Below are 126,402 nucleotides of genomic sequence, written 5' to 3'. Positions count from 1 at the left end.
GGGCCAATATTCAACATTCTTAAAGAAAAGAATTTTCAACCCAGAATTTCATATCCAGCCAAACTAAGTTTCATAAGTGAAGGAGAAATAAAATCCTTTACAGATAAGCAAATGCTTAGAGATTTTGTCACCACTAGGCCTGCCTTACAAGAGACCCTGAAGGAAGCACTCAACATGGAAAGGAACAACCAGTACCAGCCATTGCAAAAACATGCCAAAATGTAAAGACCGTTGAGGCTAGGAAGAAACTGCATCAACTAACGAGCAAAATAACCAGTTAATATCATAATGGCAGGATCAAGTTCACACATAACAATCTTAACCTTAAATGTAAATGGACTAAATGCTCCAAATAAAAGACATAGACTGGCAAACTGGATAAAGTGTCAAGACCCATCAGTCTGCTGTATTCAGGAGACCCATCTCAGATGCAGAGACATACATAGGCTCAAAATAAAGGGATGGAGGAAGATTTACCAAGCAAATGGAGAACAAAAGAAAGCAGGGGTTGCAATACTAGTCTCTGATAAAATAGACTTTAAACCATCAAAGATCAAAAGAGACAAAGAAGGCCATTACATAATGGTAAAGGGATCAATTCAACAGGAAGAACTAACTATCCTAAATATATATGCACCCAATACAGGAGCACCCAGATTCATAAAGCAAGTCCTTAGAGACTTACAAAGAGACTTAGACTCCCATACAATAATAATGGGAGACTTCAGCACTCCACTGTCAACATTAGACAGATCAACGAGACAGAAAGTTAACAAGGATATCCAGGAATTGAACTCATCTCTGCAGCAAGCAGACCTAATAGACATCTATAGAACTCTCCACCCCAAATCAACAGAATATACATTCTTCTGAGCACCACATCGCACTTATTCCAAAATTGACCACGTAATTGGAAGTAAAGCACTCCTCAGCAAATGTACAAGAACAGAAATTATAACAAACTGTCTCTCAGACCACAGTGCAATCAAACTAGAACTCAGGACTAAGAAACTCAATCAAAACCACTCAACTACATGGAAACTGAACAACCTGCTCCTGAATGACTACTGGGTACATAACGAAATGAAGGCAGAAATAAAGATGTTCTTTGAAACCAATGAGAACAAAGATACAACATACCAGAATCTCTGGGACACATTTAAAGCAGTGTGTAGGGGGAAACTTATAGCACTAAATGCCCACAAGAGAAAGCAGGAAAGATCTAAAATTGACACTCTAACATCACAATTAAAAGAACTAGAGAAGCAAGAGCAAACACATTCCAAAGCTAGCAGAAGGCAAGAAATAACTAAGATCAGAGCAGAACTGAAGGAGATAGAGACACAAAAAACCCTCCAAAAAATCAATGAATACAGGAGTTGGTTTTTTGAAAAGATCAACAAAATTGACAGACCGCTAGCAAGACTAATAAAGAAGAAAAGAGAGAAGAATCAAATAGACGCAATAAAAAATGATAAAGGGGATATCACCACCGACCCCACAGAAATACAAACTATCATCAGAGAATACTATAAACACGTCTACGCAAATAAACTGGAAAATCTAGAAGAAATGGATAATTTCCTGGACACTTACACTCTTCCAAGACTAAACCAGAAAGAAGCTGAATCCCTGAATAGACCAATAGCAGGCTCTGAAATTGAGGCAATAATTAATAGCCTACCAACGAAAAAAAGTCCAGGACCAGATGGATTCACAGCTGAATTCTACCAGAGGTATAAGGAGGAGCTGGTACCATTCCTTCTGAAACTATTCCAATCAATAGAAAAAGAGGGAATCCTCCCTAACTCATTTTATGAGGCCAACATCATCCTGATACCAAAGCCTGGCAGAGACACAACAAAAAAAGAGAATTTTAGACCAATATCCCTGATGAACATCGATGCAAAAATCCTCAATAAAATACTGGCAAACCGGATTCAGCAACACATCCAAAAGCTTATCCACCACGATCAAGTGGGCTTCATCCCTGGGATGCAAGGCTGGTTCAACATTCGCAAATCAATAAACATAATCCAGCATATAAACAGAACCAAAGACAAGAACCACATGATTATCTCAATAGATGCAGAAAAGGCTTTTGACAAAATTCAACAGCCCTTCATGCTAAAAACGCTCAATAAATTCGGTATTGATGGAACGTACCTCAAAATAATGAGAGCTATTTATGACAAACCCACAGCCAATATCATATTGAATGGGCAAAAACTGGAAAAATTCCCTTTGAAAACTGGCACAAGACAGGGATGCCCTCTCTCACCACTCCTATTCAACATAGTGTTGGAAGTTCTGGCTAGGGCAATCAGGCAAGAGAAAGAAATCAAGGGTATTCAGTTAGGGAAAGAAGAAGTCAAATTGTCCCTCTTTGCAGATGACATGATTGTATATTTAGAAAACCCCATCGTCTCAGCCCAAAATCTCCTTAAGCTGATAAGCAACTTCAGCAAAGTCTCAGGATACAAAATTAATGTGCAAAAATCACAAGCATTCTTATACACCAGTAACAGACAAACAGAGAGCCAAATCAGGAATGAACTTCCATTCACAATTGCTTCAAAGAGAAGAAAATACCTAGGAATCCAACTTACAAGGGATGTAAAGGACCTCTTCAAGGAGAACTACAAACCACTGCTCAGTGAAATTAAAGAGGACACAAACAAGTGGAAGAACATACCATGCTCATGGATAGGAAGAATCAATATCGTGAAAATGGCCATACTGCCCAAGGTAATTTATAGATTCAATGCCATCCCCATCAAGCTACCAATGAGTTTCTTCACAGAATTGGAAAGAACTGCTTTAAAGTTCATATGGGACCAAAAAAAAAAAAAAGACCCCGCATTGCCAAGACAATCCTAAGTCAAAAGAACAAAGCTGGAGGCATCACACTACCTGACTTCAAACTATACTACAAGGCTACAGTAACCAAAACAGCATGGTACTGGTACCAAAACAGAGATATAGACCAATGGAACAGAACAGAGTCCTCAGAAATCATACCACACATCTACAGCCATCTGATCTTTGACAAACCTGAGAGAAACAAGAAATGGGGAAAGGATTCCCTATTTAATAAATGGTGCTGGGAAAATTGGCTAGCCATAAGTAGAAAGCTGAAACTGGATCCTTTCCTTACTCCTTATATGAAAATTAATTCAAGATGGATTAGAGACTTAAATGTTAGACCTAATACCATAAAAACCCTAGAGGAAAACCTAGGTAGTACCATTCAGGACATAGGCATGGGCAAAGACTTCATGTCTAAAACACCAAAAGCAATGGCAGCAAAAGCCAAAATTGACAAATGGGATCTCATTAAACTAAAAAGCTTCTGCACAGCAAAAGAAACTACCATCAGAGTGAACAGGCAACCTACAGAATGGGAGGAAATTTTTGCAATCTACTCATCTGACAAAGGGCTAATATCCAGAACTTACAAAGAACTCAAACAAATTTACAAGAAAAAAACAAACAACCCCATCAAAAAGTGGGCAAAGGATATGAACAGACATTTCTCAAAAGAAGACATTCATACAGCCAACAGACACATGAAAAAATGCTCATCATCACTGGCCATCAGAGAAATGCAAATCAAAACCACAATGAGATACCATCTCACACCAGTTAGAATGGCAATCATTAAAAAGTCAGGAAACAACAGGTGCTGGAGAGGATGTGGAGAAATAGGAACACTTTTACACTGTTGGTGGGATTGTAAACTAGTTCAACCATTATGGAAAACAGTATGGTGATTCCTCAAGGATCTAGAACTAGATGTACCATATGACCCAGCCATCCCATTACTGGGTATATACCCAAAGGATTATAAATCATGCTGCTATAAAGACACATGCACACGTATGTTCATTGCGGCACTATTCACAATAGCAAAGACTTGGAATCAACCCAAATGTCCATCAGTGACAGACTGGATTAAGAAAATGTGGCACATATACACCATGGAATACTATGCAGCCATCAAAAAGGATGAGTTTGTGTCCTTTGTAGGGACATGGATGCAGCTGGAAACCATCATTCTTAGCAAACTATCACAAGAACAGAAAACCAAACACCACATGTTCTCACTCATAGGTGGCAACTGAACAATGAGATCACTTGGACTCGGGAAGGGGGACATCACACACTGGGGCCTATTATGGGGAGGCGGGAGGGGGGAGGGATTGCATTGGGAGTTATACCTGATGTAAATGACGAGTAGTTGGGTGCTGACGAGTTGATGGGTGCAGCACAGCAACATGGCACAAGTATACATATGTAACAAACCTGCACGTTATGCACATGTACCCTGGAACTTAAAGTATAATAATAATAATAAAAAAAAAAAAAAAGAAAGGTGGAGACAGAGTTGATTAGGTTTATGCAATATTTAGTACACACCTTTTCATCACTGATTAAATTAGCATCACACTATCATTGTAAAAACCACTGCTTGAATGAGGCATACCTATCATCAATCTTATCAGGGTAAACATATGCCAGAAATTAACTAAGATTAATTTATACTGTTTCTTGAGTTTCTTCCATGGCACAGGCTTTCCTCTAAGAGCACTTAATTCATGTTTATTCTAGAGAAAGGTTCTCCTTGTGGTGTGCAGTGGTACAATCTTAGCTCACTGCAGCCTTGAATTCCAGGGCTCAAGTAATCCTCTCACTTTAGCGTTCAAAGTAATAAGGACTAGAGTTTTATGCCATTGCACATAGCTAATTTTTTATTTATTCATTTTCTTAGAGATAGGATATGGCTATGTTGCCCAGTCTCGTCTCTAATTCCCGCCTTCAAGTTATCCTCTGACTTCAGCCTCCCCAAACGATGATAATACAAGATGAGCCACATCACCCAGTCATAAAGCCTCCTTTATCTACATGGTATTCTCAGAGTAGGCCAAAAGGAAGTAAAATTTCCATTTTTGTTTTTTAGCACTCTAAGAGTATTCACTAATTAATCAAATAACCCCAAATAATAATTTAGCCTCTTGTCAAATTTTCAAAAGTTTTGCCAATCTAGTGGGTAAAACACGAGTTATTCTTTTAACTACTTTCCTCCACATAGTGCATAATATCCTAGAATGGCTAGAAAAGTACCATGAGTATTGATTTTGGGATTATAAATATCTATTAGGATGTGGGCAAATTCACGATTACAGAATCCAGATGATGGGGAAAGACTATGTAGGCTTTTTTCTATTCCAAAGTTTGTTTTGTGAGATGAAACTCCAAAAGAAGGAAAAGATTCCAGAAGGGGACACCCAAATATCTTCTTACAGAGGAATTATTTGCCAGTGACTCACAAGATTTATGGTCAAGACTGACAGAACTGTGAAAACATATCTATCAGCCTTATATCAGTCAAGGTTCAAAGACAAAAGCAGAACTCTTAAGATATATGTACACTTAGGGAGATTCATATATGGACTTAGTACATGGAATTGGGTTACTCAATTGGGGGGCTGATGCGGGAAGTATAAGGTCTCTGGTACAGTCAATCAGGAAAAAACAATCTGCTGTTTGGATCCCAATGGTGATGGAATAAAGCTGGCATTTGGGAGCAACCGAAACAACAGAGATCCTTCACACTTTAGTCTTGTCCAAGGAATGTCTAAGTCTTCCTTCAGAGGACTTTCACTGGTAAAGTCAGACTTACTGGGGTAAACTTCCTAGTCCCAGAATTAGAACTTTTATTTACATCTGAAAACTGCTTTCCCAGCCGGGCCTAGGTTAGCATTTCATTGAATAAGAAGGAGGTGTGCATATGCTACAAAATGGTTGCTGCTGTCATTTCCCTCCTTGTAGTTAAAGCTAGCCAACTTGACACATGGAGCAAATCATTAAGAGGTTATATGCCATAAATTTAAGAAAGAGAAAATAAGATTCCATGTTCCTAAGTTTACTGTGAAGACCACCAACAGACTGAAAACCCTGAGTTATACATTCTGTGACTCAATACATTGAGGTAATCCAAGTGTCCACACAGAGATGAGATCAGCCCCGGGTGCATGGAGGGTACTGGAGGCTCAGCCCTGCACTCAAGAGTGGGAAGCCTTTGAGACCTCAGTTCATGGACTGGACCCTGCAGACATTCTCTGCTGAGATTCAGTGGCTTCCTGGTGGGGCTCTGGTATTCCATCACAAGGTCTGATGACTATGTGTATCAGGAAAGAGTTGGGGCAAGGAGAGAAAGGAAAAAGGGTAACTTCTAATTTAATTTCAACAACTTTTTGCAACACATAATTTACTCATCACAACAGTCAACTTTAGGCAGATGAAGTCTAGAGCCCTGGAAATCAGGAGCTCTCAATTCTAGACCTATTTCTGTCTACTGTGGCCTTATTAATGAAACAACTTATTTTCCTACATGAATTTCAAACCATGAAACAAATATGAGAATGTAAGACCCTTTAGAGTTGACATTTTGTAGGTTCTAAAAGTCCTAACCAAGCCAGAAGCGGGATTAGAGATGGGTGTGGGCATTAGAGATGTGTGTATGGGCAAGAACAATATATGATGTGGACAAAGAGCACTCGAACCAATTTTGTACACTTCCTCATTTTCCACTGCATCCCCTTTCAATACAAAAGCCTCTTTTTCGGACCTGAGAGTCTGTTTCCATTCTAGCATCTGAAACCTTCCTCTACAACAAAGATTTCTATTGATTTACCATTCTAATTTTGAGAACCAGTAAGAGACTCTCTTCCTCATCTGGGTTTCATAACTCATGACAAAATTTTCATACAGGAGTTGGGGATCTATTTCTGCTTTCTCAATATGCATAGAAACCTGAATTTATTTTACTTTGGAAATGTTAATTTTTTAATGAAAATTCAATAAATTCTATTATAGCATATTATTCAAAATTCAACAGTTATAATTCCATTGAAATTGTAATTGCTACTTTGTTTTATTTGCTCACATGGAGAAACCTGTGCACAATTTTATCCATGCTAATGAAAATTCATTAATTTAATAATAAATCATATTTTGCTTTGTGAACTCTGAATGTCCAAGACTTTTAAAAAATCTTTTAAATTTCTTTCTTTGAAATCCCCGTTTATTAGATATTCTTCTGGAAACCCCAGTCATATTCTCTTCAAACCCCTTATTTATTTCTGTTAAGATAAATATGTTAGAATAAGGAAGGGAACAATGTACTCCATGGGCTTTGATGTACCACATACTTTGCTATTTCCCTAAACACACCTTCCATAATCCCAACAGGAAATGTAGAATATGTATCCCATTGTCCCAACTTCATATACGAACACATGAAGGGTAAGCAATCTCTTTTCTGTCCTGTTTCTCGTAGGGGAGGGAGTCAGGAATCAGTCTCATGTCACCAACTCCATAAATCCTCAAATATTTCAATGTATTGCCTTATCTAGAACCACAGAAACATGTAGGATTCCTTTTGTGTTTGTCCATCTGATTTTCAGCCTACATTTCGAGGTTTATTTATCTTATGAATAAAGCATTCAGTTGTTGAACACTTTAACATGATAGAAGCCTGTAAAAATCAGAATCAAATAACACAACAATTCAACATGTCTTCCTTTATGCTACCATAGCTTTTATGCTACAAGTGTTATGCCTTTAAATGTAAGAATGTATTAAATTTATTATTATAAAATAAATCAGAATCAAATAGATTATATTCCTTAAGGAAATAATGAAGGCAGCAATTGCAAACAGTACCATAGATGTTCGATTTGAAAGACTTTTTTTTCTTTTCTTATTTATTTTCTTAGAGACATGGTCTGGCTGTGTCACCCAGGCTATAGTGCAGTGGGTGGTTCCTAGCTCACAACAGCCTCAACTTCCTGGGGTCAAGCCATCCTCCATCTCTGCCTCCTGAGTAGAAAGAACAACTGGCAGGAACTACCACTCTGTTTTTTTGTTTTTGTTTTTGTTTTTGTTTATTTTTATTTATTTCTATTTTTTGTAGAGACATGGCCTTCCTATGCCACCCAGGCTGGTCTCCAACTCCTAGATTCAAAACATCTTCCCGACTTTACCTCCCAAAGCAGTGGGATTACAGCTGTAATCCAACATTTCCGGCCCAAAATATTTTCATAGCAGATTTAACAGAACATTTTCTTCTATGCTAATGTCTAAATTCAGTAGGCAGAAGATTAATGTCTTTTTTTCTTCCCATATCTGACTTAGTACCCCTTTCTTACACAGCCTACTGCTAAATTTGAATGCTTGTTTTCAATTTAACTGTTATGTTTCATAGCACAGAATAGTGTAATGAGTAATGTGAAGTAGAGTTCCCATCTTATTTCCTAGCCTCTGCCAATCTAACCGTAGATATTCTAAAACGGCTCATAATCTTACCCGTTTCCCTCCATTGGATTCCAGGTTATGAACTAATGAGTGTTGAACTAATGAACTAATGAGTTTAAAAAGTTTCAGGAATAGAGCAGAAAGTAAGACTAGCGCCTCTTATGGTTCTACCTACTCTAGAACCACTATTTTCACAGGAACTCTTATCGCAATGCTAGGCTCACACTGATTTCTCATCTCAACATGCTTGGAAATAAATATGTTAGCTCTTTCCCCTGATTTTAATTAAAACAAAATAAATCCCCACTCTACAGAAGCAGCCATCAAATATTTGCTTACACAAGCAATTACATCTATAGTTCTCATAATAGGTGTTCTCTTCAATAATCTGTTCTCTGGGCAATGAACAATAATAAACATTATTAATCAGTTTTCTTCCTTAATAATGATAATGGCCCTAGTGATAAAACTAGGAGTAACTCCTTTCACTTTTGAATCCTAGAGGTAACTCAGGGAACCTCCCTAATGTCTGGTATACTTCTCCTCACATGACAAAAACTAGCCCCTCTCTCAATTATGTTTCAAATTTCTCCATCAATAAACCCAAACATCCTCCTATCTATCACATTCCTATCCATTATAGTGGGCCATTGGGGAGGACTTAAACACAACTCCAAAAAATTCTAGCCTACTCCTCAATTACTCACATAGGTTGAATAATAGCGGTGTTAATTTGTAATCCAAATATTACTATACTAAACCTGATTACTTAATTTAATAATTACAGCATTTCTAGCACTCAAACTGAATATCAGCACCACTTCCCTGTCACTGTCTCATGCCTGAAAGAAATGAACATGATTAACACCCATAATCCCACTAATTCTACTATCCCTAGGAAGTTTACCTCCATTAACAGGTTTCCAGCCTAATGACTAATTATTCAAGAATCTAAAAAAAACAATAGTCTTATTGCCCCAACCATTATTGCTATTATAACTCTACTCAACCTATACTTTTATATATGCTTAATTTATTCCATCTCAGTGACAATATTCCCCACATTGAATAACATGAAAATAAAATGACAGTTGAAAAAAGCAAAACCCACGCTACTCCTCCCTCCACTTACCATTTTTTCCATCCTCCTCTTTCCCATGTCTCCATTAATACTAAATATCATCTAGAAATTTAGTTTAAATAAGACCAAGAGCCTTCAAAGCCCTTACTAAATAAATTACGCCCAATTTCTGTAACAGATCTAACGACTGCAAGACTCTATTCTGCATCAATTGAACGCAAATCAACCACTTGAATTAAACTAAGCCCTTACTAGATTGGTAGAATTCAAACCCACGAAAATTTATTTATCAGCTAAACTCCTTAAGCAACTGGCTTCAATCCACTTTTCCCACTGGGGGAAAAAGGCGGGAGAAGCCCAGGCAGGATTGAAGCTGCTCCTTTGAATTTGCAATTCAACATGAGAAATCACCTTAGGGCTGGTAAAAAGAAGTCTTGACTTGTGTCTTTCGATTTATAGTCTAATGCTTACTAAGCCATTTTACAACCCCCGCCCCCCTCCAACGCGCGCGCACACACACACACACACACACACACACACACACACACACACACGTTCATCAATCGTTGATTGTTTTCAACTAACCACAAGGATATGGGAACATGATATCTACTATTTGGTGCATGAGCAGCGATAGTGGGCACCGCGGTAAGCCTTCTAATTCGAGCAGAATTAGGCCAACCAGGAACTCTGCTAGGAGATGATCAGATCTATAATGTTGTTGTTACCTCCCACGCATTATAACCATTTATAGTTATAATTCATTTATCGTTAAACCAATTATAATTGGAGGCTTCCGCAACTCACCAGTCCCTCTGATATTTAGTGCACCCGATATGGCATTTCCCTGCATAAATAATATAAGCTTCCGACTTCTCCCACCCTCCTTCCTACTGCTACTTGCATCCTCAGCAGTAGAAGCCAGCGCTGCAACCGGCTGAGCAGTTATCTCCCTTTGGCAGGAAGCCTGACACATGCAGGGGCCTCTGTGGATCTTACCATCTTCTCACTCCACTTGGCAGGTAGGTGTTTCTTCTATTCGAGGGGCCATTAACTTTATTACCACAATTCTTAACATAAAACCCCCAGCCATATCCCAGTATCAAACACCCCTCTTCGTCTGATGAGTTCTCATTAAGGCAGTCCTTCTCCTCCTTTCTCTCCCAGTCCTAGCCGCCAGCATTACCATACTATTAACTGACTGTAACTTTAACATTACTTTTTTTAACCCCGCTGGCATGGGTGGCCCTATCTTATATCAACATTTATTCTGATTCTTTGGTCACCCTGAAGTTTATATCCTTATCCTACCAAGCTTCGGGATAATCTCCCATATCATAATGCATTACTCTGGAAAAAAAGAAGCCCTTTGAGTATGTGGGCATAATATGAGCCATGATATCAATTAGCTTCCTAGAGTTTATTATATGGGCCCATCACATATTTACAGTAGGAACAGACGTAGATGCACGAGCATGTTTCACCTCCGCCACTGTAATTATTGCTATCTCTACTGGCGTCAGAAGTCTTTAGCCGATTAGCTACACTGCACTGCGGTAACATCACATGATCTCCCGCAATACTCTGAGCCTTAGGATTCATTTTCTTTTTCACAATAGGGGGTCTAACCAGCATTGTACTACCTAATTCATCAATAGATATTGTCTGACATGATACATATTACTTTGTAGCCCATTTCTACTATATCTTATCAATAGGAGCAGTATTCGCCATCATAGGAGGCTTTGTCCGCTGATTCTCCTTATTTTCACGTTACAGACTTAATCAAGCCTATGCTAAAATCCACTTCACCATTATATTTATAGGTATAATTTTTTTAATTTATTTTTTATTATTATTATACTTTAAGTGCTAGGGTACATGTGCATAACGTGCAGGTTTGTTACATATATATACTTGTGCCATGTATAAATTTAACCAATTTCCCGAAGCGCTTCTTTGGCCTATCTGATATACCTCGACTTTACTCTGATTGGCCTATCCGATATACCTCGACGTTACTCTGATTACCCAGATTCGTTCACCACATGAAATATTCTCTCATCCGTAGGCTCATTTATTTCAATAACAGCAGTTATATAAACAGTCTTTATAATCCGAGAAGCTTTTGCTTCTAAACGAAAAGTTCTAACAATTGAATAATCGTCTCCTAATTTAGAATGACTTTACAGCTGTCCACCACATGGACCACACATTCAAAGAACCAATCTACGTTAAACTCTAGACAAAAAGGGAAGGAATCAAACTTCCAAAAACTGGTTTCCAGCCAGTCCCATAACCTCTATGACTTTCTCCATAAGATAGTAGTTAAATCATTACATAACTTTGTCAAAGTTAAATTATAGGTTAGATTTTGTATGATTTAATGGCTCATCCAGTTCTATTAGGCCTTCAAGATGCTACTTCCCCTATTATAGAAGAATTACTTTCCATGACCACGCTCTTATAATTATTGTCCTAATTAGTTTCCTTGTTCCATATATTATTTCCCTAATACTCACAACAATATTAACTCACACTAACAACATAGATGCCCAAGAAATTGAAACTGTCTGCCATTATCTTGATCTTAATTGCCCTCCCATCCCTATGTATTCTGTGTCAAACAGATGAGAGATTCTGTATCAAACAAATGAGATTAACACTTCTTTTACTGTCAAAGCAAATGGCCACCAATGATATTGATGCTATGAATATACAGACTGTGAATAATTAGCCTTCGATTCTTATTATAGTCCCAACAACAGACCTAAAGCCAGGAGAACTTCGACTCCTAGAAGTTGATAACTGAACAATCCTACCAATAGAAATTCCCGACTGTATATCAATCTCCTCCGGATACATCCCGCATTCATGAACCATCCCCTCATTTGGCTTCAAAATGCAATTCCCGGACACCTACATCAAACTACCTTGACCGCTACTCTAACAGGCCTTTACTATGGATCGTGCTAAGAAATTTGTGGACAAATCACAATTTTATACCAACTGTCCTAGAACTAACCTCCTTAAAATACTTTGAAACCTGATCCACATCCACACTATAACATCACTGTCAAGCTACTTAGCATTAACCTTTTAAGTTAAAGACTGAGAGGACCTACACCTTTCTGTAGTGAATGCCTCAGCTAGACACTGCCACATGATCTACTGTTATTCTCTCAATAATCATAACTTTAATCTTCTTTATTCAGCTAAAGCTATCAAATTACATTTACTATACACCTCCTGTACCACATATAATCAAGGCACAAAAACATAAAACCCCCTGATAATAAAAATGAATGAAAATCTATTTACCTCTTTTACTACCCCCACAATTCTAGGTCTACCAGCAGTAATATTAATCATTTTATTTCCCACTATATTATTTTCACCCTCCAATTATCTAATTAGTAATCAATCAATTTCCATTCCACAATGATTAGTTCATCTTGTACTAAAACAGAGGATAATTACACATAACATTGGAGAACAAACCTGATCTCTTATATTGATGTCCCTAAATCTCTTTATTGTCTCAACCAATCTACTGAGGCTTCTATGCCATTCATTTACACCAACCCTACCCAATTATCAATGAAGCTAGATATAGATATAGTTATAGTGAACCCATTATGAGCAGGCACAGTAATTACAGGCTTCCGCTTTAAAAAAAAAAAAAAAAAAAAAAAAAAAAAAAAAAAAAAAACTCCTTAGCTCACTTTTTACCACAAGGCACACCTATGCTATTTATCCTCATACTAGTAATCATTAAAACCATTATCCTATCCATTCAACCAATGGTATTAGCTGTGCAATTAACAGCCAACATTATAGCTGTCCACCTACTAATACATTCAACTGGAGATGCCACACTAGTACTATCAACTATTAATTTTTGCACAGCTCCAGCCACTCTCATTCTTCTGATCCTATTGACCATTCTCGGACTCACCAAAGCCCTTATTCAGGCCTATGCCTTTACACTTCTAGTAAGCCTTTATCTACATGACAACACATAATGACCCATCATATAGTTAAACCCCGCCCGTGACTACTAACAGGAGCTGTTTCATCTCTCCTAATAACATCTGCTCTAACCAGATGGTTTAACTTTAACTTTCTTATTCTTTTAACCCTAGGCGTATTAACCAACACACTATCAATCATGACACGGTATTATGTGTGAAAGTACATTTCAAGGCCACCATACAACAATAGTCCAAAAAGGACTCTGATATATGGAATAATTCTATTTATTATCTCAGAAATATTCTTCTTTGCTGATTTCTTCTGGGCATTCTACCACTCTAGTCTAGCCCCAATTTCAGGCCGGGCGCGGTGGCTCAAGCCTGTAATCCCAGCACTTTGGGAGGCCGAGGCGGGCGGATCACAAGGTCAGGAGATCGAGACCACAGTGAAACCCCGTCTCTACTAAAAATACAAAAAATTAGCCGGGCGCGGTGGCGGGCGCCTGTAGTCCCAGCTACTCAGGAGGCTGAGGCAGGAGAATGGCGGGAACCCGGGAGGCGGAGCTTGCAGTGAGCCGAGATCGCGCCACTGCACTCCAGCCTGGGCAACAGCGTGAGACTCCGTCTCAAAAAAAAAAAAAAAAGCCACTTTCATAGTATATTTTCTTTCATCTGGAGTTCATTTTTTTTCTAATAACTTAGAGTTTAGCTTTATTTAGGGACCTTAAACACTCCTTACGCCGAGTTCTATTAGGTTAACTTGGGTTGAGTATGGCCGAGGTGGCTAGCACGAAATTGACCAACCCTCGACATCAGTAGACCATAGTTAATCTTTTGTTTATTACTAAAGATTTATCACTGCAGGGGCCTTTGAAAACAGTATGCTGAGAATAGATAGGGCTCAAGGACAGTAGCTCCAACTGAACTTTTAATGAACTCCCGTAGGCGCCAAGAAGGCGGGTAGATAAGAAAGAATATAGAAACAAGGTACTGAGTAGAAGGTTACATGTGGGAAAAGAAAGTTTGTTTTGCATTGCATTCTTTCTGCTGACGTGAGGTTTATGGAGTATAAATAAAGTGAGGCGGAGGCTCACATGTTCTCTGTGTGTCTTTGTCTTTGTGTGTGTTCTTTCATTCCCCACCACCCCCGGTGCGGCCCCCAACAAGTGGCACAGCGAGCAGGGTCAGCACGGGTGAGTAGGGGAGAACAAGAAGGGGAACCCCCTAGGAGCGGGTAAGGCTCAGATATTGTTAAGGGGAACCTTCTTAAGCTTTCATTATGGGAATTCCATCTCTCTGGCCTCAGAATATTTATGGCTGTTTCAAGGACTGTTGCTGTCTATGGGAGTAGAAGTGAAAGAAAAAGACTTTGAAGCAGTTGTTTGCCCATGTTGAATAACATTGTTACTGGTTTCAGTATCAGACTAAAGTGTAGCTGAATCGGAAAAAATGGTTACAGGTAGTAAAAGCTTTGCTTAGAGCTCTCCAGTTAGGGGATATCATGCCTCTAAAATTGTGGACCTTGTGTAACTCTATCACTCAGACATTAGAGTTACTTGAGACTGATTAGGAGTGTGGTAATGTAGCCACAGGAGGAAAGGTATCTGAGGATTTGGAAAAATAAAATAAAATAAAATAAATCTGAAATGGAACCCATTTGTGCCAGGGTAGCAAAAGGGGGAGAAGAGAAAAAGCCAGCTCTTCCTTCTTCTAAGGGAAATTCTGACATGCAGTGTATTATGGAAATGCTTCAACAAATATTACAGATACATTCTTCTAATTCACCTTTGTGAGCTTTCCCTCTTTCTTTTCCTTCTGCCCTGTTAAAAGAGAATTTTCCAGTGCCTCCAACCCCCGGGCTTCCTTATCTTTACCTTTGTTTGGCAAAGTTTTCTCAGTGCCTTGCCCACCATTGGGGGAGGGAGAAAAGGAAAAGATTAAAAAAAAAAAAATTTAAGGAGCTGGATCTGTTTCCAATTATTTGTGCTTCTTTTGCTCCTAATGCTCAGTTTTCAAATGGTGGCAATAATGTCCAATTTAATGCCTTACAAATTAAATTTTTAAAAGAAATGAAAGCTGCCATTTCTAACTATGAACCCCTATCCTTGGTCTTCTTGATATTTTTTCATCAGAAAATTTGATAATTTCTATAGACTGGAAGACTTTGGGGAAGGCTTTTCTTGATCGTTCTCAGTGGTTACAATTGCACAGCTGGTAAATGAACAAGGCGCATGTACAGGCTAGAAAAAATGTTATGTGTGATCCCCCAGGAGCCACTGAGGAACAACTCACAGGCACGGGCCAATATGCTACTCTTAGTGCTCAGGCTGGTCTAGAAGATGTTGCCTTTACTCAAATCAAGACTTTGTTTTTAAGGGCCTAAAATAAGGTAGAGATAACAGGAAAATCTTCCCTTTCCTCTGTGAAGATTTTACAGGGCACAAATGAACAATATTCAGATTTCATAGCCCGTCTTCAGGATGCTGTCTTGAAAATTGTGGGTGCTGACCTTGCTTCAAAAATTTTGTTATAATCCCAGTGCTTTGGAAGGCCAAGGCAGAAAAATCACTTGAGGCCAGAAGTTTGAGATCAGCCTGGCAACATAGTAAGACCTTATCTCTACCAAAAAAGAAAAAGAAAATTAGCCTTGCATGGTGGTGTGTACCTGTTGTTCCAGTTACTCAGGAGGCTGAGTTGGGAGGATTGCTTGAGTCCAGGAGTATAAGACTGCAGTGAGTTCTGATTGTGCTATTGCACTCCAGCCTGGGTGACAGAGTGAGAATTTGTCTCAAAAACAGCAACTAATTATTTTATGTAGCCATTTTACCTGAAAGGTATAATTCTTTCTTCCACAATTAATAAATCTGCATATGTCTAGGCCAGCTATATCAGGTAGAGACAGGGCTTCTCTGGGGACGCAGAAGCGAGAAGTAGGGAGCTTGGCGCGCGCGACTGGCTCTCCCTGAAGGTGCCCTGGACCCCCGCCCACGCCTCCCGCAGCCTGCATGGTGCTGCTGGCTGGGACCTGGCCACAGGGTGGCAAGGCGCTCTGCATGCAGTCCCCACCCCTAGGGGCACAGGTCGAGGAGGATCGCGCTTACTACAAAGAGTTCCAGGACTTCTCCAGACTGCGCGACACCCACCCGCAGCATCGCCTCTGACTTTTTTTTTTTTTTTTTTTTTTTTTTTTTTTTTTTTTTTTTTTGAGGGAGTCTTGCTCTGTCACCCAGGCTGGAGTGCAGTGGCCTGATCTCTGCTCACTGCAAGCTCCGCCTCCCGGGTTCATGCCATTCTCCTGCCTTAGCCACCCGAATAGCTGGAACTACACGCGCCTGCCACCACGCTTGGCTAATTTTTTGTATTTTTAGTAGAAACGGGGTTTCACTGTGTTAGCCAGGATGATCGCCTGACCTCGTGATCCACCCGCTTTGGCCTCCCAAAGTTCTGGGATTACAGGCGTGAGCCACTGCCCTCAGCAGGATAATTCTTTCTACCCTTTCCAGGATGAGGAGGGGCACGGCATCGAGGGCGTGGAGAGCGTCCCGGAGGGAGTTCCGGAGTCCTGGGGCTGCTGTGGAGTCTGGTGCGGTGTGGGGTGAGCGTTGAGAAGGCGCAGGAGACTGACCACAATGGCTGGACCGGCCTTAATGTCGTCTGCTACCACGGCTTTGTGGATATACCCTGGTGGCCTTAGATGAGTGCTCCCACACTGAGGTCAACCTGCAGGACAGGGAGGGGAATGCAGCCCTAATCATAGCTGCACAGGCAGGTGCTGCCCGTGGTCCCATGGACACAGTTGCCTTAGACACTGCCTCTCAGCCTTGCGCTTCCTGCGTCAGCATCACCTGGGCTGGTTCATTTGCGCTTTAACACAGATCTGGTGGAAACACAGGCTGCCAGGCCCTGCCCCTGGAGTCTTTCTTTGAAAAGGCCTGGGGTGGGGCCCAAGATTGAGTAGAAGAACAGGTTTCCTGGTGAGGTTGATGCCGCTGGCCCAGGGATCCCACCTTGAGGGCAGAGGGCTTTGAGGTTTTCATGCCTGATGAGGGCCAGGAACCCTTCTCAGTAGGCATTGAAGACGGGCAGAGTCACAGATTCCAGGAGAGATGTCGTCAGAGGGACACAGAGGCATCACGGAATTAAAATGAAAATGAAGAAAGGAGCTGAGCATCTGTTTCATCACGTTCCTATGCTGTTTTACTAAAGAGGCTGTTCTGGCCCAGTCAGGGCACGCTATCATCACCAACTACTTGTTGAACTATGTCCCGGGTCTTGACCTTGAAGGAGGGGCGCCTTCGGGTTGAAAGCCGCCATGCCTGGTCGACAGCATCCCAGCCCTGAGCTAGCAGGGGCGGGTGTCCACACGGGGCCCCCTTGGTGGGATGTCGTCAGAGGTGTGGCCACTTACACGTCCGCCTCATGCAGAGGCTCCAGGAGCGCCCCTGCCTGTAGCGGTTCAGGGAAAAGTACCAGCTTGAGCTGACTGGGCTCCTCTAGAGGTCGCGGAAGCGGGAGGTCTCCAAGAACTGCCTGCAGAAGCTCAAGGACTGGGAGCTGTCCGCGCTGACGCCCCGCTCCGTGCGCGGCCCGGAGGACCTGGGCGCCCTGGACCACATGGTCAGGATGACCACCAGCCTCTAACAGCCCCGCCGTGGCCATCGCGTGCCAGACAGTGTGCCCCGAGAGCACTCTGTGCGTGCGGAAGAGGACGGCTGGTGGTGCAGGAAATCCTGGTCGTGCAGGAAATCCTGGCCTTGCAGGAAATTCTGGGGGCGCGGCGGGGGGTGGGGGAGGGGGCGGGCGCAGGAGGCAGGGAAGAGGAGGGCGCAGAACAGCCTAAGCGGCCCGGCCCAGCGGCTTTGGGCTCCCTGGAGGGCTCTGCAAGAGTCGGCCTCCCACTTGCCCCGCTGCCGGGGTCCTGGGGCTCCGCCACCACTGCCCCGCGGAAGGCCAGCCTCTGCCCCTGCAGGGCTTTCAGCGGAGCAGCTTGTGGCCGGCGTGGTGGTGCCCCAGATCAGCCTCACCAAGGCGCTGGCGCCCACCTTCCAACCCCGAGAGGTCGGCGCGGAAGGGCAGCACAAAGGACAGCGGCCACCTGCGAATAGTAAAGTGGCCTTACAAGGTGGCCAAGGAGGAGAAACGCGAGGCAGAAGAGGCCTAGAAGAAGCGCCAGGCCAAGGTGCAGGAGAAGCGCCCGCCGCCCTGTAAAAAGAGGACGTGAGAGTCCGCGGGTGCTTGACATGGGGTTCCAGGGCAGGCGGAGACTTCGGGACTGGGCACCATGACCGCTCCCGGGACCACCAGGCCGCGTGCGTTTCCACCCTGTCTCTAGGATGTTCCCAGGAGGGGGCAGGGGGAGCCACATCGATTCGCCTGACACCAGCCACCCTAGGAATCAGTACACCCAGTGGGCATGTTGCCTAAAAGGCTCCCTTTAGAGAACCTCAATTAACATTAAAAAAAAAAATCAATTTATTAGGCCGGGCGCGGTGGCTCACGCCTGTAATCCCAGCCCTCTGGGAGGCCAAGGCTGGTGGATGACCTGACGTTGGGAGTTTGAGACTAGCCTGACCAAAATGGAGAAACCCCATCTCTACTAAAAATACAAAATTAGCCGAGAATGGTGGCACATGCCTGTAATCCCAGCTACTCCGGAGGCTGAGTCAGGAGAGTCGCTTGAACTCGGAGGCAGAGGTGGCAGTGAGCCAAGATCGCACCATTGCACTCCGGCCTGGGCAACAAGAGCCAAACTCCGTTTCAATTAAAAAAAAAAATACAAAAAATCAATTTATTGAAGGGTATTTTCTGTGTAATTTTGTATTTTTAATCCTCATCCGATTTGCCAAGTTTTACAAGTGATAGGGCCCCATGTGTCCAAGGCCATTTTAATACACTTGCCTGAAAACCTTTTATTTAAAATACTGTTTCTAGCAATAAATATTTATGATATCTGTAGGAGTTTACACAGAAATCATGGGATTCTCTCCTTTTTGGCTGTTTGGTCTTTTCTTCTCATCGTGGGTGCACATACACACTGGATGTTTTTATTAATTAGATTAAGTGATGTTGGATGTTTCTATTTGATGGAGAGATTGACGCATTCAGCCACTTGATCAAGTGAGACAGATCGGATTTTATTGTATCTTTTAAAAAAGTATTCATACAATCATATATTGGGGGAAAACATTTATCATCAAATTATAAAACAATGCAGAAATAACCATGTATAGATTGCTAGAATTAAACTCATTTTAAGCAAGGAGTTTTAGATAAACTGGATACAAAATCTTTAACATATTAAAAGTAGACATGAGATAAGCGTGTCATTTGATAAAATGGGGGAAATGTAATAAATGATTACCAGAAATACAAAATTAAGCCTTATATGCTCTTAAGTAAGTCAAATCCAGGCATCCTTAAAATGTAAACAAGGATGCAGCAAGAGTAAGGAGCCCCGAATGATGCAAATTACAGGAATGGGGAGGAGGTGATGTTTAGAACCAGCCAAGAGAATGCAATGGGAAGCAAACTTGTTTTAGGCAACTTCTCCTGGAGTGGGCCAAGCAGCCCTCTCTTCCAGACTCAGTTCCACAGAGTCCCTCATGTGGGTGTTTGTTTTATTTTTCCCTTGAGGACCGCCTTTGTTATTTAGTTCAACCTCATGTGGACCTCATGGAATTTCCAAGACGTGGGGCCTTGGCATTGTGGCACCTTCCTGCCACACATACATAATTCACAGCATTACCAAGTCCCCATGAGCCCTACCCTCACCTCTGTCAGCAGAGGACCCAGCCGGGCAGTGCCACATTGTCTCCCAGGCACGCTTCTCCAAGCCGCTTTCCCTGCTGCAAAAGTTCTCAAGGCACTGGTCTGGGCAGCTGAGCCCTGGGCTTGTCCTAAAGCTCTGTAGGTGACTACACTGTAGCCCACATGGAGAGCTGCAGCTCTAACACAGGGATTTTGAGAGGCCTCAGTGGCCTTTAAGTGGTACTTCCAGGACACCCATCCTGAGCTCCCACAAAGGGCTCCACCTTCCCAAGAATGTCTCACTGTCATTGGAACAGCCAGGGTTAGGCAGCTTCTGCTAGGGTTGCCATGGCGTCTGACCCTTGGTGGGTTGCCAGACATTCCTTCCTGTTTCTGCCATGGGAAGTTGGCACTGGGAATGCTACGGAGCCCCTACTTCTACCCTAAGCCTTGGGTGTCTGCTGCTTCCAGGTCAAAACTGGACATTTCTAGTCCTGCCCAGCCACTACAGCACCACAACCCATGCTCATAGTCTCCAGGGATGTGTAGAACAGCAATGACAGGACAGCAAACAACTGACGACTTCCCCAGGTCCCACGCTGTTCCAGAGTGGGCATTTCGGGGCCCTGACCCCAATGTGTTCCAGCCTTACCCAGGTGCACAGGGTACCATGGGACCAGCACAGGGCGTGTGCATTAATGCTCCTGGTGTCCACAAAACAGTTCCAGAGATACCTGCATTTTGAAAAGCCTGCCCAGCCAGCAAGTGTGGGGCAGGACCCGGATTTCTTTGGTAAATCTGAAGGCGAGCTGGCCACTTGCCTGATGAGTAGAAACTGCCTTTACCTGGCCAGTGTATGCAACTTGAGAGGAAATGACAGCTTCATGGGGGTATCTGGGGGGACTGGGGAGTCTGATGTCCTGGGGAGCTTTGGTATGGCCTCAGTGGAAAGACCGGATTTTGAAAATCTGCCAGACCCAACTGAAAGAAGGGTCATCCCTGATTGGATCCCAGACTCTCTCTGGTCCCTCTGGACTCACTCTAGACGTGGCCTGCCTGTGGGCAGCCCTTCCCTTTGGCCCCTGAGGCAGGTCTATGTAGCTTCTGCAGCTGTGCACCTGGCTGCTGGCCCAGCACTTCTCATTTTTGCCACCTGGAAGCAGATTTGCTAGTAGAGGAATTTTCCAAGGGAAAGAAGTGTTGCCAAGCCACTTTCCTCGACCTGTGGGGTGCTTATAAGAATAAGGTTTCTTATTCTCTTTGGAGTGGGCAGCAGAGGGGACAGGGGCCCTCCAGGCGGGCTCAGTGAGTATGGGAGGCCGGGGAGAAAAGTCGAGATGATAGGGAACTGGAGCCACCTTGAGGGAGGTGTCCTGGGGTCAGTATCGGGTTGATCAGATGAGCCAGCTTATATTTAAGCAATACTATTATGTTCAATTCTTTTTGGTATGGGGTTCCTCAGGGGAGTTGTGGTCATCTGGTCCCAGAGGTGGAGTGAAATGCCCCCTCATCTTCCTGAGCCATTTGGAAGCCCTTTCCTCTAGCCCTAGGTAGTGGTGACACAGGTTCCTTGGTCTCCGGTTGTGCACAGGGCTGGGGGGTGCAGGCTTCCTGTTACTTACCCACTCAGCACTATTGGGCATCAGGCATTCAGAGGTCTCACAGTTTCCTCTCCAAAATCCTGGTGTCCTTGGAGAATGTTTATTATTTTTGTCTATTTTTGTTTCTTTGAACTGCTGCATTCACTCCCTGAGGGCTCGCCCTCCCTGCACCCCTCATGTTGTTCAGAAAGGAGGGGACTGATGGGCATGGACCACCCTCTCCTCTCCTGTTAGTTACCACCACACTGTCACCCCGGCTTTATCACTACGTTGTCCCACCCCTGTGGCCTTGTCTCTTCTTCCTCATTCACTCTTCCTTCCTTTGCCTGTTTTCTTCTCCCAGGTGGTTAAGTTATTTATCATCCCTGACACCACCTATCTGGAGGTCTAAAAGGACAGAAAAGCCGGCACCTCTGTGAGGCAATGTGGTGTTATCAGGGTGGGACATCCTGGCTCCCAAAGTGACTGAACAGTAGGCCTTCAAGCATCTGTGCTGATGTGTAAGAATTCCTACACCACCGTGCCCTTCCCACCCCCTCCTCTTTGCTCTGATGGGAGGCCAGGTTTGCTCTCCTGCAATGACAGCCCAGCCCCTACTGTGCACAGGGAAGGGGCTCATGGTCCCTCCCTGCACCCTGATGTTTATTAACTGTACATAGGGAATTTCAAGTTGACAGCTACCTGCTCAGGGATTGATATATAAATAGAGGAAAAGCTAAAGTCTATTTTACACTTTTTAGTGTTTGTGTAAATTAAGCTTAAACTGGACAGAATAAATATTTCTCAGACAATGTCGATGCTACTGATTACAAGTGAGATGCCTGGAGCTGGCCCCTTGGTGAAGAATTTCCTGGTGATTGGAGATTGGAGACTCTGGCAGCAGAAATGGCTTTGCGGTGGGTGTGAAGTCACTTCAGTCCCTCTGAGTGGCCTCTTGTGGACGTGAACACATGTATCGACACCAGTGAAATCCATCTCCATGTGCGTGGAGGCGGCTGATGAGAATACAAATGATCCAGTCCTGGCTTTTCCCTCTAGAACCAGTTACTCACAGTCTGATGTTGGAGCATGTGAACTAAGAGTGACTTTTTTTCTAACTGCTTCTGTGAATAAAGTGTTCTACAGTCAGCCAGCACTAAACTCTCCAGAAAGGAGGAGGGAACAGCGTGGAGACATTCATCTAGAATTACCTCAGTGTGCAAGGGCTGTCCCTTGACTGCACTTGGACAAAGCAGCTGAAACATCCTGTGCCTCTTTCTTCTCAAGCTCCTCCCGACAGTCTCCTGGCAACACTAGAGATCTCAAGACTATGGAGATCAGAATTGCAATAGCTTTGTCAGTTCAGCATTGACCACTCCGGAGACCTGAGGCTCCTCTTTGAGCAGGAGACAGGCAGTTCTCGATGTTGTTTGAAAAATAGGATTTATGAATGCGGGAGGCCCGTGCTGGACCTCTCTGCCTGCTTCTCTCCCTGCTGTCAGCAGCAACCAGGTTCCTGGTGTGCAAGCGAGTATCCCCTGGGGTAGGGCCAGACGACAGGCCTGAAAAAGATGCCACGCTTGCAGACTGTCAGGAAAAATCGTGGGTAACAAGTGAATATGATGAAATACATCACAGAGAGGAAATGAAGGTAACCTCACTAAGAAGTGGTTCTGACTGACAGGTCTCTGGCAGCCCACCGGCAACAGCACTACATCCCCTGCAGCCCTGCCATTCGCACTACATGATGTGGGAAGGCTGTCTGTTCATCCTTACTCTGGGGACCCAAGCCTGCTCTGAGGAGTGAGTCACAGCCCTGGTGTGTGCCTTGCATTACTCTTTCCACAGGTGTCCCCGGAGACTCAAGCTTGCTCATTTCTGTCCTGACACAGCTCACTGTCCCTGCAGTGGACAGAGTCCTCCTGTTCTGTGTCAGCTCCTAGACATCATTAGTCTTTCACGTGATAAAATGTGAGTACTTTTCCCTTTTACAGTATTTGGGGAAGTTCTAACACACTCCCCAGGGATTTGCACAGGTCCCTCCAGCTCCCACAGTGGATAATTCTATGGATTCTGCACCTGGCAGTCAGCTCTCCCCCTTGGAAGCCCCTGGGGTTCCTGTTTCTGCAGGCCTGGTCCTTGGTTTCTACCCAAGTCCCATTTGGTCAGCACCTGCCAGGAACTGCCTGGAGGGCCGTGATATGGAGAAGGACAGGTGGAACCCTGACCCAACAGATCCTTGTAAAACAACAAAGTCACATTCATGATGACAACCTCAGTGGGGTGAATGCCATCGCAGCGAGCATGCTGGGAGCTGCCAGGGCATTACTGCAAAAAGCAGTTCTTCTCAAGGCACCCTTTGCGTCTTCCCCTCCTCGCCTTTCAGAGCATTTGGAACTTGCTTATGCATTGGAATGACTCTTAAATCAACTGCTCTTTTCTGTGCCTCTGCACTCACAGGTTCCTTCATTAACATTTTAAATTAGTGGCTAAAAAAACTCCTCTGCAGGTTGTTTTCAAAAGCAGGAGAAAGAAAAACACACACTACCTGAATTGATTTGACTAATTTTTGAGTGACTCAGTTCAAAGTCAGTATTGCATGCACAATGTCCTCATGCTGAGCCAGCCTGAAATAAGACTTGGTAAAAGGCACAGCCCTCAGTAGCTGGCGGTGCCACTGTGACAGTGTACACTATGGTGTGAGGGTCTGCACAGGTGAGCATAAGTGTGTGTTCATACACACAGATAAAGTGAAAGGACACCGGGCTTTGTGCTGGCAAAGGTTGTGATGCTGCTGTAGCTTGCTGTGGGCCCTGGGCAGTGTCAGATGGGAAGTGCTTCGATGGCATGTTGTTCAGTGTATTTAATAGGGTCTCCCATGGCCCGAGGACCCACTGTGAGCACTCTGCCCACTGTGGCGCAGAACACAGCTGGAGTCATCATAGCCCACGTCTTTATTGAAAGGCAGTGTTGACCCAGTGTGTACTTTAATATTTTACTCATCAAATATTAAAGTATTTTACTCATCAAATATTAAAGTATTGGAGTACTTTAATATTTTACTCATCAAAAGATGAGAAAGAGGATACCATCAAGTTATGATTTTAATAAATGTCTTCAAAAGTCTGGAATATATTTTCTCCTTTTTCTTTTTGTTTTTTTTCTTATGTTTTTGGAAATGTCTTGCCTGAAGTTGGCTTTAATTCTAATAGTCACTAAACTAGACTGGAAATGCACATTGCTGTTGCTTTTAGAACTTGATTCTAGATTTTAATGTATTACTGTCAATTTATATATGTATATACAAATTATATATATAAAATATATAATATATATAAAGGATATATCATTATACATTATATATATAAAAAAATATATATTCTGGTTCTGTAGCCCAGGCTGGAATGCGGTGATGCAATCACAGCTCAAATCAGCCTTAAACTGCTATGTTCAAGTGATCCTTTTGCCTCATTTTCTCAAAAAGCTGAAATTACAGATGTGAGCCACTGCACCCAGCCTATTAATTTATGTTTTTAATAAAAGCATAAGAATTATCTTTATGATAAATTAAGGAATAGAATATCTTTAAGGAAATACTATACTATATCTTTAAGGAAACCCAAAATCTCCAGTAGTTATAGACTCCTATGAAAACCACCGTTACCAGTAGCAATTTTGTGTATGTATGTATAACACATACATACATCTATATATAATATATGCATGAATTTTTTTCATATTTGGCAGTCATTGAAGAATAAAAATTAGAATTTATATTGGTGAAAAGTGAAATAAGTAGTATTTGCTGTTTAGTGAAAACTTTGTTTAGCAACTTAAATGAAGCTGCAGAAAGTGTGAATTGGATAATAAAGATATGTCATGAGGGCTTCACAGATGGACAAATAGAGGTAAACTAGGAGAGTGATAGTGACACATGGAGGATGAGAGTATCACATACGTGCTTTACAAACAGCATAATGTGTGATTAGCTGTAGCACAAATTAGAGCTAAGTAGAGAAGATGAGGAGAGTACATATTCGAGGGTATAACGTTTGATAATTTTTTCAAAGTAAACAAATGAATTGTATTCAGGAAGTCAAACAATCCTCATTTTGGATGTGTAAGACATAAATTTACTTTGTTTTGAATGTGCAAAACAATATATTTTTGCCTGATCTTTAGTATTTCTCTTCTTTGGCGGCTGATTCATTATGATGTGTTTAAGCTGGAAACCACCACCAAACATGAAGAATCTCTTAAAATCAGCCAAAGTAAACTGTTTCATTGTGAGGGAACACTTCACAGAATGACAACAGACTGCTCCACAATTGTAAATGTAAGAATAAGACAGTGAACTAATATTTGCAAAGTGTCAAAAAATGTGACTGCCAATACAGAGATGAATGTGGATTGGAAATACCTTTTATATAAGAGGATATAAGGATGATCTTGTCACATAAGTATAATAAAAAAATAAAGGGGCTTTATACCTTACTAAGGGCTTCTAGAACAGTACCCATGAGATCTACTTGAAAGATAATTCCAACACCTCTGCCACATTTGAATCCGCTTTTATTAATTGCTTTGTCTCTTAACAGTGTTTCCTTTATGTATCTTTTCTGTTTCTATATATGTCTGGTAAGTTTTACTCAAAAAGTGAACTATGTAGAGTAGACTAATATAGAAAGCAAAACCCACATGTGTTCCCTTTTACTAGGCTGTGTATGTGTGTTTTGAGGGAGAAGGTGGAATCAATCTAATCAGGAGTGGATTTGGTTTTGGGACTTATTCCTCTTAGAGTTAACTCCGGTGCACCATAGGTTTCCTGCTCATCTAGCAATACTTTGTGTTCCGGATTGGACTAGTTTAGCAGCTTTTCTCAGTATCTGCTGTATCCTCATCCTTAAGTTTCCCTCAAAATTCCCCTCAGTCCCCCAGAAGACACTGCTTTGACCTGTTACTCAACAAGTTTTGCCTAGTTGGGGGTGGTGAAGAGAATAGAGAAGGATTCTCTGTCATTCTGATGAAGCTCAGTGACAGGTCGACACTGTTTCTGGGTCTTCATGGTTGGAACCCTCTTAATGATCCTGTCCAACTTTCAGGTGTAGATCTAAATCATCCACATATGCTTTTCCTCTTTTTTCCTTTTCCCCTTTCCAAAGTTCAGTTAGTTTTACCAATGTCCCAAGGGCAATGGCATTCCTTATCTTTCCCTTTGTAGTTTCAGGTTTTGTCACACGGGAGAGATGGTGAGGTAAATACAGGTCTTAAAATGTGATCTTCTCTGAATCTCTTCACAGACTGTAAAACAAATGTATGTGGCACATATACACTGTGGAATACTATGCAGCCATAAAAAAGGATGAGTTCATGTCCTTTGCAGGGACAAGGATGAAGCTGGAAACTATTATTCTCAGGAAGCTAACACAAGAATAGAAAACCGAACACTGCATGTTCTCACTCATGAGTGGGAGTTGAACACTGAGAACACATGTACACAGTGAGGGGAACATCACACACCAGGGCCTGTTGGGGGATAAGGGGCCAGGGGAGGGATATCACCAGGATAAATACCTAATGTAGATGATGAGTTGATGGGTGCAGCAAACCACCATGGCACAGGTATACCTATGTAACAAACCTGAATGTTCTGCACATGTCCCCAGAATTAAAGTATAATAATAAAAAAAGGTTTATGTCTTAATGTTGACGTTAACTTATCATAAATTATATTATGTGTGTGTGTGTATATATATATATATATATGCATTTGAAAAATTAGGCATAACATGAAATTCATTTATTTCAAGCTTCTTATTTTACACATTAAAATATTTAAAATATATATTATATATAATTTTCTTCTGCATGAAAAATACTTACAGTTTCTCTCTTTGATTGAAATGATTACTGAATCTTATCCTGGTTAATTTTTAAGATTCCTAACGATTACCTTCCAAAATATTATTCAATATTCTAACTTCTAGTATCAATTAATGGAGTTCACAATTTATCCAAATATATTTATCTATAATATAACATTTGTGTGTTTCAATTCTTCTTCTTAAACTTTTTGTTGAGATTCATTAATTTGTTGCATTTTCATCTTATCTTTGTTTTACAGAATTATTTTTTATGAAGAGATCACAATTTATTTAGCAATTCTACTGTTGATTAGTATTTATTTTGTCTCCAATTTGGAGCTACTATAAATATTGATGCAATGATCAACACTGTGTTTATCTTGAAATACACATAGGCAACCTGTGGAATCTATTTTAGAGTGAAAATATCTAGCCCATAAGGAATGCTCATAGTCAGTTTGCCAAAATGTATTTCAGTTTACATCCCTCCAGCCATGAATAACTTTCACTGATTCTTTGTCTTTCACAACACACAATATTATGTGTCTTTAAATTTTGCTAATTTTTATGGATGCCTGTAGTTCAACTTATGGATTAATTTTTATTATTCTGAGGACTACCACAAGTAATCTCTTTTTCATATTTGTGCAATTATATATGCCTCCAATTTTATGAAGTGCCTGTTCAAATATTTTCTCAATTTTATATTGGGTTCATTTTCTTTTATTGATTACATTCATTAATCACATGTATTGTATTTTATTGCATATATGTTGGGTTAAATATTTTTCTCCACAATTCGTTTATATTTTCATTCTTGGATGGTATAGTTTGAAATATAGAAGTCATCACTTTTGATATAAACTAAATTTTCCTTCTTAATTGTTACATTTTTGTCTTGGTTAGGAAATCTTTCTCTGTGAGAATATTTTATTGTGTTCCCTTCACCTTCAGAACGTGAATCCATGTGTAAATGAATTGTGTATGGTTTGAGGTAGGGGTCAGTATTCAGTTATGTCCATTTGAATATTTAATTGATCCAGCATTGTCCTGATCACCTTATAAATTTCACTGCAGGAAAACACTCTAATAATGCATGAGCATTTGTATTTAAGATGAGATTTAGAAAGATAAGCACAGCATAGGAGGTCAAATAAGATGACCTCAAAGTATAGATTCATAAATAAAACACATGGATAAGTATAATACTGTTAGATGAAGAGACAGAAAATATTGCCAGGTTACCATTGAGTCTTTTGCCTCCAAGTTTTTTCATGAAGCCCAAGATCCCTACTTTGTTCCCTTGATTTTAACTTCGTTTTGACAACTCTGTCATCTATTATTTCACTTTGTGACATTCAGAAATAATGAAAAACCAGAGAATATATTCTATTCCATATATCATGGGTAATGATTTTTCAAAAACGATTAAACAAAGAACCAATACACATAGTTTTAATGTTTTCACCATATTTAATAGAAGCACTATCAATGAAATTTGATGACATTAGAACGCAACTAAAGACATTAAATATAACTTGTTTGTCCTGTTTGATGAGGTGTGAAAAAAGAGGGCTTTCTGTGATAAATGGATTCCCACAGCATGTAGACACACTTCTGACTTATCTCTCATCAGAAGTGACTACAGCAAAAGACAGGCCTGAGAGGAGGTGAGAAGGAGCAATTAGGGATGGTGTATATCAGGGCATTTTGATCAACATCAACAAAGCTCATGGTTCTACCTTCACAATCCAGGAATAATCCTACCCGACTGGTAGGTCTTGGAACATATTGCACCACAAGTGGGGAGGTGGTAAAGAGACTGCTGTGAGCATCCTCCTTAACACATCCAAGAAGAAAGAGTCCCTCCCCTCCATCTATCTTATCATTCTGTGTCTTTTCTTTCCAATAATTGTTACAGACACCAAAAGCCCAATTCCAAGAGTCCCCCACATGAACCTCCCAATAATATTTGCCAGATGTGAAAGTCTTAGCACCCCATACAAGAAAACATTCAGATTTTGCAGTGATATGGGGATCATCTTGAGGGTCACATCCAACATTCATGCTTCTCAAATCTCCATACAGGAAGATATGACTATTGGCTCTTTCAGGCTGCAGAGTAAAATCAACTGCAAAAATAACAAAAAAAGTATAGCTACATGTAAATAATAGAAATTAGAATTCTTGAGGGAAAATTTGTTCTACCAAGAAATTTGAAGTTACAAGGACAGGAGAATTTTGATTACAACATTTAATCAAGTATAAGGATGATTAATATTCTCTATAGGAAAAACAACATCCTAAAAACAGACATTGAGAATGTATTGAAAACTCAAAAATTGAGAGTTGAATATAAAACCAGCCTGTTTTAATCCAGTTTCCAATGTAAAAGAGAAATGTTATATGCCCTGAATGCCCTTTAGCTATCAAGGTCATTATTAAAATATTTCTTGTTCTTAAATACTAGTGATATACTTTTGACAAGAATGGGAAGATTTTAGCTTATTCAAGCACTGCTCTAGATAACTGGATAAAAGTCCATATGTTCACATTATAAGTGGTAACTTAAGGCAGATTTTTGCAAAATATTTCACCAGTCACTCTGTGGACTTCCCTGCTAGCTCTAGATTGAAACTGAATTTTAGATTTTACATGTAGATCTTCATGGTGTAACTGAACTGAAATTATCATTTCTATTTTTACTTCCTATTTACAGAATAATTTCTTCTTTCTTTTTACATATTAAGTCGAATTTTTATGTTATATCAATAATACACATCTACTGCAAGAAAATACAAATACTCCAACAAACTGCTGTGAACTCTATTCCCCAAAAAACTGTTTTTTAACAATGCAAGTGAAATACAGTAAAGAAATGTAAAATTTTTATGTAACTTTGGATTATTAAGCTTCCTTCTGAGCATTGTTCCATTTATTCAATTTTTTATTTCTTATGTCATTCCATTTACCCAAAATATAGCTCTATCCATGTGAGCCCAGAACATATTTGTTTTTCACTATGTTTTACTCTTCATATTATAAACTGAACTATAAATAGAAACACAGATATAATATGGTTGCATAGTCATACCGCTCACTTCCTTCTGAAATGAAATAACGATTTGATGAAGGGTAAAATATTACCCCCGTGATTCTAACAAGAAGTGATACACTGTGGGAATTCTGCCAATGGGCTGACACTCACCTCTGAAACCATTGAGCCTGTCCAGCAGTCCAGTGATGGGCCCTGCACTGAGCTCTGGATTCGCAGGCTCGGGCACTTGCAGCAGCAGGGACTCATACCTGCAAGGAGAAAGATGCAGTTACCACATCTACAGCCAAAAAGTACATAAAAATCACTACTTTTACTTAAAAGACATTTCATGAGAATCCCTTTAATCCACAATTTGCTAATACCAAAATTATCATTTTCTGTTTAAGATTCATTCTTATTCACAGTTCCTGATTTTCAAGCATGTTAGAAAAGTCTGTCTGAGTGAGAATTCATTTGGATCTTTCTTCTTATTGCTCCAAATTAGTAAGGATCATTAATCTTAAGACCAAGAGAATATTCAAAAATAAAATTCTGGGTTCCAGACTTCACCAGAATTTCCTGATATCACCATTTGGAAAGGTGGGGTTATTTTTAAGACTGTTGCATCTGTTGCTTCCTTCTCAAGGCCAGGGTGTTGAAATATGCTCCAGGCAGGAGATCTGCCTTTTATAACTGAGGTTCTCTGGAGGCCTACACAGTTCAAACATTCCAAATAGTTCGTCTCATCTATTTTTCAGAATTATATATTTAAATATAAACTGGAAATCATCAACACTTTTCACTGCAAAAATACTTTCCCTTCTTCTCTCTGGCTTCCCCTGGTTGACTTTGTAGCCATGTAGTAAATGTAACATTTTCTCATTCAAATATGCAGGTTTTTGAGCAATAAAAAGGAAATTAGGAATAAAGATGCTCACTTTTTTATTCCTCTTTCATATTTTTCTTTCTTTTTTATTTTATTTGTTTGTTTGTTTGTTTTTTTGGTTTTGCAGAACTTTCATTGGACTGCCTAATAAAATCACTGAGTATAGCATAAAAGAGAAGACAACATACGGTGGGGGATGGAGAAAGTGCAACCAGCACAAGGTAACATCAATATCTGAATCAATTATGCCTTCAGTGTCAAAGTTCCTGCTTGATATTTGTGGAAACTGAAAGAGCATCTGCTAAATTCTTGGTATGCACTCACCTGTGTAATATGTCTCCAAAAGCCTATAAGAAAAAAAAAGAAAAAGAAAGGCTTAGTGCTTTCCACATGATGCAATTTCCACTAAGTTCACTATGAGATTTGGAGGCAGTTTCTGAGATATTATTTTCCTCCAATTTTCCCTCCTGGAAAGCACTTTTTGTTTCTTTTCTCATGAAAATCCCAGTCTATCATATGTCATGAATTAATGTTCTGATAAAGTCTCAGTCTTGAAGACATTCTCTTTCCAAGTGAAGGAAGAGGAGGCCCACAGAGTGTGCTGTGCTGTAACCAGAAAGAAGCTACTCAGTCATCTTCCCTAAGCCCTGTTACCAAAATGAGTGCATCCCAAATAATATTAATGTGATCCTAGATTCCCCAACTTCTCCATCATGCCGTGTCTCCAAATTAACCTAAGTGCAAATGAATCACTTCTCATTTTATCCACTTTCAAAAATCCTAAATATATCATTGACTTTTGATGGGAAATATTTCTTGGGGCTGTTACCTTGGTCATTCCACAAAGTTTCGTTGCTGGTGGATAAAGTAGGAGGGACCTTCGGTTGGTAGAATCCATAGGAAAGGCTATAACCTCCCAACTGAGTAGCATTAGTTATAGAAACGTGTTTTTAGAAACAAATCATGGAAGTAAAGTGGGGTTGGATTTCAGGAGAGAGGAAGAACACCCATGTATGTGAAGGTTCTACATCCTGATACCCCGTGGTCAGTCCATACCTGGAGTAGCTCCACATCTGCTTTATGGCACATTTCCTTCAGATCCTCATACATTCCTCTTAAAAGCTCCCTCGAATGTTCCATTCTGGCTTTGCTTTCATTGAGTTGCTGAAAAATGTCCTCGCCCTCCTTTTGCAGCCTCTCCAAGTGATGTTGCTCTTCGTCATGGAGAAATGCAGGCATCTTCTGATATTCAGCTCTGATTGCTTCTCTCCTTAAACTCACATAATCCTGCAGTGACAAGAGTCAAAACAGAAATGTTGTATCCATCTTCTCTTGAATTTCACTGATTCCTCTTAGCATTCTGAACATCCAATATTTTAACCCTCAGTCTTGTCAATTCTCAGATTCCACAACATTTTATTCTTCTCCTTTTTTCTGCATTAATATCAACATAGGTGTTTCTGCCCAGTTACATTTACTTGATTAATGGTAAAATGTTTTCTAAGAGTTATATAAAAATGGGTTTCTCTCTTCCAACACACATTTATAGAAAGAAAACACAGTTCTTGCTTAAGAATTAAACTATCGAGCAATATTGGCTAGATAGGAAACCATTCTTTCTATTTTGGAGAATTGGGGCAATTTACGTAAACCCATTATATGAGAAATTATGAAATGACCACAGACTAGCATTGTCAACTCAATGCATTTCACCCAGCATCACATAGTCTAAGAAAGTTTCATTTATTCTCTTCCAAACTCACCCTAGTCAGCAACATGGACTCCTTTGTGGTTCCTCAACCCCCCAAATAAATGGAAATGAAATATTACTGCACATGCTGTTTCCTATATCTAGAATTATTTTCATATATATACATATTTGTCATATATGTACTCATATATATATTTCTTATATATAGCTATATATGGATATATGAGGAATATCTATGTGTATCTGTGTGTGTAGATATATATTCCTCACATATATCCACATATATATATATACACACCCACAGCCAGATACACCTATATATTCCTATATTTATGAGGAAGGGGAAGGCAAACAGGAGGATATATATTTCCTGTTGCTCGATATTTTGCTTCGGTGTGAATTTTTCCATGAGCCTTTTTTCTGACCACACTAATTAAAACCCAAACCCTCATCCCCAGTCCCTAACCTCTGTGCTCCTTTTCTACTTTCCTGCTTGATTATTCTCCAAAGACACTACTACACTCTAACACATCATGTACTTCACATATCTGCATGGTGACCATTTGCTTCTCTCATTTCAATTGCAAGATTTTTGTGTTTTCTTTCTTTTTTACTACTTAATTTTCTAAGTTGATATTTGACATATTACTAGGTATTCATAAAATATTTTTCAATGAATTTATATTAGAATGAATTAATGAATTAATATTAGATATCATACCCTCAAGATAAACAGCCACAAAGAGAAAATCATTTCTAGAATTCTTCTCAAGTCCTTAAAGTTCTCCTTATATTAAATACTAGTTCCCATATTTCTCACATATTTGTGTCCCCAAGACATGAGTGTACATTTCTCACCACTTTTTCCATTATGTGTTATGACTTATTCAATATTAATTAGTTCTGATACTTAATTTCATGCTTCCTCTAAATTTGCACTCTTGCTCCTTCTGCCTGATATTTAACTCACATTTCAAATATGTTTGCCCACCTGGATTCAAATTCATGCTGACTCAGCCTTAGAAGGTTCACTTGAAATTTCCATGATGGCCAAATAACGCTTGTGCCCAGAAGTTATCCAGGCAGCCCCTTGAGAATGCTGTGAAATGGTCCAGTTTCTTGTATTTGCTGGTGTATTTCTATAGGTTTGTATGGAGACAGATGAGCATGCTTGGGTAACATCTGTCGTCTGGTTAGAAATCCTACCAAAGAGTCACACTATCTTATATAAAAAATTAGGGTATTTTTTCTCAAGTGTTTTTTCCTTTTTTATTGAATTCCAGAAATATTATGGATTGAGATCAAGTTCCTATTTTAAGAGTCACCCATTTGTTCACCATAAGTTACTGAAGAAGGTAGAGTAACATGGTACTAACCTTCCAGCATCTGGTTCTGGTGGTTTCCATGTTCAGGTTTCTGTGATTTTCACAAGCTTTTTCCCATAAAGACAGCATTTTCTTCAGGAGCTTCTCCTGCAAAAGAGCCATGAATTGAAGCACAAGTGAAGACACTAAAGAACCATTCACTCTCTAATATACGAAGGACCCCAAATGAGAGACAAATTGGTCCATAGAAAATAGTTTGCTTTGTTTCTCCAAATGTTTGTCAAATGTGACAGGCGTGAAGCCAAGGAAGCTCATAACAGACATGCTTAAAGGGACACAGAGATGGCATCATCCAATCTCCAAGGAAATAGACTTACAAGAATTTCCTGTGTCCTTTATAGAAATCGATGTTCAGAGGCATCACTTACCCGGTGTTCCTCAGCAGCCCACTCAATGGGACAGTGTTTGTGGTCTCGGTGCTCCTGAGAGTTGGAGCATAGCAAACACAGCAGGCTCTTGTCCGCTTCACAGAACATCTTCTTTACCTCTCTGTGAGTCCCACATATCTGCTCCTCAGAGGTAAGGAATTGCCTGAGACTGGCTTTTCTGGCAATGGAAGCCATATTCTTCAAGCGAATGTTAGTTCTGAGGTTTCTCTGCCATGTTGTCTTTTTGCATTTAGAACACTGAGGAAGAACCGTGATGTCTTGCCAGATGAGGTAGAAACAGGGCCTGCAAAAGCTGTGCCCACAATCTATGGTGACTGGGTCTATGAAGTAGTTCATGCAGATGGGGCAGGTGAGTTCCTGCTGGAAGACTTGCAAGATTCTAGAATTCATGTTTCTGAGGAAGAAAGAGCAGCATGTCATTTTGGGGTCTGGGTTGGTGAAAATCTATCAACATGAGGTGATATGTGATAGGTATATTTTCTTCTCAACAGTGCTCATTAAAGTGAAACAAACTATTTCCTCTGCAACAAAAATGAAAAATTAATACACAAGGAGAGTCTTCAGGCTTTAGAGCAGACACCACTGACTAGATGACTCACAACCTCTTCTACTCCTAGTTCCTGCCCATAACATGATGCAAATCTATTCAATAACATATTCCCTGGGATTGATACGAAACTTGGGTTTTAGTCTTAAGCGGTCTATAATAAATCATGTTTGTCCCTATTCCTCTTTCAAGTAACTACTGAATGACTATCGGAGAGGAGTAGAAAACCTACACTGGGTAAGAAAACACGAGAAGATGGTCAGAGGGCTCTATGGCATATTTTCAGAAAGAGGGACCCAGAAGCCCGGCTCTTTGAAACAAAAGCAACCCCAAAACCAACCAACCTACCAGATGAATAAAAAGACAACAACTAAACCAGTCTATGTTCACTAGGAGAGAAAATAAATAATGAAAGATATTGAGTTATTTTTCTTGTGGCTTAAATTAACTTCCTCCTTGGGCTACTCAAACTATGAACTCAAATATTGTCAGTTTTTTTTTAAACTGAAATATGTACAATTATATTACTACGGCATTATTGTTAATTTTAGGTGTTGACTTGACTGGATTAAGTAATATATGGAGAATTGGTGAAGCATTATTTCTGGGGGAGTCTGTGAAGGTGTTTCCAGGGAGACATGTGAGTTGGTGATCTGAGTGGGGAACAGCAGCCCTCAATGTGGGTGTACACCATCCAATCAGCTGGGAGCTCAGACCGAAAAAAAGGGCAGAGAAAAGGCCATTTGCTTTCTCCCTCTCCTAAAGCTGATTCTAACTCAGTCAGGATATTGGTATCTCCAGGACACCAGCTTAATGACAGCCTATGTTCAACTTCTCAGACTCCATAATCAAGGGAACAAATTCTTGTAATAGACTTCCTCCTCTGTGCAGTTATGTGTTGAGTGAGGACAGATATATGGTCTGAGGAATGCATTAGGCAGTTTTTTTAATTGTTTGAACATCGTAGATTATACGTGCACAAACCTAGATGGTATAGCCTACATATAGTATAGCCTGTTGTTCCTAGGCTACAAACATAGGCAGCATGTCCTGTATGGTATACGAGAGGGAATTGTAATACAATGGTAAGTATTTTTTTTTGTGTGTGTATATATATATATATCTTTTAATTATTTTATATACATATGTATATATACACACATAATTTATATATATTTATAGTTATAGTTACGTATACATCCTATGATTCTGTCTCTGGAGATCCCTGATCCATGCAAACTGCAATCTTTGCTTTGGCAGTTTGAAGGTATTTACCTTACTGTCTTTTACTAAGCAGTGTTAAATTTAAGTGCCAAAAGTGAAAATTTTAGAATTGCAAATATTTAGGCCCAGTTCGGTGGCTCACGCCTGTAATGCCAGCACTTTGGGAGGCTGAGACCGGTGAACCATCTGAGGTCAGGAGTTCGAGACCAGCCTGACTAACATACTGAAACCCCGTCTCTACTAAAAATACAAAATTTAGCCAGGTATAGTGGTGGGCGCCTGTAATCCCCACTACTAGGGAGGCTGAGACAGTAGAATCACTTGAATCCAGGAAGTGGAGGTTGCAGTGAGCCAAGGGCCAAGATCATGCCATTGCACTCCAGCCTGGGCGGCAGAGCAAGATTCCATCTCCAAAAAAAAAAAAAAAAAAAACCAAAACAAAAAATGCAAATATTTTTCAGAGGTCATCTGAGCCAATAACAACAATTAATAACTCATGTCATAAAATGAGTAGTAATATTATGAGTTACAAATAATAACATTAAGTAGGTTTAAGACAGGTAGATATTTTTATCATTGTAATTTACTATTTTGTAATAAGTTGCACTCACCCCAGGGCTCTAAGAATGCTTCCTGCAGTGATTTTTCCAAAAAAAAGTTATTTTAAGTACTCCCAAGATCAGGAGCTCATTCCCTGCAGAGCTGACTTTCTGAGGCCACCTGAATGCAGGTAACTCTAAGTGCTGTCCTCCTCTGGAGCAAAATGAGCTTCTCTCTTCTACATCCTTTTATATGAATCTTTGGAAACCACACCCACCTCTTTAGTGGTATTTAGCATATTAAGAAAGGTGGAGACATAGTTGATTAGGTTTATGCAATATTTAGTACACACCTTTTCATCACTGATTAAATTAGCATCACACTATCATTGTAAAAACCACTGCTTGAATGATGCATACCTATCATCAACCTTATCAGGGTAAACATACGCTAGAAATTAACTAAGATTGATTAATACTGTTTCTTGAGTTTCTTCCATGGCACCGACTTTCCTCTAAGTGCACATTAATTCGTTTATTTATTCTAGAGAAAGGTTCTCCTTGTGGTGTGCAGTGGTACAATCTTAGCTCACTTCAGCCTTGAATTCCAGGGCTCAAGTAATCCTCTCACTTTAGCTTTCAAAGTAATAAGGACTAGAGTTTTATGCCATTGCACATAGCTAATTATTTATTTATTTATTTTCTTAACGACAGGATATGGCTATATTGTCCAGTCTAGTCTCTAATTCCTGCCTTCAAGTTATCCTCTGACTTCAGCCTCCCAAAATGATGAGAAAACAGAGTGAGCCACATCAACCAGTCATAAAGCCTCCTTTATCTAAATGGTGTTCTCAGAGTAGGCCAAAGGGAACTAAAATTTCCATTTTTGTTTTTTAGCACTCTAAGAGTATTCACTAATTAATCAAATAACCCCAAATAATAATTTAGCATCTTGTCAAATTTTCAAAAGTTTTGCCAATCTCGTGGGTAAAGTGCAAGTTAGTCTTTTAACTGCTTTCCTCCACATAGTGCATAATATCCTACAATGGCTAGAAAAGTACCATGAGTATTGATTTTTGGTTTATAAATATCTATTAGGATGTAGGCAAATTCATGAATGCAGAATCCAGATGATGGGGAAAGACTATGTATGCTTTTTTTTATTCCAAAGTTTGTTTTGTGATATGAAACTCCAAAAGAAGGAAAAGATTCCAGAAGAGGACACCCAAATATCTTCTCACAGAGGAATTATTTGCCAGTGCCTAACAAGATTTATGGTCAAGACTGACAGAACTGTGGAAACATATCTATCAGCCTTATATCAGTCAAGGTTCAAAGACAAAAGCAGAACTCTTAAGATATATGTACACTTAGGGAGATTCATATATGGACTTAGTACATGGAATTGGGTTACTCAATTGTGGGCTGATGAAGGAAGTATAAGGTCTCTGGTAAATCAATCAGGAAAAAACAATCTGCTGTTTGGATCCCAATGGTCATGGAATACAGCTGACATTCGGGAGCAACTGGAACAATAGAGATCCTTCACACTTTAGTCTTGTCCAAGGAATGTCTAAGTCTTCCTCCAGAGGACTTTCACTGGTAAAGTCAGACTTACTGGGGTAAACTTCCTAGTCCCAGAATTAGAACTTTTACTTACATCTGAAAACTGCTTTCCCAGCAGGGCCTAGGTTAGCATTTCATTGAATAAGAAGGAGGTGTGTATATGCTACAAAATGGTTGCTGCTGTCATTTCCCTCCTTGTAGTTAAAGCTAGCCAACTTGACACATGGAGCAAATCATTAAGAGGTTATATGCCATAAATTTAAGAAAGAGAAAATAAGATTCCTTGTTCCTAAGTTTACTGTGAAGACCACCAACAGACTGAAACCCCTGAGTTATACATTCTGTGACTCAATACATTGAGGTAATCCAAGTGTCCACACAGAGGTGAGATCAGCCCCGGGTGCATGGAGGGTACTGGAGGCTCAGCCCTGCACTCAAGAGTGGGAAGCCTTTGAGACCTTCGTTCATGGACTGGACCCTGCAGACATTCTCTGCTGAGATTCAGTGGCTTCCTGGTGGGGCTCTGGTATTCCATCACAAGGTCTGATGACTATGTGTATCAGGAAAGAGTTGGGGCAAGGAGAGAAAGGAAAAAGGGTAGCTTCTACTTTAATTTCACAAACTTTTTGCACCACATAATTTACTCATCGCAACAGTCAACTTTAGGCAGATGAAGTCTAGAGCCCTGGAAATCAGGCGCTCTCAATTCTAGACTGACTTCTGTCTACTGTGGCCTTATTAATGAAACAACCTATTTTCCTACATGAATCTCAAACCATGAAACAAATATGAGAATGTAAGATCCTTTAGAGTTGACATTTTGTAGGTTCTAAAAGTCCTAACCAAGCCAGAAGCGGGATTAGAGATGGGTGTGGGCATTAGAGATGTGTGTATGGGCAAGAACAATATATGATGTGGACAAAGAGCACTCTAACCAATTTTGAACACTTCCTCATTTCCCACTGCATCCCCTTTCAATACAAAAGGCTCTTTTTTGGACCTGAGAGTCTGTTTCCATTCTAGCATCTGAAACCTTCCTCTACAACGAAGATTTCTATTGAATTAGCATTCTGTTTTTGAGAACCGGTAAGAGATTCTCTCCCTCATCTGGGTTTCATAACTCATTACAAAATGTTCATACAGGAGTTGGGGATCCATTTCTGCTTTCTCAATATGCATAGAAAACTGAATTTATTTTACTTTGGAAATGTTAATTTTTTTAATGGAAATTCAATAAATTCAATTATAGCATATTATTCAAAATTCAACAGTTATAATTCCATTGAAATTGTAATTGCTACTTTGTTTTATTTGCTCACATGGAGAAACCTGTGCACAATTTTATCCATGCTAATGAAAATTCATTAATTTAATAATAAATTATATTTTGCTTTGTGAACTCTGAATGTCCAAGACTTTTTAAAAATCTTTTAAATTTCTTTCTTTGAAATCCCCATTTATTAGATACTCTTCTGGAAACTCCTGTCATTTTCTCTTCAAACCCCTTATTTATTTCTGTTACGATAAATATGTTAGAATAAGGAAGGGAACAATGTACTCCATGGGCTTTGATGTACCACATACTTTGCTATTTCCCTACCCACACTTTCCATAATCCCAACAGAAAATGTCGAATATGTATCCCATTGTCCCAACTTCATATACGAACATATGAAGGGTAAGCAATCTCTTTTCTGTCCTGTTTGTTGTATGGGAGGGCGTCAGGAATCAGTCCCATGTCAACAACTCCATAAATCCTCAAATATTTCAATGTATTGCCTTATCTAGAACCACAGAAACATGTAGGATTCCTTTTGCGTTTGTCCATCTGATTTTCAGCCTACATTTCAAGGTTTATTTATCTCATGAATAAAGCATTCAGTTGTTGAACACTTTAACATGATAGAAGCCTGTAAAAATCAGAATCAAATAACACAACAATTCAACACGTCTTCCTTTATGCTACCATAGCTTTTATGTTACAAGTGTTATGCCTTTAAATGTAAGAATGTATTACATTTATTATTATAAAATAAATCAGGATCAAATAGATTATATTCCTTAAGGAAATAATGAAGGCAGCAATTGCAAACAGTACCATAGATGTTAGATTTGAAAGATTCTTTTTTTCTTTTCTTTTCTTATTTATTTTCTTAGAGACATGGTCTGGCTATGTCACCCAGGCTATAGTGCAGTGGGTGGTTCCTAGCTCACAACAGCCTCAACCTCCTTGGGTCAAGCCATCCTCCATCTCTGCCTCCTGACTAGAAAGAACTACTGGCAGGAACTACCATTCTGTTTTTTTGTTTTTGTTTTTTTTATTTATTTTTTTTATTTTTTGTAGAGACATGGCCTTCCTATGCCACCCAGGCTGGTCTCCAGCTCCTAGATTCAAAACATCTTCCTGCCTTTACCTCCCAAAGCAGTGGGATTACAGCTGTAATCCAACATTTTCTGCCTCAAAACATTTTCATAGCAGATTTAACAGAACATTTTCTTCTATGCTAATGTCTAAATTCAGTAGGCAGAAGATTAATGTCCTTTACTCTTCCCATATCTGACTTAGTACCCCTTTCTTACACAGCCTACTGCTAAATTTGAATGCTTGATTTCAATTTAACAGTTATGTTTCATAGCACAGAATAGTGAAATGAGTAATGTGAAGTAGAGTTCCCATCTTATTTCTTAGCCCCTGCCAATCTAACCGTAGATATTCTAAAACGGCTCATGATCTTACCTGTTTCCCTCCATTGGATTCCAGGTAATGAACTAATGAGTGTTGGGTTTAAAAAGTTTCAGGAATAGAGCAGAAAGTAAGACTAGCGCCTCTTATGGTTCTACCTACTCTAGAACCACTATTTTCACAGGAACTCTTATCGCAATGCTAGGCTCACACTGATTTCTCATCTGAACATGCTTGGAAATAAATATGTTAGCTCTTTCCCCTGATTTTAATTAAAACAAAATAAATCCCCACTCTACAGAAGCAGCCACCAAATATTTGCTTACACAAGCAATCACATCGATAGTTTTCATAATAGGTGTTCTCTTCAATAACCTGTTCTCTGGGCAATGAACAATAATAAACATTATTAATCAGTTTTCTTCCTTAATAATGATAATCGCCCTAGTGATAAAACTACAAGTGACTCCTTTCACTTTTGATTCCTAGAGGTAACTCAAGGAACCTCCCTAATGTCTGGTATACTTCTCCTCACATGACAAAAACTAGCCCCTCTCTCAATTATGCTTCAAATTTCTCCATCAATAAACCCGAACATCCTCCTATCTATCACATTCCTATCCATTATAGTGGGCCATTGAAGAGGACTTAAACACAACTACAAAAAATTCTAGCCGACTCCTCAATTACTCACATAGTTTGAATAATAGCGGTGTTAATTTGTAATCCAAATATTACTATACTAAACCTGATTACTTAATTTAACAGTTACATCATTTCTAGCTCTTAACCTGAATATCAGCACCACTTCCCTGTCACTGTCTCATGCCTGAAAGAAATGAACATGATTAACACCCATAATCCCACTAATTCTACTATCCCTAGGAAGTTTACCTCCATTAACAGGTTTTCAGCCTAATGACTAATTATTCAAGAATCTACAAAAAGCAATAGTCTTATTGCCCCAACCATTATTGCTATTATAACTCTACCAACCTATACTTTTATATATGCTTAATTTATTCTGTCTCAGTGACAACATTCCCCACATTGAATAACATGAAAATAAAATGACAGTGGAAACAAGCAAAACCCACGCTACTCCTCCCTCCACTTACCATTTTTTCCATCCTCCTCTTACCCATGTCTCCATTAATACTAAATATCATCTAGAAATTTAGTTTAAATAAGACCAAGAGCCTTCAAAGCCCTTACTAAATAAATTACGCTCAATTTCTGTAACAGATCTAACCACTGCAAGACTCTATTCTGCATCAATTGAACGTAAATCAGCCACTTGAATTAAACTAAGCCCTTACTAGATTGGTAGAATTCAAACCCACGAAAATTTATTTATCAGCTAAACTCCTTAAGCAACTGGCTTCAATCCACTTTTCCCACTGGGGGAAAAAGGCGGGAGAAGCCCAGGCAGGATTGAAGCTGCTCCTTTGAATTTGCAATTCAACATGAGAAATCACTTTAGGGCTGGTAAAAAGAGGTCTTGACTTGTGTCTTTCGATTTATAGTCCAAAGCTTACTAAGCCATTTTACAACCCCCGCCCCCCTCCAACGCGCGCGCGCGCACACACACACACGCACATGTTCATCAATCGTTGATTGTTTTCAACTAACCACAAGGATATGGGAACATGATATCTACTATTTGGTGCATGAGCAGCGATAGTGGGCACCGCGGTAAGCCTTCTAATTCGAGCAGAATTAGGCCAACCAGGAACTCTACTAGGAGATGATCAGATCTATAATGTTGTTGTTACCTCCCACGCATTCATTATAAACATTTATAGTTATAATTCATTTATAGTTATACCAATTATAATTGGAGGCTTCGGCAACTGACCAGTCCCTCTGATAATTAGTGCACCTGATACGGCATTTCCCTGCATAAATAATATAAGCTTCCGACTTCTCCCACCCTCCTTCCTACTGCTACTTGCATCCTCAACAGTAGAAGCCAGCGCTGCAACCGGCTGAGCAGTTTATCCGCCTTTAGCAGGAAGCCTGACACATGCAGGGGCCTCTGTGGATCTTACCATCTTCTCGCTCCACTTGGCAGGTAGGTGTTTCTTCTATTCGAGGGGCCATTAACTTTATTACCACAATTCTTAACATAAAACCCCCAGCCATATCCCAGTACCAAACACCCCTCTTCGTCTGATGAGTTTTCATTAAGGCAGTCCTTCTCCTCCTTTCTCTCCCAGTCCTAACCGCCAGCATTACCATACTATTAACTGACTGTAACTTTAACATTACTTTTTTTAACCCCGCTGGCATGGGTGGCCCTATCTTATATCAACATTTATTCTGATTCTTTGGTCACCCTGAAGTTTATATCCTTATCCTACCAAGCTTCGGGATAATCTCCCATATCATAATGCATTACTCTGGAAAAAAAGAAGCCCTTTGGGTATGTGGGCATAATATGAGCCATGATATCAATTAGCTTCCTAGAGTTTATTGTATGGACCCATCACATATTTACAGTAGGAACAGATGTAGACGCACGAGCATGTTTCACCTCCGCCACTGTAATTATTGCTATTTCTACTGGCTTCAGAAGTCTTCAGCCGATTAGCTACACTGCACCGCGGTAACATCACATGATCTCCCGCAATACTCTGAGCCTTAGGATTCATTTTCTTTTTCACAATAGGGGGTCTAACCAGCATTGTACTACCTAATTCATCACTAGATATTGTCTGACATGATACATACTACTTTGTAGCCCATTTTCACTATGTCTTATCAATAGGAGCAGTATTTGCCATCATAGGAGGCTTTGTCCACTGATTCTCCTTATTTTCAGGTTACAGACTTAATCAAGCCTATGCTAAAATCCACTTCACTATTATATTTATAGGTATAAATTTAACCTTTCTCCCAAAGCACTTTTTTAGCCTATCTGGTATACCTCAACGTTACTCTGATTACCCTGATGGATTCACCTCATGAAATATTCTCTCATCCGTAGGCTCATTTATTTCAATAACAGCAGTTATATAAACAGTCTTTATAATCCGAGAAGCTTTTGTTTCTAAACGAAAAGTTCTAACAATTGAATAATCATCTCCTAATTTAGAATGACTTTACAACTGTACACCACATGGACCACACATTCAAAGAACCAATATACGTTAAACTCTAGACAAAAAGGGAAGGAATCAAACTTCCAAAAACTGGTTTCCAGCCAGTCCCATAACCTCTATGACTTTCTCCATAAGATAGTAGTTAAATCATTACATAACTTTGTCAAAGTTAAATTATAGGTTAGATTTTGTATGACTTAATGGCTCATCCAGTTCTATTAGGCCTTCAAGATGCTATTTCCCCTATTATAGAAGAATTACTTTCCATGACCACGCTCTTATAATTATTGTCCTAATTAGTTTCCTTGTTCCATATATTATTTCCCTAATACTCACAACAAAATTAACTCACACTAACAACATAGATGCCCAAGAAATTGAAACTGTCTGCCATTATCTTGATCTCAATTGCCCTCCCATCCCTATGAATTCTGTGTCAAACAGATGAGAGATTCTGTATCAAACAGATGAGATTAACACTTCTTTCACTGTCAAAACAAATGGCCACCAATGATATTGAAGCTATGAATATACAGACTATGAAGAATAAGTCTTCGATTCTTAATATAGTCCCAACAACAGACCTAAAGCCAGGAGAACTTCGACTCCTAGAAGTTGATAACTGAACAATCCTACCAATAGAAATTCCCGACTGTATATCAGTCTCCTCCAGATACCTCCTGCATTCATGAACCATCCCCTCATTTGGCTTCAAAATAGATGCAATTCCCGGACACCTACACCAAACTACCTTGACCGCTACTCTAACAGGCCTTTACTATGGACTGTGCTAAGAAATTTGTGGAGCAAATCACAGTTTTATACCAACTGTCCTAGAACTAACCTCCTTAAAATACTTTGAAACCTGATCCACATCCACACTATAACATCACTGTCAAGCTACTTAGCATTAACCTTTTAAGTTAAAGATTGAGAAGACCTACACCTCTCTGTAGTGAATGCCTCAGCTAGACACTGCCACATGATCTACTGTTATTCTCTCAATAATCATAACTTTAATCTTCTTTATTCAGCTAAAGCTATCAAATTACATTTACTATACACCTCCTGTACCACATATAATCAAGGCACAAAAACATAAAAACCTCTGATAATAAAAATGAATGAAAATCTATTTACATCTTTTACTACCCCCACAATTCTAGGTCTACCAGCAGTAATATTAATCATTTTATTTCCCACTATACTATTTTCACTTTTCTAATTAATAATTATCTAATTAGTAACTGATCAATTTCCATTCCACAATGATTAGTTCATCTTGTAGTAAAACAGAGGATAATTACACATAACATTGAAGAACAAACCTGATCTCTTATACTGATGTCCCTAAATCTCTTTATTGCCTCAACCAATCTACTGGGACTTCTATGCCATTCATTTACACCAACCCTACCCAACTATCAATAAAGCTGTATATAGATATAGTTATGGCGAACCCATTATGAGCAGGCACAGTAATTACAGGCTTCCGCTTTAAAACAAAAAACTCCTTAGCTCACTTTTTACCACAAGGCATACCTATGCTACTTATCCTCATACTAGTGATCATTAAAACCATTATCCTATCCATTCAACCAACTGTATTAGCTGTACAATTAACAGCCAACATTATAGCTGGGCACCTACTAATACATTCAACTGGAGACGCCATACTAGTACTATCAACTATTAATTTTTCCACAGCTCCAGTCACTCTCATTCTTTGATCCTGTTGACCATTCTCGGACTCACCGTATATCAATCTCCTCCGAATACATCCTGCATTCATGAACCATCCCCTCATTTGGCTTCAAAATGATGCAATTCCCGGACACCTATACCAAACTACCTTGACCACTACTCTAACAGGCCTTTACTATGGACTGTGCTAAGAAATTTGTGGAGCAAATCACAGTTTTATACCAACTGTCCTAGAACTAACCTCCTTAAAATACTTTGAAACCTGATCCACATCCACACTATAACATCACTGTCAAGCTACTTACCCTTATTCAGGCTTATGTCTTTACACTTCTAGTAAGCCTTTATTTACATGACAACACTTAATGACCTATCATATAGTTAAACCCCGCCCCTGACTACTAAGAGGAGCTGTTTCAGCTCTCCTAATAACATCTGGTCTAACCAGATGGTTTAACTTTAACTTTCTTATTCTTTTAACCCTAGGCGTATTAACCAACACACTATCAATCATGACGTGGTATTATGCGTGAAAGTACATTTCAAGGCCACCATACAACAATAGTCCAAAAAGGACTCCGATATGGAATAATTCTGTTTATATCTCAGAAATATTCTTCTTTGCTGATTTCTTCTGGGCATTCTACCACTCTAGTCTAGCCCCAATTTCAGAATTAGGAGGACATTGACCCCCAACAGGCATTTTCCCCCTCAACCCCTTAAAAGTTCCCCTCCTAAACACATCTGTATTACTTGCCTCAGGAGTCTCAGTTTCTTCAGCTCACCACAGTCTAATAGAAGGTAATTGAAACACAATGATAACTATTTGTGTATCTAAAGATATATAAATACAGAAAAGGGACAGTAAACATATAGGTATTATAATCTTATGGGACCACAATATGTGGTTTGTAGTTGACTCAAATGGCCCATGAATATATCTGCACACGTATATATATACATCCTATGGTTCTGTCTGGAGAACCCTGACTAGTATAAAAACTATAATCTTTGTTTTGGCAATTTTAAGTCCTTTATGCTGCTTTGTTTGATATCACTTCTGAATTTAAGTGAAAGAAATGAAAAATCTTAGAATTGTAAATATTTTCCAGAGCTCATCTAAGACATTTTAAGAAATTTTTCACGGTTTGATAAGATTAAGACTTAGGTGAGATGACAATCACAATCACATATCAATTAGGTCTTACAAATTTATTTGGTCGAAAAATTGTGTTTTGATTTCTAAAGTAGGATATTTTGGGGAGCTTTCTCATTGTTTTGGTTTCACTATTTTGCATTGCTCATCATTACCTTACTAATTAAAAGTTATGTGTAAAACCTGAATGTTATGAAAGCACATAACTTACATCATTCATTAATGTATTCTCAATTGAATTCAACAATATTAATACGCTCGTTAAAGACATACACAAACACCTATGTGTACATATATGTATCAACTCCATGTCTTCATTATGCATACATATCTGTTGCAGTGAACACTAAAGTTTTTCAAAACTATATTAAGCAATCATAGAAAACACAAAATAACAATATCCTCATAATTCATAAAATCTATAGTAACAACATGCGTGACAAATGGTATCATTGTGTAGATTTAAGATAATGAGATATTTTAACACTCTATTATTGTGTAAAGGAAAGATGATATAATTTTATCAATATGTTTCACTCACCCTGGAGTTCTTTTAATGGTTCCCACAACGATTCTTCCAAAAATAATTTTGGTAAGTACTCCTCCAGGTCAGAAGCTCATTCACTGCAGTACTGAATTTCAGACGTCACCAAAATGCAGTTCTAAGTGCTGTCCTTCTCCTTCGGAGAAAACTGAACTTGTCTCTTCTGCCTCCTTTTATAAGAATCTGTGAAGACCACATCCACCTCTTTAAGGGTATTTAGAGCATTCCGAAAGGTGGAGACAAAGATGATTAGGTTTATGCAGCATTTAGAACACACCTTTGCAGCTCTGATTAAATTATTATCACACTTTCATTCTGAAAACCAGTGCCTGAATGAATCATATGTAACATAAATCCTGTCAGAGTAGACATAGGCTAGAAATTAAATAAGATGCATTTTAGACTGTTTATTGGGTTTCTTCCACGATACAGGCATTCCTCTAAGTACACATTTATTTATTCTAGAGAAAGTGTCTCCTTCTGGAGTGCAGTGGCATAATCAGAGCTCCCTGCAGCCTTGAATTCCAAGTAATCCTCCTGCTTCAGCCTCTCAAGTAGCTAAGACTTTAGGCTCACACTGTATCACCTGGCTAATTTTTTTTTTTTTTTTTGAAATTTTTGGTAAAGTCATTGTATGACTCTGTAGCACAGGCTGTTCTCCAATTGCTGGCTTCAAGTGGTCCTCCGGTCTCAGCCTTCCAAATTGCTAGGAGTACAGGTATAAACCAGCTTAAATACTGCTTTAGTACATTTATAGGATATTTCCGGAGAAGTCCAACAGAAGATAAAACTTTCCTTTTTGTTTTCTATTTTCTACCACTCTAAGAGAAACCACCGATTAACCAAATAAACCCACTAACTTGGGGTCTCTCATTGAATTTACAAAACTTCGCCAGTCTCACGGGTGAAAGATGAGTTATTATTTTAACGCTTTTCTCCACATAGTGCATGATGTCCTGCAATGACTATGAGTGCACCACAGGAATTATTTTGGGGATCATAAATAACTTTTAGGATATAGGCAAATTCACAAATGCAGAATCCAAAAGATAGGCATGGACTATATTTTTCTTTCTGTACTAAATCCTTTTGTAGTTATATGAATTTTTTTTTTTTTAAAGAAAGAGATTTCAGAAGGTACTACTCAAATATCTTCTAACAGAGGAATTCTTTGCCAATGGTCCAGAAGACATATGGTCAAGGCTGTCAAAACAGTGAAGACAAATCTACCAGACCCATGACTGCCAAGATTCAAAGACGAAAGCAGAAGCCATAAGATATGTGTATAGTTAGGGAGATTCACATGTGAAGTAAGTGCAAGGAATTGGCTTACACAATTAAGGGGGCTGCTTAAGCAAATGTGAGATCTTTGGTACAGTCCATCAGGAAAAGAAATCCCCCACTGCCTGGATCCCAGTGGTCATGAATCAAAGCTTTGGTTTAAAGTCAATAGGGGGCAATTGGAAGATTAGAGTCCCATTTGTTGTTTAAAATGTTTTTCAAGAGATGCCCATGTCTTTCTTTAAACGACATTCACTGACAAAGTCAGGCTTACTTGCATATACTTCCTAGTCACAGGATTAGGACCTTTGCTTGCATCTGCAAAACGCCTTCCGAGCAGCTTCCTAAGTAAGTGTTTCATTGAAGAATAAGAAGGTATGTCTATGCCACAAAATGGCTACTGCTCTCATTTCCCTCTTTGTACGTATATGTACTCAGGTTGACCCATCATAAAATCATCCCGAGTTTGTATTTCATAAAATACAAGAAATTGAACACTAGATTTTCTTGTTCTGTTGTCAGTTTACTGTCCAAGACCATTGACTGACTGACCACCCTGTATATACATTCTGTACCTCAATAAATCTAAGTAATTAATCAAAGTGTCCACACAGAAGTAAGATCTGCGCTGGTTGTGTGTGGGGGCCCTGTTAGCCTAGTCCTGGACTCCAAGTGGGAAACTTGTGAAACCCTCAGGTCATGGACTGGATCCTGTGGACATACTCTGCTGAGATTCTGGAGCTCCGTGGCGGGGCCCTGGTTCTCCATTACAAGGTCTGATGATGCTGTTTATCAGGAAGGAATTGGGGCAAGGAGAGAAAGGAAGGGAGGGAAGCTTTTGATTTTATTTCAACCGCTTTTTGCACCACATCATTCACGTATTCAAACACTCAGCTTTAGGCAGGTGAAGCCTAGAGCACTGGAAATTAGGAGCTTTCCATTACAGAACTACCTCTGTCTACTGTGGCATTATTAAGGAAACAACCTGTTTTCCTACTTAAGTCTAGGACCATGAAACAAATATAAGAAAGTAATTCTCTTTACCGTTGGCATTTTGTAGGTTCCAAAAGTCCTAACCAATCCAGAAGAGAGAGTAGAGATGGGTATAGGCAGGAACAATCCATGATGTGAATAATGGACACTCCAGCCAATTTGGAATACCTCTTGATTTCCCAGTGCTTCTCTTTTTAATAAAAAAGACACTTTTTTGTACATTCTAGCATCTGCAACCTACCTCTACCACAAAGTTTTCTGTTGAATTACAAATCTGTTTTTCAGAATTTGGTAATAGCCGATTTCCTGCCACTTCACTCCAGCCTGGGTGAAAGAGCCAGGCTCCATCTCAAAAGAAAAAAAAAAAAAAAGTAACATTGTATAATGACATCAGACAACTGATTTACTTATCTATCATTGGAATGTATTTGTTGAAGTTATTTTTTTATTTGAATTGATAATGCAATTATACAATTAAATACAGCCAATCAAAAGGACTAGGTTTTGCCTTTGAAACTGAAGAAACCTAATCTTCTATTAAGAGTTTATCCATGCATAGTTTCAATTTTTCAAAAAATACATACATAAAAAGAACATAGGGAAGTGTTTTAAGAAAAGTTTCTAACTCTGGAAATTCTACACAGTGTATATGCAACAAGGTTCTGTCTTTCACATTATTTAAAAAAATAGAAACCCTTAGCGTTGTCCATCAGGATGCCAAGATATATCCAGTGAATGCTCAATTATAAAGCATCTAGCCTGGCTCATTTTGAAAACTTTTCTTGTAAAATTGTCTTCCTGGGGCCTTTAATACTTGAGTCTAATTTAGAGTTTTAGAAACGATTGAGTTTAAAGAAAGTAAATTCCAATCTACCCTTCTTTTTAACACCGAAGTAGGCTTAGGACTTTCTTCCTAAAATGTATAAACATTATTATTCAAGCCTGTCATCCCAGCACATTGAGAGGTGGACACAGGAAAGGAGTTTGAGATAACTCCTTTATAATAGTTTATAGTTTATAGTTTTTAATAGTTTGAGATAACTCCTATTATCCTGAGATAATAGGTAACATTGCGAAACCTCGTCTCTCCAAAAAAATAAAAATTAGTGGAACATGGTGGTATGAACCTGTAGTCCCAGGTACTGGGGAGGCTGAGGTGGGAAGATTGCTATAGCCCGGGAGGTTGACACTGCAGCTAGACAGGATCTAGTCACTACACTCCAGCCTGGGCGACAAAGCCAAACTCTGTCTCAAAAAAAAGAATATAAAATATCTCACTAATATTTGTCATGTTTATTATGTTGAAAACATTTTGGATATATTGGGTTACAATGTTTTATTAAAATTAATTTCAAATGTTACTAGTTGTTTTAAATATCATTAGGAAAATGCATTCCCTCCCCTCTCTTTTATAGTTTTCCTGCAAATACATGCACTAAAGAAAAACAATGAAAATATGTTTAATTAAATAATATTCAAAATACAAAACAAAAACTTTTGAAATGTATTTAAGACAATGCGAACAAAAAATGTATATCATTAAATGCATCTGTTATTAACAAAGAAAAGTCTGTCATAAACAGCCAGATAAAAGCAAATTCATGTTAAAAAACTAAAAAAAAATTTTAAAATTGCAGAAAATTGATTAAAAAACATGCAAAAGATAAATCAACAAATTCAAAAGTAGGTTCTTTAAATAGATAAATTAAATTAATAAATTCCCAATGAGATTCATTTAAAAAACGGAGAGGGGGAGTTCAAATGAAGAATAAACAGGCAAACTCATAGGTCATCCAGATATCCATAAGTCAGTACAAATATTTTCAGAACAATTTATGCCTATACATTTGAAAATTTTGCTGACTTGAGAAATTTCAATAGCCCCCTGCTCCAAGAAAGAACCACTAACATGCCTAAAATATTATATGAGTTCTCTGACTCATATATTTTCACATTTATTCTTGTTATCTTGCAGATCTAACCATTTTTTGTCTGATTGCCCGTTAAAACAATATTAGAAAAATAAACTACCACTATACAAGGATGTCAAGGAATCAGTACTTTAAATTTTTTTATTTTTTATAGATACATACTTTTACATATTTGTAGAGTAGATAGTGATGGTTTGATACATATGATGCATAGTAATCAGATCAGACTATTTAGAACATTATCCCAAACATTTATCTTTTTTTTTTTTTAGGGAACCTGCAACACCCTCATTCTAGCTATTTGAAAGTATATATATTATTGTTAACTATAATCATCTTGCAATGTTATAGAACATTATAAGTTATACCTTCCATCTATGTATAATTTTGTATTTTTAAATTGTATTTATCTTCTCTTTTATTAATCATTATATTTAATTATATTTAATATTGTACCTCTCCCTCTGCCTTCTACACTTCCTAGCCACTAGGATCTTCTGTTTTACTTTTTAATTCCATGAGATCACATTTTTTAGCTAAGCAAGTGGCTGGTTATGAGTATGTGCAGATGTTCTTCATATTTATAGAGAGTACAATAGATTACACAGTGTTTTGTTAAACTATATTCTCTCCCTTGTTAATTGAAAATACTGCCACAACATACATAATAAACATATATCCTTGTGCATTTTTATGGAAATTTCCATACTAATGATATTATAGGTTTAAAATATATGTAGAATTAAAAATTGATAGGTACCTCCAAATGTTCCTCTCAAATAGTTTCTTTCTAAGGATAACTAATAGTCACTAACTGGCCAACAAATATCTTTGAAATTCTGAGATGACGGCATTAATTAGAATGAATATCTGAATTAGGATTAGGTTGGACCTTAACGATAAAAATGTGGGAGCGTCTGTTATTAATTAGCACACAGATTTGTTGGGGGATGATGTTATTCACACATTCAGAAGTCACATCCTTGACATATTGAAAGCAAGACCCACCGATTTCTTCAAACTCCAAAGTAAATGTCGCTTTACTATAATTTTCGCCTACCTTTTCTCCTCTACATATCAAATACCTAAGCCACACTTTCTTGAAATCTGTAGGGTTTTTGTTTATTTCTTTGTGCTTTTTTAAAAAAATTATACTTTAAGTTCTGGGATACATATGCAGAATGTGCAGGTTTGTTGCATAGGTATACATGTGCCATGGTGGTTTGCTGCACCCATCAACCTGTCATCTACATTAGGTATTTCTCCTAATGCTATCCCTCCCCTATCCCCCAACCCCCGGACAGGCCCTGGTGTATGATGTTCCCCTCCCTGTGCCTGTATGTTCTCATTGTTCAACTCCCACTTATGAATGAGAACATGCAATGTTTGGTTTTCTGTGCTTGTTTTAGTTTGCTGAAAATGATGGTTTCCAGCTTCATCTATGTCCCTGCAAAGGACATGAAGTCATCCATTTTTATTTATTTATTTACTTGTTTATTTATTTATTTTTTTATGAAGGAGTCTGGCTCTATCACCCAGGCTGGAGTGCAGTGGCGTGATCTTGGCTCACTGCAAGCTCCACCCCCGTGTTCACACCATTCTCCTGCCTTAGCCTCCCCAGTAGCTGGGACTACAGGTGCCCACCACCATGCCCAGCTAATTTTTTTTTTTTTGTATTTTTAGTAGACACAGGGTTTCACCGTGTTAGCCAGGATGGTCTCGATTTCCTGACCTTGTGATCCAACTGCCTCGGCCTCCCAAAGTGCTGGGATTACAGGCATGACCCCGGCACCTGGCCAAACTCATCCTTTTTTATGACTGCATAGTATTCCATGGTGTATATGTGCCACATTTTCTTTATCCAGTCTATCCTTGATTGGTATTTGGGTTGGTGCCAAGTCTTTGCTATGCTGAACAGTGCTGGAATAAACATACGTGTGCATGTCTTTATAGTAAAATGACTTACAATCCTTTGAGTATATACCCAGTAATGGGTTTGCTGGGTCAAATGGTATTTCTGGTTCTCGATCCTTGAGGAATCACCACACAGTCTTCCTCGATGGTTGAACTGATTTACACTCCCAACAACAGAGTAAAAGCGTTCTTATTTCTCCACATCCTCTTCAGCACCTGTTGTTTCCTGACTTTATAATGATTGCCATTTTAACTGGCTTGAGATGATATCTCGTTGTGGCTTTGATTTGCATTTCTCTAATGATCAGGTATTATAAAATGTTTTTCACATGTTTGATGGCTGCATAAACGTTTTCCTTTGATAAGTGTCTGAAATGTGTAATTTTTGCTTTTGTTTTCATTATTTTTTAGTCTGTCTGGCATGCCAGTTCACATTCTCTTCTGCCTTCATCCCTCCTTTCTTCCCTCACTAGGGCCTCTATTTCTTTCCTAATACCACCCACAGGTCATTCTTCAAAGTTTCACTTTTCAGGGAGAGTCCTGTAAAATAATCTATTTACAAACGTTTAACCAGGGATGTATGACCTTGATTCAATATCGTCTTTGAGAAATTCACAACAAATTCCCCTACTCTCCAAGTACAAGTTTCTTTATCCACAGCTAATCTCAATCCCGACCATGCCATCCCAGCTTGCTCTGCCCAAATCTGGTAAAGTTCTTAATTTTCTGACCCCCTTTTCTATCCAAATGAAAACGGATTCCAAAACTTTTGTAATAGGGGACTTGGATCTGGAGACAGCAAGACTGAAGGACCATAGATGTGCTGGAGTCACCGCTGGCACGGGTTTCAAGAGAAGCACAAGGCGCAAACTTCTCCAGAAGTTTTGATGTTTTCTGCGTGGCTTTCTTCTGGGCATCCTGCCTCCGATGCTGCTGTGACCCTTCAATTTGGCTGTAGCCTTTGCCACCACCTCTGTCTTTGGTTCCTGTTTTTTCTAAAATTACGTTGAAGCAAGAAGTTTTAGAAGATGGGTTTCACAGAGACTTTTTAAGAAAAGGGAAATTCGTTGAAAGCATTGAAGATTTACCTACCTGCAGACTCTTAACAATACTTAGGAGTACACTATTTCTAGAGCCATATCAGTTAGCTTCCCAATAAGAGGGAAATGTCACAGAGGCAAAGATGGTTTCAGACAATTTAAACATAGCATCTCTACTTATTTGCTTACAGAATCTGAAGGTTTCATTAACTCCAGATCTGACTCACAAGCTGTTTATCCTTTGCAAAGAGTGGCACATAGTAAGGATGGAGCAAATTTATCATGAATGACAATCCACAATTACTGATCTTTTAGGACCAAGACTCCCAATTTGACATTAACATTGAAGAAAACATAGATGATAATATAATGATTTTGATAAACCAGTAGTTTTTCTGAATCCAGCGTTTCTGAGAACTTTAAAGATAAGAATCAGCCGGGTTTGGTGGCTCACATATGTAATGCCAGCACTTTGGGAGGCTGAGGCATGCATATCACTTGAGGTCAGGAGTCTGAGACCAGCCTGGCCAACATGGTGAAATCCTGTTGTCTCGACTGAAAATACAAAAATTAGCCAGGCATGGTGACATGGGCGTGTAATCCCAGCAACTCAGGAGACTGAGAATCACTTGTACCCGAGAGGCAGAGGTTGCAGTGAGCCCATGTCAGACATCTGTATTTCCAGCCTGGGGTATTGAGGGAATCACTGTCTCAAAAAACTAAAATAATAAATAAGTAATCTATGCTACAAGCCAAAAAAAAAAAAAAAGAAAGAAAAAAATTTTTTCGGCTAAAAATTATTTACATCAAAACAAACTTCTTCAAAGTTTTTCCAGTCTAAGTTTACATTTTATAATGCTACTTTGGAATGCACACAAGGACCATTGAAAACAAGAGCTATCATTGAGTGTGTATATCAGTAAGACAATTCAGTTAACTCTTATAATTAATATATTTTACACGTTTACAAAAATCAGTAATTTTTAGTAACTGATGATCCAGACTATATTTTGTATTATTTGCTTTGCATAAAGTGTCTACAATACACAAATCCACAGAGATCTAAAGTACAAAAGGCGTTGTGAGTCGAATGGGTGGGGAAGGTGCAATGAATAGAGAGTAACGGTAAAGGGTTTTGGGTTTCATTTTGGGGTATAAAAAAATGTCCAGGAATCAGACAGTTATGGTTTTTCACAACCCTTCATTAAAGTAAAATTTAGGAAACAAATGTATAATGTCAATGTGGTTATCCCATTTCATACCAGATAATAATTTTGTTTCCTCAAGTTACAATGAGCTCAAAGATGCTCACACATTGTCCTACTGTTTCACATGAGAAGGTCTCGAGATTGGAATATTTTTCAGACAAAAGAGCTCCCTAAGAAATCATAATGAAACCTGACTTTCATGGGGAACCAATACAAAAGAAAGGTGTCAAAAGGGAAGACAAAGATGAAGGGAAAAAGCTGTATATGAGGGAACCTTTTGAAACATCATAAAAGCTCACAACTGTGTTGTCGTAATCCAGAAACACCCCAACCTGACCCAGAGGTCTTTGCACATAGTGAGTTAAGGGAGCAAAGATGTTGGAGAGGCTATAAAGGTTGTTTCTCTTTGAAGAAAATAGAAAAAATGCTTCCTCAAAAGCATTTGTGTTTGCTGTCCTGGAATCTTTACAGACTCCCAGAATCCAGTTGGAGGAGTGGGTTACGTCCACTTCCCAGTAATGCTTGCCGGAGGAGAAGGCCTGAGCTCCCCATGCAGCAAAGTTCTCTGCTCTCTGGGACTCCCTGGGCGCACCATCATGGTCATCTCCAAATATCACATTTCTCACATCCTCAGAAAGGTTCATGTAGTGACTCGCCCTTTCCTTACTCAGAGGATCATCCACTGCAAAAAGAACCAAAATCAGATCAAGAAGTTAGGTGGGGTTAGATGTTATCTGCCCATGTACTGGCTTTATTAGTACCTCCTGTAAGAGACAGAATACAGGGAGAAAAAAGACTTTGGAGGCTCTTGTCTATGAAGATCAAGGGTTGTTATGATTTCCACAGCACAAAAGAATCCTTAAAATCACTGAGAAAAACAAATAGACAAATGTCATTAATTGTGTGAATCAATGATTTAATGTCTGGCTTTGCTTGATTTGTTTTGTGTGAATCAATGATTTAATGTCTGGCTTTGCTTGATTTGTTTTAAGAGACATGTAACTATTTATTTAGTAGAAAATGCCACTTGGATTGCTTGTATTCAGTATAATTAACAAATAGACTTCACTCTCATATTATGTTCCTAATCAATGGGATATAAACGGTGCCTGTTCCTTTTTTTTTTTTTTTTTTTTTTTGAGACAGAGTCTCACTCTGCTGCCCATGCTGGAGTACAGTGGTGCAATCTTGGCTCACTGTAGCCTCCTGGGCTCAAGCGATTCTGCTGCCTCAGCCTCCCGAGTAGCTGTGATTAGAGGCATGTGCCACGATGCCCAGCAAATTTTTGTATTTTTGGTATAGATGGCCACGTTTGTCAGGCTGTTCTCCAACCGCTGACCTCAGGTGATCTGCCCACCTCAGCCTTGGTAGGATTACAGGCGTGAGCCACCGTGCCCAGTCTCACCTGCTCCATTTTTAAACATCAAAATTTGATGGACATCCATACATGTGCAGTTGAGAAGTTTCTGAAAATAATGATCATGTTCTGCTTTTACGTCACCTGATCAGCCACTGCTTCATTTAGTCTAGCTCTGGTTTTAGCCCTCTGTTGTCTAACGGCTGCCTTACATGTTTGGGCCATTTTCACAGAACCTTCAGCTTCCAGTTGTTGTGAAATGTATCTTACATCAGTAGAGTAGTTTCGTTTATGGAAGCTTTAGTTTGTTGGTTGGTCAAAGATTTCTAATGTTTATGATAAATATTAATTCTATAATATATTGTAAGTTCACTTTTATGTCAGAAGAAATAAAACTAAAATGGGAAATGGCTCAACCAAGCAACCCACTAAACAGAAGTTGAGGCTGTACTGCCAAGCATTTGGCTCTAACCTCTGAATTTGTTGAGCATATCTAGCACTCCAGTGATGGGCCGGGAAGTCAGTTCTGGCTTGACTGGCTGGGGCTTTTCCATTTGCACCAACTCTGTCCTGCAAAGAACAACCTCAGTTACACTTTCAGGCCCAGGGATAATCACACAGTCATACCAATGTTTCAGATTTTCATCCAAGATATTTCTTGAGAAATCTCCCTTTTATGTTAAATTCAGTATACATTTTATTCAACCATATTGGGGATATAGCAATGTTACTTTTATCTAAATTTAACATGTTAAAGTACAGTTTCTCCATTCTCTCACACATGATCCAAATTTAAAATTACTGAGTGTCATTTCTTCCCTCTGCCCCTCTAGCCTCTTCAAAGTATACAGATATCCTGGGATTCTTGCTGAGAGAAGAAAACTCAGCCAAAGCCTTTGGGACCTCAACCTGTAGATGTCACCAATGATGCAGTCAGGGTCTTACAGGGAATGCCCACTGACACTAAAGGTTTTGAACTTTTGTTCAAACCAAAGGAGTCAATTTCCAGCCTGTCAGCCCTGGTGCTGAGGTTCCTGAGGCTGCCATTCCCCTCTTAGATTCTGCCTATAACAGGGGAGTGCAGTGATGGAGTAGGGCCTGGCTATTGATGTCCCTGGGAACAAAACCTCCCTCCCTTTCCTGTCCTTAGGGCATTTCCCTCCCTCCTCTCTTTTTCACCTCTCCCCTCTCCAGAATAGGAGACTCCTTTGTGATAACTCAGAGTAATCTTCTTCTTAAGATTTGCTGGGGCAGGGCTGGAGAAGATGGGGTGAGTGGGTAGAAGAAAATCCAGAATGGCACACTGTTGTTAGATACATTTTCATTCAGCCACATAAGAAGGACACTTCTGAGACAAAGAAGCTTAAGGTCTCAGGTTCTCCTTTGAAACCAAAGTGGAATATAGCCACAGATCAATGCTAAATACCTCAAAACATATAGTTGACCCTTAAGCAACAAGGGTTTGAAATTTGGGGGCCCACTTCTAAGTGGATTTTTTTCAATGAAAGTTTCACCTAGCTTGCCTGCCTCTCCTGCCTCCTGCTCAACTTCCTCCATTTCTTTTCTTTCTGCCTCTGCCACCTCTGAGACACCTTCTTCTCTTCCTCCTCCTCTTCAGCCTACTCAGTGTGAAGACAATGAAGATGAAGACCCTTATGGTGACTAACCTCTTAATGGGTAATAAATATATTTTCTCTTCCTTCCAATTTTTGCAATTATATTCTTTTCTCCAGCTGACATTATTGTTAGGATACAGCATATAATACATATAACATGCAATATACGTTAATTGACTATTTATGGTATCGACAGGCTTCCAGTCAATAAGAGGTGATTCATAGTTTGGTTTTGGAAAAGGCAGAAGTTATACTTGGATTTTCAGCTATGGGGAATTGCAGGAAACTGGTTAGTGAACCTAACACCCACATTTTTCATGGTACATTGACTTTATCAATAAAGGAATGACTTTCGCAGAAATCAAAGTTCATTAGTGTAACTCACCATTCCAGTATGTTTTCCAAGTCCTGCAAAGAAAAACATAAGTACGTAATCAGGAGAATTCTCTCCTACTTTCCCTAGTATTCTTTGTTGTCTTTCTGGGTTAACAAGGTAGGTTTATTGATACACCTCTAAGGAACCATCCAAGGCTGTGTTAATAACAGAACCTCAACTGAACAATGGTGGGCTTCCTCAGTGGGCAATAGGAATGAGGAGCTGAGAATAAGACTGTGGAATGATGTACATGGCAATGTAGGTTGTCAGTGTCACTCATCCTCCAGGCTTAATCTCAAGAAGTGTGGATGTACTAGGAACATAAATTGAGTTTTATTAACAAAGCTAATATTCTCCTGGCCTAGCATTTGATTGATTTTGGATAACATTTCTTTGTGGCTAGTACTCCTGATTATACTGAAGAAGATTTTGTCCTAAGTGATCTACCAAAATGGCAAAAACCTCCCAAAGATTACCGCAATATGCAAAAATAAGTGACTGGACAAACATAATGACGGAGTCAAGGAGCATGTGTCACTTAGCTAAGAGTAGTTGCATTTGCAGGTAACATATGAATGTCCTGGCAGCATTGCCCAACAAAGGTTTCCTGACTCTGGATGACGGACCCTCCCTCCTCACCTGGAGCAGCTTCACATCAGGCATGTGGCACATCTCCCACAGCAATCTGTACATGTCTTTTGTCTTTTTTATATGTTGGGTTATTCTTACTTCACTGTCTTGGAGTTGCCGAACAATCTCTTCTGCTTCTCTGTCCAGTGTCCCCAGATGGAGTTGCTCCTCCTCCAGGAGAAACTGGCGCATCTTCTGATATTGATACTTGATCATCCCTTTCCTGAAGGCCGCATAGTCCTGCAGAGATACTCAGTTAAAAGAATTGCATCTCCTCACTCTCCACAAAACACTTAACACTTCAAATTTTATTCTCCTAGGATATACCAGCAGTAAACTCATAAACTCTATGTCTCATACTTGGAAAGATTCTTCAAAAATTTGCTATCTCCTCTGCCCATCCGTTTTTCATGCTCCTCTTAGTCTCCCTTCCTGTATAAATCGATACCTCAAAAGGACTCAAGATCCCTTCTTGTGATGCTTCTTCGGGATTCTTATTTCATTAATTATTGTCTTTTTTACTTGGTTTTTCTTAATTTTCTCTTGTTCCTTTGCCTGATTCTTCTAAACATTTTAAATATTTCAGTGTACACTCTACTACCGAGTTTTTAAAGAAATTACTTCAGGTTTTTTTTTCCCCACTTATATCTCTATTTCTCTCCTCCCCTTCACAGCAAAACTTTAAACTACTCAATGTGAATACAATGCTTTGAAGAACTCAATGCTATCCTACTCTCAGTGCCTTGGAAGTTTTATGCAAACCCTCAAGGTTACATCAGGAATACCTATCATGCCCTGTTTATTTCATATGCATATACATACTAGTATTTTTTGCACCAGCTCCTGTTGGCCTGTATAATGATAATTGCTGATAGATCATTTGAAACCACTCTTTGTTTTTTTCTGGGAAGAAGACACTGCTATTTTGTAACTGGTAAGCAGAATTCAGCTAAGAAGTCTAAGCTAGCATTGTGCCAATCTACATGAAAAAATATAAAACCTTTATATCCCTACCATTAATGAATGGATTTTGCTAATTTCCTGATTTAGATTGTTTTGCATTTCTTGAGTGCTCCTCCATAAAGGATCCATTTTCTTTAGAAGTTTCTCCTGCAAAGTAGACATGACCTTCAGTAGCAGATAAGACATTACTGGATATGTTATTCCCTTTTTATGAGAAAAGCCTGTTGTTGAGAGAACAGTAAATTTGAGTTCCCGTGAAGTGGTCAGGTTTTTTACAAGATAACCTAATTTGATTCTAATATTTGGAATATCAGAGGCAACCGAAGCATATTGTAGAGGGTTTGAGGAGACCCAACAGCTGATCAATTTTCTAAGAAATTGGCTTTCATATACCCTGGATCTAGAGAAGTCAAGCTTGCAGCAAAAGCAAACCATGTTCCCAGGACACATTTATATCTAGAGATTTATATCGAAAATTCAGATCTTCCCCATCTCCATTCTCTCCACCTTTATTATCATAAGCTCTCATTTTCTCTCTCATTTAGGATCATGTGGATTCCCAATTGCATTGGAGGTGTCACTTACCCTGCACTCCTCAGCAGCCTGTCCTATTGGGCTGTGGCCATGAGCCTCATGCTCTGGTGACTCAGAGCAGGGCCCACAGAGGAGTCTCTGCTCAACTTCACAGAAGAGCCCCTTTTCCTCTTCATGTAGCACACAGATCTGCTTCTCTGAGCTGTTGATGTTGTGAGGTCTGCTCTGCCTTGCAAGAGAAGCCAACCTCTTGAGAGCAATATTGGTGTGGAAGTCAGTCCTCTGGGGGATTTTCCCGCACACAGGACAGCCCGTTGGAGCCTGGCCTTCCTCCCAGAGGAGACAAAGGCAAGGCCTGCAAAAGCTATGCCCACAGTCAACGGTGACCGGGTCTATTAAGTAGTTCCTGCAGATAGAGCAACAGAGCTCCCTCTGGAAGGCTTGCAGTGTGCCCAAATCCATGTTTCTGGAAATTTAAAACAGGAAAATTTAAGTGAGAAAATTATTTTTTGACCACATGGAGGGGGAAGGGCCTGTGGCTAGTTCTTCTTGTCTGCTTCAGCTCTGTTCAATCTACCCATTAGCTTAAGCCCAGTACAGACCTAGATATGGTAAATATAGGCAAGTTGGGTTTATACTATAACACAAGTGGAAAAATGAGACAAGCGTCATTGTAATTTAAAACAAGCAATATTCTCAATTATGAATTTTTTGGACAAGCTTAATATTGGGGTAGAGAGGAATAATTAGGATAACTTCACAGTTACTTCTATTAGCTGATTGTTCCAGAAATCCATACAAACCCATCCCTTTCTCTCTCTCTCCTTCTTTTCCTCCAAGATCCTTTGAGTATAACTCATAAGGGATACTTAGTCTCACTCTCTGGCACCCAAGTAACAGATGTACTTTTCTAAAGACAGTTAAAAATTGGTTAAGTTTAATCTAAGTGTGTTTAGTTTAATCATTATGGGCTTCAACACTTAACTCCTATAACTATAAACTGCTGAACTTATTCTTCTAAGGTTAATCACAAAATTCAACCTTTACATAAATACAATGAAAAATGATTATTTCTTATTCAAGACAATGTTTTTGCTCAGAATGAGTTCAGACCATCAGAGTATCTTCATATTTTGAAATGGTGACTAATCAAGCTATGAAAGGACTCAGCAACAATTAATCAACTTTTACCTAAAACAAACCAAAAAAGAAAGTAAACACTGGAATTTTTTCTTTAAAGAATTCAGAGATGGAGTTAATGGAAGCATGACCACCAATTTATCTTTATTCCCGGTGTTTCCCACAGTGATCAAAGTCCCTACTTCCTGGGAGTCTTTACCCGTTCATGGGATATATTTGAACACTTTTCAAATCCAGTCAGCTCACTGAAGATTTGAAAAGGACTACACACATAAACTTTACAACAAGGGTTTTACAATTAATCCTACACATTTCAAACTCACACTGACATGTAGTATATTACAAAGCTACAGTAAGCAAAGCAGCAAGGTGCTGGTGTAAAAATAGACAGGTAAACCAGTGGAACAGATCAGAGAATGCAGAAACTCTTACACCTCTCTACAGCCAACCGAATTTTGTCAAAGGTAGCAACAGTATTTACTGGGGAAAGGACAGTCTTTCAATCAACACTGCTGGCAAATCTGGATATTGACATGCAGGGGATAAAATTATACCCTCACCTCTCATCCTATGCCAAAATCAACTCAAAATAGATTGAAAACCTTAATGTAAAACCTGAAAGACCAAATCTACTGGAGGAAAACATAGGAGAAATGCTCCAGGACACTAATGTGAGAAAAAAAAATGTACGAATAATATCACAAAAGCCTAGTCAACAAAAGCAAAAATCAACAACTGGAGTTATCTGAAACTGCAATGCTTCTGCACAGCAAAGGAAACAATCAATGGAGTGAGAAGACAATGGACAGAGTGAGAAAAAATATTTTTTTCTTTTAAAAATAATGCTGGTGTGATGGCACATGCTTGTAGTCTCAGCTACTCAGGAGTCTGTGAGGGCAGGATTGCTTGAGTCCAGGAGGTCCAGAGTACAGTAAGTCATGATAGTGCCACTTCAGTTTAGCCTAGGTGACAGAGTGAGACCCTATCTCAAAAAGAAAACCCAGTCAAATAACTTGATATAACACAAACCAATATATTGTAAATGCTCTAATAACAGGTATTTTGAACAATTATGTTATTTCAAATAACTGGGTAAGCTACTTGTTTGCTTAGACAAGATATAAGTGTCCCGGCAGGTGAGTTTAAAGTATTTTTATAAGAAAATTAAGCATGAAGGTCTTTACTACAAATGTCATACACACCAGAATCTGCAATATATGGTCCCAAGTCTAGAAGATTCGTGGTTATCCAGGTCAGCAGCAACACTGAGCTCACCGAAGCCCAGCATCCACAAATTCAATCTGACTTCTCTGAAGAGGTCTTCTCTGGACAACTGTGTTTTTTAAGTGATTAGACTCACCTAAGAACACTCCCATTTCCTGGGATTGGCTACTGTCTGGAGAAAGAGGTGGAAATAGAAGATTAGGTTACACAGAAGGGTGTAACATTGGATGATTGGATTTATTATATACAATCATGCCTAAGGCATTATAGCCCAACAGAAGGTAGAGGATTTTGGAGTGAGATGCAAGAATCTTGACCTGACATAGGTTGTTCATGGACATTAAAACTGAAACACTTATTTCATTAAGTAATGTTTTATTTCACGAACAATGCCTTCGCAATGAAAAACAATTCTTTTATTATTTTAAACTGAAATGTGTCATCTATATTTCCATTAAAGATTTTTTGTTTATTCTTCAACAAGCATATACTAATGACAATGAAATAGTTATTAGACATAAATTATATTAAACTGTAATAGACAATTTCAGTCCTGCTAGAACATCCAGACTAGCGAATGAGATGTGTCATAATTAAAGAATCACACAAGTAAATACACAATTGGAACTATGAGCTCAGTAAATGAGCAGTACATGTTTTGACGGTCTGTAGTAGGAGGTATGTGCTGAATGCAAGCTTACACAAGGCTTTCATGAAGATATGACAGCATTGAGATTTGAGGAATAGGAACACATTAACTTGGCAAAGAGCGATAGAGAGAAACTTTCTTTGCAGTGACAGCAGCAGATGCAAAAGCTTCCTGGATGGAAGAGACCTGGTACAGTTGAGCTCCAGGCCATTGGAGCTGGAGTGACAAGAATGAACGTGGTCTGTTGGGAGATGAGGCTGCAGAGGCAGGTACAGATTTCAGAACATGGAAAAGATGAGTTCCTTACGTAGAAATTATGGGAAGCCAGTGAAGTCTCAGTCTACTTTTAAAATACATCATTGCTAAATAAGTCTCCAGTCATTATTTATCTGAATATGTACAACTCTAAAATATTAAATGAAATAACTAACCCATCTGTGGAACTCTCTTATAAAATAGTGCACCTAGGTACTCAGCTGTATTTTAAATAGTATACCTTTATATACAACAGTTGCTGAATTCACCTATTTTTTTGTTCTCTTCCCGGTTTTTTTTTTTTTTTTTTTTTTTTTTTTGAGACGGAGTCTCCCTCTGTAGCCCAGGCTAGAGTGCAGCGGCCGGATCTCAGCTCACTGCAAACTCCGCCTCCCGGGTTCACGTCATTCTCGTGCCTCAGCCTCCCGAGTAGCTAGGACTACAGGCGCCCACCACCTCACCCGGCTAATTTTTTTGTATTTTTAGCAGAGACAGGGTTTCACCGTGTTAGCCAGGATGGTCTCGATCCCTGACTTCGCGATGCGCCCGTCTCAGCCTCCCAAAGTGCTGTCTCTTCCCTATTTATGACTCTTTTCAATGGTTAATTTATGCAAAAATCAATGTGTTTTTTGTATTTTACACCGTGGTGAATAATTTTAAATTAGATACTTTACATAAGTATATATGTATGGACATGTAGATGTATAGCATGTATATTTATATTAAAATATGATACAATGTCATAAATAATTATTTAAACAATAATTATGTGTGCAATTACCTTTAACAAAGTACATACAGAAAACTAACTTTGAATAGAGTATGGTGACTCCTGTCTGTAATTCCAGCTACTTGGACAGCTGGGCAAAAGGGTCACTTGACTCTAGGAATTCCAGGTTTCCCCAGGCAACATAGGTTGACTCCTGTCTCTAAAAAAAAAACAAATGATTTCACCCAGGCCTGGAAGCAAGCACATGTAGTTCCAGCTCATCAGGAGGACCAGGCAGGAGGATCACTTGAGCCTAGGTGTTTGAGGCTGCAATGAGCTATGATCATTCACTGCACTTTGGTCTGAGTGACGGAGGGAGAACTTGTCTAAATGAAGGAAAGAAAAAAATGACAGAAAAACAAAGTCATAAGTTAGGAAGTGTTTCTTTTTTCCCTGTTCTCTAGAAGAATTTCTCTAAAAATGTCTTATTTCTTTCAAAAATGCTTTGAAAATTTCACTGAAAGAGATCACTGGAGTTTCCTTTGTGAGGTTTGTTTATTAAATAACATAGGAAATTTTAAGAATCTAAATCGTATCTTTCATTTTTCCATGTTTTCTTCTGTCTGTTTTAGTCAGCTGTGTTTTTTGAGAAATTTTCTCAAGTCAGCAAAATTTTCAAATGTATAGGCGTAAATTGTTCTTAAAATATTTGTACTGACTTACTGATATCTGGATGACCTATGAGTTTGCCTGTTTATTCTTCATTTGAACTCCTCCTCTCCGTTTTTTAAATGAATCTCATTGGGAATTTATTAATTTAATTTATCTATTTAAAGAGCCTACTTTTGAATTTATTGATTTATCTTGTGCATGTTTTTTAATCAATTTTCTGCAATTAAAAAAACTTTTTTTAGTTTTTTAACATGAATTTGCTTTTACCTGGCTGTTTGTGACAGACCTTTCTTTGTTAATAACAGATGCATTTAATGATATACATTTTTTGTTCGCATTGTCTTAAATACATTTCAAAAGTTTTTTGTTTTGTATTTTGAATATTATTTAATTAAACATATTTTCTTCATTGTTTTTCTTTAGTGCATGTATTTGCAGGGAAACTATAAAAGAGGGGAGGGAATACGTTTTTCTAATGATATTTAAAACAACTAGTAACAATTGAAATTAATTTTAATAACACTTTCTAACCCAATATATCCAAAATATTTTCAACATAATAAACATGAAAAATATTAGTGAGATATTTTATATTCTTTTTTTTTTTGAGACAGAGTCTGGCTTTGTCACCCAGGCTGGAGTGTAGTGACTAGATCCTGTCTAGCTGCAGTGTCAACCTCCCGGGCTATAGCAATCTTCCCACCTCAGCCTCCCCAGTACCTGGGACTACAGGTTCATACCACCTTGCTCCACTAATTTTCATTTTTTTGGAGAGACGACGAGGTTTTGCAATGTTGCCTAGGCTTGTCTCAAACTCCTTTCCTGTGTCCACCTCTCAATGTGCTGGGATGACAGGCTTGAATAATAATGTTTATACATTTTAGGAAGAAAGTCCTAAGCCTACTTCAGTTTTAAAAAGAAGGGTAGATTGGAATTTACTTTCTTTAAACTCAATCGTTTCTAAAACTCTAAATTAGACTCAAGTATTAAAGGCCCCAGGAAGACAATTTTAGAAGACAAGTTTTCAAAGTGAGCCAGGCTAGATGCTTTATAATTGAGCATTCACTGGATATATCTTGGCATCCTGATGGCCAACACTGAGGGTTTCTATTTTTTTAAAAAATGTGAAAGACAGAACCTTGTTCCATATACACTGTGTAGAATTTCCAAAGTTACAAACTTTTCTTAAAACACTTCCCTATGTTCTTTTTATGTATGTATTTTTTGAAAAATTTAAACTATGCATGGATACACTCTTGAAGATTAGGTTTCTGCAGTTTCAAAGGCAAAACCTAGTCCTTTTGATTGGCTCTATTTAATTTTATAATTGCTTTATCAATTAAAATTAAAAAAAACTTCAACAAATACATTCCAATGATAGATAAGTAAATCGGATGTCTGATGTCATTATACAATGTTACTTTTTTTTTTTTTTTACTTTTGAGATGGAGTCTGGCTCTTTCACCCAGGCTGGAGTGAAGTGGCAGAATCTCGGCTTACTGCAACCTCCACCCCCGGGGTTCAAGCAAATCTCCTGCTGGTATTACAGGTGCCTGCCACCATGCCCAGCTAATTTTTTTATTTTGAGAAGAAGGGGATTTCTCCATGCTTGCCAGGCTGGTCTCAAACTCCTGATCACAGGTAATTCGCCAACCTCGGCCTCCCAAAGTGCTGAGATTACAGGTGTGAGCCACCACAGCGGCCTGATGTTACTTTTTTAAGTCCACATAAAGTGACTTTGTAATTACTTTTTAATAACTTTATTAAAACCTAACATACATGAACAACAATTTTGTTTTCTACTTTTATCTACAATACTATATTTTCCATGATTTTTAAAGAGTTGAAGCTTTTTTTTTTTTTTTTTTGGAAATGTTGTCTCGCTCTCTTGCGCAGGCTGAATTGCAGTGGCACAATCTGAGTTCACTTCATCCTCTGCCTCCCAGGTTCAGGAGATTCTCCTGCCACAGCCTCCTGGGTAGCTGGGACTACAGGTCAGTGCAACTATGCCAGCCTAATTTTTGTATTTTTATTAGATACAGGGTTTTGCCATGTTGGTCAGACGTGTCTCCAACTCCTGACCTCAAGGGATCCGCCCACCTTGGCTTCCCCAAGTGTTGAGGTTAAGTCACCATGCCCAGCCTGGATTGGTTTTTAAGAACTTGATTTATACTTGTTTTGTTTTAAAGAATAGTTTTTTGTGTTTTTAAACTTTTTAAAGTTAAAAATACTTCACAAGAAACTGGTGAACTTAAATGACATTGAAGATAATTTACTATTACTTAACAGTGGGGTGATCTTTGGGGACTGGTTTAAGGGTATAAAATTGAAAAATTAATTTGTAACCTGAGATTAGTATTCTGAAGCTCTATCTCTAGTGACTTAGAGAAATTCTCAAATCACCAAATACAATAAATAAATGAATATAAAACTATAGTAGCTCAATCACTTCTCTAAAGCATTTTCTAAACTCCAGGAATTATGAAAACCACGGAAGATTCAAATATTTTGCTGAACTGGGTCATAATGGGAGGTATCTATTTAGCCTATGGGTGCTTTCAACTTTGACTCAGCAAACTATTGGTATTCACTTTCTCCGGGGCCTACTCCTCACACCCTCCTAACCCATTCTTGCTCAATATTCTCCTTAACTCTGCATCTAGCCTTGCTATCATATTACCAATGAAATAATAATTGATTTGGATGTATTTATGTAATACAACGTTCTTAAGTAACTAATAGCATTTACTTAGCATTAATTGGTCCCTTTCTATGTACGAAGCACTGTTGTACTTGCTGACACCTACAATATTTTTCACATACTTTAAAATACATCAGCATACACAGTGTGAAATCATTTTTGTGTGTTCTTGTTATTTAGGCCACAATATAAAGTACATACTACTAGAATTCTAATAAAAACGTACAGCACAGGAATGGTGAGATAGCATTTAAATCGGGAAAGTTCAGCTTGACAGTGTACTATTACCAGTGCATCCTGTTAGCCTAACAACTTTCAACATCATAAGTAACTCATCAGTAACAAACTCTTAACTGGGACAAGGAATATTAGAAATGTGTACTTTTATTTTATAAATAATCTCTGAAAAAGATAGTCTTCTTAAGCACAAATGTCATTTATTATGGCATGCTCAGTCTTTTTCAATTTTTTACTTTCAAACAATATTCTCAAATATATTTAGAAAAAGGTTTTTAAGGCATACTATTTCATTAATGCTCATCATTTGGGAAAAAAACCCAATTCTAATACATGAACATGAATTTATGTTTATTTTTTAACTGTGGATTATCATGGTATTTAATCGATTTATTATAACAATTTTTTGAAAATAGTAATTGATGTAATGAGAATTTTCATCAAAATTTGAAGAGATCTAACTAATATGCATAAAGAATTTGAGTTGGAAAAAAGTGTGTAATACAAGTGAAAACAAAAATGCAAATTCCATTCCTACCTAGAGAACAAAAATATGAAATACCACACAGGTTGAGCACCACTAATCAAAAAATCTAAAAATCCAAAATACTCCAAAATCTCAAATGTTTTGAGCTCTGAAATGTCACCAAAAGTGAAATATCCCACACATGACCTCATGTGAGCAGTTACGGTCAAAACTGTTCTCAGTGGACCAAAGTCTCTCCCAGCCCCTTCAGTTGCAATATATCTTTCTATGTCCACCCAGATGTCCCCAAGGAAGAGCACTCACAAAAGGAAATAAAATGGCATGTGTACACACACTTTGCTTCATGAATAAAATTATTTAAAATATTGTCTAAGATTATCTTCAGCCTATCTGAATAAGGTGTACATGAAACATAAATTTTGTGTTTACACTTGGGTTGATACACAAGATATCTTATTATGCATATGCAAATATTCCGCAATCCACAAATATCCAAAACCTGAAATTCTTCTGCTCTAACATTGTGAATAACAGTCAACTTGTATTACATGGTTTTATGATGCATTTATTTGAAAATGTGACTGAAATCTGTGGATGAAATTTTACAAACATCATTTTTAGCCAAATATTAACATTTTGTATAGCAGAAGGGGATACACTGGGTTTATTTCTCCACAGCATCCAAGTAGAATGTGACAGGGTTAAGGAGGAAAGATTTCTGTATGTAGTACTCATGATCCTTTGGGCTTAGGGTAGGTAAAAGCACAAGACATGCTAACCTTACATTCTGCCCTATTCCTTGGAAATTTAATAAACAACACTTACTCTTGTTTATAAACAACAATGGATTCCAGTGAGGGATAATGGCTAAGTCTATGAGCACTATTAGAACTGGCAGGGGTCAGGAAAGAATGTGAAAACTCTACTCCACAGTACTCATTTTTCTATACTGTGCTGGAAAGCTGACTGGAAAACAAATTTGGCAATGTAATGTCTGAGAATAGGATACTCAGCCAGATATGGGAAGAATAAAAGACAAGAATCTTGTGTCTACTGCATCTAGAGAAGAAAATATTCTGTTAACTCTTTGCCATGAAAATACTTTGAGGCTGGGAACAGTGGCTCACACGTGTAATCCCGGTGCCTTGGAAGGTTGAAGCAAGAGGATTGTTTGAGTCCAGGAGTTTGAGACCAGATGGAACAGCCTGAGAAGACAATATCTCCACAAACAATTTAAAAACTGACCTGGAGTGGGGGTACCTGCCTGTAGTCAGAGCTACTCAGGAGGCCGAGGTTGAGGATCGCTTAGACTAGGCGGTTGATGCTGCAATAATTATGATCCAGCAACTGCACTATAGCCTGGGTGACAGAGTGAGACTCTGTCTCTAAGAAAAGAAAAAAAGAATAGAAAAAGAAAAAAACGTGATTGAAATCTACCCCCTACGCTGCTGTGTGTAATTGCTGCCTCCATTATTTTCTTAAGGAAGAAAACCTATTTGATTCCGATTTTTATAGGCTACTGATAATGCAGCAATACTCAAGAACTCAATGTTTCATTCATCAGAGAAAGAAACCTCAGAATGTAGACTGAACCTCACCTGAACACACAAGCACAGAAGAAATTATATGTGTTTCTGTGGCTCTAGGTGAGACAATACCTTAAGAGATTTGAGGATTTCTGGAGTTGAGGACATGAGATTGATTCCTGAATCCATCCCATACAGGAAATAGGACCATAAAAAGATTGCTTATGGCCAGGCGCGGTGGCTCACGCCTGTAAACCCAGCACTTTGGGAGGCTGAGGCGGGCGGATCACGAAGTCAGGAGATCGAGACCATCCTGGCTAACACGGTGAAACCCCGTCTCTACAAAAAATACAAAAAATTAGCCGGGTGTAGTGGTGGGCACCTGCAGTCCCAGCTACTGAGGAGGGTGAGGCAGGAGAATGTAGTGAACCTGGGAGGCAGAGCTTGCAGTGAGCAGAGATCATGCCACTGCACTCCACCCTGGGCGACAGAGCAAGACTCAGTGTCAAAAAAAAAAAAAAAAAAAAAAAAAAAAAAGGAAAGATTGCTTAGCTTTTATGTGCTCATATGTAAACTTGGGACATATTGCATATTTTCAGTGGAGATTAGGAAAAATGTGTGCATAGAGACAGCGCAATATCTAGTACATCAGCCCATGTACAACATTGTCCCCTTCCTTTTTCTAACATATTTCTCTCCACTCTAATAGATAAGAGGTTTCAACAGAAAATGACTGGGGTTTGTAGAAAAATAGACAATAAACGGGTAAAACAATTGAGAAGCAATTTAAAAAAAAGAGGGGTTAAAGAAAAGATAGAGTCCGAAAAGAAAAATATAACTTGTTAGAAAATTACTAAATGTGAAAGAAATGAAAAATTTGAGCTCGGCTGAAAGCGCTGCAGGTGCAGATGCTGGCCTTCCGCCGGGCGGGGGTGGCGGAGCCCCAGGACCCCTGCAGCGGGGCAGGTGGGAGACCGGCTCTTGCGGAGCCCTCCTGGGAGCCCGCGGCCGCTGGGCCAGGCCTCTTGGGCTGCTCTGCGCCTTCCTCTTCCCTGCCTCCTGTGCCTGCCCCTTCCCCCACCCCCCGCCGCGCTGCCAGGATTTCCTGCACCACCAGCCGTCCTCTTCCGCACGCAAAGTGCTCTCGGGGCACACTGTCAGGCACGCGATGGCCACGGCGGGGCTGTTAGAGGCTGGTGATCATCCTGCCCATGTGGTCCAGGGCGCCCAAGTCCTCCGGGCCGCGCACGGAGCGGGGCGTCAGCGCGGACAGCTCCCAGTCCTTGAGCTTCTGCAGGCAGTTCTTGGAGACCTCCCGCTTCCGCACCCTCTAGAGGAGCAGAGAGCGCTCAAGCTGGTACTTTTCCCTGAACCGCTACAGGCAGGGACGCTCCTGGAGCCTCTGCATGAGGTGCACGTGTAAGTGGCCACTCCTTTAGCGACATCCCACCAAGGGGGCCCGCTGGTGGACACCCGCCCCTGCTAGCTCAGGGCTGGGATGCGATCGACCAGGCATGGCGGCTTTCAACCCGAACGCGTCCCTCCTTCAAGGTCAAGACCCAGGACATAGTTCAACAAGTCGTTGGTGATGATAGCTTGCCCTGACTGGGCCAGAACAGTGTCTTTAGTAAAACAGCATAGGAACGTGATGAAACAGATGCTCAGCTCCTTTCTTCATTTTCACTTCAGTTCCGTGATGCTTCTATGCCCCTCTGACGATATCTCTCCTGGGATCTGTGACTCTGCGGGTCTTCAATGTCTACTGAGCAGGGTTCCTGGCCGTCATCAGTCATGAAAACCTCAAAGCCCTCTGCCCTCAAGGTGGGATCCCTGGGCCAGCAGCATCAACCTCACCTGGAAACCTGTTCTTCTGCTCATTCTTGGGCCCCACCCCAGGCCTATTCAAAGAAAGACTCCAGGGGCAGGGCCTGGCAGCCTGTGTTTCCACCAGATCTGTGTTAAAGCTCAAATGAATCAGCCCAAGTGATGCTGACGCAGAAAGCGCAAGGCTGAGAGGCAGTGTCTAAGGCAACTGTGCCCATGGGGCCAGGGGCAGCTCCTGCCTGTGCAGCTATGATTAGGGCTGTGTTCCCCTCCCTGTCCTGTCAGTTGACCTCAGTGTGGGAGCACTCATCTAAGGCCACCAGGGTATATCCACAAAGCCGTGGTAGCAGACCACATTAAGGCCGGTCCAGCCATTGTGGTCAGCCTCCTGCGCCTTCTCAGTACTCACCCCACGCTGCACCAGCGTCCACAGCAGCCCCACGCCTCCAGGACGCCCTCCGGTACGCTCTCCACGCCCCGGACGGGGTACCCCTCCTCATCCTGGAAAGGGTAGAAAGAATTGTCCAGCCGGGGCCAGTGGCTCACGCCTGTAATCCCAGAACTTTGGGAGGCCAAGGCGGGCGGATCACGAGGTCGGGCGATCATCCTAGCTAACAGAGTGAAATCCTGACTCTACTAAAAATACAAAAAATTAGCCAGGCGTGGTGGCGGGCGCCTGTAGTCCCAACTACTCCGGAGGCTAAGGCAGGAGAATGGCATGAACCCGAGAGGTGCAGCTTGCAGTGAGTAGAGATCAAGCTACTGCATTCCAGCCTGGGTGACAGAGCAAGACTCCCTCAAAAAAAAAAAAAAAAAAAAAAGAAAAAAAAAAGAAAAAAAAAAAAAAGGCAGAGGCGATGCTGTGGGTGGGTGTCCGGCAGACTGAAGAAGTTCCGGAACTCTTTGTAGTAAGCGCGATCCTCCTCGACCTGTGCGCCTAGGGGTGGGGACTGCTTGCAGAGCGCCCTGCCACCCTGTGGCCGGGTCCCAGCCAGCAGCACCATGCAGGCTGCGGGAGGCGTGGGCGGGGATCCAGGGCACCCTCAGGGAGAGCCAGTGGCGCGCCAAGCTCCCTGCTTCTCGCTTCTGCGTCCCCAGAGAAGCCCTAGCTCTCTACCTGATATAGCTGGCTTAGACATATGCAGATTTATTAATTGTAGAAGAAATAATTATACCTTTCAGGTAAAATGGCTACATAAAATAATGAGTTGCTGTTTTTGAGACAAATTCTCACTCTGTCACCCAGGCTGGAGTGTAATAGCACAATCAGGACTCACTGCAGTCTTATACTCCTGGACTCAAGCAATCCTCCCAACTCAGCCTCCTGAGTAGCTGGGACAACAGGTACACACCACCACGCAAGGCTAATTTTCTTTTTCTTTTTTTGGTAGAGATAAGGTCTTACTATGTTGCCCAGGCTGATCTCAAACTTCTGGTCTCAAGTGATTTTTCTGCCTTGATCTTCCAAAGCCCTGGGATTATAAGTATGGCCAGTGTCACCAGCCTAAGATCAATTTTTTTTTAAATACAGATAGTTTCCCAACTAAAAGTATTTTATTAGACTTCTCTTAAGTCAGCAAAGCAGTGTTATTACTGACCCAGTCCTCCCTTATTTTCAGCTTATGTGCAATAACAAAATTACCTTTATTTTTAAGTTTGTTTTATTTTATATTTTCAAGGTGCACAATATGTTGTTTTGAGATACGTATACATAATGAAGTCATTACTATAATGAAGAAAATTAACAAATCTATCATATCACTTAGCTGTGCTTCTTTATGATAAGAACATCAAAAATCTAGTCCCTCAGAGTATCTCCCAAAAACAATACAAGATTATCGAATATACCTACAGGTTGTGCATCAGATTCATTTATTCTACATTACTGCACCTTTACAACTTTTGTCCTTCGTTTACCTATTTTCTTCCCATCAATGTAACCACCTTTTTTATTGTATTGAACTTTTAAAAATAGATTTCAAATATGAGTGGGTCCATGAAGTATTTTTCTCTGTGTGTCTGTCTTATTTCACTGAAGAAAACTGCCATTTACATGTCTCCTAAATTTAGTACAGAAATAGAGGGCTAGTCAAGAATGTGTTTGTTTTGTTAGATTATTTTTTCCAAGTTATCCTCTTTATCAATTTTTTCTTTCTGTACTATAAAAGAGTCAAAATTCTTGTATTAAAAAAATCTGCAACGAGGCTATTGATATATAACTTTTTTTTTTTTTTTTTTTGAGACAGTGTCTTTCTCTGTGGCCCAGGCTGGAGTGCAGTGGCCTGATCTCTGCTCACAGCAAGCTCCGCCTCCCGGGTTCACCCCATTCTCCCGCCTCAGCCTCCCCAGTAGCTGGGACTACAGGCGCCTGCCACAGCCCCCGGCTAATTTTTTTGTATTTTTAGTAAACATGGGATTTCACCATGTTGGCCTGGATGGTCTCTATCTCCTGACCTCGTGATCCGTCTACCTCAGCTTCCCAAAGTGCTGGGGTTACAGGCATGAGCCACCGCGTCTGGCAGATAAATAACTTCTCTTAGGGATAAACAACTCAGGAAGTTCAAGATTTCTGGATTAATGATTGACAATGTTCTTAGTGGTCTCTCTTTGATTTATTTCAATTATAAGTAATTCTTGGTGACAAAATAACATAAATTCTGACAGGTGAAGAGAAGAAATAAATAAAGTATCTCTAGGAGAATCAATAGAATAATATTATCTTGGTTAAACGGCTAAGAAAGTATGCTAAATAGACGCAAACACTTTTTCGTCTTTCACATGGCTGTGAGCCATGTGCTCTGGTGACTCAGAGCAGGGCCCACAGAGCAATCTCTTGTCAACCTTACAGAAGAGCTCCTTAGTCTCCTCATGGAGCACACAGATATTGTGTGAGTTGTTGATGTTCTGAGGTCTGGTCTGTCTGGCTAGGGAAGCCAGCTTTTTGAGTGTAACATTGGTGTTGAAGTCGGGCTTCGCTGAGATTTCTCTGCACTCAGGGCAGCGCACTGGTGCTCTGCTTTCTTCCCAGCAGAGGCAGAGGCAGGGCCTGCAAAAGCTGTGCCCACAGTCAATGGTGACCGGGTCTATGAAGTAATTCATGCAAATGGAGCAAATGATCTCATTCTGGAAGGCTTGCAGGCTGTATGAATCCATATTTCTGAAAATTTTAAAAAGAAAAAGTGAGAATTTCTTTCTCTTGTTTTTATTTGAGCCAATGAAAAGGAAAAAAAGGCCAGTGGACAGTTTTCCTTGTCTACTTGAGCTCTGCCCAATATGTCTAATAAGTTAGCTCCACTACAAACTGAGACATAGTAAATGTAAACATGCTGGATTTATAAAGTTTTCCCTCAATAGCCATTGAAGATTGGGTCCAGGACTCCCTGAGATACCAAGATCCTAAGATGTTCCAGGCTCTTATTAGTAAATGGTGTGGGATTTGCATGTAACCTAAACCTATCCTCCTGAATACTTTATGTCTAGATTACTTTGAATGCCTAATACAATGTAAATGCTGTATAAATACTTGTAATGCCATACTGTTTAGGAACAGCAAGAGGATTGTTAAAAATATGTATATGTTTGGCAGGGCGCGGTTGCTCACGCCTGTAATCTCAGCGTTTCGGAAGGCCGAGGTGGGATGATCACAAGGTGAGGAGATCGAACTCTAGAATAGGATTGCACTGTTATCCCTAGGGTAACTAATTCCATTGATCAAATTATTGGATCAATATATATTGATTCGCTTAGAATAGTACAGTTTTAGTTTAGGCTGCTCAGAGGTGGAATCACACTCCGAGGTCATCCTAACCAAACTTTTTGATGCAGGCTAGGGCTTATAGGCTTTTTGAATTTCTATTTGCATTAATAAAATGAAGCTCCATAGGTTCTTATCGTCTTATTTATCTATATCCGCTTCTTCACAGATAGGTCCATTTCACTGATTAAAAGTAAGAGACAGCTGAATCCTCGTGTGTCCATTCATACAAGTCACTATTAATACAGTGATAGAGAGCTTTTTTCACAGGAGTGATTTATTGGACAGGTGATATTGGCTTGCTAGGATTATAAGGGTTAGTAGTCAAGCTGTTAAGATTAGAAGGGGTGTTGTCAGCAGGTCAGAAAAGAAAATTAATGAGAAGTTGTATAAGTTATCACTAAACTGGTTAAAATATAGTAGGGTAATGAGGCTGATGAGTAGGCTGTAGGTAGTCATGCAAATTCAGATTGAAGTAGTTTTAGAGAATCATGTCATTGGTAGCAATATAACTGTTGGAATAATAATTTTTAGCATTGAAGTAAATTTAGATTTTGTACATAATCTATACCATGTGTATTGGAGATTGAAACTAGTAAGGCAAGGCCCACTGCGGCTTCACAGGCAGCGAATACTTGGAGGATGGTGGGTATCATGGATGCTAGAGCAAAATGTATATTTAAAGTCATAAGAGTAATTATAATAAATACTGACAATAGTATATCTTCCAGGCATAATAAGGATGATATTAGGTGGGATCGATAGACCAATACTCCCAGTAATGACATGGTGTATGCTAATATAATATTGACATAAATAGAGGGTATTTGGTAAATATGGTCTATCATAATCTAATGAGTCAAAATCATTTATTTTTGACTTAAACTATCTAACAATTCAACTCAATGTAATCCTTTTTGAGTTCATTCATAAGTCCAGCCTAGGATTAAAATGGCAACTAGTATAAGGGCTGTGCTAACAATTAGTGTTAAGTTCTCTGTTTGAATGGCTCATGGCAGGGGTAGTAGCAGAGCGATTTTTGATTCTTCTACATCAAAGAAAAGTGATGACTACTAGGAACAATTTTATGGAAAAGGGGAAGTGGGTGGACGGTTATTGGATCAAATCCACATTCATAGGGGCTGGATTTTTCTATATAAATATTAAGTTGTGGGAGTCACAATGTAATCATAATTAGTAATAGGGCCAGTAGGGTGTCAGTAACTAGGGCTAGTGTCAGCTTAATTACTCTCTTTTAGGTATTCTCAAAACTAATTAATTGGAAGTCAATGTACTGATTATACCAAGAGAGTAGGATCCTCATCAGTAGATAGAGATATATAAAAACAGCCATACTACATCTATGAAATGTCAACACCAGGTGGCGGCTTCAAAGCCGAAGTGGTGTTTGGATGTAAAGTGGAATTTTAATTGGCGGAGGAGGCAGATAGTAAGAAATGTTGACCCCATAATAACATGAAGTCCATGAAAGCGTATGGCTATGAAGAATGTTGAGCCATAGATTCCATCAGAGATAGTAAACGGGGCTTTGAAGCATTCTGAGATGATTTGTAGTAGGGTAAAGTAAATTCCTAAGGTAATTGTGATGGATAGTGATTGAATTATCAGCTTTCGATTACCTTCTATTAGAGTGTGGTGAGCTCAAGTAATTGAGACTCCTCATGCAAGTAATACAGATGTATTAGGAGGGGAACTTCTATGGGGTTGAGGGGGAAAATGCCTGTTGGGGGTCAATGTCCTCCTAATTCTGGAATTGGGGCTACAGTGGTAGAATGCCCAGAAGAAACCGGCAAAGAAGAATATTTCTGAGACAATAAATCAAATTATTCCATATCGGAGGCCTTTTTGGACGATTGTTGTATGGTTGCCTTGAAATGTACTTTCACGCATAATATCATGTCATCATTGATATATAGTTAGTGTGTTGGTTAATGTGCCTAGGGTTAAAAGAATAAGAGAGCTAAAGATAAGCCATATGGCCAGGCCAGATGTTATTATGAGAGCTGAAAGAGCTCCTGTTAGTAGTCAGCGGTGGGTTTGACTATATCATAGGCATGTGTCTGGTGGGGCATTATGTGCTGTCATATAGATAAAGAAGTGTAAAGACGTAAGCCTGAATAAGGGCTACGATGAGGCTGAGAATGGTCAATGGGATCAAAAGAATGAGAGTGGCTGGAGCTGTGGACAAATTAATAGTTGATAGTAGTAGTGTGGCTTCTCTGATTAAATGTATTAGTAGGTGGCCAGCTGTAATGTTGGGTGTTAATCTCACAGCTAATGCCATTGGTTGAATGGATAGGCTAATAGTTTTAATGATTACTAGTACAGGGATAAGTAGCATAGGTGTGCCTGTGGTAAAAAGTGAGCTAAGGAGTTTATCGTTTTAAAGCAGAAGCCTGTAATTACTGTGCCTGCCCATAATGGGTTTGTTATACCTAGCTTTATTGATAATTGGGTAGTTGGTGTTAATCAATGGGGTAGAAGCCCAAGTAGATTTCTTGAGGCAATAAAGAGACTTAGGGACATCAGTATAAGAGACCAGGTTTGTCCTTCAATGTTATGTATAGTTGTCATGTGTTTTAGTACGAGATGAACTAATCATTGTTGAATGGAACTCAATCAATTGCTAATTAGATAATTAGAAGGTGAAAATAGTATAGTGGGAAATAAAATGATTAATACTACTGCAGGTAGACCTAGAATCCTGGGGGTAGTAAAGGAGGTAAACAGATTTTCATTCATTTTTATTCTCAGGGGGTTTTATGTTTTGGTGCCTTGATTATATGTGGTATAGGAGGTATATAGTAAATGTAATTTGATAATTGTAGCTGAATAATGAAGATTAAAGTTATGATTATTGATAGGATAACAGTAGATCATGTGGCAGTGTCTAGTTGAAGCATTCACTGCAGAGAGGTGTAGGTCCTCTTGGTCTTTAACTTAAAGGTTAATGCTAAGTAGCTTGACAGTCATGTTATAGCATGGATGTGGATCAGGCTTCAAAGTATTTTAAGGAGGTAGTTCTAGGACAGTCGGTATAAAACTGATTTGATACACAAATTTCTTAGCACAGTCCGTAGTAAAGGCCTGTTAGAGTAGCCGTCAAGGTAGTTTGATGTAAGTGTCCGGGAATTGCATCTGTTTTGAGGCTAAATGAGGGGCTAGTTCATGAATGCAAGATGTCTTTGGATGAGATTCATATACATTCGGGAAATTCTATTGGTAGAATTGTTCAGTTATCAACTTCTAGGAGTCAAAATTCCCCTGGCTTTAGGTCTGCTCTTGGGACTGTATTAAGAACCGAAGGCTAATTCTTCATAGTCTGTATATTCGTAGCTTCAATATCATTGGTGGCCAATTGTTTTGACAGTAAAAGAAGTGTTGTTAATCTCATCTGTCTGATACAGAGTCTCTCATCTGTTTGATACAGAATACATAGGGATGGGAGGGCAATTAAGATCAAGATAATGGCAGGCAAAATAGTTCAGACAGTTTCGATTTCTTGGGCATCTATGGTGTTACTGTGAGTTAATTTTGTTGTGAGTATTAGGGAAATAATATATAGGACAAGGGAACTAATTAGGAAAATAATTATAAGAGCGTGGTCATGGAAAGTAAGTAGCTCTTCTATAATAGGGGAAGTAGCGTCTTGAAGGCCTAATAGAACTGGAAGTATCATTAAGACATACAAGATCTAACCTATAATTTAACTTTGACAAAGTTATGTAATGATTTTACTAATACCTTATAGAGAAAGCCATAGAGGTTATGGGACTGGTTTGAAACCAGTTTTTGGAGGTTCAATTCCTTCACTTTTTGTCTAGAGTTTAACGTAGATTTGTTCTTCAAATGTGTGGTCCATGTGGTGGACAGCCGTAGTCATTCTAAATTAGGAGATGATTATTCAGTTGTTAGAACTTTTCGTTTTGAAGCAAAGGCTTCTCGGATTATAAAGATTGTTAATATAACTGCTGTTATTGAAATAAATGAGCCTACAGATGAGATAATATTTCATGTGGTGATCACATGAGGATAATCAGAATAACATCCAGGTATACCAGATAGGACAAGGAAGTACTGTGGGAAGAAGGTTAAATTTATACCTATAAATATAATGGTGAAGTGAATTTCAGCATAGGCTCCATTAAGTCTGTAACCTGAAAATAAGGAGAATCAGTGGACAAAGCCTCCTATGATGGCAAATACTGCTCCTATTGATAGGACGTAGTGGAAATGGGCTACAAAGTAATATGTATCATGTCACACAAAATCTAGTGATGAGTTAGCTAGCACAACGCTGGTTAGACCTCCTACTGTGAAAAAGAAAATGAATCCCAGGGCTCAGAATATTGCGGGAGATCATTTGATGTTACCGCCTTGCAGTGTAGCTAATTAGCTAACGACTTTTAATGGCAGTAGAGATAGCAATAATTACAGTGGCGGAGGTGAAACATGCTCATGCGTCTACGTGTATTCCTACTGTAAATATATGATGGGCCCATACAATAAACTCTAGGAAGCTAACTGATATTATTGCTCATACTATGCCCATATACCCAAAGGGCTCCTTTTATTCCAGAATAATACGTTACAATATGGGAGATTGTCCCGAAGCCTGGAAGGATAAGGATATAGACTTCAGGGTGACCAAAGAATCAGAATAAATGTTCATGTAAGATATAAGATAGGGCCACCCCTGCCAGCGGGGTCAAACATGTAGTGATAAGGTTACGGTCATTTAATAGTATGGTAATGCTGGCGGCTAGGACTGGGAGAGAAAGGAGGAGAAGGACTGCTGTAACGAGAACTCTTCAGACCAAGAGAGGTGTTTGGTACTGGGATATGGCTGGGGGTTTTATGTTAAGAATAGTGGTAATAAAGTTCATGGCCCCTCAAATAGAAGAAACACCTACCTGCCAAGTGGAGTGAGAAGATGGTAAGATCCACAGAGGCCCCTGCATGTGTCAGGCTTCCTGCTAAAGGGAGATAAACTGCTCAGCTTTTCCAGCGCCGGCTTCTACTGTTGAGGATGCAAGTAGGAGTAAGAAGGAGGGTGGGAGAAGTCGGAAGCTTATATTATTTTTCCAGTGAAGTGCCATATCGGGTGCACTAATTATTGGAGGGACTAGTCAGTTGCCAAAGCCTCCAATTACAATTGGTGTAACTGTAAAGAAGATTATAATGAATGCGTGGGTGGTAACAATAAAGGATCATCTCCTAGCAGAGTTCCTGGTTGGCCTAATTCTGTTCCAATTAGAAGGCTTAAGGCAGTGCCCACTATCGCTGCTCATGCACCGAATAGTAGATATCATGTTCCCATATCCTTGTGGTTAGTTGAAAACAACGATTGACGAACATATGTGTGTGTGTGTGTGTGTGTGTGTGTGTGTGTGTGTGTGTGTTGGGGGGGGGGGTTGTAAAATGGCTGAGTAAGCTTAGACTGTAAATCTAAAGACACAAGTCAAGACCTCTTTTTACCAGCCCTGAGGTGATTTCTCATGTTGAATTGCAAACTCAAAGGAGCAGTTTCAATCCTGCCTGGACTGCTCCCGCCTTTTCCCCCCGATGGGAGAAATAGATTGAAGCCAGTTGATTAAGGTGTTTAGCTGGTAACTACATTTTCATGGGTTTGAATTCTACCAATCTAGTAAGGGTTTGGCTTATTAAAGTGGTTGATTTGCATTCAACTGATGCAAAATAGAGTCTTGCAGTCCTTACTTAGATCTGTTACAGAAATTAAGTGTAATTTACTTACTAAGGGTTTTGAAGGCTCTTGGTCATACTTAACCTAAATTTCTAAATCATATTTAGTATTAATGGAGAGATGGGTAAGAGGAGGACAGAGAAAAAGGTAAGTGGGGGGAGGAGTAATATTGGTTTTGTTTTTTTGAACTGTCATTTTATTTTCTTGTTATTCAATGTGGGGAATATTGTCACTGAGATGGAATAAATTAGGCATATATAAAAGTATAGGTTGAGTAGAGTTATAACAGCAATAATGGTTTGGGCAATAAGACTATTGTCTTTTGTAAATTCTTGAATAATTAGTCCTTTAAGTCGAAAACCTGTTAATGGAGGTAAATCTCCTAGGGATACTAGGATTAGTGGGCTCATGGGTGTTAATCATGTTAATTTATTTCAGGCATAAGATAGTGACAAGTTTGTGGTGCTTATATTCATGTTGAGTGCTAGAAATGCGGTAATTGTTAAAGTAAATAATCAAGTTTGGAATAGTAATGTTTGGATTATAAATTGACAGTGGAATTATTCAACCTATGTGAGTAACTGAGGAGTATGCTAGAATTTTTTGTAGTTGTGTTTAAGTCCTCCTCAACCACTCACCCACTATAATGGATAGGAATGTGATAGATACGTGGATATACGTGTTTATCGATGGAGAAATTTGAAACGTAATTGAGAGAGGTGCTAGTTTTTGTCATGTGAGGAGAAGTATACCAGACATTAGGGAGGTTCCTTGAGTTACCTCTAGGACTCAAAAGTGAAAGGAGCCATTTCAGTTTTATTACTAGGGCGATTATCATTATTAAGGAAGAAAACTGATTAATAATGTTTATTATTGTTCATTGCCCACAGAACAGGTTATTGAAGAGAGCACCTATTATGAGAACTATAGGTATGGTTGCTTGTGTAAGGAAATATTTGGTGGCTGCTTCTGTAGAGTGGGGATTTATTTTGTTTTAATTAAAATCAGGGGAAAGAGCTAACATATTTATTTCCAAGCATGTTCAGATGAGAAATCAGCGTGAGCCTAGCATTGCGATAAGAGTTCCTGTGAAAATAGTGGTTCTAGAGTAGGTAGAACCATAAGAGGCGCTAGTTTTACTTTCTGCTCTATTCCTTAAACTTTTTAAACCCAACACTCATTAGTTCATTACCTGGAATCCAATGGAGGGAAACAGGTAAGATCTTGAGCCATTTTAGAATATCTACGGTTAGATCGGCAGGGGCTAGGAAATAAGATGGGAACTCTACTTCACATTACTCATTTCACTATTCTGTGCTATGAAACATAACTGTTAAATTGAAAACAAGCATTCAAATTTAGCAGTAGGCTGTGTAAGAAAGGGGTACTAAGTCAGATATGGGAAGAGTAAAGGATATTAATCTTCTGCCTACTGAATTTAGACATTAGCATAGAAGAAAATGTTCTGTTAAATCTGCTATGAAAATATTTTGAGGCCGGAAATGTTGGATTACAGCTGTAATCCCACTGCTTTGGGAGGTAAAGGCAGGAAGATGTTTTGAATCTAGGAGTTGGAGACCAGCCTGGGTGGCATAGGAAGGCCATGTCTCTGCAAAAAATAGAAATAAATAAAAATAAACAAAAACAAAAACAAAAACAAAAAAATAGAATGGTAGTTCCTGCCAGTTGTTCTTTCTACTCAGGAGGCAGAGATGGAGGATGGCTTGACCCCAGGAAGTTGAGGCTGTTGTGAGCTAGGAACCACCCACTGCACTATAGCCTGGGTGACACAGCCAGACCATGTCTCTAAGAAAATAAATAAGAAAAGAAAAAAAAGTCTTTCAAATCGAACATCTATGGTACTGTTTGCAATTGCTGCCTTCATTATTTCCTTAAGGAATATAATCTATTTGATTCTGATTTATTTTATAATAATAAATTTAATACATTCTTACATTTAAAGGCATAACACTTGTGACATAAAAGCTATGGTAGCATAAAGGAAGACATGTTGAATTGTTGTGTTATTTGATTCTGATTTTTACAGGCTTCTCTCATGTTAAAATGTTCAACAACTGAATGCTTTATTCATGAGATAAATAAACCTCAAAATGTAGGCTGAAAATCAGATAGACAAACACAAAAGGAATCCCACATGTTTCTGTGGTTCTAGATAAGGCAATACATTGAAATATTTGAGGATTTATGGAGCTGGTGACATGGGACTGATTCCTGACTCCCTCCCATACAGGAAACAGGATAGAAAAGAGATTGCTTATCCTTTATGTGCTTAAGTATGAAGTTGGGACAATGGGATACATATTCGACATTTTCTGTTGGGATTATGGAAGGTGTGGGTAGGGAGATAGCAAAGTATGTGGTACATCATAGCCCATGGAGTACATTGTTCTAATATATTTATTATCTTAACAGAAATAAATAAGGGGTTTGAAGAGCAAATGACTGGGGTTTCCAGAAGAATATCTAATAAATGGGGTTTTCAAAGAAAGAAATTTAAGAGGTTTAAATATAGTCTTGGACATTCAGAGGCCACAAAGCAAAATATAATTTATTATTAAATTAATGCATTTTTATTAGCATGGATAAAATTGTGCACAGGTTTCTCCATGTGAGAAAATAAAATAAAGTAGCAATTACAATTTCAATGGAATTATAACTGTTGAATTTTGAATAATTTGCTGTAATTGAATTTTCATTAAAAAATTAACATTTCCAAAATAAAATAAATTCAGTTTTCTATGCATATTGAGAAAGCAGAAATAGATCCCCAACTCCTGTATGAAAATTTTATAATGAATTATGAAACCCAGATGAGGGAGAGAGTTTCTTACAGTTCTCAAAAATAGAATGGTAAATCAATAGAAATCTTTGTTGTAGAGGAAGGTTTCAGATGCTAGAATGGAAACAGACTCTCAGGTCCAAAAAAGAGCCTTTTGTATTGAAAGGAGATGCAGTGGGAAATGAGGAAGTGTTCAAAATTGGTTAGAGTGCTCTTTGTCCACATCATATATTGTTCTTGCCCATACACACATCTCTAATGCCCACACCCATCTCTAATCCCGCTTCTAGCTTGGACTTTTAGAACCTACAAAATGTCAACTCTAAAGGGTCTTACATTCTCATATTTGTTTCATGGTTTGAGACTCATGTAGGAAAATAAGTTGTTTCATTAATAAGGCCACAGTAGACAGAAGTAGGTCTAGATTGAGAGCTCCTGATTTCCAAGGCTCTAGACTTCATCTGCCTAAAGTTGACTGTTGGGATGAGTAAATTATGTGGTGCAAAAAGTTGTTGAAGTTAAACTAGAAGCTACCCTTTTTCCTTTCTCTCCTTGCCCCAACACTTTCTGATACACATAGTCATCAGACCTTGTGATGGAATACCAGAGCCCCACCAGGGAGCCCCTGAATCTCAGCAGAGAATATCTGCAGGGTCCAGTCCATGAACTAAGGTCTCAAAGGCTTCCCACTCTTGAGTGCAGGGCTGAGCCCCCAGTACCCTCCATGCACCCGGGGCCGATCTCACCTCTGTGTGGACACTTGGATTACCTCAATCTATTGAGTTACAGAATGTATATCCAGGGGCTTCATTCTGTTGGTGGTCTTGCACAGTAAACTTAGGAACAAGGAATCCTAGTTTTCTCTTTCTTAAATTTATGCCATATAACCTCGTAATGATTTGTTCAATGTGGCAAGTGGGCGAGCTTTAACTACAAGGAGGGAAATGACAGCAGCAACCATTTTGTAGCATACACACACCTCCTTCTTATTCAATGAAATATTAACCTAGGCCCTGCTGGGAAAGCAGTTTTCAGATGTAAATAAATGTTCTAATTCTAGGACTAGGAAGTCTACCCCAGTAAGTCTGACTTTACCAGTGAAAGTCCTCTGAAGGAAGACTTAGACATTCCTTGGACAAGACTAAAGTGTGAAGGATCTCTATTGTTCCAGTTGATCCCTACTGAAAGCTTTATTCCAGGACCATTGGGATCCAAACAGCAGATTGTTTTTTCCTGATTGACTGTACCAGAGACCTTATACTTCCTTCATCAGCCCCCCAATTGAGTAAACTAATTCCATGTACTAAATCCACATATGAATCTCCCTAAGTGTACATATATCTTAAGGGTTCTGCTTTTGTCTTTGAAACTTGACTGATATATGGCTGATAGATATGTTTTCACAGTTCCGTCAGTCTTGACCATAAATCTTGTGAGGTACTAGCAAATAATTCCTCTGTGAGAAGATATTTGGGTGTCCTCTTCTGGAATCTTTTCCTTCTTTTGGAGTTTCATCTCACAAAACAAACTTTGGAATAGAAAAAAGCCTACATAGTCCTTCCCCATCATCTGGATTCTGCATTCATGAATTTGCCTACATCCTAATAGATATTTATAATCCGAAAATCAATACTCATGGTACTTTTCGAGCCATTCTAGGATATTATGCACTATGTGGAGGAAAGTAGTTAAAAGAATAACTCGTGTTTTACCCATGAGATTGGCAAAACTTTTGAAAATTTGATAAGATGCTAAATTATTATGTGGGATTATTTGATTAATTAATGAATACTCATAGAGTGCTAAAAAACAAAAATGGAAATTTTAGTTCCCTTTGGCCTACTCTGAGAATACCATGTAGATAAAGGAGGCTTTATGACTGGGTGATGTGGCTCACCCTGTATTACCATCATTTTGGGAGGCTGAAGTCAGAGGATAATTTGAAGGCAGGAATTAGAGACTAGACTGGGCAACATAGCCATATCCTGTCTTTAAGAAAAATAAATCAATAAAAAATTAGCTATGTGCAATGGCATAAAACTCTAGTCCTTATTTGAAAGCTAAAGTGAGAGGATTACTTGAGCCCTGGAATTCAAGGCTGCAGTGAGCTAAGATTGTACCACTGCACACCAGGAAAACCTTTCTCTAGAATAAATAAACAAATGAATTAATGTGCCCTTAGAGGAAAGCCTGTGCCTTCGAAGAAACTCAGGAAACAGTATTAATCAATCTTAGTTAATTTCTAGCATATGTTTACCCTGATAAGATTGATGATAGGTATACCCCATTCAAGCAGTGGTTTTTACAATGATACTGTGATGCTAATTTAATCAGTGATGAAAAGGTGTGTACTAAATATTGCATAAACCTAATCAACTATGTCTCCACCTTTCTTAATATGCTAAATACCACTAAAGAGGTGGGTGTGGTCTCCAAAGATTCATATAAAAGGATGTAGAAGAGAGAAGCTCATTTTGCTCCAGAGGAGGACAGCACTTAGAGTTACCTGCATTCAGGTGGCCTCAGAAAGTCAGCTCTGCAGGGAATGAGCTCCTGATCTTGGGAGTACTTAAAATAACTTTTTTTTGGAAAAATCACTGCAGGAAGCATTCTTAGAGCCCTGGGGTGAGTGCAACTTATTACGAAATAGTAAATTACAGTGATTAAAATATCTACCTGTCTTAAATCTACTTAATGATATTATTTGTAACTCCTAATATTACTATTCATTTTATGACATGAGGTATTAATTGTTGTTATTTTGTATATTCCAGAAGTGTTCAGTACATTTTTGTAAAATTTTAGATGTCTAGTGTTTGCTACAATAGATTTGTATATATAATAAATACATGGAATTCACATTAAAACATATATGTGTGTGTACTGCATGTACTAATATTGGTACATTGAATTAAGTAAAAAGAGAGAATTATTGAATATTATAAATGTTGTGCTTTCATAACCTTAAGCTTTTAGACATGATTTTAAATTACTAAAGCAACGATGAGATGAAACTGGTGATACTAAAGGAAACAAGAAGGCTCTCCAAAATATCCTAGCTTAGAAATCAAAATACAGTTGTTGAGTGGATAAATGTGTAAGGCATAATTTGATACATGATACTAGTTGTCATTTTGATTGAGGCTTATGTCAGATGAAACTATGAAAACTTCCTGGAAATGGCTCAGATGACTTCTGAAAAATATTTGCTTTTTTTTTTTTTTTTTTTTTTTTTGGAGATGGAGTCTTGCTCTGTCGCCCAGGCTGGAGTGCAAAGGCACGAACTTGGCTCACCACAACCTCCACCACCTGAGTTCAAGCGATTCTACTGTCTCAGCCTCCCGAGTAGTGGGGATTACAGGCGCCCACCACTATACTGGGCTAAATTTTGTGTTTTTAGTAGAGACGGGGTTTCAGCATGTTAGTCAGACTGGTCTCGAACTCCTGACCTCAGATGATCCACCCTCCTCAGCCTCCCAAAGTGCTGGCATTACAGGCATGAGCCACCGCGCCCAGCCTAAATATTTGCAATTCTTAAATTTTCACTTTTGGCACTTAAATTTAACACTGCTCCGTAAGAGAGAGTAAGGTAAATGACTTCAAACTGCCAAAGCAAAGATTATAGTTTGTATGAGCCAGGGTTCTCCAGAGAGACAGAACCATGGGATGTATACATAACTATAACTATAAATACATATAAATTGTGTGTGTATATATACATATGTATACAAAATAATTAAAAGATACTTTTATATATATATATATACACAAAAAAAAAAAATACTTACCATTGTGTTAAAATTCCCTCTCGTATACCATACATGACATGCTGCCCATGTTTGTAGCCTAGGAACAACAGGCTATACTATATGTAGGCTATACCATCTAGGTTTGTGCACGTATAATCTACAATGTTCGAACAATTAAAAAACTGCCTAATGCATTCCTCAGACCATATATCTGTCCTCACTCAACACATAACTGCACAGGGCAGGAAGTCTATTACAAGAATTTGTTCCCTTGATTATGGAGTCTGAGAAGTTGAACATAGGCTGTCATTAAGCTGGTGTCCTGGAGATACCAGTATCCTGGCTGAGTTAGAATCAGCTTTAGGAGAGGGAGAAAGCAAATGGCCTTCTCTCTGCCCTTTTTTTCGGTCTGAGCTCCCAGCTGATTGGATGGTGTCCACCCACATTGAGGGCTGCTGTTCCCCACTCAGATCACCAACTCACATGTCTCCCTGGAAACACCTTCACAGACTCCCCCAGAAATAATGCTTCACCAATTCTCCATATATTACTTAATCCAGTCAAGTCAACACCTAAAATTAATAATAATGCCATAGTAATATAATTATACATATTTCAGTTTTAAAAAAACTGACAATATGTGAGTTCACAGTTTGAGTAGCCCAAGGAAGAAGTTAATTTAAGCCACAAGAAAAATAAATCCAATATCTTTCATTATTTATTTTCTGTCCTAGTGAACATAGACTACTTTAGTTGTTGTCTTTTTGTTTATCTGGTTTGTTGGTTTGTTTTGGGGTTGCTTTTGTTTTAAAGAGCCAGGCTTCTGGGTCCCTCTTTCTGAAAATATGCCATAGAGCCCTCTGACCATCTTCTCGTGTTTTCTTATCCAGTGTAGGTTTTCTACTCCTCTCCCATAGTCATTCAGTAGTTACTTGAAAGAGGAATAGGGACAAACATGATTTAATCTAGACCGCTTAAGACTAAACCCAAGTTTCATATCAATCCCAGGGAATAGGTTATTGAACAGATTTGCATCATGTTATGGTCAGGAACTAGGAGCAGAAGAGGTTGTGAGTCATCTAGTCAGTGGTGTCTGCTATAAAGCTTGAAGACTCTCTTTGTGTATAAATTTTTCAGTTTTATTACAGAGGAAATAGTTTGTTCTGCTTTAATGAGCACTGTTGAGAAGAAAATATAGCTATCACATATCACCACATGTTCAGAGATTTTCACCAACCCAGACCCCAAAATGACATGCTGCTCTTTCTTCCTCAGAAACATGAATTCTGGAATCTTGCAAGTCTTCCAGCGGGAACTCACCTGCCCCATCTGCATGAACTACTTCATAGACCCAGTCACCATAGATTGTGGGCACAGCTTTTGCAGGCCCTGTTTCTACCTCAATTGGCAAGACATCACGGTTCTTGCTCAGTGTTCTAAATGCAAGAAGACAACACGGCAGAGAAACCTGAAAACTAATATTCGCTTGAAGAATATGGCTTCCATTGCCAGAAAAGCCAGTCTCAGGCAATTCCTTACCTCTGAGGAGCAGATATGTGGGACTCACAGAGAGATAAAGAAGATGTTCTGTGAAGTGGACAAGAGTCTGCTCTGTTTGCTGTGCTCCAACTCTCAGGAGCACCGAGACCACAAACACTGTCCCATTGAGTGGGCTGCTGAGGAACACCGGGTAAGTGATGCCTCTGAAGATCTATTTCTATAAAGGACACAGGAAATTCTTGTAAGTCTATTTCTTTGGAGATTGGATGATGCCATCTCTGTGTCCCTTTAAGCACGTCTGTTATGAGCTTCTTTGGCTTCACGCCTCTCAGATTTGACAAATATTTGGAGAAACAAAGCAAACTATTTTCTATGGACCAATTTGTCTCTCATTTGGGGTTCTTCGTATATTAGAGAGTGAATGATACTTTAGTGTCTTCACTTGTGCTTCAATTCATGGCTCTTTTGCAGGAGAAGCTCCTGAAGAAAATGCAGTCTTTATGGGAAAAAGCTTGTGAAAATCACAGAAACCTGAACATGGAAACCACCAGAACCAGATGCTGGAAGGTTAGTACCATGTTACTCTACCTTCTCCAGTAACTTATGGTGAACAAATGGGTGACTCTTAAAATAGGAACTTGATCTCAATCCATAATATTTCTGGAATTCAATAAAAAAGGAAAAAACACTTGAGAAAAAATACCCTAATTTTTTATATAAGATAATGTGACTCTTTGGTAGGATTTCTAACCAGACCACAGATGTTACCCAAGCATGCTCCTCTGTCTCCATACAAACCTATAGCAATACACCAGCAAATACAAGAAACTGGGCCATTTCACAGTGTTCCCATTGGGCTGCCTGGATAACTTCTGGGCACAAGCGTTATTTGGCAGACATGGAAATTTCAGGTGAACTTTCTAAGGCTGAGTCAGCATGAATTTGAATCCAGGTGGGCAAATATATTTGAAATGTGAGTTAAATATCAGGCAGAAGGAGCAAGAGTGCTAATTTAGAGGAAGCATGAAATTAAGTATCAGAACTAATTAATATTGAATAAGTCATAACAAGTAATGGAAAAAGTGGTAAGAAATGTAGACTCGTGTCTTGATGAAGACACAAATATGCGAGAAATATGGGAACTAGTATATAACATAAGGAGAACTTTAGGGACTTGAGAAGAATTCTAGAAATGATTTTGTCTTTGTGGCTGTTTATCTTGAGGGTATGATATCTAATATTAATTCATTAATTCATTCTAATATAAATTCATTGAAAAATATTTTATGAATGCCTAGTGTATGTCAAATATCAACCTAGAAAATTAAGTGGTTTTTAAGAAGAAAGAAAACATACAAATCTTGCAATTGAAATGAAAGAAGCAAATGGTCACCATGCAGATATGTGAAGTACATGATGTGTGAGAGGGTAGTAGTGTATTTGGAGAACAATCAAGCAGGAAAGTAGAAAAGGAGCACAGAGGTCAGGGACTGGGGATGAGGGTTTGGGTTTTAATTAGTGTGGTCAGAAAAAAGGCTCATTGAAAAATTCACACTGAAACAAAATATCGATCAATAAGAAATACATATATCCTCCTGTTTGCCTTCCCCTTCCTCATAAATGTAGGAATATATATGTGTATCTGGCTGTGGGTATATATATATATATATATGTGGATATATGTGAGGAATATATATACACACACAGATACACATAGATATTCCTCATATATCCATATATAGCTATATATGAGAAATATATATATGAGTACATATATGAGAAATATGTATATATATGAAAATAATTCTAGATATAGGAAACAGCATGTGCAGTAATATTTCATTTGCATTTATTTGGGGGGTTGAGGAACCACAAAGAAATCCATGTTGCAGATTAGGGTGAGTTTGGATGAGAATAAACGAAACCTAATTAGACTATGTGGTGCTGGGTGAAATGCATTGAGTTGACAATGCTAGTCTGTGGTCATTGCATAATTTCTCATATAATGGGTTTACATAAATTGCCCCAATTCTCCAAAATAGAAAGAATGGTTTCCTATCTAGCCAATATTGCTCGATAGTTTAATTCTTAAGCAAGAACTGTGTTTTCTTTCTATAAATGTGTGTTGGAAGAGAGAAATCCATTTTTATATGACTATCTTAGAAAACATTTTATCATTAATCAAGTAAACATAACTGGGCAGAAACACCTATGTTGATATTAATGCAGAAAAAAGGAGAGGAATAAAATGTTGTGGAATCTGAGAATTGACAAGACTGAGGGTTAAAATATTGGATGTTCAGAATGCTAAGAGGAATCAGTGAACTTCAAGAGAAGATGGATACAACATTTCTATTTTGACTCTTGTCACTGCAGGATTATGTGAGTTTAAGGAGAGAAGCAATCAGAGCTGAATATCAGAGGATGCCTGCATTTCTCCATGAAGAAGAGCAACATCACTTGGAGAGGCTGCAAAAGGAGGGCGAGGACATTTTTCAGCAACTCAATGAAAGCAAAGCCAGAATAGAACATTCGAGGGAGCTTTTAAGAGGAATGTATGAGGATCTGAAGCAAATGTGCCATAAAGCAGATGTGGAGCTACTCCAGGTACGGGCTGACCATGGGGTATCAGGATGTAGAACTTTCACATACATGGGTGTTTTTCCTCTCTCCTGAAATCCAACCCCACTTTACTTCCATGATTTGCTTCTAAAAACACGTTTCTATAACTAATGCTACTCAGTTGGGAGGTTATAGCCTCTCCTATGGATTCTACCAACCGAAGGTCCCTCCTACTTTATCCACCAGCAACAAAACTTTGTGGAATGACCAAGGTAGCAGCCCCAAGAAATATTTCCCATCAAAAGTCAATGATATATTTAGGATTTTTGAAAGTGGATAAAATGAGAAGTGATTCATTTGCACTTAGGTTAATTTGGAGACACGGCATGATGGAGAAGTTGGCGAATCTAGGATCACATTAATATTATTTTGAGATCCACTCATTTTGGTAACAGGGCTTAGGGAAGATGACTGAGTAACTTCTTTATGGTTACAGCAGAGCACAGACTCTGGGGGCCTCCTCTTCCTTCACTTGGAAAGAGAATGTCTTCAAGACTGAGACTTTATCAGAACATTAATTCATGACATATGACAGACTGGGATTTTCATGAGAAAAGAAACAAAAAATGCTTTCCAGGAGGGAAAATTGTAGGAAAATAATATCTTCAGAAACTGCCTCCAAATCTCACAGTGAACTTAGTGGAAATTGCATCATGTAGAAAGCACTAAGCCTTTCTTTTTCTTTTTTATCTTACAGGCTTTTGAAGACATATTACACAGGTGAGTGCATACCAAGATTTTAGGAGCTGCTCTATCAGTTTCCACAAATACCAAGCAGGAACTTTGACACTGAAGGCATAATTGATTCAGATATTGATGTTACCTTGTGCTGGTTGTACTTTCTCCATCCCCCACCCCATGTTGTCTTCTATTTTGTTGCTATATTCAGTGATTTTATTAGGCAGTTCAATGAAAGTCCTGCAAAACCAAAAAACAGACAAAATATAAAAATAAAAATAAAAAAGAAAGAAAACAAAAAATCGGTGAAAGAAGAGTAAGAATGTGAGCATCTCTATTCCTAATTTCCTTTTTATTGCTCAAAAACCTGCATATTTGAAAGAGAAAATGTTACATTTACTACACGGCTACAAAGTCAACCAGGGGAAGCCAGGGAGAAAAAGGAAAGTATTTTAGCAGTGAAAAGTGTTGATGATTTCTAGTTTATATTTAAATATATAATTCTGAAAAACAGATGAGACGAACTATTTGGAATGTTTGAACTGTGTAGGCCTCCAGAGAACCTCAGATATAAAAGGCAGATCTCCCTGCCTGGAGCATATTTCAACACCCTGGCCTTGAGAAGGAAGCAACAGATGCAGCAGTCTTAAAAATAAACCCACCTTTCCAGATGGTGATATCAGGAAATTCTGGTGAAGTCTGGAACCCAGAATTTTATTTTTGAATATTCTCTTGGTCTTAGGATTAATGATCCTTACTAATTTGGAGCAATAAGAAGAAAGACCCAAATGAATTCTCACTCAGACAGATTTTTCTATCATGCTTGAAAATCAGGAACTGTGAATAAGAATGAATCTGAAACAGAAAATGATAATTTTGGAATTAGCAAATGTGTGGGTTAAAGGGAGTCTCATGAAATGTCTTTTAAATAAAAGTAGTTGATTTTTATGTACCTTTTGGCTGTAGATGTGGTAACTGCATCTTTCTCCTTGCAGGTATGAGTCCCTGCTGCTGCAAGTGCCCGAGCCTGCGAATCCAGAGCTCAGTGCAGGGCCCATCACTGGACTGCTGGACAGGCTCAATGGATTCAGAGGTGAGTGTCAGCCCATTGGCAGAATTCCCACAGTGTATCACTTCTTGTTAGAATCATGGGGGTAATATTTTACCCTTCATCAAATCGTTATTTCATTTCAGAAGGAAGTGAGCGATATGACTATGCAACCCTATTTTATCTGTGTTTATATTTATAGTCCAATTTATAACATGAAGAGTAAAACATAGTGAAAAACAAATATGTTCTGGGCTCACATGGATAGAGCTATATTTTGGGTAAATGGAATGACATAAGAAATAAAAAATTGAATAAATGGAACAATGCTCAGAAGGAAGCTTAATAATCCAAAGTTACATAAAAATTTTACATTTCTTTACTGTATTTCACTTGCATTGTTAAAAAACAGTTTTTTGGGGAATAGAGTTCACAGCAGTTTGTTGGAGTATTTGTATTTTCTTACAATAAATGTGTATTATTGATACAATGTAAAAATTTGACTTGCTATGTAAAAAGAAAGAAGAAATTATTTTGTAAATAGAAAGTAAAAATAGAAATGATAATTTCAGTTCAGTTACAACATGAAGACCTACATGTAAAATCTAAAATTCAGTTTCAATCTAGAGCTAGCAGGGAAGTCCACAGAGTGACTGGTGAAATATTTTGCAAAAATCTGCCTTAAGTTACCACTTATAATTTGAACATATGGACTTTTATCCAGTTATCTAGAGCAGTGCTTGAATAAACTAAAATCTTCCCATTCTTGTCAAAAGTATATCACTAGTATTTAAGAACAAGAAATATTTTAATAATGACCTTGATAGCTGAAGGGCATTCGGGGCATATAACATTTCACTTTTACATTGGAAATTGGATTAAAACAGGCTGGTTTTATATTCAACTCTCAATTTTTGAGTTTTCAATACATTTTCAATGTCTGTTTTTAGGATGTTGTTTTTCCTATAGAGAATATTAATCATCCTTATACTTGATTAAATGTTGTAATCAAAATTCTCCTGTCCTTGTAACTTCAAATTTCTTGGTAGAACAAATTTTCCCTCAAGAAATCTAATTTCTATTATTTACATATATCTATATATTTTTTGTTATTTTTGCAGTTGATTTTACTCTGCAGCCTGAAAGAGCCAATAGTCATATCTTCCTGTATGGAGATTTGAGAAGCATGAATGTTGGATGTGACCCTCAGGATGATCCCCACATCACTGCAAAATCTGAATGTTTTCTTGTATGGGGTGCTCAGACTTTCACATCTGGCAAATATTATTGGGAGGTTCATGTGGGGGACTCTTGGAATTGGGCTTTTGGTGTCTGTAACAATTATTGGAAAGAGAAGAGACAGAATGATAAGATAGATGGAGAGGAGGGACTCTTTCTTCTTGGATGTGTTAAGGAGGACGCTCACAGCAGTCTCTTTACCACCTCCCCACTTGTGGTGCAATATGTTCCAAGACCTACCAGTCGGGTAGGATTATTCCTGGATTGTGAAGGTAGAACCATGACCTTTGTTGATGTTGATCAAAGTTCCCTGATATACACCATCCCTAATTGCTCCTTCTCACCTCCTCTCAGGCCTGTCTTTTGCTGTAGTCACTTCTGATCAGAGACAAGTCAGAAGTGTGTCTATATGCTGTGGGAACCCATTTGTCACAGAAAGCCCTCTTTTTTGCACCTCATCAAACAGGACAAATAAGTTATATTCAATGTCTTTAGTTGCATTCTAATGTCATCAAACCTCATTTATAGTGTTTCTATTAAATATGGTGAAAACTTTAAAACCACGTGTATTGGTTCTTTGTTTAATCGTTTTTGGAAAATCATTACCCATGATGTATGGAATAGAATATATTCTCTGGTTTTTCATTATTTCTGAATGTCACAAAGTGAAATAATAGATGACAGAGTTGTCTAAACAAAGTTAAAATCAAAGGAACAAAGTAGGGATCTTGGGCTTCATGAAAAAACTTGGAGGCAAAAGACTGAATGGTAACCTGGCAATATTTTCTGCCTCTTCATCTAATATTTTCTGTCTCTTCATACTTATCCATGTGTTTTATTTATGAATCTATACTTTGAAGTCATCTTATTTGACCTCCTATGCTGTGCTGATCTTTCTAAATCTCATATACACAAATGCTCATACATTATTAGAGTGTTTTTCTACAGTGAAATTTACAAGGTGATCAGGACAATGCTGGATCAATTAAATATTCAAATGGACAAAACTGAATACGGACCCCTAGCTCAAACCATACACAGTTCATTTCCACATGGATTCACATTCTGAAGGTGAAGGGAACACAATAAAATATTCTCACAGAGAAAGATTTCCTAACCAAGACAAAAATGTAACAATTAAGAAGGAAAATTTAGTGAGTTTATATCAAAAATGATGACTTCTGCGTTTCAAAATATACCACCCAAGAATTAAAATGCAAAGGAAGAGTGGAGAAAAATATTTAACCCAACATATATGCAATAAAATACAATACATGTGATTAATGAATGTAATCAATAAAAGAAAATGAACCCAATATAAAATTGGGAAAATATTTGAACAGGCACTTCATAAAATTGGAGGCATAAATAACTGGACAAATATGTAAAAGGGATTACTTGTATTAGTCCTCAGAATAATAAAAATTAATCCATAAGTTGAACTACAGGCGTCCATAAAAATTAGCAAAATTTAAAGACACATAATATTGTGTTGTTGTGAAAGACAAAGAATCAGTGAAAGTTATTCATGGCTGGAGGGATGTAAACTGAAATACTTCTTGGCAAACTGACTATGAGCATTCCTTATGGGCTAGATATTCTAACTCTAAAATAGATTCCACAGGTTGCCTATGTGTATTTCAAGATAAACACAGTGTTGATCATTGCATCAATTTTTATAGTAGCTCCAAATTGGAGACAAAATAAATACTAGTCAACAGTAGAATTGCTAAATAAATTGTGATCTCATCATAAAAAATAATTCTGTAAAACAAAGATAAGATGAAAATGCAATAAATTAATGAATCTCAATGAGAAGAAGAAGAATTGAAACACACAAATGTTATATTATAGATAAATATATTTAGATAAATTGTGAACTCCATTAATTGATACTAGAAGTTAGAATATAGAATGATATTTTGGGAGGTAATCGTTAGGAAAATTAAAAATTAACCAGGATGAGATACAGGAATCATTTCAATCAAAGAGAGAAACTAAGTATTTTTTCAGGCAGAAGAAAATTATATACATATATAAAATATTTTAATGTATAAAATAAGAAGCTTGAAATAAATGAATTTGATGTTATGCCTAATTTTTCAAATGCATATATATGTATATATATACACACACACATAATTTAATTTATGGTAAGTTAACATCAACATTAAGACATAAACTTTTTTTATTATTATACTTTAAGTTCTGGGGACATGTGTAGAACGTTCAGGTTTGTTACATAGGTATACATGTGCCATGGTGGTTTGCTGCACCCATCAACCCATCATCTACATTAGGTATTTATCCCAGTGATATCCCTGCCCTGCCCCCCAGCCCCCAACAGGCCCTAGTGTGTGATGTTCCCCTCGCTGTGTACATGTGTTCTCAGTGTTCAACTCCCACTCATGAGTGAGAACATGCAGTGTTCACTTTTCTATTCTTGTGTTAGCTTCCTGAGAATAATGGTTTCCAGCTTCATCCAAGTCCCTGCAAAGGACAAGAACTCATCCTTTTTTATGGCTGCATAGTATTCCATGGTGTATATGTGCCACATACATTTGTTTTACAGTCTGTGAAGAGATTCACAGAATATCACATTTTAAGATCTGTATTTACCTCCCCATCTCTCCCGTGTGACACTGCCCAGAGCACTGCCTTGAGAACTTTTGCAGCAGGGAAAGTGGTTTGGAGAAGCGTGCCTGGGAGACGATGTGGCACTGCCTAGCTGGGTCCTCGGCTGACAGAGGTGAGGGTAGGGCTCATAGGGACTTGGTAATGCTGTGAATTATGTATGTGTGGCAGGAAGGTGCCACAATGCCAAGGTCCCACGTCTTCGAAATTCCATGAGGTCCGCATGAAGTTGAAATAAACACCAAGGGCAGTCCTCAAGGGAAAAATAAAAGAAACCTCCACATAATGGACTCTTTGGAACTGAGTCTGGAAGAGAGGGCTGCCTGGTCCACTCCAGGAGAATTTGCCTAAAAGAAGTTTGCTTCCCATTGTATTCTCTTTGCTTGTTCTAAATATCACCTCCTCCCCATTCCTGTAATTTGCATCATTCTGGGCTCCTTACTTTTGCTGCATCCTTTTTTTACATTTTAAGGACGCCTGGATTCGATTTACTTAGGAGCACATAAGGCTTACTTTTCTATTTCTGGTAATCATTTATTACATTTCCCCCATTTTATCAAATGACACGTTTTTCTCATGTCTATTTTTAATATGTTAAAAATTTTGTATCCAGTTTATCTAAAACTCCTTGCTTAAAATGAGTTTAATTCTAGCAAGCTATACATGCTTATCGCTGCATTGTTTTATAATTTGATGATAAATGTTTTCCCCCAATATATGACTGTATGGATACTTTTTAAAAAGATACAATAAAATCCGATCTCTCTGTCTCACTTGATTAAGTGGCTGAACGAGTCAATACCTCCATCAAATAGAAATATCCGGCCTCACTTAACCTAATAAATAAGAACATCCAGTGTGCACGTGCACCCACGATGAGAAGACCAAAGCAAACAGCCAAAAAGGAGAGAATCCCAGGATTTCTGTGTAAACTCCTACAGGTAACATAAATATTTATTGCTAGAAACAGTATTTTAAATAAAAGGTTTTCAGGCAAGTGTATTAAAACTGCCTTGGATACAAGGGCCCTATCACTTGTAAAACTTAGCAAATCGGATGACGATTAAAAATACAAAATTACACAGAAAATACCCTTCAATAAATTGATTTTTTTTTTTTTTTTTTTTTTTTTAAATTGAGACGGAGTTTGCCTCTTGTTGCCCAGGCTGCAGTGTAATGGCGTGATCTTGGCTCACTGCCACTTCTTCCTCCGGGTTCAAGCGACTCTCCTGACTCAGCCTCCGCAGTAGCTGGGATTACAGGCATGTGCCACCATTCTCGGCTAATTTTGTATTTTTAGTAGAGATAGGGTTTCTCAATTTTGTTCAGGCTAGTCTCAAACTCCCAACCTCAGGTCATCCGCCAGCCTCGGCCTCCCAGAGGGCTGGGATTACAGGCGTGAGCCACCGCGCCCGGCCTAATAAATCGATCTTTAAAAAAATCTTCATTGAGGTATTCTAAAGGGAGTCTTTAAGGCCACATGCCCGCTAGGTGTACTGATTCCTAGGGTGGTTGGTGTCAGGCGAATCAACGTGGCTCCTCCCCCAGCCCCTTCCTGGGAGCATCCTAGAGAGACAGCGTGGAAACGCACGCGGCCCGGTGGTCCCGGGAGCGGCCATGGTGCCCAGCCCCGCGGCCTCCTCCTGCCCTCGAACCCCACGTCAAGCATCCGCGGACTCTAACGTCCTCTTCTTACAGGGCGGCGGGCGCTTTTCCTGCACCTTGGCCTAGCACTTCTTCTAGGCCTCCTCCGCCTCCCGTTTCTCCTCCTTGGTCACCTTGTAAGGCCACTTTGGTATCCGCAGGTGGCTGCTGTCCTTTGTGCTGCCCTTCCGCGCCGACCTCTCCGGACTGGAAGGTGGGCGCCGGCTCCATGCTGAGGCTGACCTGGGGCACCACCACGCCGGCCACAAGCTGCTCCGCTGAAAGCCCTGCAGGGGCAGAGGCTGGCCTTCCGCGGGGCGGGGGTAGCGGAGCCCCAGGACCCCTGTAGCGGGGCAGGTGGGAGGCCGGCTCTTGCGGAGCCCTCCTGGGAGCCCGCGGCCGCTGGGCCGGGCCGCTTGGGCTGCTCTGCGCCCTCCGCTTCCCTGCCTCCTGCGCCCGCCCCCTCCCCCAACCCCCCGCCGCGCCGCCAGAATTTCCTGCAGAGCCAGGATTTCCTGCAGCGCCAGCCGCCTCTTACGCACGCACAGAGTGCTCTCGGGGTACAGTGTCTGGCACGCGATGGCCACGGCGGGGCTGTTAAGAGGCTCGTGGTCATCCTGACCATGTGATCCAGGGCGCCCCGATCCTCCGGGCCGCGCACGGAGCGCAGCGTCAGCGCGGACAGCTAGCAGTCCTTGAGCTTCTGCAGGCGGTTCTTGGAGAACTCGGGCTTCCGCGCCCTCTAGAGGAGCGGAGACAGCTGAAGCTGCTACTTTTCCCTGAACTGGTACCCGCAGGGGCGCTCCTGGAGCCTCTGCATGAAGCTAACTTGTAAATGGCCACTCCTCTGGCGACATCCCACGACGGGGGCCCTCGGGTGGAAACTCGCCCCTGCCAGCTCAGGGCTGGGATGCGATCGACCAGACATGGCGGCTTTCAACCCGAAAGCGTCCCTCCTTCAAGGTCAAGACCCGGGACATAGTTCAACAAGTAGTTGGTGATTGATGATAGCGTGCCCTGACTGGGCCAGAACAGCCCCTTTAGTAAAACAGCGCAGGAAAGTGATGAAACAGATGCTCAGCTCCTTTCTTCATTTTCATTTTAATTCCGTGATGCCTCTGTGTCCCTCTGACGACATCTCTCCTGGAATCTGTGACTCTGCCCGTCTTCAATGCCTACTGAGAAGGGTTCCTGGCCGTCATCAGGCATGAAAACCTCAAAGCCCTCTGCCCTCAAGGTGGGATCCCTGGGCCAGCGGCATCAACCTCACCAGGAAACCTGTTCTTCTACTCAATCTTGGGCCCCACCCCAGGCCTTTTCAAAGAAAGACTCCAGGGGCAGGGCCTGGCAGCCTGGCAGCACAATCAGAACTCACTGCAGTCTTATACTCCTGGACTCAAGCTATCGTCCCAACTCAGCCTCCTGAGTAGCTGGGACAACTGGTGCACACCACCATGAAAGGCTAATTTTCTTTTTACTTTTTGGTAGAGATAAGGTCTTACTATGTTGCCCAGACTGATCTCAAACTTCTGGCCTCAAGTGATTTTTCTGTCCTGGCCTTCCAAAGCCCTGGGATTATAAGTATGGCCACTGTCACAAGCCTTATATCAATTTTTATTTTTTTTATTACAGATAACTTCAAAACGAAAAGTATTTTATTAGACTTCTCTTAAGTTAGCAAAGCAGTGTTATTACTGACCCAGTCTTCCCTTATTTTCAGCTTACGTACAATAACAAAATTACCTTTATTTTTTAATTTGTTTTATTTTATATTTTCAAGGTGCACAATATGTTGTTTTGAGATACGTATACATAATGAAATGATTACTATAATGAAGAAAATTAACAAATCTATCATATCACTTAGCTGTGCTTCTTTTTTATGATAAGAACATCAAAAATCTAGTCCCTTAGAATATTTCCCTAAAACAATACAAGATTATCGAATATACCTACAGGTTGTGCATCAGATTCATTTATTCTACATTACTGCGCCTTTCCAACTTTTGCCCTTCGTTTACTTATTTTATTCCCATCAATGTAACCACCTTTTTTAATGTATTGAGCTATTAAAAATAGATTTCAAATATGAGTGGGGCCATGAAGTGTTTTTCTCTGTGTGTCTGTCTTATTTCACTGGAGAAAACTGCCATTTACATGTCTCCTAAATTTAGTACAGAAATAGAGTGCTAATCAAGAATGTGTCTCAGTTTTGTTAGATTTTTTCCAAGTTATCCTCTTTATCAATTTTTACTTTCTGCACTAGAAAAGAGTCAAAATGATTGTATTAAAAAAATCTGTAACCAGGCTATTGATAAATAACTTTTTTTTTTTTTTTTTTTTTTTTTTTTTGAGACAGTGTCTTTCTCTGTGGCCCAGGCTGGTGTGCAGTGGCATGATCTCTGCTCACTGCAAGCTCCACCTACCAGGTTCATGCCATTCTCCTGCCTCAGCCTACCCAGTAGCTGGGACTACAGGCACCTGCCACCAGGCCTGGCTAATTTTTTTGTATTTTTAGTAGACATGGGGTTTCACCATGTTGGCCAGGATGGTCTCGATCTCCTGACCTCATGATCCATCCACCTCGGCTTCCCAAAGTGATGGAATTACAGGCGTGAGGCACCGCGCATGGCAGATAAATAACTTCTTTTAGGGATAAACAACTCAGGAAGTTCAAGATTTCTGGATTAATGATTGACAATGATCTTAGTGGTCTCTCTTTGATTTATTTCAATTGTAAGTAATTCTTGGTGATAGTCTAACATAAATTCTGACAGGTGAATAGTCTAACATAAATCCTGACAGGTGAAGAGAGTAAATAAAGTATCTCTGGGAGAATCAATAGAATAAGATTATCTTGGTTAAATGTCTAAGAAAATATGCTAAATAGACACAAACACTTTTTCATCTTCCAAAATCAGAGTCAAATACTAAACGATCGTAAAGTAGCTAATTCTGTCTTTTTGCAAAAGTGAATCTGAGCTAAATTAGAAGAATGTCGGGAATAAATTTTTCCTTGAAAGCTAGGAACAACTAATGTAATTAAATTATGAGGCATTGACTGTAGCGTAGAGTTTTAGCATCAACAGAAAAGCTCACAAACATACGTGAAAATCAAAAAGGAGTGCTGGGTTGGAGCCCTAAGGTGAATAATTTTATCTTCTCAGATCACTTGGAAAAAAGCAGTGAGTCCAAAAGATGCGGGTGAGAAGCTTTCTCTCTGCTAACCCCTAATGTTCTGCAATAAACATGTGGAGGCAGAAGAGAGAGAGATTATTACAGAGTCTGTGTGGTATAGAGTGAAGGAATAAGAGAACATGTCTGATAAGTATTTTCAAAATTTGGAGAATCATTCCTATCTAAATCATTCATTTAAGGGACTAAAATACAAGTAAGATGTTTCTTGCCACATAACCTTCAGCTAGCCAGGCTCTAAAAAGGACAACACTGGACACTTGGACAGTGGTAAAAAGCAGGGTTTACTCACTCTCGAATACTAAGGACTGGTGATAACCTTAGGCAGCACCTTATCTCTTTGGTTGAGGTTCTGCTTTGTTTCATTGAACAAATCTCTTGGGTTATTTTCTGTTGTGCCAGTCATTTAATTTGTTTTCTGAATCAATTGATAAGAATAAATATTGTTTTGAATGTTAACAGCATTACCAGATATATCTTACGTCTTGGTGTGCCATCTGCCTAATTTTGAACCTATAGGATGGGAATCAAAGCATTGTGAAGAACACCAGGTGATTTCCTTATAGCCAAATACTCGTGTCCCTCCTACTTTTCTTTTGGCTTTCCTGCTGCATGGGTCATGGCAATAAATGGGAGTATTCTGCACACAGAGAAAAAATTCACTTGTTGAAGATGTTAGTCTTCTTCTTGACCAACTCTTATATTGGTACAAACATGTGAGAGCAATGCACCTTCTGAATCATGTCAAATTTATGGTCTTTGTTAAAGCAGGTAAGCTGGTGCCTTAGGAGACGTAGCTATCACATTCTACTATAGAATTTTCCATTCTGTATCATCTGGATTCTTATTTAAAATTTAAACTAATGTTGTTCTTCCTACTGCATAAGAATGTTTATACCACTTTATGCTTAGTAAGTGATTAAAAGTATATGTCAGTTAAAATCAGGAGAGTCTCCTTTATTCTAAGTCCTGTTCCTGTTCCCCATCATCTTATATAGGAACCTTCCTCTTTCAATGGTTTATATTAAAAAACCAAAGACAATTGAAATCAACCCTATAAAAAATTATGCTACAATTATCTTAAACCCTAACATAACAGTATTGTCTTTGATATGAATCTGAAAATCAATGTATTTCTTACTTTTTGATTAGATATTCATTAGTATGTTCTATCTTATTTTGCTACTTATATTTTGGAAAGTTTCTTAATGTTAGAATAGTATTACATAACTCCTCTACTTATCCATTTATTCATTTTATTTATTGTGTAATCTATTCTAAAAATTGCATTAGCAAAGAAGACAAATAGTGCCATTACCCCCTTGGAATTTTCAATCTGGTAGTAATAAGAGTTTTCAGAATATTATAATCTGATATAATATACTCAGAGAATTTGTAATAGCAGAGCAACCCAGCACTGAGAAACTGTTGTATGAGCTGAAATGTGATTAATAACTAGGATGCTGATAAATAATAAAGTCTGTGAGGTCAACTTAACTTGGTCAGACTTAAAGAAAATAAGCACTCTTTATTCTTTGTAAGATAAGATATATACCACTTCATTTTTCTACCCCAGCCTGTTCAAACATACAAGTAAGACAAATGGTTTACAGTGTGTAAAAACTGAAAACATAATCTCTGAAAAAGAAATCAGATTTAAAGGCCGGGCGCGGTGGCTCAAGCCTGTAATCCCAGCACTTTGGGAGGCCGAGACGGGCGGATCACGAGGCCAGGAGATCGAGAGACGATCCCGGCTAACACGGTGAAACCCCGTCTCTACTAAAAAATACAAAAAAACTAGCCGGGCGAGGTGGCGGGCGCCTGTAGTCCCAGCTACTCGGGAGGCTGAGGCAGGAGAATGGCGTAAACCCGGGAGGCGGAGCTTGCAGTGAGCTGAGATCCGGCCACTGCACTCCAGCCTGGGTGACAGAGCAAGACTCCGTCTCAAAAAAAAAAAAAAAAAAAAAAAATCAGATTTAAAAAAACTTATATTGTATGATTTTATTTACCTGAATGCAAAAACATAAAAAGTAGATTAAGTGTTGTGAAGGAATGGGGGAGGGTGAATGGAGAATAAATGTTAATGGGTATTGGGATTCTTCTGGAAATGATAAAAGTGCCCAGGCAGTAGAGAGTTCTGATGGCTGCACACGTGTGATATACTAACATTCTCTGAATTAAATACATTAGAACGTGACTTTCACGGTAAGTGAATGAATCTCAACAAAACTTGCACAAGAAAAGCCATTATTGATGTTCTAGTAAAGATTCCACAATAATTTATTATTTAAAATAACTTAATTAACAAATGTACACATTCAAGGTGGTTATACCATGTATAACCACAAAGTAATTACATTCCATGAAGTTACAAGGAGCTCACAGGCTCTCACACATAAGGTCTCAGGACACTATTTACATCATATATGGGAGGTCACAATAAATCATCATGAAACCAACTTTTCATGTACAACCAAAGCAAAAGAAAGGTCTCAGAGGGGAAGAGAAGGAGGCAAGAGGAAAACCATAGATAATAGAACCTTTAGAAACATCAAAAAAAACTCACAGATCCATTATCATAATCCAGAAACACCCCAACCCGACCCAGAGGCCTTTGCACATGCTGAATTAAAGGTGGAGAGTTGGTGGAGAGACTATAGCCATTGCTCCACTTTGAGGAAATTAACAAAAATGTTTCATCAGAATCAATAAGGATACTGCTATCTGCTGTCGTGGAATCTCTACAGACTCCCAGAATCCAGGTGGAGGAGTGGGTCACATCCACTTCCCAGTAATGCCTGCCAGAGTTGAACGCTTGCGCTCCCCACACAGCAAAGCTCTCCACTCCCTGGGGATCCATGGGTGCACTGCGATGGTCGTCTCCAAATATCACACGTCTCACATCCTCAGAAAGGCTTATATAGCAAGGAGTCATTTCCGTGCTCAGAGCATTATCCACTGACAAGGAAAAAGTACTGTATTAGTGAGTGCTATGAGGGACAGAGGCTCTGTGGCCCAATTATTCACTTCAGTTGCTTTTCTTCCAAGAAAATACAGAAAAGAGGAAGCCAAGAGAGTTCAGCGCCATGCATCCATGAAGATGAAATGTCATTAAAACTCTACAGCACATACAATTATATACTATTCCTTAAATAATAGAGAAAAAATGTGACCATATCACTGGGCGAAGTAATGATTTAATGTCTACCTCTGCATAGTTTTTTTCAGGACATATATAAAATGTTTTTTTTTTTCTTTAATAGAAAATCTTCTTGTATTATTTGTCTTTAAGATCATCAACAGGTAGACATCACTTTGCCATGATGTGAGTATTTATTGGAATGTAAGTTATGCCTGTTATAGTCTCAAACCTCAAAACTTTGGTAGAAATTGACACATGTAAAGTTTATAAGTTTCTGAAAGGAATACTCTGGCTTTACAATATCTCTTTAGCTCCTGATTCAATCTACTCTGCATTCCTGCCCTCTGCTACCTAGACCTGCCCTCTTGAATGGAGGTAACATGCTTAGGCCATGTTCACAGATCCCTCACCTTTCAGTTGTTACATATATGATGGCATTAAAATTGTCCTGATTATGGATATTTTAGTCATTTTTTTGTCAAAATGCTCTGATTTTGTAACTAATAAAGGTTACTTGAAGAATGCATGTAAATGCACATGGAATAGAGCCAATTAAAAACCATTATGCCAAATCTAACCCTCAAAATTGAATTAAATTGAACTAACACGAAATACTGATGCCACCGTGACAACTAGTGTCTTCATAACTACATGACCTGAATACTCTTTGTCCTCTTATTCTGCAGACAAAGTATGTACCTTGCTTTACATTTTCATCAAACTCTAACTCAGGAAATTGAGTTTTGATCTTTGTAGTATTACTATGCAGGTAGAGAAGATGCACATGCTTTGGAAAACTATGTATTACCTACATGTCAAAAATAATACAACTTAAATGGGAAAAGCCTCGACCAAGGGACGCAATAAGCAAATGATTTGAGGCTGGACTGCTAAGCAGCTGGATCTTACCTCTGAAGTTGTTGAGCATGTCTAGGACTCCAGTTATGCGCCATGAAGTAAGCTCTGGGTACACTGGCTGGGGCTTTTGCATCTGTGCCAAATCAGCCCTGCAAAAAAATGGCCTCAGCTATATGTCCAGGCCCAGAGCTAATCATACCATCATACAAAGATATCATATTTTCATATAACATGTTTCCTCAGAATTCTGGAAACATGAATTCTGAGGAATTCATGTTTTGGTTAACTGCATGCACATTTTATTCCACACTCCAAGGGCCAGAAGAGGTTGCTTTTTCTGATTTTTTTTTTTTGCATAAAAACCCAATTTCCCCACATATGTTGTTTTCAGACATTATACAACTTCTAAAGTCATTAAAAGACATTGCGTCCCTCTCCGCATCATACCCCCTGAGGGTATGCAAAAATCTTGGAAACATTTCAGAGAGCAAAAAACTCAAACAAAAATCTTTGGGACCTGAGCCTGTAGCTGTCACTAATGCTAGTCACTGTCTAACATAGAATATTCACTGAGACAAAAAGCTTTCATCTTTTGTGCAAAACAAAAGAGAATAATTCCAGCCTGAACACCCTGCTGCTGAGGGTCCCGAGGCAACCATTTTCCTGAGGTCTTTCCTAGAACTGGGTGTATTGTGATGGAGTAGGTCCAGGTCATTGACACTTTTAGGAACAAAACCTTCCTCCTCAGGACACCCGGAGGGAATCTCTCTCCTCCCTCAGTCTTTTTTTTTTTTTTTTAATCTCCTACCCCTCCAGAGTAGAAGACACCTCTATGATTCCTCAAAGTAATTTTGTATTAAGATCTGTGGGGTAGGGCTGGACAGGATGGATGGACTGGGAAGAACAAACTTCAGAATGGCAAACTGTTTTTACATATATTTGAATTCATACAAATTTTAAGATGAAAACTTTCCAGACCAAAGAGAAGACCTCAGGCTCTCTTTTCAAACAAAAATGGAAATAGCCACTGAGATTGATATTAGTACCTCAAAATGTATACACCCCGTTCATTCACAAGAGAATGAACTTCTCAGAAAAAGCATTTTTTTAGTGTAAACTCACCTTGCTGATACATTTCCCACATCCTGCAAAAAATAAAAGACAATGTTAATTATGAGAGATTTTTCCTTCTGCATCTTTTCTCATACTCTTTTTTCTTTCTGTTTTAGTGTTTTAAAAATGTGTATCTCTCTTCATTCCCCTCTAAGTAATCATTCAAGGCTACGTTAATAACAGAACCTCAACTAAATAATGGAAAGCATCATCAGTGGGCATGAAGAAGAAAGGAGCTGAGCAAGAGATGGTAGAGTAAAGCAAAGATATCTAGGTTTCCAGTGTCATTAATTTCCTAATCTTATTTCCAAGGAAAGGTCTGACCACTCATGACAACTGTTAAAAAACAGAGCAGAACCATATGAGAAACAGAGTACACGGACATTGATGAGCAACTTTCACAAACCTCGCCCAGGCAAGGGGAAACCCCTCAATGGCTTTAGCAAATCACTGTTGTATGGGACATCAGAGAGTGAGGAGGAACTACGGCATATAAATGGAGTATTACTAACCTTCCCCTAGCCTCAAGTTCTAATGATTTTAGATGATCTCTCTGTGTGGATAGTACTCTAAATTATGTTGAAGAGAATTTTGTTATATGTGATCTCCTAAAATGGCAAAAATTTCCCAAAGATTACCAAAGTATCCAGTAATAAGTGACTGGACAGATGTACTATAATGGTGGGAGTCAGACAGCATGTGACACTTAGCTTAGAGCAGTGACATATGCAGGTGACATTTGCATGTCCTGGCAGCAATGTCCAGCAAGGACTTCCTGTCTCTGAGGATGGACCCTCCCTCCTCACCTGGAGCAGCTCCACGACAGGCATATGGCACGTCTCCCACAGCTCTCTGTACATGTCTTTCATCCTTTCTAAATGTTGGGTCATTCTCACTTGACTGTCTTGTAGTTGTTGGAAAAGCTCTTTTGCTTCTCTTTCCAGTGCCTGCAGATGCAGTTGCTCCTCCTCATCGAGAAGTAGATGCATCTTTTGATATTGAATAGTGGTTATAACCTTCCTTATTGACACATAGTCCTGCAGAGATGTTTGGTTAAAAGAATTACATGTTCTCACTCTCAATAGAAAAGTTCAAATAATTATATGCTGGGTGTAATCAAGCAATTTGTAAACTTTCTGCCTCACTCTTGCAAAGAGTGTTGAATATTTGGTGTTTTTTTCTGTCCATCTTTTTCAATATTCCTATTCTCTCTCCCTTTTTAAATTAAAACCTATATAAAGACTCCTGGTTTCTGTCACTGTGATCTTTTTTTACAGTTCTTACTGAGTCAATTATTTCCTCTATTAATCTCTCTTTTAGGATTTTTCCATGTCTGATTCGCTAAATGTTAAAGAACAATTAGCCATACATCATATTATACGGTTTTTTTTTACTTTTACTATATTTTTACTCTATATACTATTCTATTTCTTTCCTCTTCCTCACACCCAATCTTAGTGAAATGTTGCCTCATCTCCAGTGTCTGAAAAAGTTTATATTAACCTTCAAATTTGAACTAGAATACATATCATGCCATTTATCCAATATACTAGAATTAATTTGGCTAGCTTGTGTGGGCTTCTGTATTTGCGATTCCTATTATATCAGTTGAAATCACTACATTTTCTTGTGATGAAATCACTATCTTTTAACTGGTAATTTGAATTTAGCTAAAAAGTATAAGCCAACATTGTCTTTATTTGCGTAAAAATAAAGGAAATACTTTCATTCTTACCACTAACGAACGAAATTTTCTAGTTTCCTGATTTAGATGGTTTTGTGTCTCTTGATTGATTCTCCACAAATAGTCCATTTCTTTTATAAGTTTCTCCTGTAAAAGAAGCAAGAAGCTTAGCAAAAATGGAGACAGTATACTAGATTTCATCCCCTTATCAATCAAATAAAAAGGCTGTAATTGAAAGAAACATAAATTCAAGTTAGAGTGGAGTGGTCAGATTTTATCATGTTAAACAGATTTGGTTCTAATAATTTGGATGTGAAAAGTCATAGAAATATAATAGAGAGTTTTAAGGGACCCTTCAGATAATATCATCAATTTTCTGAGAAACTGGCTTTTATATAACATGACTTTGAAAAGTGTTCTTGGTGCTGGTCACCTGTTCCACAGCTCCATTCTACACATTTGAACAATGTTTCTAAGGAAACCTCCTTTAGTGAAGTCTCAACACAGCTATGATTAGAGTGCTAAATTAGTCAGCAACATTGAAAGGACACGTTTATGTGTTATGATTGACATGGAATAATCACCACCTCCACCATCTGCATTCTCATCACCATCGTTGCATTGGCCCTCACCATTCTTATTTGGGACTCTATACATATCAAACTGCCTTAGAGGCATCACATACCCTGCATTCCTCAGCAGCCCATCCTATTGGACTGTGGCTGTGAGCCATGTGCTCTGGTGACTCAGAGCAGGGCCCACAGAGCAATCTCTTGTCAACCTCACAGAAGAGCTCCTTAGTCTCTTCATGGAGCACACAGATACTGTGTGAGTTGTTGATGTTCTGAGGTCTGGTCTGTCTGGCTAGGGAAGCCAGCTTTTTGAGTACAACATTGGTGTTGAAGTCGGGCTTCACTGAGATTTCTCTGCACTCAGGGCAGCGCATTGGTGCTCTGCCTTCTTCCCAGCAGAAGTAGAGGCAGGGCCTGCAAAAGCTGTGCCCACAGTCAGTGGTGACCGGGTCTATGAAGTAGTTCATGCAAATGGAGCAAATGAGCTCATTCTGGAAGGCTTGCAGGCTGTATGAATCCATATCTCTGAAAATTAAAAAAAAAAGTGAGAATTTCTTTCTCTTATTTTTATTTGCCCCGATGAAAAGGAAAAAAAAAAAGCCAGTGGACAATTTTCCTTGTCTACTTGAGTCTGTCCAATATGTCTAATAAGTTAGCTCCAGTATAAACTGAGACATAGTAAATGCAAACATGCTGGATTTATAAAGTTTTCCCTCAATAGCCATAGAAAATTGGGGTCCAGGAAACCCTGAGATACCAAGATCCTTAGATGTTCCAGGCTCTTATTAGTAAATGGTGTGGGATTTGCATGTAACCTAAACCTATCCTCCTGAATACTTTATGTCTAGATTACTTTGAATGCCTAATACAATGTAAATGCTGTATAAATACTTGTAATGCCATACTGTTTAGGAACAGCAAGAAGATTGTTAAAAATATGTACATGTTTGGCAGGGTGCGGTTACTCATGCCTGTAATCCCAGCACTTCGGAAGGCCGAGGTGTGAAGATCATGAGGTCAGGAGACCAAGACCATCCTGGCTAACATGGTGATACCCTGTTTCTACTAAAAATGCAAAAATTTAGCCGGGCGTGGCGGCACGTGCCTCTAGTCCCAGCTATTCAGGAGGCTGAGGCAGGAGAATTGCCTGAACCCAGGAGGAAGAGGTTGTAGTGAGTGGAGATGATGCCACTACACTCCAGCATAGGTAATAGAGTGAGACTCTGTCTCCCAAAAAAAAAAAAAAAAAAAAAAAAAAAAAAAAAAAAAAAAGGGATATGTTGTTCAGTACAGCTGCTTTTTTCTTCCTGTAAATATTTTTTTCTGAGATTAGTTGAATCCACGGGTATGAAACTTATGGATATGAACAACCACTACGATTCAAATGAGAAAATGAGATGAGAGCCCTCATGGTATTTTGTTAAACAAGCCATGCTCTCAATCATTCCCAGTTACTTAGCAAGCTTAAAGCCTGGGTAGACGGTAAAAGCTGAGATGATTTCTCAGTCACTTATATAAGCTGATTCTTATTTCTTAATCTCATTCTTAAGAACATTCTTAATCTCGTTCTGTCTCTGTCATTCTCTCTCAACGATTCCATGATGATAATATATGAAAGACACTTAGTATCTCTGCTATTATTCTGTACTCCCTGCCTGCAAACTCACCTATGAAGTTTGCTCACACAATTATAAATGAAGTAGGTTTTATCTAAGATTGATTAATCAGAGTGGACTATCAACTCCTAAAATTATCAATCATTAAATTTGTCCTTTTAACTTTAATATCAAAACTTTTCCTTTCACTACATTAATCGTAAATCATATCTATTATTTTTAATTTAGAAAATTTTTTCCCATATTCAATTCAGATGATTAGAGAGAACACTTTCACATTCTGAAATAGTGAATATTTAAGCTATAATAATTTACAAGAATTAATCAACAATTAATTATCTTCTAAAATAACAATAAAAGTGAAGATATGTATTAGGTTTTCCACTCTACACTAGAAAATCCAGAAATGCAGTTAATGGAAGCATGGCCACCAATTCACCATTCCTTTTAGTGACTTGGGAGTTGCAGCCTCTTGGGAGTCCTTGTCAGAGGGTTACATCTATTTTTTTTACTTCTTTCTTTCTTTCCCTTTTATTTATTTATTTATTTATTTATTTATTTATTGTTGTTGTTGAGATGCAGTCTCACTCTGTCACCCGGGTGGAATGCAGTGGCGTGATCTCAGCTTACTGCAACATCCGCCTCCCAGGTTCAAGCAATTCTCCTGCCACAGCCTCCCGAGTAGCTGATACTACAGGCACCCGCCACCATGCTATGACAATTTTTTTGTATTTTAAGTAAAAACGTGGTTTCGCCATGTTTGTCAGGCTGGTTTCTAACTCTAGACCTCAAGCGATCTGCCTGCCTTGGCCTCTCAAAGTGCTAGGCTGCAAACATGAGCCATCGTGCCTGGCCAATTAAAACTATTTTCAACAGCTTTCAAATCTAGTCTACAAACTGCAAATTTTGAAGACACAGCAAATAAGACCTTTGCAATAAGAAGTTACAAAGTAATTCAACATTTTTAACATTGACTTTGGTGTACATTATAACCATTACTACATGCCAACATTTTAGGGAACATTTTAGGTATTTTATGGGTTCTATCATTGCATGAAACTATCGAAATATACCTTTTCACACTTAAAAAAAAATCTAACAATACAGAAAATAGTCACATAAGAAGAATCAAATAGCAAGGCACACAAACCAGATGTTACAAATTGAAGATACTTTACATTGATTTTCTGTAAAATCATGAAGACAGTTACTTGTTTGCTTAGAAAAGACCCAAGCATGCTGCCGGGTAAATTTAAAGTATTTTTAAGAGAAAAAGTGAGCATGATGAGTTTACTGCAGATTTTATACTCACAAGGCTATTATGAATGGTCTCAGTCTAGAAGCTCTGTAGATATCGAGATTAGAAGTAACTCCTGGTGCTCCAAAGCCCAGCAGTCACAAATGCAGTGGGTCCTCACTGAAGGAGAGAGAAGTCTCTGGACAAGCATCTTTTTAAAGGGTATGGGCCCAGGAAAGACCACACCCACTTCCTGAGATTGATTAGATTGCACAGAAAGGGGTAAATTGACTGATTAGGTTTATGAAGTATTAAAAACCACACTTGGGGGCCCAAAGCTCAACAGACAAGTTTGGAATGAGAGGCAAGAAAGTTGACTTAACACAGGTTATTCAAAGAAATATTTTAACTATAACAATTATTTCATTAAATATTGTCACATGCTAATTGCTTTTTTTTGTTTTTTGTTTTCTTTTGAGATGGTATCTCACTCTGTAGCCCAGGCTGGAGTGGAATGGCTCGGTCTCGGCTCACTGCAAACTCTGCCTCTTGAGTTCAAGTGATTCTCCTGCCTCAGCCTCCCAAGTAGCTGGGATTACAGGCACCCACCACTAAACCCAGCTAATTTTTGTACTTTTAGTAGAGACGGGGTTTCACCATGTTGCTCAGGCTGATCTTGAACTCCTGACCTCAGGTGATCTGCCCACCTCTGCCTCCCAAAGTGCTGGGATGACAAGCGTGAGCCACTGCACCGGGCCACATGCTAACTTTAAAATTTTGTTTCTCACTGTTTTAAAATTATAATTCCTTAAGTGCCTAGCCGTTATTTATCTGAATATGTTCAAAGATAAAACATTAACTGGGATTACCAGCACATCTGTACTGTGTAACTCTCTTGTTTAAAAATGTACAGCAAGGAACTCAATTGTGTTTCACATAATTGTATATATAATGGTTGATGAAATTAGTTGTAGCAGCCTGTTTTTCTTATTTTTACTATTTTATGACTATTTCTGTGTTATATGAAAATAAAATCTGTTTTTTTATTAATTCACCTTTTTCAATAATTTTAAAACTGATAATTTACACATATATGTACATAACTATCTATATCAATGTTATGTATTCATATTTTTAAAATTATGTAGTAATTATTTACACAATAATAATAATTATTATTACTTTTTTTTTGAGATGTTGTCTCCCTCTGTCACCTAGGCTGGAGTGCAATGGCATGATCTTGGCTCACTGCAACCTCTGTCTCCCAGGTTCAAATGATTCTCCTGCCTCAGACTCCCGAGTAGCTGGGATTACAGGTGTCTGCCACCATGACTGGCTAATTTGGGTATTTTTAGTCAAGATAAGGTTTCACCAAGTTGGCCAGGCTGGCCTCAAACTCCTGACATCAGGTGATCCGCCCATCTCAGCCTCCCAAAGTGCTGATATTACAGGCATGCGCCTTGGCACCTGGCTGCTATTTACACAATAATGATGTGCATAATTACCTTTAACAGTGCATGAAAGTTATTTTTAACACAGTTGCCATGCTAATAGATTTTGTTGTCATTTACCATGATTTAATAAATTCATAAATTATCTAATGTTTGGGGATTTAGGTCATTTCTATAAACTAAAAATTACAAACCTTGCTAGAAGTTGAAAAAGTAAAAATCTATATGAAAATCACCATTTATCTATTAATGGACATTTAAAAAATTATAAAATTTATAAAAACCAACATATCCTAGGAAAAGATGAAGTGGCTGTCTTTTTAATCAGTCCATGGCATTGCAAATTAGTATGTTTTCTGAAGTGTCATTTGATCAGCATTATGCTTCAAAAAATACATCCAATAAAGTTAAGAAAAGGTAATCATAGATACTTACGTACAGACTTTTCCAGAAATGTTGTTCTTTGAAAACTGCTTCAAACACTTCTTAAAATGTTGCATATTATCTAGCTAAGTGTAGAGAAGAAAGACTTTCTAGCATTCTCACTTCTCAGTAAAAATTCAATTCTATATTTTGTAGACTGCCCTGTATTAGACAGAAATAAACAATAAGCAACTTATGAGATGCAAATAAAAGAATACAAAATAATTGCAAATTTTAGTGCTAGTAACTGAAAAAGTTATTATCTATTTTACTACAACTGTGTTCCCATGCAGGATAGGTAAGAGGGAAAAAGCAGTATTTCCTTGCCTAATTAAAAAATACCCTGTCATTCAAGTGAAAATATCAGACATTTATTGATTACCAACTCTGTGATAAAAACTGTTCTGAGTGCTTTACATGTTCTAACTTACTTAGTTCCTACAACAACCCCATGAGATAAATAATATGTTATACTGATTTAAAGATTAAGAAATGTGAGAACAGGAAACTTCAATAATTTGCCCAAAGACATATTCTAATGAAGTAGGAGAGCTAGGGTTTGAAACCAGGCAGTCTCTGAAAACAGCTTTCCTTTCAGTGACATGACATACGTTGCCAAAGTATGTTCCTAAGCCACCAAATTACATACAATATTTTTGGGGGATGCTTCTTGCATGCTGGCAGAATTGATTAAAAGTTCACAAATCTTTCAAGCATTGTGCAGGTTTTAGTCCTTTGTTTTGAATACTAATATGCACACTGTCCCAAATCTACCATATTGTCCAACTCTCTATCAATGACATGACAAAAAGCCGGTGAGCATGCTCAGCTAAACCCCATAACAAAGGCATTGTGGAAATCCTAGTGTGCAGTGCAACTCTTCTTTTCAAAGCACAGAATGTCTCAGAGGGTCTCTTATGTGCACTATTCTGATCACTCACAAAATGAGTGTCTACTGTGAACTCTCCTTACTGGTAAGGATTCGAGCCAAAATAGTAACAAACCTGCACATTCTGCATATGTATCCTGAAAATTAAAGTAAATTTTTAAAAAGTGTAAATAAAAAACAAGACTAAGTCCTTAAGGAGCTCATGGTCTAGTAGTTGATGGAAAGGAAGGGACAGTCATCCTAAAAGTCTTCCTAAAAGAAACAATACCTAAGCCAAAAGCCAAAGGATAAGCGTAGTCTTATATTTTCTGATAGTAAAGTCTATGTGAGAGCAGTGGTCATGAGAAAAGATTTCAGAACATGGCATGGTGGCTCATGCCTGTAATCCCAGCACTTTGGGAGGCCTAGGTGGTTTGACCAGTCAAGCTGAGAAGTTTAAGGTCAGCCTAGGCAACATTGGAAACTCCATCTCCACAAAAAATAGAAAAATTAGACAGGCATGATGGTGCACGCCTGTAATCTCAGCTACTTGGGAATCTTAGTCTGGACGATTGCCTGAGCCCAGGAGGCAGAGTTTGCATTGAGCCGGGATTGTGCCACTGACTCTCGCCTGGGGGACAGAGTGAGATCCTGTCTCATACACACAAGAGAATATTAGTTCTGTCCTCTTGCTGGTGATATCCTCCAATTGCATCTAGGCCAGAATGCTTGCTGAAATGCAAATGTGCCTATATTCCTACCTGCTTAACCTCATTATGGGATTTTGATAAACTACAAGAAAGTAGTTACACTCCTCTCGATGTCTTCCAAAATGTACTTAATGTATTTGGTGCTCAGTGTACAAATTGTTCTTCCCACAAATGCCTTGGATTCTAGTAAGGGTGAGTTCTTTGTATTTCTTTAACTTGCCACAATCATCCATACTTCTATTATTTTGTATAACATGATTACCTTGTCAGTGGAAATATAAATAAGTGAAAGTAGTTTGAATCGCTGTGGCATTGCCCAGTAGAATTGATGATCCACAAATTATATAACCCAGACATTCCACCTATCAGAAGATACTGTCAGGAATGAGAATCTATTGAGTGTTTGCATTAGGAGACATGTTCACAAAAATCAATATACAAAAATCATTCCAAATGTACAACAGTAGGAAATGAATAAATATATTTTGTGATGCACCGTTTATCCAACTTTGGGTTATCCACTACAAACTCACTCTTGCTTGTTTACATAAATAGATCTGGATCCTTTAAATGTTTTTCCTTTGCCATGTGTTATGATGTCAATCTTTGTGAGTAGAAAGCTTTGGAGAGAAATAACAAAAAAGTGCTTCCAATCTGCTTTGGAAATGACACCTCCAGTGTCTGGCCTGGAGGACATACAGGGATACACCAATGCCCAGATTGTGTAGTTCAGGCTGCTGCTATAGCACCCACTTCCTGAAGTTCACTGGGGCCCACGAGAACTCAGCAGCCACGAGCTTCTCCTGATACTACCCTTTTCCATATTTGCAGTGGAGCCCGTCTGGCATGACATTTCTTCATAAACAGCTTCACCAGTGGCCCAGAAGGCAAGTCTCTGGGGAGCTCTGAAGTGTGGATTTAAAGCAAGTTTTTCAAGAGCAACAATACAGCAACTTCTAAACATTCAGTGAGGCCAAGGGGTGAGAGGACTCTCCATTGACTACTCCAGCTTCACCCTGGAAACAACGGCAATTCCTTATATGTGTCATCACGTATTATTTAGACTTCTCCTTACATTCTACTAGACAATATTTCCTTGCTCAGCTGCTGTTATAATTAATCATTCTATACATTAACTTTCCCCATTCACATTATTATATGTTTTCTCTTTCGTGACGGACCATGAATCTTACTTTCATTTGAATAAATGCTATCCATCTATCTATCTACTTACCTATCTATCTATCTGAACACTTAAAGACCAGTGAAAAAAAATCAAGTACCATAAAACTATACATGGTATGATTTTATTTTAAAAATTTCAAAACTACCTAAAGTCAAACCATGAAACATGTAAATAATATAGCCTTGTGTGATAAAATTATAAAGAATACCACAGGAAATAAAGGTAAACAGAAAATTCAAGAAAGTGAAAAAACACAACTGTCATTAGTGCATGGGGAACCCAAAGATATTGGAAATGTTATTTTCTTAATATGGTTAGTAAGTTCACAGATATTCATTTCATTATTATTTTTCTCTATACTTCTATGTTCCATGATAGTCTTTTATATAAATAAAATATTTTCAATTAAAAAATAATGATATCCTATGCTATAGAAAGATTACATTTACTAAAAGTGTAATTTAACCAGTGTCCCAACTAGTGTGCTGAGATCGTGATCCTCTCAGCCTTGGGGGCCCCAGGCAGGGCGTGAGAACTCTGGCTTGGAGTAGTTGTGCATAGTCTGCACTGTGCTGTATGACAAACTGATGTTTTCCCATGTATGAAGAGACATGAACACATTAGACTTGATTCCCCGATAATGCCAGATGAGAGTTTTTTGATATTTTTCTGTTCCCCTTGGATTTAATACTGAGTTTGAGTCTTCCACTTCAGAATAACCTTGTATGATTATAAATTTTAATTTTTTAATTTTTTAATCCATTACAAGACAATAAAAGAAAACACATATGCAAACATATATATGGACACTCACATAACTGTATATAATATCCAGCTTTATGTCTAATATGCTAATTTAAAAATTCATCAGTAGAACCTATCATGGTTCTTTCTGAGTGATATACCACACAAATTCTATATAGGTTCTCTAAAGAATCCCCATAGGCTACTTGTTTCAAAGACTCTGAAACTGCCTGCACTGTGAAGGCTGCAACAGAAATTTTTCTCTTCACTTCTCCCCTAGCCTTGCAAGGGTCCACTTTGCTTTTCATTTCAAACAGAGCATTAGAAATTCCTGGAAATGACTCCCCTGAATACTTGCTGTGGCTGCTTGGAACATAGGTGACATGCCTGTTGATAAAACAACATGCTGTTTACTAGTTTCCCAAATTATATAGAGGAGAAACGCAAGAGCACTCTACAATTCTAACATTGAATATTTCTAATTTAACAATTTGAATCAGCCACTTGTCAACAGAACTTCCACATTCAATCATCTCTAAAGACTCCTGTGGCCGAGTGCAGTGGCTCAAGCCTGCATGCCCAGCAATTTGGGAGGCCGAGGTGGGTGGATCGTGAGGTCAAGAGTTCAGGACTAGCCTGGACAGCATGGTGAAACCGCGTCTCTACTAAAAATACAAAATAATTAGCCAGGCACAGTGGCACGTGCCTGTAATCTCAGCTACTCAGGAGGCTGAGGCAGGAGAATTGCTTGAACCTGGCAGGCGAAGGTTGCAGTGAGCCGAGATGGTGCCACTGCACTCGAGCCTGGGCTCCAGAGCGAGACTCTGTCTCAAAAACAAAACAAAACAAAACAAACAAAAACAACCAACAAAACAAACAAAAATGTAAAGTGGTAAGTGGTTCTATGCTACAATAGTAGCAACGATATAGTAACCACAGCAATCACGCTCGGTATTAAAGTGATTACTGACGATTTTTCTAATTCTTTAAAATAAGCTACATACAGTTGATATTAGTATTTCACAGAGGAGGAAACTGAGGTCTGAGAAATCAAGTGACTAAATGATTTGTCCCAAGGCACATTACAAGTGCTGAATTTTTATTATATTACAATAAATTATAGCACAACTGTGATCATCAAAGTCTTGTGATTAGCCAAACTTCTATTGTGTTTTTTGTCCTTTTTAAAAACATCACAGTACTATGTTAGAATATTTAACATAAAACATGAAGAATCATCAAAAGCAATTTTGTATTGTTTCACATGACCACGGCAGAAGAATGTTTACAGAATGGGCTAAGACGGTTCACACAACAGACCTAGAAAGGAAGGACAAATGAAAGTAAAGAGAGAAGGCCAGGAGCTGTGGCTCATGCCTGTAATCTCATAAATTTGGGAGGCTGGGCTGGGAGGATTGCTTGAGGCCTGGAATTGTAGACCATCCTGGGCAACATAGGGATACTCTGTCTCGACAAATCTAAGAACAAATATTAGTTGGGCATTGTGGCACGTGACTGTAGTCCTAGTGATTTTGGAGGTTGAGGTGGAAAGATTGATCAAGCTCAGGAGTTTGAGGCTGCAGTGAGCTGAGATTGCACCACTGAACTCCAGTTTGGGAGACAGTGTGAGACCCTGTTTCTTAAGAACAACAACAACATAAGTGGGGGCGATGGGTAAGTTAAAAAATATGTTGCCATTGGACAACCAATCAAACTGTTTCAAACATGCTCTTACTCCCGATCCTGACCCTTTGATAATCCCTGGACAGAAAGATGGAGCCTTTTCTGGCTGTCCAATGACCTAACACCTTCGACAATATATATAAGATCAACCTGGGGATAGTCAATGTTTGGCAGAAAAAGTTGCAATAGTCAACATTTAGGGGGGATAAAAACCTCTAAATATAAAAAATGGGAAAAAGAATAAATAAATATATATTTCTTATATAAATTATATGTGGAGAGATTTACTCAGTTTTCTGTATACATAAACAAAAATATATTTAAAATAGTAAAGGGACTAGAATTATACACACAAGAATATAACCATGACTTTATATTTTTCTGATGGAATTAGGGAGATATTTCTTTTCTGTTGTTGCTTTCTTGATCTTTACATTTTCTAAAATAAACATATATTCTTTTAAAAGAAGAAACAAAAAGATACTGAAAATAAAGTTATGCAAAATTATATTACATTGTTTGAGAAAATATGATATTTATCATTTACTACATATATTTTGAAATTTTCTATTGGATTGTAAGAAATCAACTATGATATTTATCCACAGTCCAAAGAAAAAGAAAAAGTGATATTATAAGAGGGAGTCATTTTTTATTTTCCTACCTATAAAAATCCCTATCTGGTAACCCTAAGGATCAATAAATGCTTGTTACAGAAATATCGGTTGATCATTCACAATTCTTAATAATATTGGAATGAGAAATGAACATAGTTATAACTTCATGGAAATGTATCTCTACACACAAAATAAAAATTTCAGAATAAAACTGAATTTAATCAGTCATCTCTGGGAATTGGTTCCAAGACCCTGATAGATATCAAAACTTGTGCATACTTAAGTCCTGCAGAAAAGACACGTATATATGAAAAGTTAACCCTTCTCTTCTGTGGAATTAACAAGCTGAATGTGTACAAACAACTAAACAAATCAAATTGATCTATCAGAATAATAATCCAGATTTTAGTATAAATTATTTAATATTTCATCTTTTCAAGTGATTTTCAGAATAATGTAAGTACAGCATTCTCAGAGTCTGATAAGACTTTCTGGATTACCTTGCTCTGCCTCAGTGAGGAAAGGTAGCTGTGTATGTGGGATCTGAAGTCACATCTGACCTCCCTTGCATTAACTGGCCATAATGTAACTCTCACCACATGCTTAATGCCCTTTGACATCCTGGTCTTCATATTGTTAAGACAGTGAAGTAGGCAATAATATAAAACAGAAAATATTTCTGAAATACATGGTTAAGAGTCCAAATGGAATGTAACAGTTTTGTTTTATTTACTTTTGTTTTTTAGAAAAGCATTCATAATTCTCTTACTTTACATTATTCATTAGTCCTTTATTAGCCACATCTGAGGTTCTCAGATTCAAGCTCATGTAATGAGTGTCATTCTTTGATAAAAGTTCTAATATATCAAAGCTAAAGGAAAAATAATTGTTGAGATTTATTCCATAGAAATAAATTTATTCGCTTAAAAGCCTTTTTTCTGGATTTATGTCCTTCCTACTTTGTGATATTTTTAACAAAATCATTTACTGTATGCAATACTAATATTTGAAAATATAAGTTTGAAAACAAAAAAAAATTTGGCAAAATAAAGTTTACCATCTTTACAAATAAAAAGTTGGCCCCCATATGTGTGGGTTTCTTTCCTTCAGTACTGTATTTTATTTCATTTTCTTAAGAAATGGAGTCTCACTCTTTCATCGGGCTGGAGTGCAGTGGCTTGATCATACCTCACTAAAGCCTCAAACTCCAGGGCTCAAGCAATCCTCCTTTCTCAGCTTCCTAAGTACCTGGGATTACAGTGAATAAAACTGTATTTTCTATCCACCTTTGCCTGCTGATGTGAAATCTACAGATAGAAAGGGCTGACTATATATTTTTTTTTTAAATTGTGGCACGGGCGTGGTGGCTCACTCCTGTAATTCCAGCATTTTGGGAGGCCAAGGCGGGCAGATCACTTGAGGTCTGGAGTTTGAGACCAGTCTGACCAACATGGAGAAACCCCGTCTCTACTAAAAATACAAAAAATTAGCCAGGCATGGTGGCGCATGCCTGTAATCCCAGCTACTTGGGAGGCTGAGGCAGAAGAATCGCTTGAACCGGGGAGGCAGAGGTTGCAGTGAGCCGAGATTGCACCACTGCACTGCAGCCTGAAACTCCGTCTCAAAAAACAAAAACAAACAAACAAAAAAATTGTTCTTAAGTAGACCTGTGCATTTCAAATCAGTTTTGTTGAAGCATGAAATGCCTATTTTAAATTTCTATAATATGCAAATTAAAAACAATAGCATACATAGCTACCATATTTTTAAATCTTATAAAATACATTTCTATTTGTAGCAGGACGAGCCGCAGACAAAACTCCTCAGACACCGGATTAAAGAAGGAAGAGGTTTTTTATTTGGTCGGGAGCATCTGCAGACTCGCGTCTTAAGAGCCGAGCTCCTCGAGAAAGAAATACTTGGCCTTTTTAAAGGCTTACAACTTTAAGGGGTCCACATGAAAGGGTCGTGATAAATCGAGCAAGCGTGGGAAACGTGACTGGGGGCTACATGCCTCAGCTAACAAAAAGTTTTACAATGCTTTTTTCATACAGTGTCTGGAATTTACAGATAACACAAGTAGTTTAGGCCAGGGGTTGATGTTATTATTATTACTTTGTTTAACTCCTAGGGCCGCGTGGTGGTGCCAAGGTTGTCTGGCTATTTATCTTACTTTTGTTTCTTTCTCACTTTCCTCCTGTCTTGTGAACTAGGCAAGGTAGGGGGAGGAGGGCAGCAGGAGTAGTAGTGGTCTCCTTCCTTAAATTTACCTTGGAGCAACATGTCCTACACTATCTTGGCCCAGGGACGTCCCTGAGATGGAGCTTTCTAGACTTCTCTCCATTACCCCTTGAGTTGAGTTGGGCGGTGCCAGGAAATATAGGAGGGAATCCTCCATCCTGTGGTTGTTGAGAGACCCTTGGAAGGCTTCATCCGGAGCATGAGGAGCAGGAGAAATATCCCTTCTGGAATGGAGGCCAACGGTGTTCTTAGATTAAATTTTTACGTTACAATAAAAAATCAATTGGCTGGGTGTGGTGGCTCACGCCTGTAATCCCAGCACTTTTGTAGGCTGAGGCGGGCGGATCACTTGAGGTCAGGAGTTCCAGATGCATCTGGCAAACATGGTGAAACCCCCTCTCGACTAAAACTGAAAAAACAAACAAACAAACAAACAAAAAATTAGCCAGTAACAGAGCCAGAATCCTTTCTATATATATATATATATATATATATAAATAAAATTTCTATTTTGAAGAAACTTAATCATCTATGTTAACACCCACCTACGCCCTGTGAAATGCAATCAATTGGAAGAAAGGGGTGTGGTCTTCAGAGATTCATAAAAGGATACTTCAGGAGCCAAGCTCATTCTTCTCCAGAGCCCACAGAGCAACTTTGCAACTGGCCTTGGAGACTTCCAAAAGCTACCGACTCTGCACTGTGAGACTCTCATCCCTGAGTGGAATCCATCATATTCGACAGCAAGCTTTGGTGAGAACATAGATACATTTCTGAGGTAAGTACACAAATTCCAGAGTAGGAGCTGCTATTAGCTTACAAACCAAAACAAAATTTGGGGACTTTATCTGCAAACTTAGATTATTTTTAATGCAATGATCTCATTTTCTGAGTTTTAAAAATGGTTCCATTTCTTTTTTAAAATTATATTAAACATAATCCATAGGTTTATGGATTAAACATGGGCCACCATGTTCAGCTATTTATCTATTTTAATTAATTAATTAATTAATTAATCTATTTTGAGATGGAATCATGCTCTATTGCCAGGCTGGAGTGCAGTGGCGCCATCTCGGCTCACTGCAACCTCTGCCTTCCAGGTTCAAATGATTCTTCAGCCTCAGCCTCCAGAGTAGCTGGGACTCTAGGCGCCTGCCACCACGCCCATCTAATTTTTGTATTTTTTTTAGTAGAGACGGGGTTTCTTTATGTTGGCCAGGATGGTCTCGATCTCTTGATCTTGTGATCTGCCCACCTCTGCCTTCTAAAGTGCTAGGGTTACAGGCGTGAGCGACGGCGCTGGGCCTATTTTTTAAAATTTATATAAGTATTTTTAGAGACAGAATGATCTAGACATTTTGCTTTGTCGCCAGTCTAGAGCTCCTGAGCTCAAAAAACCTGCCTGACTTGGCCTCCCAAAATTCTGGGATTACAGGCTGGAGTCACTTTGCCTGGCCTAGGTTTTTATTTTTATTTTAGCAAAACATACATTCATTTAAAACGCTGAGTTATTGTCTAGTGCCAATGTTTTATTGTTATTATTTTCTTTTTGGAGACGGAGTCTTGCTCTGTCGCCCAGGCTGGAGTGCTGTGGCACCACCTTGGCTCACTGCAAGCTCCGCCTCCCGGGTTCACGCCATTCTCCCGCCTCAGCCTCCTGAGTAGCTGGGACTACAGCTACTGATGCCCGCTACCACACCTGGCTAATTTTTTGTATTTTTTAGAAGAGACAGGATTTCACCATGTGAACCTGGATGGTCTCCATCTCCTGATCTCGTGATCCACCCGCCTCGGCCGCCTCGGCCTCCCAAAGTGCTCGGAATACAGGCGTGAGCCACCGTGCCCGGCCTCTAGCGCCTAGTATTATTGCATAATACTCACTATTTTTCTGACTGTGTGAAAGAGTAATGATAATGCTTCAATTATCATTATCTTTCTGTAAATTTAATTATCTGTCTTTTAAGGATGTTGTAATATTAACCAGTATATCCCCAAATTAACAGACAGTGCAGGAACAGTAAACATGCCAGAAAGTTTTTGTTGATTGAATTAACATAGCAGCCTAGAAGAACAATGATTCTTAGCTTTAGATTGGAGAGGTACCTTACCTTGATTTGACTGTTTTACCTTGGAGAGTAAAGGCTAGCTTTTTCTGATTTGGAGAAAGGTGTGAGTTCTGCTCTAACATTTTCAAGCAGGGTCCTTCTGGAAAAGTCAGTATAGATGGTTGTTGTAGTTAAAGAAAGTAATGAGAGTAGAAGAGCTTAGTGAGCTTTCCTTCTCTAAACCAATCACTGGCAATTAAGAGTGTTACTGATTTTCAGATTATTCAGACTCACCTCTTGAGAGTATAGGTTGATGA

At 38.9% G+C, this 126,402-nt stretch overlaps 4 protein-coding genes and 2 pseudogenes across 5 annotated transcripts; 2 read left to right on the top strand and 4 right to left on the bottom strand.

Moving 5' to 3' along the window:
- Window positions 1-13,203: 13,203 nt before the first annotated feature.
- Window positions 13,204-18,214, top strand: LOC100425235 (ankyrin repeat domain-containing protein 33B pseudogene; annotated as a pseudogene).
- Window positions 18,215-29,024: 10,810 nt separating this feature from the next.
- Window positions 29,025-35,363, bottom strand: LOC706505 (tripartite motif-containing protein 51). 2 transcript variants are annotated; one of them, XM_028833673.2, is made up of 6 exons: window positions 34,953-35,363; window positions 34,576-34,671; window positions 32,545-32,775; window positions 31,813-31,835; window positions 30,774-30,871; window positions 29,025-29,697 (listed from the first exon to the last, which is right to left on the bottom strand). In XM_028833673.2, the coding sequence occupies exons 1-6, from the start codon at window positions 35,361-35,363 to the stop codon at window positions 29,198-29,200; spliced, it is 1,359 nt and encodes a 452-aa protein (XP_028689506.2). In that variant the 3' UTR covers window positions 29,025-29,197. The 2 variants fall into 2 exon arrangements, with proteins under 2 accessions (XP_028689506.2, XP_077820906.1); XM_077964780.1 differs by lacking the exon at window positions 32,545-32,775.
- Window positions 35,364-54,825: 19,462 nt separating this feature from the next.
- Window positions 54,826-62,345, bottom strand: LOC708448 (tripartite motif-containing protein 64-like). The gene is made up of 7 exons (XM_015115400.3): window positions 61,935-62,345; window positions 61,401-61,496; window positions 60,486-60,626; window positions 59,766-59,788; window positions 58,237-58,334; window positions 56,616-57,089; window positions 54,826-55,154 (listed from the first exon to the last, which is right to left on the bottom strand). Exons 1-7 carry the CDS (start codon window positions 62,343-62,345, stop codon window positions 54,826-54,828), a joined length of 1,572 nt encoding a protein of 523 aa, XP_014970886.3.
- A 9,991-nt stretch (window positions 62,346-72,336) lies between these two features.
- On the bottom strand, window positions 72,337-72,999 carry LOC144334583 (ankyrin repeat domain-containing protein 33B pseudogene; annotated as a pseudogene).
- A 17,615-nt stretch (window positions 73,000-90,614) lies between these two features.
- On the top strand, window positions 90,615-96,982 carry LOC144334593 (tripartite motif-containing protein 51). The gene is made up of 6 exons (XM_077964907.1): window positions 90,615-91,025; window positions 91,307-91,402; window positions 93,212-93,442; window positions 94,155-94,177; window positions 95,131-95,228; window positions 96,305-96,982. Exons 1-6 carry the CDS (start codon window positions 90,615-90,617, stop codon window positions 96,802-96,804), a joined length of 1,359 nt encoding a protein of 452 aa, XP_077821033.1. The 3' UTR covers window positions 96,805-96,982.
- Window positions 96,983-106,446: 9,464 nt separating this feature from the next.
- On the bottom strand, window positions 106,447-111,785 carry LOC144334538 (tripartite motif-containing protein 64C-like). The gene is made up of 6 exons (XM_077964779.1): window positions 111,378-111,785; window positions 110,744-110,839; window positions 109,815-110,045; window positions 109,018-109,040; window positions 107,947-108,044; window positions 106,447-106,853 (listed from the first exon to the last, which is right to left on the bottom strand). Exons 1-6 carry the CDS (start codon window positions 111,783-111,785, stop codon window positions 106,447-106,449), a joined length of 1,263 nt encoding a protein of 420 aa, XP_077820905.1.
- Window positions 111,786-126,402: the final 14,617 nt, after the last annotated feature.

The sequence above is a fragment of the Macaca mulatta genome, chromosome 14 (genome assembly GCF_049350105.2).
Source record: "Macaca mulatta isolate MMU2019108-1 chromosome 14, T2T-MMU8v2.0, whole genome shotgun sequence".
NCBI classification, from domain to species: Eukaryota; Metazoa; Chordata; class Mammalia; order Primates; family Cercopithecidae; genus Macaca; species Macaca mulatta.
The sequence above is the reverse complement of the archived record's forward strand: the minus strand, read 5'-3'. Positions and strand labels throughout refer to the sequence as shown.

Coding starts and splice junctions, on each gene's coding strand:
- LOC706505 (XM_028833673.2), bottom strand. CDS start 35,363: ATGAATTCTAGAATCTTGCAAGTCTTCCAGCAGGAACTCACCTGCCCC. Junction 32,776..34,575: donor CCAGAACCAGATGCTGGAAG/GTTAGTACCATG, acceptor TTGTCACTGCAG/GATTATGTGAGTTTAAGGAG. Junction 29,698..30,773: donor CAGGCTCAATGGTTTCAGAG/GTGAGTGTCAGC, acceptor TTATTTTTGCAG/TTGATTTTACTCTGCAGCCT.
- LOC708448 (XM_015115400.3), bottom strand. CDS start 62,345: ATGGATTTGGGCACACTGCAAGCCTTCCAGAGGGAGCTCTGTTGCTCT. Junction 61,497..61,934: donor AGGCTGCTGAGGAGTGCAGG/GTAAGTGACACC, acceptor TCTACTTTGCAG/GAGAAACTTCTAAAGAAAAT. Junction 57,090..58,236: donor TATGCTCAACAAATTCAGAG/GTTAGAGCCAAA, acceptor TTCTTTTTGCAG/TGGATGATCCTCTGAGTAAG.
- LOC144334593 (XM_077964907.1), top strand. CDS start 90,615: ATGAATTCTGGAATCTTGCAAGTCTTCCAGCGGGAACTCACCTGCCCC. Junction 91,026..91,306: donor GGGCTGCTGAGGAACACCGG/GTAAGTGATGCC, acceptor GCTCTTTTGCAG/GAGAAGCTCCTGAAGAAAAT. Junction 91,403..93,211: donor CCAGAACCAGATGCTGGAAG/GTTAGTACCATG, acceptor TTGTCACTGCAG/GATTATGTGAGTTTAAGGAG.
- LOC144334538 (XM_077964779.1), bottom strand. CDS start 111,785: ATGGATTCATACAGCCTGCAAGCCTTCCAGAATGAGCTCATTTGCTCC. Junction 110,840..111,377: donor GGGCTGCTGAGGAATGCAGG/GTATGTGATGCC, acceptor CTTCTTTTACAG/GAGAAACTTATAAAAGAAAT. Junction 108,045..109,017: donor GTGGGAAATGTATCAGCAAG/GTGAGTTTACAC, acceptor ATTTTTTTGCAG/GGCTGATTTGGCACAGATGC.